The 109,238-nt window shown below is 38.7% G+C and overlaps 12 protein-coding genes and 1 long non-coding RNA gene across 16 annotated transcripts; 4 read left to right on the forward strand and 9 right to left on the reverse strand.

Annotated features, from left to right (window-relative positions):
• Window positions 1-4,473: 4,473 nt before the first annotated feature.
• LOC127803051 (uncharacterized) lies at window positions 4,474-10,596 on the forward strand. The gene is made up of 2 exons (XM_052339058.1): window positions 4,474-4,683; window positions 10,138-10,596. The coding sequence occupies exons 1-2, from the start codon at window positions 4,534-4,536 to the stop codon at window positions 10,237-10,239; spliced, it is 252 nt and encodes an 83-aa protein (XP_052195018.1). The 5' UTR covers window positions 4,474-4,533; the 3' UTR covers window positions 10,240-10,596.
• Window positions 10,597-13,627: 3,031 nt separating this feature from the next.
• LOC127803275 (NAC domain-containing protein 83) lies at window positions 13,628-15,390 on the reverse strand. Its single transcript, XM_052339380.1, has 3 exons — window positions 14,778-15,390; window positions 14,262-14,551; window positions 13,628-14,137 (listed from the first exon to the last, which is right to left on the reverse strand). Exons 1-3 carry the CDS (start codon window positions 15,010-15,012, stop codon window positions 13,829-13,831), a joined length of 834 nt encoding a protein of 277 aa, XP_052195340.1. The 5' UTR covers window positions 15,013-15,390; the 3' UTR covers window positions 13,628-13,828.
• Window positions 15,391-30,679: 15,289 nt separating this feature from the next.
• Window positions 30,680-33,661, reverse strand: LOC127803112 (glycerophosphodiester phosphodiesterase GDPD1, chloroplastic-like). Its single transcript, XM_052339145.1, has 7 exons — window positions 33,386-33,661; window positions 33,082-33,266; window positions 32,193-32,252; window positions 31,817-32,101; window positions 31,596-31,691; window positions 31,244-31,440; window positions 30,680-31,104 (listed from the first exon to the last, which is right to left on the reverse strand). The coding sequence occupies exons 1-7, from the start codon at window positions 33,483-33,485 to the stop codon at window positions 30,861-30,863; spliced, it is 1,167 nt and encodes a 388-aa protein (XP_052195105.1). The 5' UTR covers window positions 33,486-33,661; the 3' UTR covers window positions 30,680-30,860.
• A 6,523-nt stretch (window positions 33,662-40,184) lies between these two features.
• On the reverse strand, window positions 40,185-42,730 carry LOC127804709 (uncharacterized). Its single transcript, XR_008023711.1, has 3 exons — window positions 42,133-42,730; window positions 41,485-41,586; window positions 40,185-40,643 (listed from the first exon to the last, which is right to left on the reverse strand). It is a non-coding gene; the product is annotated as an uncharacterized LOC127804709 (long non-coding RNA).
• Window positions 42,731-45,158: 2,428 nt separating this feature from the next.
• LOC127803795 (double-stranded RNA-binding protein 3-like) lies at window positions 45,159-48,346 on the reverse strand. Of its 2 annotated transcripts, none has more exons than XM_052340291.1 (4): window positions 47,270-48,346; window positions 46,845-47,097; window positions 46,445-46,667; window positions 45,159-46,274 (listed from the first exon to the last, which is right to left on the reverse strand). In XM_052340291.1, the coding sequence occupies exons 1-4, from the start codon at window positions 47,407-47,409 to the stop codon at window positions 45,331-45,333; spliced, it is 1,560 nt and encodes a 519-aa protein (XP_052196251.1). In that variant the 5' UTR covers window positions 47,410-48,346; the 3' UTR covers window positions 45,159-45,330. The 2 variants fall into 2 exon arrangements, with proteins under 2 accessions (XP_052196251.1, XP_052196252.1); XM_052340292.1 differs by having other exon boundaries at window positions 47,266-48,346.
• A 26-nt stretch (window positions 48,347-48,372) lies between these two features.
• Window positions 48,373-59,177, reverse strand: LOC127803796 (probable protein S-acyltransferase 7). Of its 2 annotated transcripts, none has more exons than XM_052340294.1 (5): window positions 58,450-59,177; window positions 56,916-57,010; window positions 50,685-50,978; window positions 49,140-49,373; window positions 48,373-49,027 (listed from the first exon to the last, which is right to left on the reverse strand). In XM_052340294.1, the coding sequence occupies exons 1-5, from the start codon at window positions 58,463-58,465 to the stop codon at window positions 48,491-48,493; spliced, it is 1,176 nt and encodes a 391-aa protein (XP_052196254.1). In that variant the 5' UTR covers window positions 58,466-59,177; the 3' UTR covers window positions 48,373-48,490. The 2 variants fall into 2 exon arrangements, with proteins under 2 accessions (XP_052196254.1, XP_052196253.1); XM_052340293.1 differs by having other exon boundaries at window positions 56,916-57,098.
• Window positions 59,178-60,232: 1,055 nt separating this feature from the next.
• LOC127803234 (serine/threonine-protein kinase PBS1-like) lies at window positions 60,233-65,089 on the reverse strand. 2 transcript variants are annotated; one of them, XM_052339320.1, is made up of 6 exons: window positions 64,976-65,089; window positions 64,740-64,843; window positions 63,370-63,563; window positions 63,029-63,218; window positions 61,339-61,727; window positions 60,233-60,924 (listed from the first exon to the last, which is right to left on the reverse strand). In XM_052339320.1, the coding sequence occupies exons 1-6, from the start codon at window positions 64,981-64,983 to the stop codon at window positions 60,490-60,492; spliced, it is 1,320 nt and encodes a 439-aa protein (XP_052195280.1). In that variant the 5' UTR covers window positions 64,984-65,089; the 3' UTR covers window positions 60,233-60,489. The 2 variants fall into 2 exon arrangements, with proteins under 2 accessions (XP_052195280.1, XP_052195281.1); XM_052339321.1 differs by lacking the exon at window positions 64,976-65,089 and having other exon boundaries at window positions 63,370-64,322; window positions 64,740-64,882.
• Window positions 65,090-72,577: 7,488 nt separating this feature from the next.
• Window positions 72,578-73,936, reverse strand: LOC127803624 (uncharacterized). Its single transcript, XM_052340015.1, has 2 exons — window positions 73,115-73,936; window positions 72,578-72,991 (listed from the first exon to the last, which is right to left on the reverse strand). The coding sequence occupies exons 1-2, from the start codon at window positions 73,934-73,936 to the stop codon at window positions 72,578-72,580; spliced, it is 1,236 nt and encodes a 411-aa protein (XP_052195975.1).
• A 7,229-nt stretch (window positions 73,937-81,165) lies between these two features.
• LOC127803319 (exocyst complex component EXO70B1-like) lies at window positions 81,166-83,621 on the reverse strand. Its single transcript, XM_052339446.1, has one exon. It carries the CDS (start codon window positions 83,502-83,504, stop codon window positions 81,294-81,296), a length of 2,211 nt encoding a protein of 736 aa, XP_052195406.1. The 5' UTR covers window positions 83,505-83,621; the 3' UTR covers window positions 81,166-81,293.
• A 7,849-nt stretch (window positions 83,622-91,470) lies between these two features.
• LOC127803320 (glutaredoxin-C5-like) lies at window positions 91,471-92,448 on the forward strand. Its single transcript, XM_052339447.1, has one exon. It carries the CDS (start codon window positions 91,609-91,611, stop codon window positions 91,981-91,983), a length of 375 nt encoding a protein of 124 aa, XP_052195407.1. The 5' UTR covers window positions 91,471-91,608; the 3' UTR covers window positions 91,984-92,448.
• Window positions 92,449-93,256: 808 nt separating this feature from the next.
• LOC127803625 (GRAS family protein RAM1-like) lies at window positions 93,257-95,859 on the reverse strand. The gene is made up of 3 exons (XM_052340016.1): window positions 94,915-95,859; window positions 93,652-94,807; window positions 93,257-93,376 (listed from the first exon to the last, which is right to left on the reverse strand). The coding sequence occupies exons 1-2, from the start codon at window positions 95,857-95,859 to the stop codon at window positions 93,686-93,688; spliced, it is 2,067 nt and encodes a 688-aa protein (XP_052195976.1). The 3' UTR covers window positions 93,257-93,376; window positions 93,652-93,685.
• A 6,080-nt stretch (window positions 95,860-101,939) lies between these two features.
• LOC127804173 (uncharacterized) lies at window positions 101,940-103,255 on the forward strand. The gene is made up of 2 exons (XM_052340967.1): window positions 101,940-102,439; window positions 102,585-103,255. The coding sequence occupies exons 1-2, from the start codon at window positions 102,250-102,252 to the stop codon at window positions 102,920-102,922; spliced, it is 528 nt and encodes a 175-aa protein (XP_052196927.1). The 5' UTR covers window positions 101,940-102,249; the 3' UTR covers window positions 102,923-103,255.
• A 795-nt stretch (window positions 103,256-104,050) lies between these two features.
• Window positions 104,051-106,955, forward strand: LOC127803698 (60S ribosomal protein L7a-2). The gene is made up of 7 exons (XM_052340124.1): window positions 104,051-104,169; window positions 104,336-104,383; window positions 104,482-104,683; window positions 105,920-106,089; window positions 106,187-106,315; window positions 106,399-106,491; window positions 106,583-106,955. Exons 1-7 carry the CDS (start codon window positions 104,167-104,169, stop codon window positions 106,712-106,714), a joined length of 777 nt encoding a protein of 258 aa, XP_052196084.1. The 5' UTR covers window positions 104,051-104,166; the 3' UTR covers window positions 106,715-106,955.
• The last annotated feature ends 2,283 nt before the right edge of the window (window positions 106,956-109,238 follow it).

A 109,238-nucleotide genomic window follows, 5' to 3' on the forward strand; every position in this document is an offset into this window, starting at 1 on the left:
CAGCAAATAGCAGCGAGTTCAAGTTACGCATCTCTTCTGGGTTGTGGCGAGTGGCGAGAGTGACTCGTAACTGAATGAATGCTTGTTTGTGGGGAAGTCAAAGATATTTGTTTGGTCCATAGTTTAGGCCCTTTGTTCTTTCCTTTCCTTTGTTCTTTCAACCAAACCAAACCATATTCCATTCCCAATCAATTTTTATTGAACACGCTGTTAATAATTATCATTAAGTATCAAATATATATATAAAAAAAAAGAAGATAAAATAATAATTATATAAATTCATCTCGAGTCCATTCCACGGTCACGGTCGCGGTAATTGTAATTTTTCATAATTTAGGGTCAAACGGTCAAAATTAAATGACGTGACGTGACGAAATGGCATTGGCAACGAGTAATGAAAAGGTCAAAGGTGGTGACAACGAAGCAAGCAAGCAGCTCATCTTTAAATTGTTATCCAAAGCAAATACTATACTTCTTTGACCCGCTTCGTCTCTTTCACCCACCCACCCATATCCATCCATCCATCCATCCATCCATCCATCATTATCATTTCATCCTGATTTTGTTTCATTGCTATTTAATTTAATGTACAACAAAATCTTCTTTGACTTTAATTAAAAGAGTCCCGGGGGGAGGGGGCGCCGACAACATTTACCCACAACTTAAGGATATTATTATTACTAATTTGTACATTTATATGTTAATCTGATCGCATCAAAAGGTACGTGATTCTCTATATATATGCCAGTTGTTTCCCTCGTCTAGCAGTAGCAGCCCCCGCAGGAACAGAACATTAGTAAGTATTAATTATTAGGATTGTAGCATGTTGTTACATGCAATAAATTCTTCATAGCTAAATCTGATGATCATGACCCTCCACCCCCACCCGAGAATACCTTTATAAATCTTCTTCCTTTCTTCCTCCCGTTGTCCATTGTTTTACTATTACTAACAGATCCCTGCCAAATACATATTTTGTGTTTTCTTTTAATCAGTCGCACAACCCAACACATGATCATTTTCAAGATAACATATATATACTGGCAAAATTTCTTTATCCATATGCATAATTAAGCATTCTCCAATACATGTTGGCTGAACGTACATTATGAATTATATAATACAGGGTTTTTCTATCGCTCGCATGCATGCATGCTAGATTCAAATAGCTTTTATATATCTTAATTACGTTTGATTTAGGCATTAATTTGAGAACTTTTAATTAATGCATAATTAATATTAATTCACACACACACACACACACACACATATATATGTGTTCGCGTGTGCATGGTATGTATGTGCATGGATTGAACAATATTGTTAATTAATTATACCTGGTACGCATTGATCTTCTCTTCATCAACAGTAGTACTACTGCCTGCAGGAAATAAATAGATACGTAAAAGCGATTCACCATCAGTCATAGTAATAATCTTGGGTCTTTGCAAATTTATACATATTACCATTAGATGGAATGTATATATGTATGTCGTGTGTGTTGTATACGTACGTACCGTCCTCCTTGCAGCTACCATCTGAGTCACAATGATCAACATTGCAATGGCAATACTCCCTGAAGCTTGGGGAGCCGATGCCTTCAAAATCAGAAATCCTTCCTTGGTCGTGGTCGTCGACTTGGTCGGAATATTCTTCGTCGTCGTCGTTGTTACGGCCCCCTCCCTCCGCGACTACAACATGAATCTCATTTTTGCTTCCGTTCGTCATACGATCATCATTATCATCATCTACTTCTATTGCATTATTATTATTGTTGTTGTTGTTGCTCTTCTTCTTATTATGCCTTTTCCCTCTCCGCTTCCGTTTCCCTTTCCCTTTGGCATGGCGGCGAATAAGATCGTGATCTCTGCTGGCACCTTCATTTAGAAGTGGGACGGTGGAACGGTCTCTGGATGCAGTAACAACAACACTAGGATCGTTCCTAATTTGCAATTGCCCTAATTTCTTCCGAAAGCCGACGCCTGTGCCTGAAGGGTCGGCTGCCCCGTATCTGGAGATGCCGCAACCCATTGCGGTGGAGATGGCTGTGGAGAGCCGGACGAGCATGGGAACCCACCCTCCCCAAAAAACAATAATAATGTCTATATTAATTATATATTCATATCAAAAAGAAGGGATGGTTGAAGAAACAGAATTATTAATGTTGTTGATGAGATCAGGGAGGTGGGCAAAGACAATATCAGACAAAGTTATCGGCTTATAAGTTAACTGTGAGAATTAGCTCTGCAAATGAAGGATGCAGCAAGAGTTTCGGGCCAGTGGGATATATATCCAACCAACAACCAAAGAGTTATTTGGCAGATTTCATCTGTTAATTCATTTATTCACAAATTATACATATCTCTCTCTCTCTCTCTAATTATATATATATATAGATATATATAGATATATATGTTGAATACGAGTTCATCCCTCTAGTTGATAAATGATGGATCATCGATCCTTCTATTAGTCTGATTTGGAGTAATATAATGCACATATTCAAACAATTGTTTTGTGCCCCATATTAATTAAAACTCCTATCTAGTTTATAAAATAATTACACTAATGGCTGTGGGTCAAATCAACTTGAATTCAAACCCATGTACGCCTCCATTGGATTGAGGTGAGTTAGATGATTCTCAAGGGCGAGTTTTAATTATAATTATTTAATAAAATATTAAGGTTAAGTTAAGTTGAGTTAAAATGTTAAATAATTAAAAATATATATATAAAGATTGTACATAAATTTGTTTAAATTAAATTATATATAAATTTTATTATTACATATAGAGTATATTTTAACAAATCTAAGTATAATTTGTGATTAAAGAATATATAATTAACAAATATGTTTTATAAAACTATTTAGAAGTAATATGAGAAGAAATATATTTGTTAAAATATATTCTCAACATAAGTATTATGTTATGCATGTATAAAAAAAAAGTTGAAATTTTTAAATGAAAGTTTGTGTATTGATATATTATATTATATGCCACATCAATACAAATGTATAATAGGTTAAAGCAAAGTGTTATCTTAACATAATGTCCAAATAACATTTTTGTATATTTTGTACCTATTGACGTTGAGAATTGATTGATCGTGATTCGTTGGTCCGCATTAAGGAGATGAACACTAGAGGGAAGATGAGAAGGCACTCCAAGAAATGTTGTGGGATTCGGTTTGCATTTTTTCGGTCGGCCTGTCCCTGCAAATACTCCGACGTTCAAGTAAGTAAGAGAGTGAGAAAAAGCTATAGATCAATAGGTTGGTCAAAAGAAAAAACATATCTCTCATTTGGAAAGAGCTTACTGATATAAAAGGAGGAGATGTCCCTTCGTACGTTTACGTCATGTGTCTGCAGGTGATGGGACTAAATATCCGACGCCAGAGAAGATATGCAGGTGGTGGCAAGATGCTGACGGGACACTCATTAATGTGGATAGAATCCGCCATTAATAAGGATAGGATCTGAGGTAGGCATGCGGATACCCAAAAAGATGCTGCAATGATGTTGTTTGCAAGCTGATATAGGGCTAAAATGGGACTGACATAGGCCAAGAAATGGACCGAGAAGAAGGAGCCAGATTGGGCCTAGACGGCCCAACTAGAATAACGCCTAGTCCACTACTATTCTCTAGTTATTTCATGGCATTGTTGTTATGCGAGCTGCACAATTCGTCCAACAAGCTAAAAGCATCTTTGGGAGCTTGCTCGGCCAAGTCAGAGAGCTAGAACATCGTTGGGAACTCGCTTGGTTCCCACGGTCTGAACTCAGGCCTCAGCAAAGTGTGACTTTGTTCTGGCAAGTTCGACATTGGGCCCGTTAGGGTTCAAGAAATTGGGTTTGTCTACTGGGTCGAATTCAGCTCATAAGAAGGGATTCAAAAAATATCCATAAGAGTATCATTTTTAGACTAATACAAATTAAGAGTAAATTTCAGCTCAATATTTCTCCCATGTCTCATACACCTTCAAATTTTCTGTCTTTCTCCAACTTATCATATTGTCACAACAATTGGGTTTATTGCTTATTGTAATAGGGTTAGCCGACGAGAGAAAGGAGAGGACATAAAAGGACTCAATCATGCAAACAAACAACAATAATGATAATTATAGTAAAGATAAAAAATAATAATAAAATAAATAAATAAAAAGATGATGACTCTTTTCTTTCTATCTCTTTCTCTTAAATTAGAAACTGATCATTAAAATCCAATCAAGTGATGTGGGGTCCATATGATGGTAAATTAATTGAATTTTTAATTTTTATCCTTTTGTCTTCTTTATTTTATTTCTTCCTCCCTCCTTTGTTTATTCAAAATAAAATTTATCCAAAAATTTATTTTATACACTTGGATCCAAGCTAAAGTTGCAAAACCGGGTCGCACCGAAGTTGGGCAGGCCAACAAGACCCATAGGCGTACGGGCCACTTCATCAAAAATCAAAGATTGCCTTGGCCCGTACATACACACACACTGGGGAACGCAGCGCGCAGGGAGAGAGAGAGAGAGAGAGAGAGAGAGATGGTGGGAGTAGGAGGAGGAGCGTTTTGGGGGACAAGAGTAATGGAGATTGTGAAAAAACACGACTCCGGGGGCCTTGTTTGGAAGAGAATAAAGCTCACCACCACCCGCAAAGCTAACGCCAAGAAGCGTCTTCTTAGGGTTTGGCAGGTATTCATTATTCCCCGAGTCTCTGTCCCGACGCTATCTGCTTATCTACTACCTTTAATCTCTAATTTTGTGCTCTTCAAATACCACTTTTAGGTTTGTTATCTTCTCTGATTTCGCTTATTGTATTTTCTGCTTTACATAATTATTATTGTTCTGGCAAAATACTCTGTTATCAAAGGTGTTTCTAAATTGGATGTTTGGAGTCTTTGGACTGAACAAACAGCCCCAAAATCTTTCAAGTCCTTTTCTTTTCTTCATAGTTATACCCCGAGCCTGCTTCAAAATGCAACTTGGTCAAATGATTAATTAAATGGGAGCCTTTATGTTCTTTCTTTCTTTAATTTAAGTTTGCATTTGTGAAATTCTATCCCATAGGTTTAATATCTATTTTGTTGATTTATACTTGCGTAGCGTATGTAACATCACAAAGTTGATCCTGCTGAAGTTTTAACGACCCTGTAACGTGGTTTAATGGTTTTTATGAATCCTCTTTACCAAGGTCTCTGATACATTGTGGATTCATTATGCAGTAACCCTGAAACACCGGCTCGAAGGGATTTTACAGTATTTCCAAATATGATATATTGTGAAAACAGATGATTAACGTTTCTTTCCCTTTTTAATTGCCTTTTCATGGCATCCCATGCCTTCAACTGGTAACTGTCTCCAGCTGTTTTAGATGGAATTGGCTTCCCAAGCATTTAGTAATGCCATGGAGCATCCAAATTACATTTTGTGATTACACTTTGAAGTTTGAATTATTATATCCATTGGGTTTGACTGAATTATAATCAAGGAGAAGGCAGTCCTCAAACTCTATGTCCACAGAGTACTGCAAGTGCAGTATCGCACATGAGCAAGCTACAGGATTCTTCTTAGAAGCTATTTTCCTGCCTTTTCAGAGATATGTCTAGTGTTTACCTATTTGGTTAAAATCCTTAATGTAGTCCTTTTGTAGTTAATAGGAAGCTTATCTTGGGTATATGTATAATGATGATAATGGAAGTGGTTGTTTGTGTTTGTGTGCTATTGTTTCTTACTGCTAAATGCTTAATAAAAATAGGAAAAAGATTTGTGTTCAGTGTTGTGGCTCCCCATTTTCTGTATCTTTTGTTGTTTGAATATGGTTCCTCATCAGCTCTCTCCATAGCATTGTACACGAGGTTTATTAGCATATGGTAAGAAACCTATAGGATTGCATTTGGATAGGGTGATTTGACCTTGTCATTTGTCATTTAGAATTAGAAATTCCAAACCCATTGTTTGGTTATATAATTATTGGAAGCATTTGGATTTGAGTCCAAATCCAACCTTGGATTTGAACTAAAGAAATAGAAAGATTTGAAATGACACCTACATCAAATCACAGAATTTGAAATTTAAGTATTTTCAAATGACAGCATTTGAAATGGTATCGTTTGAAATCTCTCCGTCCAAATGCAACCTAGAATAATTCTCAGTGCTTACTTTCTGAAGCCTAATGTAGTATTCAAGATACAAGATTGGCTTATTGTCCTTCCCGAGCGTGCAAGTTATCTTTCAGCTGGCTTCTATTCATCTTTGTAAAATGGCATGGATGTTTTTCCCCTTTAGATTGGCACCCTGCCACTTTTCTTCAGTATTAATTAATGCAACTACAGGCACTGCATTTACTCATAAAAAACAAGAGCACCTCTAGGAACTACATTCAGTTACCTGTGCCTTGTACGTGCTTATGTGTTGGTTCATTGTCTGTTTATTTTTATTTGTTTTTTTGTTTTCTTTTGCCTTTTGTTTTCCTTGTGAACATATAAGCATGACATTATGGGTTTAACCTGTGTGGCTACACGTCCACTATAAAATCTTTATTTTCTTTATACTTACACTTTACATGTATTAGTGCTTTACCATCTAACATTCCATGCTATGCAACAAAACTGGTTCCATAAACGACAACAACAACAATAACATATCCAGCCTTTATCCCACTATGTGGGGTCGGCTACATGAATTCTAGACTTTCATGTATTTTTGTCTTTTATCATATCTTTATTTAGGCCCATACACTTTATATCAAACTTTAATGTCTCTCCCAAAATATTCTTGGGTTTGCTTCTATCTCTTTTTTTGACTAATTGTTCCATTTCATCAACTCTCCTCACAGGAGCATCTCTTGGTATTCTTCTCACATGACCAAACCATCTTAGTCTAGTCTCTCTCATTTTCTCCTCGATTGGCACTACTCCTACCTTATTATGAATAATCTCATTTCTAATTTTATCTTTTCTTGTATGGTTGCACATCCATCTTAGCATCCTCATCTCTGCTACGCTCGTCTTTTGCTCATGCTAGTATTTGACTGCCCAACATTTTAAGTTATACAACAAAACTGGTCTTATAACTGTCCTATAGAATTTTCCTTTCAATTTTAATGGAATTTTACCATCACATAACACCCCCGATACATTTCTCCATTTTAGCCAACCTGCCTTAATTCTATGCGTGACTTCCTCATGAATTTTTTCATCTTTTTAAATGAATCACTGATCCCAAATATCGAAAATGGTCTTTTTTTTGTATGATTTAGTCTTCCAATTTTATTATAACATCCTCCACTCTTGCATTCTTACTAAATTTACATTCTATATATTTTGTTTTCATTCTACTTAATTTAAATCCCTTAGATTCTAAATTGTTTCTCCACAACTCAAGCTTAGTATTCACTCCCTCTTTTGTTTCATCCACTAACACTATGTCATCTACAAATAGCATACACCATGGCACCTCTGTCTGAATGTGTTTAGTGAGTTCATCTATTACTAAAGCAAATAAGTATGGACTTAGTGCAGAACCTTGATGCAGTCCCATTGTAATTTTAAATGGTTCATTATCCCCTTTGCATGTTCTGACTCTTGTCTTTGTATCGTGATACGTGTCTTTAAGGGCTTGTATATAGGTGATTCGGACTCCTTTCTTCTCTAAAACCCTCCATAATACTTCTCTAAGGACTCTATCATAGGCATTTTCTATATCTATAAACACCATATGCAGGTCCTTCTAACGATCCCGATACCTTTCCATTAGGCGTCTTAGTAGGTATATTAGCTTCAATTGTTGATCTACCAGGCATGAAACCAAACTGATTTTTCGAGACGTCTATTTCTTTTCTGAACCTCTATTCTATTACTCTCTCCCAGAGTTTCATGGTATGGCTCATTAACTTAATTCCTCTGTAATTTTCACAGTTTTGAACATCTCTTTTGTTCTTGTATATAGAAACCAAAGTACTCTTCCTCCAGTTATCTGGTTTTTTTTTTGATTTAAGGATCGCGTTAAATAATTTCATTAGCCAGGAGATGCCATCTTCTCCCATGCATTTCCATGCTTCTATTGGTATATTATTTAGTCCCACCGCCTTATGATTTTTCATCTTTTTTAATGTTTGCCTTATTTCTTTTGAACTTATGCGTCGATAAAATGTATAGCTTACGTTCTTTTTGGAGTTACTAAGATGTCCCAACTTAACTCTTGTGTCCCCACTATCATTGAATAATTTTGTGAAACTCCTTCTATCTCTCCTTAATCGCTCCCTCATTTACTAATACATTTTGGTTTTCATCTTTTATGCATTTCCCGTGGTTTAGATCTCTTGTTTTTTCTTTCTCTTGCTTTAGCTAATTTATATATATCTATTTCTCCATTTTTGGTATCAAGTCGTTTATATAGATTCTCATATGCTTTTGACCTTACTTTACTAATAGCTCTTTTTGCTGCATTTTTCGTTTCTTTATATTTTTTTTGTTTTCTTTATTACTGCACTGATATACAACCTCATAGCAAGTTTTCTTCTTTCTAATTTTCAACTGTACCTCTTCATTCCACCATTAAGACTCCTTAAGGTTTAGGGCTCTACCATTTGTCTCTCCAAATGCTACCTTTGTCATACTTCTCAGGGCAGTAGCCATTTCTCTCCACATTTGGTTTTCTTGTCCTTCTCTATTCCATTCCCTTCTACCCCTTAATTTTTCTTTGAAGATTAATTGTTTCTCCCCTTTTAAATCCCACCACCTAATTTTTAGATTTTGTTTTATGTGATTTTTTCTTTTCCAATTTCTTACTTGGACGTCAAGTACTAAAAGTCTATATTGAGTAGTCAAACACTCCCTCGATATTACCTTACAATCCCTACAACATAATCGATTCTCTTGTCTCATAAGGAAGTAATCTATTTGGGTGTTTGATGTAACATTTTAATACGTGATTAAGTGTTCGTCCCGTTTTTTTGAACCTAGTATTGGTTATGATGAGCTCATATGTCATAACAAAATCTAGAATAGACTTATCCTCATTATTAATTTCCCCGAATTCATACCCTCCATGTATCTCTCTATAGTCGCTTTCGTCTCTATCCACGTGACAATTTAATTCACCTCATATAATCACTTTCTCTCCTCTTGGTATCATTTGTATGAGTCCCTCTAGGTCATCCCAGAATTTTGCCTTTATCTTCTCACCTAACACTGCTTGTGGTGCATATATACTAAAGATATTCATAGTTATTCTTCCTAGACCAACCTTCACCATAATAATCCTATCCCCTATTCTCTTTATATCCACTACCTCATTTACTAAGTTTTTATCCATAATAATCCCCACTCCATTTTTCGCTCGATCATTTCATGTGTACCATATTTTGTATCCAGTTTCTGATAAAGTTTTTGCTTTTTTCCCTACTCATCTCGTCTCTTAAAGGCACATAATATTAATCTTTCTCCTAATCATCACATCTATCACTTCCATAGTTTTGACTGTTAGTGTTCCTATGTTCTGTGACTTAATCCTTAATCTATGATTTTGATTTTTGCTTTGACTTTGAATCTGATTTTGATTTTGGACTAGCTTATTTATCCGCATTCGTCCAAGCAAATGCGAAGACCTTACTCATTTGTCACTACATCCGGGCGCCAATATAGCGGCCCTAGATCACTTGACACTACATGCGGGCAGCATAGCACGTCGCTACGAAGGGTTACGCCCCAACGGTTTTTTATAGTTTGTCTAGAGTTCATGTTTTGGATCCGACTAGGTTTTACGTTGGCTGTCGACTAGCTAACACAACCCTTCTCCTTGCTCACAGGGTACCCTCTCTTGCTCAATCCAGACCACATGGTTTCTGGATTCCAGTAGTCCATTTGACAATGATCTCTCGTGAATTAGATGTGTGAAGGATTTTTAATTTCTTCTGTCAAGTACTAGTGTTCCTTCTTTTACATCTTCCATGTAATTAACCTACTTTATGAATTTATTAATTTTCTTTATCAAAGGTTTCTTCAGGCACTCCATAGAAATTTATGTCTCCTTGCATAATTGCATTAGAGGGACGCATATTAGAGTTGCTCTATATTTGACATAATATCTTGCTTCTTCTTTAAACTTGGTAGGACAGTGCTTTATTCTGTGTTAGTGATCGTGCAGAATGAAGCTGTGCTGAAAGCATGTGCAGAACCACCTCCAAAAACTTCGGTTTCTGGTCCTGCCAATACCGTGGAGAACGATTGTAACAGCACACAGTCTTGATGAACAAATGGAGTAAAGAGCATGACGTAAAGCCTGAAGAACCATATGGTTCAACTTAAATGCAGCCTAACATTCATACTTTTAGAACATTCTCTCCTTCTAAGCTGTCCATTGGGCCTTTATTGATGTTTGATTTGGGAGCATGTTTCTTTTAGAACCTGGAGTATAAACCTTTTACCTTTGGGGAGGAATTTGTTTTGCCTTTTCTCATGCCAACAGATCTCAAGTAATACTGTTAGTTCTAGTGAAAACATGGGTTAAAACTTTTGCAAGCAGTTGCTTTTGTGTATGCATATACAATTGCGAACCAATTGCACACAAGTTTGCAACTGATGAAAATATCCCGTTTGCAGCGTATACCATTCCATTATACTGAGCTCTTCCTTTATTCTCTTTTAACATATCTTGTGTCACTCTGTGCCTATTCTGTATTTTGGAATCGTAATAAAGAAAAAAAAGTTTGTGATTGAATGAGGTGCGCTCTTATTTTGTAATATCATGTTTAAGTTGGGCTTGAATGTGTGACTACCAGCTTGGATTGTTCTTCTCATGATCAAGATTTTGCTTCAACCATTCTTAATTCTTGAGATCTAGTACTCGTTTGTAAGCGAGGTAGTTCCTAGTAAATCCAAGATTTTGTTGAAAGCAAGATATTTAAGTTTAGTTAAAGGATAGTGATTTGAATAACGTTACTTAAATCATTTAGATCTTAAGATGTAGGGGTATTTCTTTGATTACTAATTAAAGTATGTCAATAGGAAGCAAATTTATAATTTCTGGAACCTGGTTTGATCATGGGTGTGGCGAAGTCAGGGTCAATGTATCGTATTATCATATGGTCTTTTAATTAGCAAGGCAGCATATTTTGTCTCTTTTTTGTTTTGGTTTTAATTTTGGATTTACTAGCGCGTCATCATACTATTTTAGCATTTTTGGCAATGTACCAGGGCGGGGTGGAGCGATAAATGTCAAAGCATATATACTCAAATCTAGTGGTTTTATGGATTATTACTAGTATTATGTTTAAAATGGAGAATTCATTCTTTTGGTATTGATCGGCTTAGAAGGCACGCACCCATTAAGAATAGAGGGAAGGATCTGTGATTCGATTACACTTGAGAATCCTAACCAGTCCCCACGCCATGTTTGTTCACATGCATTTGTTGGACATGATCAAGGATTGTTTGGTTGCTTTCTTGTGGAAATGGGATGTTTGTGGTTGCAGAGTTAGTAAGCAACCCCCCCCCCCCCCCCCAAAAAAAAAAAAAAAAAAAAAAAAAAAACTTAATTTGGTTGGGGGAGACAAACATTACGAAAAAAGCAGTGACCTGATGAAACTAACTACTCCATCCATCATAAAAAGTTGTTGGTGCCATCCTCTCTCTCTCTCTCTCTCTCTCTCTCTCTCTCTATTCTATTCTATTATATTCATGGTAATATAATGTGTGACTCCGAACAAATATGGGGTCCCAGGCCTAGTGGGATTGTTTTGGGGGGAGGAGGGGTTTCATTGGCTTCGTTGGCAGGAGGCAAATCAAGAAGGTTTCTTCTGCCCCAGCAAGTTTACTTTTTGCTTTAGTTACTAGTGTACTTAAGCCCGTGCCTTGCAATGCCAGTAGTAGTAACAGGCTGTTAATAAGTCAACACGACACCAGATATGAGAAGGCTAGGCTTTTCTTCTTTCCTCTTTCCTCACGTGTGTCTTAAATTAAAAATTGACGTGTTGGTGGGTCTCGACTATTGGGGAAAAATTCAGATTTAGTGTATTTTTAGTTAAATCTGAATTTTTTGTGTTTCTAAGGCTTGGGAATTAAAATTTGTTTGAAAGAAAGATTTCCAACCTATGAGCTGATTCCAAGACCACTGCAGCAAGGAACTCTCTGTCTCTCTCCCTTCTGCCACAGCTGTTCTCTTCTTTGAACAGCCAGCTATGACAGTCAGACCGTTGGATGGATTCAAATTCAATGGCCCAAACCGAACCCAAATAAAATTGGCCGGACTCTTATTTTTGGCTATTGTTTGTTTAGTGTGTACAGTGAATCTGACACTGAGCTGTGTTTGTCGTGGGTATGAATTGGGAGGTTGTTAATATTATTTTAGCATGGGGTGTCGTCTCCATTGGCTGGCATTACGAATCTTGTGTTTCTTTGTCAATCCCCGTGAGGGTGAGGACTGTGGAGGGATTTGGTTGGGTCTTGGTCTTAGGTGTTTGTCCTCGGGTACCCTGCTGAGCTGAGTGCTGGCTGCTGCGAGTTATTCATTTGTTTATTAAAGAAGAAGACTGGCCTTGTTCTCTGTACCCACACCGCCAGCTCGCTCCAACTCCATCCTTGGATGGAGCAAGTCTTGGAGTGCATTGAAAACACAAATAATACACCAGGCAAGGCAGGGGAATCTTTCCTTGTTTTTTATATGTAACTTCTTCAGTCTTTGCATTGGGCCAAATACATAAATAAATAAACATAAAATAGGATAGGATAGGATAGGATACGATAGGATGGTGAAGTCAGAGAGTGATAATAGTTTGAGTGCTGACTATACTGATAAAGCAATTTTATTTATTTAATTTTTTGAAAAAAAAAGGTAAGGGATCCCAGTGAGTGCCTTTGCGCCAGATGAGATGCTGCTGGAGTGGAGCTAGGCCTCTCCACCCATTGTTCATTGATGATGAACATTGTTCTTTATATATATGTATATGTATATATGCCCCCCCCCCCCTCTCTCTCTCTCTCTCTCTCACCATAAATGAAAGGAGGGGAAAGGGTAAAGGAATTTTCCTTTCCGCAAAATTCTCTGAGATGAGGGGGGGGGGGGGGGGGGGGGGGGGGGTCTTTATCTGCTTTCACTGGATGGCTCTCCTTTTACCCGCCTTTGCATCTCCTTTCTCTCTGTCTCTCTCCCGAAAATCATTTCCCTTTTACAACTGTAGAAGCTAGCTAATTAAGCTTCACTCACATCAGATACCCTTGCCTGCTTGCATCAACTAATGCTGCATCAATCACCTTGCCTTTCCCTCTCTGCCAAGATTCTTTAAACAATTTGGGTTCCCACAAAGAAAAGATAATACGCAACGCAACCAGCCTATCTAAAAACTTTAATTTAATAATAATAATGATATGAGGTGTTGTTCCCTTGCTGCTTGCAAACCATGAACCTCTTCTTCTGTTCTCTCTCTCTCTCTCTCTCTCTCCTCTCTTTCTATAATAATAATAATAATAATAATGAAACGGGTGGTTAACGCAAACCGAAGCGCATAAATAATAGCAAAAATTTAATGAAAGGAAAGAAAAAGGAGAGGTCCACTCCATTCCTTAATCATCACCGTGGCCTTCATTTCTCATTTGTGATCTCAATTCAAGCATATAGAGGAGGGGAAAAGGAAAAACAGTGCACGGTAGTACATGTGATTTTCATTAGCATAATCATTTCCCATACTCGTCTTGTCTGATCATCATTATCTGAAATACACATACATATATAAATTAAAGGAAATTAAAGGAACAGTAGGAGTCAGTGGTGGTGATATTTATCTCATAAAAGAGGAGGAGAGGTAGGTTAAGAAGAGAAGAAATGAATATTAATATTATTATTAATATTGTAGGTAGGGGCTGATTTCTTCCTGATCTGTTATTGCTTTGGCTGATACTTCCGTAATCTCGCTTGCACGTGATGATGAGGAGGAGGAGGAAGAGGAGGAGGCGGCGGCCTGAGGAGGAGGGCCTCCTATGCCACTGTTTTGGTGGAAATCCACTACTACTACTACCACTTCCATCTCAGTATCCACAATAGTACTAGGAGAAGGAGTAATCCTCCTGCCCTTTTTGGGTTTCTTCTTCTTCTGAAATATGCAGCATACAACCCAATCCTCCTCCATTCCCACTCCCAGCTGCATAAGTTTCTACATAACCACACAAATACAAAGACACTATTAATTAGCTGGACAAAAAACAAACTATAATAAATGGATGATGAGTAACATTATAGTTCAATCCAACTCATTTGGTGCCGAGGTACGTACGTACCCTGAGGTTGAGGGCAGCAGAGAGTGGTAGAGTGGTTTGAGAGGAAGCCAGAAGGCGATATTCTTGCATGACCCAGTAGTAGTTGGTTGATTGCCGCCCACAAAAGCAGTGCCTGAAAACTAGTGATTTCTTCACCCCAACTGCTTGCTTGCTTCCACCACCCAACACATACTTTTCTTTGCCCTTCACCTTCCAATACCCACCCCCATTGATTATTCCATTCCACCCGTTCCCATAATAATTATTCCTTCTTCTCTTACAAAAGAAGTACCTTTTCTCCCTCGGATCACCTGATTCAATTAATTGATCCATCAAATTAAGACTATGAATTGAATCATCAATCAAATACACACTAGCTAGCTAGCCGCTAATTAGGAATATATATGTGTGTGTGTGTATCTTGGAAATAAGATGATGAGAAGAAGAAGAAGAAGAAGAAGAAGAAGAAGAAGAAGAAGAAGAAATAGATGGGTAGATAGAAACATTAATTGATGATATAAAAATATATAGAATTACCAGGTAAGTCCCAAGGATAAGTGTGGAAAACGTCGAGGTCAGGGATGACCTGTGCAGGCAATGGCAAAGACAGGACCTTGGGCTTCAGGTAATGCATGACGAGCTCTTCATCCGTGGGATGGAACCGAAACCCTACGGGCAGCTTCATCGTTCCTCCTCCTCCATTATTATTATTATTATTATTATAGTTATCTTCAACCAACAGGTTTAACAGTGGCTGCTTCTCCATTTCCATGATGATATATATATCGATCTCCCAAAGCCCCCACCCAAATTCAAATCTTCAATCCCTCCACCGGGAACTATATATCTCTCTTGTCTAAGGCAGAAGCCGATCGACAATTACAGATACGTATGCGCATTCAGGAAGCCAAGCAACCCATGGATGATGCAGGGATATATATATATATATATGTATGTGTGTGAGGCAAGATGTATTCAACTTTTAGAGAGAGAGAGAGAGAGAGAGAGCGGCCTGGGGGTTGAAGAGAGCAGCAGCAGTTGTTGTTGTTGTGTTGGGTGTGGGCTGGCTGGCTGAGCAAAGCCGAAGGGGAAGGGACTGGGACTCCATATTTATATAGTAAGAACTAAGGAGGATACCTAAAGATAAGATTTATACGAGAACAGATAAATTCATCAAAGTGAACGAAATGGCGCGCACGAGAGACACAGAGCCACATCTATAAAGTAGGGGTGGATGATAACAGTTGGTTTGTGCTCTTTAAAAAGTATTTTTTATTATATATTTTAAATTAGGTAAATAATAATTGGGTGATTTGAGTATGATGTGAAATATAATTATTTATATTTAAAAATTAATACAGACCCAATAAAATTAAAATAATTTTATAAAATTTTAAATTAAAAGTCCAATTGTCACAACCATCAAGAATTAATAGTTGCATGAATTTTTAAACTTTAATTAAATGGTATAATAAATCGATTTTACATATTGATTTACTGAACTATGAAATCAAAATTGATCAGATTTGGTTTGAACAGACTAACAAGTTTGTTATGAAATTGGATCGAATACAAATCACAATCAAATTCATCAATCACATACAAAAATATAAAATATTATGTGAAAAATATAAATAAAAAAAAATTACGAACAAAAAGAACAAAATTTCACTTACAACTAATTACAAAACATTGAACACCTATTAATAGACTTAAATTATCTATAGACACACAGAAAATTCTATCATGATTAGAAAATGATTCATAAAGATATTTCTCTAGATAAGATAAATTTCAATTAAAATCGAATTTAATAACATCCTAATCACAATTAAATTCGAAATCATAATAACGGTCAAATTATGAATCTCAATTTCAGTCAAATTTGAATTATGGGTCACAATTATATCAATGTTGGATTTGGTTTGAATGGATCAAATTTGGGCAAATTTGATGGATATAGGCAAATTTGCGCAGAGTTGATTGGCAGTAATGGCGAAAGACCATCGTCGTTGGTTACAACAACAAAAGTCATAGGAAAGTTGATAATAATGGCGAAATATAATTGGAGACGATGATGGCAGACGACTTAGTGAAGGCGAAAAGAAATCAACGGTTGTGATAGGGCAAAAGGCAACGATCGGAGAAGACGAAAAGGTTATTGTAGATGACTGGAGAAAATGATGGTGAGCGGACGATTAGTCGCGATACAGATGGCCTGAGGAGATGAACCAAACAATCTTGTCAACTATAAGAGATGAATAGTGGTTTAAGACAATAAAAAATGACAAACTGAGCTTTGACTGATGCAATTGACAGTGATTGCAATGGAGCTTATAGTGATTGATGATGGTCGAGAAGGCTAATAGCGATTGATGATGACAAGTGAGGAGGTGGCCAGCGGTGGTGACTAGAAACCCTAGCTGAAGAAGATAATGAAGGATTACTGTTGTGGGTGCCCTAGGAAAATTAAAGACAAAAATCCCAAAAATCTTAGAAGTATATCCCAAGAAGGGCGAAGACCTAAGTGACCCCAAAGAGTTTCCGGAGACTCTGGAAAGTCTCTAGGACAACCTAGTCAAGCCATCCAATGACTCTAAGGCGTCTTCAGACCCATCCAAAGGATACTCATCGAGGCATTCTATCCCTGAAGATGCCTCCAGACCCTCCGGCCCCATTTGAAGCCTTTTCACCCGAAAAGTCAAGACACACATTTGGATGCCACGTGTCACGTGAACCCTACCACCAATGTTTATAAATACCCACTTGCTATACGACAAAGTAACTTTTTTCGGGACTCTTTCTCACACACAGAGACTTAAGATCCAGAAACTTTGACCCCAGTCCACACAGAATCTGTAACGCCCCGCTTTCTCGAGCGTATTATAACTTGGGACAATTCTGGGATAATAATTTTCCTTTCAAACTTAAAGCTAAATCATATCATTTCTCATATATATCCCAAAATTTTCATTCATTTATCTCGAAAGAGAATCATAATACCCATCTATTGCGGAAGCTAGAATCGAACCTGGTATCTTAATATTGATCATAAATCAATTCTTACATCTTCATTAACCATAAATAAGGATATACATCATCATTTCTCAAAACGTTCAGAATTCAAAGTAGCAGAACTGAAATAAATGAGCTACATAACATACATTTCATTCATCATGCACTCTGCTAAGTGCCATTTCATGCCTCATTTATCATCATTTCTGCTACAATCTCCATTTGGAACGTTTGAATATTCTAGGGGCAAAACTCAAATTAGATGATGAATCATCTAATTAAGGGAACAATAAACATATTTCGTGCATGAATGCAAAATACAAAATGTTCTTTCCATATCATTTCGGTTTGAGTTGACCGCACCCAACTACTGCTTTCCTTTTTACAGCCTCCTTATCAGGCCGAGGTGTATGGGTGCACCATTGACAGAGCAACGGTGTCAGTCCATAATCTCAAACTCTTATGTGATCCATGATCAATAATATCATCGTGAACATATGCACATTTTATCATCAATACATGTAAATGCAATCTACATGGTATATTCACATCAATGTATGACAACATGATAAAATCATTTACTTAAAATTGGGTTTTGGGTTGAACCACTTACAAACCAAGTATTTTTCATAAAATTAAATCCATTTGGGAAGTACCACTTACCTTTTCAAGCTTATCGAACTACCTCGATATTCGCGCATTACCTCGAATTCGTGCATTATCTCGATTTGCGTGTCAATCTCAAAATTCGCACAAGTCACTTCAAATTAAGCCTTAAAGCATCCTAATCACCATATTTATTTAAATAAGTATTAAAACCTTTTTTTTCATAATTTCTTGCATTTTTTTATTTTTATCTCTATTTTTTCCTATTTTTCCTCAATAAATCCAAACTAAATATTTATCAAATATTTTCTCAAATATTTCACTATGACAATTCATAAAATAATATTCTTGAATTTTTAAAATTTTCTAGAGAATTTTACTTACCTTAACGTAGCCTCTTAGGCTTCCTCGGCATGCGTGCCATATCCTCAAAATGCATGCTCGAACTATTTTCTTGCCTAAAATTTTTGAAATATTACTAAATCTCCGAATCCTATTTTTCAGGATTTTTCTAGCATTTTTCTATATTTTTTTTTTCTTTTCTTTTCTCCTATTCATCTTCTTCTACCTACATCCCTCATTTGCCCTTGCAACCTTCCCGCGCACCAACTCCATGTGAGCACCAGCTGCCGCTGTAACACCCCAGATTTTCTAAGTGTGTTATAACTTAGGATTTCAAAAATATAAATTTTTTCATACCATAATCATTGACATACATCACACAAATTCCCAATAATCCTAATTTCACCTTCTCAGCCTAACAAACCCGATAATCATACAGTTAAGACAGGTGATATCATTACAAATGCGGAAGCTCGATCGAACCTGATATGGTACACAACAATAATGCTTTATTTATAATATAGGAAATCGTTCAAGACATTTACAAATGTATTACATGGATATCATTTCTCGAAAGCGATAACCAAACGCCTCAACATAACCAAATCATACTAAGGTTCGTATCAATTGAATTTCTCATACATACATAAAGATATGCTAAAACATGTTACAAATAGCAGACAAGCTTATCCTTCAGCCATCTCTTTTCCCTTAGAGCCGCTTTTTGAACTTGAAACGTTTGAATATTCCAAGGATATAGTCCAATTAGAAGATGAACCTTCTAGTGAGAACTCCAAAACAATTTATATACATACATGAATAGATATAAAACGTATGAGAAAACAACGAGGACTACTCCGAAGTGCCTCATGAACATGTCAGCCTTCTCCAACGAGAGCTTTCTCAGTGGCGCACGCATAGCGCCTCTCGGGAGGTCCTTAACCATGCACCTCGGCCCGACCTCATAGAACTCATTCAAATACCTCATTCGTTGTCCCTTACACTCATGGTCTTTCCTACGAGAGCTTTCTTGATGGCGCACGCATAGCGCCTCTTGGGGGATATCCCGACTTTTGCCCTCGAACAACAACAGATAGGTACAACAGTATGGCCACACGAATTTTATAAATGCAATAGTTGAAAACTGGCAACATATATTTTCTAAGAAATTACATTTCAAATATGCAACATGATTTCATGTAAGAGAACGATATGATTTTGCGTACAAAAATGTTACATAAAACACGTTTCATGCAATAGTAGTCTCACATAAGAGAACAAAAATAGGATTTGGAGTATAAGAGTCTTACCTTGACTAAATTTCGGGATTCCTCAAAATTTGTACAAATCCTTAAGTCTTCTGACCAAACCACCTCTTCACACGCCCTCACGCGTTGAGCAAGTGCTTTTTCTTCTCTAGGAACAAAAGCCTTCTATCCACTAAGATCGAAGCACTCTCGTCTAGCACGAATTTATCACAACTTAGAATGAGAAAACCCTTGGCTATGAGCACCCTATTTATAGGTTTGGAAACTTGGCCACCAAGTAAATCACAATCATTTCAAATCTTTTGTAAATCTTCCAAAATATTCCAATCATTTCAAATCTTCTAAAATATTCTCTAATCATTTCAAATCTTCTAAGATATTCGCTAATCATTCCAAATCTTCTTAAATTTTCTGCAATCATTCTTATCTGAATCAAATCTTATCCAAATAAGATCTTATCAAATTTTATCAAAATTAAATCAAATCTCATCAAATCTTATTCAAATCAAATTGCATCCAATCAAATCTTATGAAATAAGTCATCATGAGCTTTCATCTTATCTCCAAAGTCATCATGAGACTTTATCCTTAATCTCTCAGATGCCCCTAAGAAAAATGTTTCAATAATTACACTTTGTCCCAAACTTTTCAGGTAATTGCATTTAGACCATTTTCAACTTGTACCATAGGCCAATTTTTAATTACATTTTAGTCCCCTAAGAAAGGACTAATTACGCTAATACCCCTGACTTTTAGGTAAATTACACTTTTACCCTAACCTAAAAAATTATGATTTTGCCCCTGGCTCAAAAACTGAACTTCTCCCTCAAGACCTTCATAACTCTTTGAAATGTCCTATTTCCTCAAATATTTATGTCCCAGGGTACTCTCTTTCATTGATTCGACAATTTATTTTACTATCAAGCCATTTTTCGATATTTTAAACTCACCTAAAATACGTGGCAATCTCACGAAAATATAGGGTATTACAGCCGCGAGCCGCTGCCTCGACCAGCCCCGCCATCACCGGTCACCTCCTACTGCCCCGCATCCGTCGCCTACCCTAGCACGAGCCACGCAACTGCACACCCCGCCTTGTAGCGAGCTGCCATGGCCGTGGCTATGGCTGCAGCTTGCTGTGGTAGCCCCGTTTCGATTATCTCCGGCCTCGTCAGCCGTCGCTCTGGCCTCCACCGAGCTCGCCACCATGCGTATCTACCTGCCCCAGCTCGCTGCCTCTTCCGATCGGTCGCGTGCTTCGTACGGCCATAGCTTCCCCTTCTTCCTCATTTCTTCTTCATCTTGATTGCTGCTCCCTCTAATTCTTCTCATATTTATAGTCGATTCACCATCAATTCTCTTGCCTTGCCCATCTTTCCTTGTGTGCAATTTCTTCTAAATCTTACAGGACATGGAGATTTACAGGGCATGGCTGAAACTTTGCAGAGGCATGGCCTCTTCTACACACGGATACATATATATAATTATATATTACATTTTAAATTAAGGGAAATTACTCTTTAAACCTCAATTTTCATTTCTATTACACTTGGGCAATTTCTTTATTGCAACTATGCCCTTAAACCTTAAATTAATTTGCATTACAATATCGAAAATGTAAAATTAATAACTTCAAAGTTACTCGATAATAACGATTTTGCCCCAGTATCCTCACTGGGCTATCGTTTCATCTCGAAACCATTGAAGGGTTGCTTATCACGAAAAATCGGAGCCCTCTCAGGCTTCCGTTGACTTCCTGAAAGTCTTTTATAATGATTCAATTTTGCAACCTAAATGACAACTGCATTTTAGCTATACCGAAAACTGTTCCTTATCTGATTTCTTTCGACACCCTAAATCTTATCTCGGAACGCTCATCGTAACCATATCATTTTTCTTAGACAATTTCACTCTGAGGCTTTCCCTATAGTCGATTCGGTACTTATAACTGTTATCAAATCAATTTTTCGGTATTCTAAACTTGCTTAAATTACGTGGCAACGTCATGAAAATATGGGTTCTTACAGAATCCATTGGGAGATTACCCATCAGAAGACTCCCATTCGAAAACACTCTTTCAGAGCATACCACATACACACATACATTCATACTTCAACTCTATGGTATCATCATTTGACTTAGGCATTGAAGGGCTCGCATGGGAAAGCTCATCGCATGACTTTTAATTATTCATTTGTTGCAAACCCATTCAGTGCCACCATTTGGAAACCCTTCGGACCTACCTAAAGACTAGCCATCCAAAGACTCTTTGCGAGCAAAGCCCTCGAAGACTCTCAAAAGCCATCCGAAGACTCTCTACATCCTATTAGATTTCCTAGATAGCTGACCGAGCCCAACACCCATTGACCATTTTGTGGTGCCATTGATCTTGACCTCTCGCCTGAACTCTGTCAAACTGTTCTCTAAAACAAATAAATTTAATTGTTATAATTAGGTAACAATAAAATCTGACGGTTAAGATCTGACAAAAAGTTGATGGTTTCCAATGGCTCTAATACTAGTTTGTAAGGATTTAAGAATGAAAAAAAACTATAATCAAACCATCAAACACATAAATGAACACAAAAGATTTAATGTGAGAAACCCAACCTGAGTAAAAAAAAAAACACAGGCAAAAAGAATAAAATATCACTGTGATGATATTGCTAATACAATAGTGATGTTGCTATAATAATTCTAGGGTATTTGACACCTATTTATAAATCTAGCACTCATCTATAAATATATACAAAAAAAAATTCAACAAATCTTTTGAGCCAACTTACTCATATTAATTAAGTTTTGATGATTAACAAAAATATTTCTATGATATAAATGTATTTTTTTTCATATAAAAAATAAATTTATTTTGAATTAAAAGTGGGTACAAAGAGTAAATTTATTTTGAATTAAAGGTGGATTATCTTTAAATATGTTTCCTTCTTTTGATCATTTATGTCTCAAAAGTTTATGTTTGAATTTTTATTTATTGATAAATGATTTTATTACTTATGCAAAAAGTATATTTATTTTGAATTAAAGAAGAATTACTTTTAGATATGTTTTCTCTTTCTTATACAAAAAGTAAATTTATTTTGAATTAAAGAGAATTGATTTTAAACATATTTTTTTTTACTCATACAAAAAGTAAATTTATTTTGAATTAAAGGAGATTACTTTTAGACATGTTTTCTTGTTTTAATCATTTATGTCTCAAAAGCTTATAATTGAATTTTCAAATCTTGATTTCTCATTTAAAAGTAAATTTATTTTGAATTAAAGGTGAGACATGTTTTCTTATTGTTTGAGAAAACCTAAACATTTTTTAAATTTCAAACTTCAAACTTTGTATTAACCATTTTTTTAGTAGCTAAAATGATTCTAAATACCCCCAAACTCATTTTTTGAATATCCATTGCACACATTGCACATCCAAATCTCCTAAAAGCTCTCAACCTAATTTTTAAGCATTCCAAGACTCTCAAAGATTTATTGTTCATCCACCAAAGAGTCATAAGGCAAGAGAATAAAAGTTCTTCAAGTCTTTTACAACAAATCCGAACTTCTCCATTTGAGGTCACAAATTTATTTATTTATTTAAATATTATTGCCTTGTATAATTTGTTCTTAATTGTTTATTTGTATCCAAGTGTAGACAAATTATTTGTAAACATTTAAATTATTATTAGGGATAATATAAGTTTCCTCGATTCGTTGAAATCTAGGTGAATCTAGTTTCCAAGGTAAGCTATGGTGAAAACCTTGGTATATTGATTTCTTAGAACCCATTGTAATCTAGATGTGTATTTAGTTTCCAATGTGAGCTAGTGTGGAAACCTTGGTGATTTTGATGTAGTGGAACCCCAAGGATGGCTAGACTTTGAGAGAGTGGAGTAGGTGTATGTGAAAACACCGAATCACTATAAATTGTCTTGTGCCTCATTGTATTTATTTTTGTTATATCTTGTGGCTTGCAATTTATTAATCTCAAATTTACACATACATAGTTATAAAATCTTAATTTGTTTAAAATTAAATAAAAAGAATTTAATTAAAAGAAAATAATTTATACATATTATTAGAGAAAATAATTAATCAATAATATTTATTAAAAGGGAAAAAAAAATTTTAAACACTCAATTCACCCCACCTCTTGAGTGACCATATCTTAAGGGACCAACAAAATCAATATTCTAATAAGAAGATGAGTCAAGAAAAAGATAAATCTTGATAAGTTACAAAAATAATCTTCAATTGTAGATGTATTCCAATCATAGCCAAATTTGAATTTCGAGTCCCAATTATCACAATATAAGTTAAACTTTGTCACATTTTTTTTTTTGACCCAAATTTATATTATCAATATAATTTGTAAAGGTGAATGAAAGTTAGAAGTCGGTGTTGATGCGAATATGAAGTTGTATTTGTATTAATAAGAAACAAAAGCCAACTTTTTGTTAACAAGTCGGTCACTATCTGATAAGCAGCAAAAATCCAAAAGCATACTTTAAAGTCTATCATCTTCTCCATTTTTATCTTTCTTATTTTTCAGCATTCATCCTTCAAAAATAGCAAATTAAAGACGTCATTACCCTTTTCATCACAAGCGCAAATTAAAGCATTAATCCTTGTCTTTACACAATGCTCTAATAGAACAAGATACTTTGTTTTTCATGCTTATCCATACCAATTTAAGTCTCTTGTGTTGTGTCATCTAATTTGTTCAATAAATTAATATCTTATAAATACAATGTCCTCCTCATCCTCGACATGACTTTTCTGATGCTTCACTTAATTTAGTGGCAAATTAATGTAACAAGCCTGCCTGCCTACTTGCCTTGCGTTCCAACCAAATTTCTTCCATCACCTTCTTCTTAAACAACCTAGTCTATATATGGCCAACTTTACTGCTTTAAATGTTGGAAAATTTGGTATATTCATATGTTCAAATTGATAAATGTGTGAATGAAAAATTGATTGAAAAATTATTTTTAGAGCATGTGTAATATAATATATAATTTATATTATTATAAAAGTAAAAGAAAAGAAAAAAACAAAGGGTGTACTATGCGTATGTTGAATTATGAGGGTGTATTATGCACACATTATGAAAAATAATTGATTGAATTTCAATAATGCAGTTACTGTGCAAGTTCATTATGTGCAACTGTACGCTATTATATTATATTTCTAAGAAAGGAGAGCAGCCTCAGCCTCCCCACTCCCCATTTTCGTCTTCCTCCTTTATAAATTAAAGGCTTACTCCATTAAAAAATAACGACAGAACTCACAGCAGAATTATTTTCTAAAAATTCTCATACTCTTCCAGCTTTAATAGTGTTCAACTAGTGTTATAGTTCACTATTAAGCTTTGAAGTTTGTGCTAACTTCTCAATCTGTAAATTGTTGTATCCTATGAAACAGACACCAATTAGCCTCTAGCACTTTTGGTAAGGTGACGAATCTGTTTTAAGGGAACTGTGTGTCACATAGGCCTCGATTTTATCCTCCATTTATATACTGTTGTGCTTTTATTTTTCTTTGCGCAATATTGTATTATTTCAATATTTTTGTATTGTTGGTTTAAATACAGTATTATAATCATTATTATAATTATATTTTCGAGCAATAATTACAATATTATAAATATAATTATTGTTTGGCTAACAATATAATTATTTTATTATGGTTGGCTAACAATCTTAAAACATAACCTTTACGGATAAGTTTTGTTTCAAGAAATGGCTACTTCTGTGAATTTTGCTGGAACCTCTAATAATGTGGTGCAAGGATTTGTTCCTGCAAACCAGATGCCTATTATTGTGCTTGCGGGCCATGGCGAAAAGCTTGAGAAATTCAACGGGTTTAATTTCAAGAAATTCAACGGGTTTAAATTCAACGGGTTTAATTTCAAAAGCTTGAGAAATTCACCCTATTATTGTATTGTTGTTTTACCTCACTACATTTAATCTTGCGAGATTCTTGACTAAGAGTACTCATTCTTTAAAGAAGGGTGAAACATATATGCTAGTAATTAACGCAATTGAGGCATTGATGCATTCTGATTTCTTTTGCAGAAATTATGTATTTAATGGTCTACATGATTCATTGTACAACATATACATTAGAATGAAAACTATTACGGAGCTATGAGAATCCTTAAACCAAAAATACAAATTTGAGGATGCTGAAACCAAGAAGTTCATAGTTGGGTGATTCCTTGATTTCAAAATGGAGGATTCAAAGATTGTGGATAATCAAGTGGAAGAATTTCAAGTAATCTTACATGAAATTCATGTAGAGTGGATGATCCTAAATGAATCTTCCAAGTGGTTGTTATTATTGAAGAGTTGCCTCATGATTGGAAGGATTTCAAGAATTACTTTAAGTACAAGCGAAAGGACATGAATCTTGAAGAACTGATCGTTAGACTTCGAATTAAAGAAGATAACAGAGGATCAGAGAATAAAAGTTTCAATCCTATTGCTGCTAAGGCGAATGTATTGGAGCATGGTCAAAGCTCCAAATATAATAAAATAAGCCGAAGTTGGGACCTAGAAGAGGAGTCTCCAAAAACAAGTTTCAGGGGAGATGCTTCAACTGTGGCAAAATGGGTCACAAATCTATAAAGTGCAGACTTCTGAAGAGGAAGACCAAGGCCCATTAGGCACATGTGGTGGATACCATGATTACAGACGTGTTTAATATAAACCTGTCAACCATGACATCTAAGGTGAACTTGGCTGGGTCTAACCTGAGGGAATGGTGGATTGACACTGGTGCCACAAGGCATGTACTTAAACTGGGAGCTATTCACCATTTTCGAGCCACTGGATGGGGAGAAGGTTTTCATGGGTAATTTTGCTTCTTATGAGGTTAATTGACAAAGGAAGGTGTTGTTAAAGATGACATCTAAAAAACAACTAACTCTGAATAATGTGATATATGTGCTAAAAATCCGTAACAACCTGTTGTCCAAGTCGCTACTAAACAAGCATAGATTTTGTATGGCATTTGAGTCATATAGAATCATTTTGTCAAAATCTAGGATGTATGTTGGAAAGGGTTATGCATCATATGGGCTTTTTAAGCTTAATGTAATGACCATTACGAATAAAACAAATAAGCCTTTGGTTTACATGTTTGAGTCTTCTAATTTATGGGATGGTAAACTAGGTCATATTAATTATGATGCATTGCTTAGATTAATTAACTTGGATCATATACTCTCTTTTCATATCAATTCAAAACATAAGTGTGAAACTTGTGTAGAGGTAAAATTGACGAGATCATCCTTTCAAACAATTGAAAGAAATACCAAACCCCTTGATTTAATTCATAGTGATGTGTGTGATTTAAAATTCATACAAACAAGAGGGGTAATAAGTATTTTATTACTTTTATCGATAATAGCACGAAATATTGTTATATGTATTTGCTTAAAAGCAGGGATAAAGCTTTAGAGAAATTTATTCTCTATAAAAATGAAGTTGAAAATCAACTTAACAAGAAAATAAAGTTGTTGAGAAGTGATCGAGGTGGCGAGTATGAAACACCAATAGGTGAATTTTGTGCACAATATGAAATTGTACATGAAGTCACAACACCTTATTCACCTCAATCAAATGGTGTTGCAGAACGTAAAAATTGCACATTGAAAAAAATGATGAATGCGATATTAATAAGTTCTGAATTTCCTCAGAACATGTGGGGTAAAGCTATTTTATTGATTAATTATCTTTTAAATAATATATATCGAAGAAAGAAGAAAAGACTCTTTATGAACTTTGAAAAAGTAGAGACCATCCTACAAATATTTAAGAGTATGGGGGTGTTTAGCAAAAGTTATTATTTCGACACTAAAGAAAATGAAAATATGTCCTAAAACAATGGACTATATTTTTATTGGGTATGCACATAACAATAATGCTTATCAATTCATTGTGTATGAGTCTAAAAACTCAAATATACACAAGAACTATAATAGAATCAAGAAATGCATCATTCTTTGAAGATGTGTTTCCTTGTAACTCTAAGAAGGGTTCAAGTTTGTTTAAACAAACATATGATACTATGAATGAAGGGAGTCATGATATAAAACATAAACAATAAATTCAGAATGAACCTAGATGAAGCAAAAGAATCACAAAAATATGAAGAAGTTATAAGTTCTTCAAATGGACTTTTGTGGAAAGAAACAATTAAAAGTGAAGTTGATTATATTTTACAGAATCATACTTGTGAGCTAATAGATCTATCACCTGGGTGTAAACCTTTAGGGTTCAAGTGGATCTTTAAAAGAAAAATGAAAGCAGATGACTCTATTGATAAGTATAAGGCTAGACTTGTGATCAAAGGTTATAGGCAACGAGAAGGCCTAGATTACTTTGATACATATTCTCCTGTAACGAGAATAAATTCTATTCGGATAATACTTGTAATTGTAGCTCTACGAAATTTAGAAGTACATCAAATTGATGTGAAAATAACTTTCTCAAATGGAGATTTGGATAAAGAAATTTATATGGAACAACCCTAAGATTTTATAATTCCAGGACAAGGAAAGAAAGTCTGTAAATTGGTAAAATCATTTTATGGCTTAAAACAAGTGCCTAAAGAATGGTATGAGAAATTTGATAATGAATGATAACCAATAAGTTTAAGATCAATGAGTGTGACAAGTGTGTATATATTAAAAATACTGAAAATTGTTATATCATTTTGTATCTTTACGTGGATAATATGCTCATTGTTAGTAGTAATAATAAGATGGTCAAATCTACCACGAATATGTTAAATTCAAAGTTTGACATGAAAGATATGGGACTTGTAGATGTGATTTTAGGGGTTAAAATCACAAGAATATCATATGGTCTTATTCTAAGTCCATCACATTACGTGGACAAAATTTTGAAAAAATTCAACAAAAATGATTCTGGTGTGGCTAGAACACCATTAAACATTAGTCTTCAACTATTCAAGAATAGAGATGAGAGTATTTCTCAAGTAGAACACTCTAGAGTAATTGGAAGTCTAATATATTTAATGAGTTGTACTAGATCAGATATTACTTATACAGTCAGTAGACTAAGTCAATATACGAGTAATCTCAATACTGACCATTGGAAAGCAATAGTAAGAGTACTTAGGTATTTAGGGTATATTCTTAAATATGGGCCGCACTACACCAGATACCTAGCTGTACTAGAAAGATATAGTAATGCAAATTTCATATATGATATAAAAGACTCGAAATCTACAAGTGAATATGTATTCACACTTGCAAGTGCAGTTATGGCATGAAAATTCTCTAAACAGACTATTATAGCCAAATCCACTACAAAATCTGAGCTTATTACCCTAGACAAATGTGACGAGAAGGCAGAATGGCTACTCTATTTCTTAGAGGATATTCCAATATGGCATAAACATGTGCCTCCAATATGTATAAATTGTGATAGTTAATCTGCAATTGAAAGAGCACAGAGTAACATCTATAATGGTAAGTCTAGACATATACATCATAGACATAATATGATTAGACAACTACTCTCAATTAAAATTATCTCTATTAACTATGTGAAGTCAAAAGATAATATTGCGGATCTGTTAACCAAATGGTTTAATAGAGAGTTAATTGAAAAATTGTCAAGAAGAATGAGGTTAAAGCCCATAAATGAATAAGTTGTTACAATGGAAACCCAACCTAGTTAACTAGAGATCCCAAGATTTAGGTTCAAATAGACAATCTAATTGTAAAAACTTTATTAGGTCGCTATGGGGGGTTTTTATCCTCTTGTCCATTCCTATAATGAAACAGTGATACCCATGGGAAAAAGGATATCAATGTTTGCTTTAATGATTCTTAAAGTCAGAAATTCTAAGTGGAGTAAGCAGATTACTCTGAATTAAGAAATCACGTATGTGAAAGAGAAGTGCGGCCGCTTCAAATGAGAATTGTATAGAGCTCAATTATTTAAAAAACTCTCTCAGAATCAAGCTGATCAAGCTGATGTTCATGGCCAAAATGAACGTAATCATGAGAATTGAACAATGGTAGAATAAGATTCTTGTGTGAGATATATTATCATTTACCTTCATAACAAGACAGTTCAAAGACATCGTGTTTATTGAACAGTTAATAAAATAAATATATCTTCACTAGGGAAGGTTTAAGGATTAACACCTACATATCCTATACAGGTTTCGATCGATGAACATTATCACCGAGTCAAAATATGTTTTCTCCATCAATTTTCATTCAAGTGGAGGATTGTTGAAAATTTTGGTATATTCATATATCCAAATTGATAAATGGGTGAATGAAAAATTATTTTTGGAGCAAGTGTAATATCATGTATAATTTATATTATTAGAAAAGGAAAAAAAACAAGGTATATACTATGTGCTAAATTATAAGGGTGTGCATTATGCACATTGTGCGAAGCGACTAATTGAATTTCAATATTGCAGTTATTGTGCAGGTTCATTGTGCGCTATTATAATATATTTTTAAGAAATAAGAATAGCCTCAATCATATTTTCTCTGCTCATGTCCTCCTCTTTTCTTCTTTTTCTTTCTCTATAAGTAGAGGGTTTACTCCATTGAAAAATAATGACAGAACTCACAGCAAAATTATTTTTTAAAAATTATCATACTCTCACAATTTTAATAGTGTTCAACTAGTGTTTCAATTTGTTATTAGGCTTTAAAGTTTGTGCTAAGTTCTCAATTTGTAAATCATTGTACCCCGAAAAATAGAAGTCAATTAGCCTCTTACATTTTCGGTGAAACAACAAATTTGTTTTAAGAAAACTGTGTATTACACAAGCTTTGATTTTATCATTTGTTTATATATTGTTGTGTTTTTCAATATTTCTGTATTGTTGATTTAAATACAATATTATAATAATTATATTTTTTACCAATAGTTACAATATTATAAATATATTATTGTTTGGGTAATAATATAATTATTTTATTGTGATTGGCTTAACACTAAATGATCTACCCCTTTGGTGGACCTTCACTTTCTTTTCCAAGTGGGAGAAGGGTTAGTCTGAGGCAGCCCAATCTCACGTACATAAAGATGGTTTGCAACTATGTGATTTGGCACTGATTGTGTGACTCCCAAATGGGCTGGGCCGAGCCTGAAACACAAGTGAAATTTTAGTTGCAATACAAGTGGATTATGGCCTGGACCACCGGAGGACGAAATACGTTTTGTTAATGTGAAGATACCAGAGAAAAACTAGCTCTGTACAACAACAGGACACGCGCACATTTACATGAAGAATCTGGAGCGGAGGGTAAAGAAGTCCTTTGGAAATCCTTGAAATATGATATGGGGTTATGGCTGTGGTCTTAAGATCTTTATTATTATTATTATTATGGCTGTATCATCAACTGGGGTATCAGCTTCAACAAAAATGACAACTCCCTCTCAGAAAACTTGGGCTTGGTCTTCCCCTCGTTCTGCTGCTCCTTGCTTTCCAACACCATCTCTTCTTCCCCCCCCTCCTTCGAAGGCTTTATCATCATAGACAAAGCCTCTGTGATTTCTTGTACCAAATCAACGATCACTCCATCAACTCCCATTAAATGTTGCAAGTATACTGCCTCAGTCACGTTACTGAAACAAAAGAATTCATTTCGCAATTTATTATTTTATTAACAAACATCTACTTGGTTATAATTACCTCTCAAGTCCCAACAGAAAAAATAAATAAATAAGGAAAAAAAAAGACCTGGAATGAATTTCAGAAACTTACTTCAGCTTGCCATAAGTCAACAGTGACAGCTTGGCCTCTTTAATCTTGGGTACTGCGCTGGGATTTCTAAAGATCCCTTTGACCTCGGATACAATCCCCTGCAAACTACCCTCCAAGCAGAGCTTAATGGCCTCCTCCAGCGAGTTCCTCCTCACATCATAGTAAGTCTCAGTCCCGCCGTTTGTCAGGAAAAAAACCTGCAGGTTTCAATCACCACCGAAAGCATAATTAAATTTAGATATTATAATACCCTTTCATTTATTTTCAACCCCCAGTTAATTAAAATAATTGGCTCGGGCTTCTTGATCATAGATCATGTTCATGGATGGTGATGGCATATTGGCATACTTACAGGATAAGTGCTCTGTAATTTCCTAACAAGCAATGCTGCATCCGGTTGGAAGGAAGAGAAAATAATGGGTCTGTCTTTGCCATGTTCAAACACGACCTGATCACAAGTTTTAGACATTTTAGCAAGACGCCCATATATATATATATATATATATATATATATAACACGAAGGGAAGAGTAGATAAAGTAAAGCTTATACAGACGGTTGGGGGATGGATTACCTTCAAGATGGCATGAAGGACACTGAGAAGCTGTTCTTGTGGGTAGACAACATGATCGTCGAACTTCAACTCGATGTTGAAGCCCAAGCAAGGCTTAACCTTCTGAAAGGCCTCCTCGAGCGTACACAGGTAGTCATCTTCCTCAACATTCCAGCTCACAATCTTACCGTCTTTGGTTTTTCTCAGCAGAGATTTGCCCGTTTTACCCGTAGCCTCTCTTTGGGGGCCATAGGAAAGGAACTCAGATAAACTCAGTTCCGTCACTCTCCTCTCATATATAGTCCCCTGAAAGTGACGATTCCCCCAACCATGAGAAACAAAATTAACCCAGAAATTGAAATTTTTTTAAATCAAGGGGAATAGGGGGAGGGCTTACATGTTCTTGAGAGAGGATGAAGTTGTCGTGGAAAATGATGGGACAGTTATCTCTGGTCACCTAAAAAATGAATAAAAGAAGCAAAGAAACGTCAAAGATTGAAACTTCAACAATCTTATATTATTATTAAGATATTATTTATATTTAAAAATATATAATATACACAAATAACATAAATATACATAATAGCTCATCACCACATCTCACCACTTTTGAATGAGAGATATTTTAATCATATATCTCACTTCACTAATTTGGATAAGAGGTATTTTAAACATTAATATATTATTATATAATTTAAAATATATATAATAATATACTGATAATATTTTTTATTATTATTATAATAAAATTAGAGAGGGGGGAGGGGGGGGGGGGGGGGTTTGTTCAATTTGTAAGGGGCTATTCTTAAATAAATAATTTTAGGGTTTAGCGATTGAATTTAAGGAAAAGCAAAATCAATTTACTACTGTTTGAATATTATTATAAACTAAATAAAATATTGGTAACCATTTTCCATTTAAAAAAAAGGAAGAAAAAAAAAAAAAAAAAACTGGCCATCCTCTCGTCAACGCTGAGAAGCCGAAAGAAAGAAAACCACCAACATGTGAAAAGAAAAACAATCCAGATGTCAGGGATGCGGCGAACGTACGGCTCCACCCAAGTTTGAAGATCTCAAGGTTTGCGGAAATCAGTTACAGCCAGCCAGGCCAGGCCAGGACACGAAATTATTATTATTATTATTATTATTATGAAAAAGAAAAAAAAGGGGGGGGGGGGGGGAGGCAAAGGCAAGAAAACAGATAGACGAGAGAGAAGGGACGAATGATGGATGGATTGTGCATACCAAAACAAGAAGAAGAAGAAGATAGAAAAAAGTTATATATACCTGAACGTCGAATTCGACGAAATCGACGGGAAAATTGGAAGCGTAGTTGAAAGAAAGAATGGAGTTCTCTTTAATGGCCTTCATTCTTCGATCTGGGGACTGCAATACATTCATTCCACTCCCTCTGTGCCCAATGACTAGGAATTTCGGCATTTTAAGCCCCGTTCTCTCCACGTCAAGCCCCCCTGCTTGAACCAGAGAATTAATTACATAAATGTATGTGTGTGTGTGTGTGTGTGTGTATATATATATATATGCTGCTACTACTACTAGGTAAAGGGAAAAATGGAAGAAAATAGCATACCTTTGGGGAGACGGGTGGAGTAGAGTGCCAGGGAGGTGTTTTCCGGGACTTGATCGATGATATTGGGGACGTCGGAGACATGAACGGCCTTGAGCGCCATTGATTGTAACTTTCGGAACGGGAGGAGGGAAGGAAGGAAAAGAGAGTTTTAAAGCAGAAACCAAAAAAAAAAAAAAGAAAAGAAAAAACGAGAGAGAAAGAGAAGGAGAGCTGAAAAAGACGAGGAGAGAGAGAGAGAGAGAGAGAGGGAGACAATGGAGATTTGGTGGTGGTGGTGGAGAGAGAGAGAGGAGGGGGGAAGGTGCTTAAAAATTATAGGAGAGGTGGAATATGGTGGGTGGGGGATGGCAAGGGAATATTCCCTGGGTTGGAATTTTGGATATCCCTTCCCACTCTTCATCATATTCTTATTTTAATTCTTGAATGCATGTATCTAATTCTTCTAGTTTTTTTTTTATTTGAGACATACAGCCTGTAATTTCCTTTCCTATTATTATTATTATTATTATTATTATTATTATTATTATGTTAAAGATAGAAATTCTATAGTTAATTCAAAACAGTTTTTTTTTTCTTTTTTAATTTTATAGATTATATATATATATATATTACGGTGTTTAATTAATTAATTAATTAATTAAATTGGGCAGGAGGGAGAGGAAGATGCGAGCTGGCTGGAAGATGCCCAAAAGAGAGGAGAATATGCCCAGAGCATATCCTCCCTCCCTCCCTCGTCCCTATTCTCTAATTATTAACAAATCGATTATTAATTAATTAATTAAACAAGGATCCTTCCTTCCTTCCTCTCCTCCCTCCGTCTCCAACACCCAACTCCAACTCCAACTCCAACTCCCTCACGGTAAAACTACTAATACATTTCTTTCTTTCATTATTATTATTATTTTAATAAAAACAATAATAATAGTAATTGAAATTGAAATTTCGTTCATTCCAGAAGATAAGAGAAGAGAAGAGAAGAGAAGAGAAGAGGTGTTGGTGTTGGTGTTGGCGTTGAATTTGAATTTGAATTTGAAGATTGAAGATTGAAGATTGAAGACAGCCACAGGGGTAGAGGGGTAGCGTAGGGGTAGGGGCAGGCAATTAATGAGTCATTAGGAATTGCTTGCGCGTAGTCGTGGTGGTCAGCCAGGGCATCGTTTCCAACTTTCTCATTACTACTTATCTATATATTCATTAATAATTAATTAATATTACCTCTTCCATTCCCCCATCCATTCATTCAATGAATTCTATTATTACTAATTAATACATCTTATTTTTAACTAATTATTATTATTATTATTTACTAATCCATTGGAATATATATTAATTAATTATTGAGTAATAATAATATTACTTAACATGTATATTATTATAATTTATATATATATATATATAATGGCGTGGGAAGTGGGAATGAAAATACCGATGGATATCCAATTGGGTGGGCTTTTGCTGACTCACTCTCTCGTCACCGTCACCGTCACCGTCACCCACACCCACACCCATAAATAAATAATAAATAAATCTTCTATTTTATATATGCCTGGACTGGAAGATGGATTACATCACTGATGCCTTCACATGTGATGTATGTATGTCCACCACGTCTATATTATTAAATATTAGCATTATTTCTTTTTATTTTTAAATATAATTTTAATTATTTTTTAAAATAATCATAATAAATATTATTGTATCTTATTTTTAATCCACTAATACAATTATTTAAATATTTAACTATTAATTAATCAAAAATATATTATTATTATTATTATTATTATTATTTAATGTGGAGTCCCAAGTTAGGCCGACGTGAATCCACGATGATATGACATATATATATATATATATGTGGATAATGGAGAATTATTTCTTTCTTACTCGATCGGGTGGGCTCGATGCTCAGTGCTCCCCCCACCCCATCCCATCCCACCCCCATTTCATCATTATTATATATAATATATATATATATCTTCAATTTTAAACGTGCTTAATAATAATAATAATAATAATAATAATTCATTAATTATCATTAAGTTACAACAACAGTACATGAGCATGAGCATCACTCAAAATATATTCTGTATATATAAGTTACTAATAATCAACCTTTTACGTCCCTCTTGTTCTTGTACATACAATACACACCTCAACTTATAACTTACTTTCCTAATAAAAAAATCATAATAAAGAGTATTATTTAAGCATATAATAATCTTCAATAAAATAAAATTGAAGGAATAGTTTACTAAAAACTTCAAATACCTAACTAAATATGATTTACATAACTTCAAAAGCCTCAAAGCTAATTGATATACCATTGTAAAAAAAAATCACCCCAAAAAGCCTAATCATCTTAGATATCGATTGTGAAAGATTGATAAAGGTCTCCCACAAAGGCCAATTATGGGTGATCGTGTTGGTCTTTTGTGGGAGTCATGGGAGACCGATAAAGGTCTCCTCGAGAGATAAGACTTTGAGTGTGTTGATACATAGGTGTATGCTTGCTTTGTTTTATCCCTTTTAAATTGTCTCTAACGGGCAAGTCAAATTACTCACTATGCCAAAATCAAGCGAATCAAAACCAAAATCTCACCTCCAATGTTGTTCATCATCACCAAAATTTTGGCGAAACCCAAAACCTTTGCCAAACTTGGCAAACAAAATCGACCAACCCATCATCATCGCAATCTCTCTCCCCACAATGGCCATCAAAGCTAGAAGAGGCCCAACCAAAAGTGATGAAAAATTAAATTGGTCAAAGAACGTGGGTTGGAGACATGCCGACCATCAAATCTAGAAAAGAGAAGTTGCAAACGCGACGAAAAATGAAATTGGGGTGACGACCACCAAATCTAGCGGCGATGTCTTCTTCAACGAGGACCAGATTGAGCATTGGATTTGTGATTTTGATTTTTATTTATTTATTTTTGTATTGGACCAATGATGTTGTGTATTTGGTTATTGATTTTATATATGTGTATCTGATTATTTTATATATTTAATTATTAATTTATATATTTGATTATTAATTTTATATACGTGAGTATTTGATTATTTTGTGTATTTGATTATAGGTAAGATAAAATAAATAAAATTAAAATTTATTAATAAATAAATAAAATAGAGTCAAATAGATAAAAAAATAAAAAAAAAGTATAGTTGGAATACACACAATTTTTGAGATAAAATTAAAATATAAAATAAATTATTTATAACATAATAAAAGAGTTCCACCCATGAGTTTCTTTCTTAGTTCCTCCGATCCTCCTCTTTTTAACATCTGAATTAAAAATGTTTTTTAATTAATATTTTTAATGATTACGTGTTATTAATATATATAATATAAAATATCACATATTAAATACGAATGTTATTAAAATTATTATAATAAAATAAAAATTTACTTGTATTTATTGACGCTGCTGTTGTTGTTGGTGGGTGGGTGAGTGAGTGAGTGAGTGAGTGGGGTAAGGGTGGTTTCCCTTTAATAATAATAATAATAATGCCCCCGTCCCGGGCCGTTCGGTGCCCATGCATGGCTCTGTCTCGTACGTTATGGGCATCATCTTGATCTTCTGGTCTGGTGGGCGTGCGTCGCCTCATCACCCGCGGATTCCTTGTCCTCCTCCTCATCTTTTTAACTTTAAATTCTGTAGCTACACACTACTAGACAGCTTAGGCATGTGAACCACAACCATCATACATATATAACTTTTATAAGAGTTAGGTGAGTTTGATTCTCCGCCGTCCAATTCCAAGCACTGGGCGGCTGGATGTGAAACAAAAACAATTCAATTGAGATGAGAGCATATATATATGTTTATATGAACATGTGGAATTTTAGCCCAGTACTATAGTACGTACCACAATAGTATTGATTGATGGACAGTCCATCAAATGTTGTTTCTCCCGAAAATTTAATTTTGGGTACAAGATTCCATTTTTAATATCTGCCCCAAAACCATGTCCTTGTGTTTTAACTATACATACATATATATATATATATGCATGTATAAGAGGCTAATCGTAATAACAATTCATATGAGAAATAATGAATAGACAAATTAAGGAGAAATATTCATTATTATTATTATTATTATTAAATAAAACATGGAAGAATCTATAGCATATATAGAATAGTGCTGTCGAAGCTTAGCTTAGCTTTTAGCCCTTTGGATATATTCTTCTGCATCAGCACGGAATGAAAAGTAATGTTGGGTTTGTTGCATCAACGACGGCCCTGAGGTGAGCTTTCCAGGTCTAGAGAGGAATTTATATTTAACTTAAAATAAATTGACATAAATATTTTTAATTATTTAAAAAAAAAATATTTTTATCTCCTCAAATAAACTAATTATACTCTGTAGTCACTTTTATATAAAAACCTGTTGTAGCCATAAAACTTACACAGAGAGAAAATTAGAGCCGAGTCAGAGTGAGGTGGACAGCTGGCAGAGATCTACTGGTGAGATGGATGTTGGGTGGCTTCGATCCTTGATGTTCTGACTGGGGTTGTAGATGATCTCTTAGGGGCATCTTTGGTATCATTCGATATTAGCCTCATGCGTGCTCGAGACATAACTGCACTCACAAGAATAAGTTAGAAGGCACGCGGGAATTCCTCACCCGCGTATACCCTCCGATGTTAAATTAATACAATAAAAAAATAATACAATAGGTAAGTAAGACATGTCATTATAGAACAATGATACCTTAAGGGATTACTGCGCTACCAGGATGCCAACATGTTACGTTACATTATACAGACATATCACTTGTAAGATCATATAAACATTATGTACATACTATCTTGCACGGCCATGCTGGTACATGAGGACTTGAGGGTACATCATAAGGGCATGCATACCATTACACTACATCACGACACACGAGCTCAATGTACTTGGCTGGAAACTATGTCAATACATAAGCCTTCATATTATACATATAGATATATATATAGCCTGGCACAACCTATGTTGCACGGAAACGAAAATGGGAAACGTTTCCGATAGGAAATGAAAACGTGGAAATGAACATTTTTCTAAAAAAATAGGCATAAATAGAGTCTAAAACGGGAATAAGAAACGTTTTCGAAATGTTTCGGAAACGGAAAAAAGTCACTTATGAGGTGTTTTCGTGCAACATAGGGCACAACCATCACGCTCATACATGCTACCTATATACATACATATATATACTTTTACACATAAAGAGAAAAACAGAAAAAGAGAAGTCTCTTGAGAAAAAGCCTTCCCGAGAGAAGCCATGGCCACTGCCGAGAGCTCCCGCAAGAACCAGTCACTATAGAGATAGAGACTGAGAGATTGTTGCGGATGGACCAGGTGGCCGAGAGGAGATAATTCCCTTAAAGAGGGATTGCTGAGAGAATTTGAGCCACTCCGACAAAGGCCGCCATCACCAGAGGGATTACTGTGATCAAAGACCGTCACGGTAAGTGTATTTTGTACAATTTAATAAACATTACAATTTAATGATTTTTTTAATTAGTTGACAACGTCAATATTTTAATTTATATAAGAAGCATTCGAGAGATTAAGTGCAAAGGCATCTTCAGCATTAGTCGGTCGTAGTGAGTCGTCATCTCCACCTACAATCGACGAACATCAGATTTTTTATCAAGCTGTTTCTGATAGGAATAAGAAGGGTCATGTCTACGGGCTCGGCTCTCAAGGTAGACAGTCCTTCCCAGTTGGATCTGATAGCAGTTCCAGTGGTTCATATAGTTTGTCGACCGAATTAGAACAAATGAGATTAAGGGTCACCCAGCTGAATGAGGAGTTACATTTTGCTCAAACCAAGGTCGTTGAGGTGGAAAATCAGCTGCAATCCATCGAGTCTTGGATGAATGCAGAGGTGACAGATGTGAGAAATGAGAATGTGCAACTACGTCAGTGGCAACAACGGATGATGGCGTGGCAAAAGCAGATGAATAGATAAATGATGGCGTTACAATAACCTGGCCCGTCTTATCAGCAACCTGGACTGTCGATTCAACCAAGACCGAGTAATCAGTTTTTTGATGATGAGGAACAAAATGATGATGCTTGTAATGATAATGATTGTAACTGAATATTTATAAATTAATCAGTTTGACTTACAAATTCAGTTTTGTTATGAATTTAGTTTGACTTAATATGAATTTTGATTTTTTTAAAAATAATATATTTTTAATTTATAATAATTAATTAAAATAAATTGTTAATTATCATTAATTTCATTTATATATAAATTTTCTTTTCAATAAATATAAAAGATAAAAAAATTCGAATAATAATTAAATATGAATTTTTTTATAAATATATTTTTATTTATTGTAAATTTTTAAAATTTTATTTTTAATTTACGTTAAAAATGTTATTTTTATTTTATCTATTAAAATTATTATAGAAAATAATTAAAAAAATTGTTTTCTTAACGTTTTAAATTTTTTTATTTATATAAATTATTAATAATTTTAATTTATATTTAAATTTAAATTTTAATAATTTAAATTTTTTTATTTTAAAAAATAATTAGTCAGCGATGGGATTGTGGTTGTGGCCCATCGCTGATCAACGACGGCATTGTAGCCCGTCGCTAAATTCGTCGCAAAACAGGTCCGTCACTAAAATTTAGTGACGCCAACTTTTGCGACGAATCGTGCCCTGTCTCTAAATTTTTTAGCGACAAATTTTAATATTTTAGCGACAAAAAAACTCTGATTTTTTGTAGTGTTGGACTGCTGAGAAGGAGAAAACCTCTCCAAGAGAAGAGGGATCCTCTCCGAGAGAGGAAAATCTCTCTCGAAAAGAGATCGATAGAGAGAGAACAAGATAGAGAGTGCGTGTAGGAGGGAGGATGTAACGCCCCATTTTCCCATAACGAGCGTTAACTCGAGATTTCGAGAATATTTTTTTTTTTTCCAACATCAAACACACAACATAAGTCTCTCAATACATATACCTTCATCATAATCATTTCCCGTCAATCCCGATCGTACCTTCTTAGCATATTAAAATTTAATAATAAACTAAGACAGGTATCAACAATCACATCAGCGGAAGCAAGATCGAAACCTCAATGATATATAACCGATAATTCCTTTACAATAACCAAATCGATGTTTCACATAAAAATATCAAAATATTACATAACCTCTGAACATCGTAATCATGGACAAAACCTACGAAAACTAAACATAGCCGCTACATCTCGATGATATTCTTTCCCTTGGCGCCACTGCTTTCACCTGGAACGTTTGAATATTCCAGGGACATAGTCCAAATTAGATGCTGAATCATCTAAGTGAGAGTTCAAAAACGTTTTCATGCAGATATGAAAAATCATATACAAAATCGATAACTCCCGACATGCACCAGCCTAAGAGAATCCCACATAGCACTTAACCCTAACCGGGGAAAATGCAATCTCTCTAAAGGCGTCACAACCACTTCGGCCCATTGGCAAAACGATCCTGCTTAAGAGGGACAACCTCGACATATGAACCCGGGAAACACTCCATTGTCATTGTTAGGCTTTACGCTCCAACTCAAAAGCAATCCAAAACCCAACGCAACCCTAGCCCCAAGAGTGTCACATCAGCACTATCCTCGAAATCGATGTCACCTCGGCATTAATGCTATCGCTCAAAGGAACCTGGGGTGGTGTCCACTCGCAGCCCCGCCACTTGAGCCAACAACCGGGGTGGTGTCCACTCTCAGCCCCGCCACTTGGGTCCCGTAGGGTGAAGTCCGTCTCAGCCCCGTCGCAAGTGGGTTACCTAGCATTAATCCTAGGTACGCATCCCGAGTGCTGTCACTCTGGGCTACGTCACAAGTTACCAACCCACGTCCCACATGGACGACACAAAACAAGCCAACGCCGAAAAATCATAACATGCATAAAATCAATATCTCAATGTATGCAATTTATTGTACGAAATTCAATGCATGTGTAAATAACTGTTTGGACAACCATAATACACCAAGCCATAGGGATGAGCATTCACAGTAAACCATTCACATATCACTCAAGGTCCCTTCGGGTAGAACCACTCATAAGTCAAAACAAAGTTGGGGGCGAACACTCACCTTTGGCGATATTTCGGTACACCTCGATTTGCGTGCCTGCCTCGATTTGCGTGCCTTCTTTGATCTTCGCACGAGTCACTTCGTCTCAACCCTCAAGGAACCCTAATCATCACATTTATCCAACAATTATAATTTTCCTTAATTTTCTCACAATTTTCCTATTTTTCTCCCATTTTCTTCTCTAAGAATCCAAAGTAAATATCTACACAACTATTTTCTAAAATATTTTTACATAATAATTCATAAAACAATATTTATAAGCCTCTTGGATTTTCTGGAAATTTTCCAGATTTTTCTCCTATTTTCTCAAATTTTCATAATTACTTTTCCTTGAGAAAATTTATTTCTCATCGATTTACTTCGAATATACTTCAATAAAAATCCCCAAAACTCATCAAATAAATTCCTTATACTTCTGAAATTTTTTCAGAATTTTATAAAAATTCCTCCTATTTATTTTCTATTTACATTTCCTTTCAAAAATAATAATTAATTATTTTCTCAAGAAATTTCCAAGATAAAAATTCATCAAAATAAACTATTCATCTTTCTAGAATTTATGGATATTGTTTCAGAATTTTAATTCCTTTAATTCTATTTTTTATCTAATTTTCTATATTTTCAGTATTTAAAAAAATATAAAAATACCTCCGATCATCTTCTCCGGCGACGGCACACCGGAAAATTGAAGCGACGACACCAGGCTGTTCCTCTCCCTTAGTTGATCCCAATGGTACCAATATTGCTCGGAAAAAACCACCGGAAGCCTTCCGATTTGGCCAAAAACAGTCGGCCGAAGCTATCCCGCCACCGAACTCCGGCGAATCAAATTGACCCTCGATTCGAACTCCGATTGGCACGAAACTTTCCAGATCAGTTACCTATCACCTTGTGAACAAAAGCCCCTTATTAGATCGCTCGATCGATCACTCTACAACCCGATTTGGTATTTCACGCAAAATGTATATATATATATATACGGCCGAATGTATATATATGCGAAAACACCCTCTATACTACCCCAAAAATTCCCAAAATCTCCAGAAATGATCCCCTTCCCTCAAGGATCAAAAGCTCCTTATTGGTTTCCCTCGATTCGCTCTCAAACTTGAGCGATTTGATGATTCAAATTCGGCCGAAACCCTTGGCTATTTATAGCCAAAATCCGACCCCTACGTGGCCAATTTCCGGCCAAACTCCTCCTACACGCCACCAGGACAGTCCTTGGCCATGCCCTGATGATCCTAGGCTGCCAAATGGCCGGATTTTCAGGCCAAATCTATGGCCAAATCGGCCATGCTTGTATAATTTTTGGAAAATTGCACTTTGGTCCTTTGAAATTTCTCTTTTGCATTTTGGCCCTTACCCTCAAGCCCCTGATCTCTTTAGCACCCTCACTAAGACCCTCAAGATTAGGACTTCTCATTTCTCCCTTGAAATTTCTGAAAATTTATCGTTTTGACCTCCCTCGGGCATTTTTAGAAAATTACACTTAGGCCCGATTGATTTATTTGACCTCAAATCCACTCGATTCAACCTGAAACCTCTTAAGGGTTGTTCTATACATCGAATACTAGTCCTTGATGCCCTCCTTTGACTTTTTGGACATCGTTTATAACAATTCAGTAATACGACTTAATTGGCAGCTGTATTTTTGCTGTACCGAAAACTGTTCCCGATCTCATTTCTTTTATCACTAAAAATCATAATTTTAATTGCTCGTTGGTACTATACCATTTTTCTTGGCTATCTAGAGTCCGAGGTACTCCCTCTGATTAATTCGGTCGTCCAAAGCTGTGTTAGTGTGCCCTATAGTCCTATTTTTCTCAAAATTCCAATTATGCCCTTTATCAAATATCATTTTTATCCTCAAAATTATTCTCGGGTGTTACAGAGGAAGCCCCTTGAACAGTGACCTTCTTCTCCTTTTATACCCTATGAATACCCCATGGACTTCTCTCTTATTACATATTCACCCATCCCCTAAGTTTGGCCTTATGCCACTTTTGCCCCTTAAATTTTATATTATTCGTTTGGTCTCCGATTTGAATAATTTCTTTACCGTTCAACCACGATTTTTCTAAGGATTGAAACCTAGGCTTGGGGACCACTTTTGGGGTTTGCCCGCCTAGGTCTATTGACCAAAATATCCCTAGGCGCCTAATGACTGAAATGCCCCTAGATGGATGCTCTGAAATTCTATGGCACAACAATAAAACCTCAAATACTCTTAATGAAATTTTAAAATGAAAATCTTATATTACCCTTAACCTCATTTGTCAAAATATATTCTTGTCTCTTTCACATCACATTTCATTTTCAACATTCATTGTTACTTACTTTTTCTATTGTCGAAACCATCTAAACTCAACTATTATTCCTCCATTCAATCTTTTTACTTGTTGCGTTATTTAACTTTTTTCATCAATCGCAACTGAGACTTCATTGAAGTTGCATTCACTAAGTTTCTTTAAACAACTTTTTTTTTTTTTGCCCTAGAGTTTTTGGGTTTAGTGGATCAAGTTTAGTTGGCCGATCGAGTTTAGTGCCTAACAAAACTCGATTATTATTATTATTTTTTTCTTTCAATTCATGGGTTCCATTATTACTAAAATAATTTCTAGTTACATTATTCGAATTAATTGAACGTAGAATGCCAACAAAATTATGTAATGATATTATTTTATTCAAATAAAAAATGCAATTCTTAAACAATAATTTAATTTTGGGCTTATTAGGTAATTAGGAAAACCCATGGCAAAAAAAAAAAAAAAAGTAGTTTAATTCTAGTTTTGGGTTTAGTTGGCCTATCAGGCTTAGTACTCAACTAAGCCTGATTATTATTTTTTTATTTTTTTCTTTCAATTTGTAGATTTCATTATCACTAAGATGATCTCTAGTTACGTATTCCTGTCAATCTTGTGCCTATGTTGCAGACAATTGGCGATGGTTGTGGTGGTGTTGTAGGCTATGGCAATGATTGTGGCTTTGGAGGTTTGGCTACGGGGGTTTGTTAAAAAATGTGTTTTGTTGTGTTTTCAAATGGTGGGGTATTTTGGTCTTTTAATTTTTTTTTTGTTCATTTTGAATTCTTAAATAAAGTGTTGATTTGTAAGATTAGATGGTGGGGTCAAAACTGACTATAATATGTAATTAATTTGTTTGAAAAGGACAAAAATGTTTTTTTTTTAATTAATTTATATTTTAGTGAGGGTTAATTTGTGCAATTTTCATTCATCTACAATGATTTATGGGCTGGGCCTGGCTACTTCTTCTAGTGAATGATATGAGAGAGATTGGTACATACATGAGGTGAGCGTGTGTTGGAAAGCAGGGGAGAGGGATCGTTAATGTTGAGAGACAGGTCACAACAGGACCAGACCAACTGAGATAAGATCTTTTCTGGCTTTAATGGGATTCCTTTTATCGCTGCAATTTCTGGTTCCTCGTCTCCCTCTCTCCCTGCACTGCAACTCTCTCTCTCTCTCTCTCTCTCCTCACTTATATCTCTCCCTGCAACTCCAACCACTCCTCCTCAGATCTCATTAATGCTCTTTCCCCTCTATCCCTGTGCGCCCATTTATTTTATTTCACCACACAAAACAAAACACGTGTCCTACTACCTACCTAATCCCCCCTCCATTTGTATTTCATTCCATCCATCACACCTAGAATTACAGAGACAGATATATTCATGGCCGCCTTTAATTCCCATGCCCGCCCAAGCACAAGCAAGCTGTGTGGTTAATAACAATTTTTTTAAGCAGATGAAGGCGGCTAAACCTATAAAAAGCTAGGACAAAGATGCTCTAATTGTATTAAGCTACATTTCTTTTTTCTTCTTCATCACAACTGTAACTTGTTGCTGAACACGGAGCAGAGTCGGGTGGAGTATGACTGTTGATTGCTGGGGCTGCAGGCGGACGACGAATTAGCATCTTCTCCTGCTCCTTCTCCTCCTGTGTGTTGGACTGTGGACGTTGAAGCAGCAGATTCTATAATAATGCGCGATGGAGTGGGTCTCGCTGCACAAACTGGGATCACTGACCTGATTTGAACAGCCTGAGCAATCCTTTCTGGGTGGCTGTATCCCCCACCACCAATACCATTGTATGTAACCACCCCCCTGCGCATGCCCACCGGAGGAGATGGAGATATTGGAAGAGTAGTAGTAGAAGTAGGTTCAGGAGGTACTAGAAGCCTGCTTCTGACATGGGTTGTTGTTTGCTCATTATTTTGGATGCTCCAATCAAACAATATTGGTGGTGGTGCTGATGATGATGGGCTTAGCTTCCTGGTGTTAAGCAGTGGATGAATCGAGTCACAGCCCATAATAGTACTTGAAGAATTGGCAGCGGCAGACTCGTCGTTTGCAATGGGAATGTTCATCAAAGCCGGTGGGGTTAGGATTTTTGAAGTGGCACTGGGAGAGGCTGGAGGGTGAAGGGACACAAAGCTCTTCGTGTGTTTGTGTTTTTGTTTCTGTTTTTGTGTTGGATCATCGCCATCACCATCTGAAGCAGAGTCGAATAGTGGTATATCCAAGGGGTGAGGCGCAGGATGGTAACTAACACTACCGGAAGAAGCAATAGAGCGACTCCTCACGCTTCTTCTTGTTTGGTTGTTGTGACCCTTCCTTCTAACTTGTCTGCTACTTTCATCTTTATTGGGTCTCAAATTATTGGAGAGGACCCTCGCCACAAGAAGGACCTGATCCTCTCCTTCTCGATTGTTTGTTTCTTTACTTGATAACTCAGACAACAACGAACCAGAAGCAGCGGCTAGATGATCTGCATGCATTAGGGACGTGACTTGAGAGATCGTTTTCCTTTCTTTCTTTCTTTTTTTTTTTTTTTCCCACCCTTAAAAACTATTAAAATTTATATATACTACGGAGAAAAAAATCTTAAAATAAAAACAAATGGCAGGACAAAAATCAATGAAGTTCTTTTTGGTTTACTCTTTGATCTCAAAGCGGACCAGGCTGCAATGGCAGCATTTTTCTCAGCTTGCTTCTTCGTCTTGGCTGACTCGCCTGTAAAACTCAAACCAGCAATCTCTACAGTAGAAGTAAAAACTGGGACATGGCCAGGCCCTGATCTCACCGTGGTGTAGACCGGCAGCTTCACGCCTGCTCTGTGTGCAGTTTCCTGAAGGAGGTTCTTGTATACTCCCGTCTCATCCTTTTTAAGAAAAATTAATGTGAAACAAACAAATTAAACAACAAACATGTATAAGAATAAGGTAAAATGCGATTCTTTTCTAATCTCCTCAGCCAAGAACAGAATAATGGAAGTGCATTCCGTATATATGCGTAGTTGATCTGATGAAATGGCCGGGGTGGGTAAAAATTAACTTACAAGAACCCTTGCAGTTAGGGACCTAGAAGGACCTTTCGTAGAAAGCTCATTGAGAGCTACTTCGGCAGCTGCATGCTCAGCCTGTCTTAAGGTGTTGCAGTAAATGGGGCTTTCGAAGATCTCACCATTGAAGTTCACAGAGGCTTTGAATCGAGGCGCATGGTCGGGGCCCTCTCTGATGCACGCGTAAGAAGGCAGGTTGAAACAACTCCTCTGCGCAAGTTCTTGAAGCTGACTTTTGTACATTTCTGCCCTGAAGAAGAAGAAGAAGAAGCACACCAAAAGCATCAGTTAGTATTTACAGGAAGCAGCAGAGCAGTAGTTAAATTTGAACCACCCGGCCGCCGGCGGAGGGTATGAGAAGAACAGTTAATTTAATAACAAACAAGGTTCATAAATCATAATGCGAAGAACCACCCACCTACTTAATAATCTTCACCTGGACTTCACTGTCTCTCCTACCTACATCGGCACGGCACGAGCATTTGTTCCTCCGTAGAGAAGAAGAAAGACAAAAAAGACTATTAAGAACAAGCACCATACAAGGGGACAAGAGTTGACTCATGTGCTTACTATATAAATATATATATATATAAAATAAGTGATTTTTTTTTTATTTCTTTTTCATGCCAACAAGGGTCAGAATAGAACAACAGCGTTGAATTGGGGCTTTTTTTTTTTTTTTTTATTACCTGCAAGTAAAAATTGTAGAAACTAGAAGATAAGGCATCCATATAAAATCCCTAAAACCAATGTTTAATAATTAATTAATTAATTTTATATAAATTACCCTAAACCGGGAATATTTAATTAATTGAATCAAGAAATGACTCAATCCCCATCCCCATCTCACACTGCAATACAGGCAGATTAGAATTAACCTTCCTTAGTTTCGTCCTCACCACTCCACCAAAATTACACTCAAATAAAATCTTTTAAGAAGTAAGAAAGAGGCCATTCATTGGTCAACGGTCGCATTGTAAATTTCATGTGGAATAGATGATTGCCATTTTCTCCCTTCTCAAACAGGAAAGACACTAATATATGAGTTTCAATGTTGATAAGAACACAAAAAATACCAATGCCTGGCTTCCAAAGAGTTGTTAAACTAATTGCACAAATGAAAAAGGTAACACAAGGCTTTTCCTTTAAAGCCTATTTCCGCCCTGCTACGTCTGAGGAGTTCAGATTCCCTGCGGACCTTGACAACAATCGGTGGTCCCAAACAAATGAAACCTACGCTTCTCCAAAGGTGCATGCATTGCGGAAGCAATTCAAGCTGGGCAATCAGTCTCCCTAGAAGAGGAGGCGGCTGCTTCAAACACTTTTTTGAGTACCCATATACATACATCACGGGGGCTAGGAAGCACTGAATTGCAGAGACACAGAAAAAGAAGGGATCCACTAGCTAGCTGCTAATACAGAGCGAAATGGAACTCAACCCTCAGAGATCACCCAACCCATCTCCTTTCTCTCAAGGTCCCCCGCGAGCCCCCCCCACCCCCCCCCCCCCCCCAAAAAAAAAAAAAAAAAAAAAACACACACACACATGCGGAAAAATAATTTCCATGTTGAACCAAGCATATCACAACATCAAACAACCTGCTTCAAACTCACCTACTCTATCCAGCTCCGCCAACCATTTATCACAGCCTTGGTTCCGTAGGTTTGGAGGAGCTTGTCAGGCTGCTGCTACTGCTCCCACCTGTTCGGTTTTGTTCCCCCACTCTAGCTGCCAAAGCAACAACTTCTGGAGACATCTCCCAGCTTCCGCTTTTCCTGCCCCAATTGGCGTGCCTTGGATGTATTCCAAGGCGATCCCCCTCGTCCACCGTAGTCCTTACATCTGGAGATGTTTCACCTAGCCCACCATCCTTAATGGTCGGGCTGACATTACCACTAAGTTGCCGTTCACAATGATCAAATCCAATCCCAACATCTCCCCAAACTGCTTTCCTCCCCATTTCTATGTCATCCACAGCTTTCCCCACCATGTTTGGGCTAACAAAACCCCCACCGGCTGATTGAGACGGTAAACCTGATTCCCTTACCACCTTTCCCCTGAACTTGTTCTTGGATGGGGGGATACTGGTGCAGAATATCTCCATGAAGTTCTCGACCACTCCTCTGCTATAGGGGTTGGCTCGACGATCATACCGATATCTGAAATTTTCATATGTAGTCTGCAAAACAAAAGCAGAAATGAAAAAAATTGAAAAGAGGTTTAATGTAAAGTGCATGGGTGAAAACGTAAGAGAAAAGAAAACTTGAAAAGAGAAAAGATCATTAATTCACCTGATTTGTGCTGATTAGATATAAATGGAAAGCAGTAAGGCCACCAACAAACCACACTGATATGAAGGTGTAAACTATAAGCACAATGGAAGCAGGGGTCTTGATCATTGCTTTCCATATGGTTGTCTCCTCTAATTCCATAATCCTCTTAATGTAAAGGCAGCAAAAGCTAAAAACATATATACAAAGGAGAGTGGAGGAGAAGACGAACATGAAGAAGAATCGATAGTTCCGCTGCAGAAGCATCAATGTTGTGTATTACACGAGTGTCTATGCAAAAGGAAAATTCAATGTGTACTGCAATCATACAGACGAAAGTTGCAAAAAATAACAAAATGATGGTAAAATTTAATGAGCCCAGTTATTTAACCAAAATTCTAAGAACCATCTAGCAAAATACATCCACAACACATCAGAAGAATAAAAAATGGCAATCCTGGGTGAGAATACGGATGATATTAGGAATTTGAATATTTCAAAACAATTTGGCTTCTACTTTTAGTGATGTACTCTAAATTAATTAACCAGTTTAGAGACATGCTCAAAATTAACCAAATTCCACTACATTAGCCATAGGAAGGGTAGTTCTAGTCGCCAGTTATTAAGAGAAATCCAGTTGTTCCTAGCATTGTAAGGTAGGAGAAATTGGAACTAGAGAAATGAAGCAGCGTTGTTAAACCCAAATGAAGAAATTCTGTGGAAGGCAATGCTAGAAGCAGATAACTCGAAGGAGGGGTTAGCAATTTCTCTGGTAAATTTCCAACTACAATGTTTTGACATGATGCAAGCTAGCTAGGCTGTATCATGCCGTTAAGAATTATCTACAATTAACACAGACACACAAATGAATAAGAGAGACTACCAACTGTAAGAATGGAAATTCAAATTTTGTAAAGACGATAAAGCAAAACAAATACAGGCATAGCAGGTCTACTTCCTTATTCTTTGTTTATAAAGAATACTTACCTGTACCAATAGCCGTACTAGAAATTAAGCCAACGCTCTTATTTAGGAAACGTAGCAGGGATTTGAGAAGGTGGATGAAAATTAAAAACAGACAACATAATAATGGGGGGAAAATGAAAAATAAAAGCAGACAACATGATAATTGGGGAGCAGTGGGGGGGAATCCAGGGCTACCATTGATCAAATCCAGACTCTATTAAAGATTTTAAATTTCTTCTAAGCATGCTCTGGTAACAGAATGTATTAACTACAATTAGAGGATTAATACAGAACTCTATTAGTTAAACTGCATGGTTGTATTGGATTTAGGGTTTAGGGCTCAGAAGGGCCTGAAATTAGTATTCAGTATAGATGAATTATGTTATTTATCAGAATCATTGATTTATGGTAGTTTCAGAAAAGGTTAATAGAGAGAGAGAGATCAAATACGTGCATGCTCAGCCTTAAGGGTCTTAATCCAGTCCAAGGGATTAATCGAGTACAGAAAACCACCTCAAAGGTATTAACATGATGGAAGTGCAAATGCTATGGACATCAACTACCAATAAATGCCAAAATTTAAAGGAATAAATTTCTTACAAGCCCAATACACTGGCCAACCCAAGGGCAGTGATGGTCAAATCGTTCAACACAATTGTTGCAGATCGAACAGTGTGAGCAGCGGGGAGGTCTATAAAGCATGCAGGTATCACAATACTTAATCTTCACAGTAATCCCATTCACCTCCGCTTCCTTGATGCGAGGCAGGCGCAATTGTGGGGTTTGGCCACTGCCATCTGCGCTGCCATCATAGCCTTCTGGTTCTGGAGGGTGCGCATTACGAGGAATGATGCCTGGATCTCTTCCAGATGTTAGCAACAAAAGAACTAAAACCTGAGAAGTCCAACGTATTTGCCAGCTTAGAGTTCAAATTTAATAAAAATTATGCCCTTTAAAAATTCACTCATAAAATATTACATGAATAGCTGTCTTTTAACATATGAAAGGGGAAATAACTGCCACCATGCTCTGAACAAACAGACAGTATGAACAGAACACGAGAAGGAGAAGCTCAGATATCAATTTTCAAAAAATGTAGAACATGATATACCAAAGGTGGACAAAAACTGTATATATTTATGTTATTTATAGATAAGATTTTGCATGAATAAAATACAAGTACTACATAACAGTGCTAAAATTGAAAAGGCCATAATTTTCTTATGTTAAATATCCAACATACCATTCACATGACAATCACATGCCATAGAGTGACAAAACCCAAATTGACTTACTGTTGTTTCTGAGCCCTAGGTTGACATCAAATAAACAAAACTTGGACAGGTGCAAAACAACACAGAACCTTAAACCCACTAGATGGGATCAACTACATGAATTCTCCACAGGTAATATCTCTATCCATCATAGCATTATTTTTTTTAAAAAAAAAAAAAAAAAAACATTATATCTCATATCATGCACAAGAATTTCTCAAGTGTTCTTTAATCTTCCTCCACCTATTTTGCTACAAACTTCTCCCATTGTATCTAACTCTGTTTACAGGGGAATCTATGATAGTCTTCTTCTCACATATCCAAACCAGCAAAAGGTATAAAACTAAGTATATTTTATTAACCTAGTCAGATCCTAGTTAGCAATACCCTCATGCCTAACATAAAATGTATGAGTACACATGCCTAAATAGCGAACCACATTAGCACCAAATCATCTCCATGTGATTTAGCAACCTTGGTCCCAAGTCATAGGCTTTTAAGTTGACACTTGGATCAATCAGAGGTCAGCACATTATCATCTGCCAATTCTCCACCTATAAGAAAGGTATGGCAACTAAGGCTAAGGCATAGAATTCCTTAATGTGAACTATCCAAATGAAGGGACTGTCTTAGAAGCCTCTCGTGCACACTTGATCCTCCTCTCAAAGTGAAACCATCCAAGGTTGCCTCTCTCACCATAACAATTTAACCACCCTCAGCTTGCATGAATTTTTCTCCAACCATGCATACTCCACCTATATTCCATATTTGGTTCTCAATGGCACCTAGTGCTCACTTTGACAGAGAGGGTGCTGCAAGACACCCTTAGAGTTATGCCCTAGTCATTGAGTGCCTATGCAACTCCATAACATGTATATGCCAACTCATTGAGCAACTAAGAATCAGACACAAATATGAATAAAAAATAGGAACAATTCTGGGCATGAGATACAATGATTTAGAGAAATTAAGACACAGATACCACGAGACTATAGCAACAAAGAATATTTTTTTATACTTTTAGTTAAAAACATGATTAACATAATAACCAAAAAGCGGTAATCATACTGAAAAAAATACCATTAATCCATCATGTATACCATTTAATTGGTAAGAATGACAATATGTAAAAATATTAAAAAGATACCACAATCTAAGTAAAAGAAACCTAACATAAAAAAGTTGGCTATTTTTGTTAGTGTCCTAATTCAGCTTAACTTTTTTTCCTTTTATACTTTTCCTATAAACTTATTTAATTTATGGATTTTAACCCAAAAAAAGGTTTTAAAAGATCCATGTGCATCCATATTATGTCCTAAAAGCATCCAAAAATGAAAGTAAGAATAACAAATTCGTACACATCTTTAAGCATGCCCAACACATATTTTAGTGTGTATGAAATGTATCTGTGTCCTATAAATGCATGCGAGTATGGCACCAGGGTAAAAAGAATAAAAAGGAACTGTGTTAGCTGGGCACCAACATGATTCCAAAACATCACTTGGGCATATGTGTCTAGATGGTTAGAGTTGACTTGTGACTTTAGAGTTCATCAAGGTACTAGGCACTTGCAACTAGCATCTTGACCATTCTTAGAAAGGATAAAACATGTAGCGGAAATTATAGCTCTTCATACCTAAGAGCACAACCTAATGCTCCAACAACTTGGAAGATCTCTACCATCTATATACTAGTTGAGGACCATCCACTAATGAGACATCAAAAATCAAACCATTCAAAATTCTACAACCAATCCCTGGAACACTTGTTCTAGGTGCATGCAGCAAGCTACTATCATGGTCCTAGGGTTTAGCCTAGGACTAGAATGGAAATCGGAAGGATCCGATTCATTTAAGGTCAAGAACAAAATGTATAGAGGGGAAATTGAAGAAGAATGGGGGAGAAATTAGAGAGAATGGAGGGAGAATGGCAGAAGAACGAGAGAGAGAAATTAGAGAGAAATCTTGGAAGAGAATTTAGAATTCAATATCAAAATCAGCATGCCCTTTCCTCTTACAATGGGCCTTTTTATAGGCCTTAGCTAGCTCCTTAACTAATTTCTAACAGCACCCATGTGCTCCTAACAAACACCCAAATATCTCCTAACAAACAAATATAAACCTATTACAATATTACCCCTTTATTATATCCCTATCACAATATTACCCATCTAATCCTCCTAGGGACATGACAATTTCTCCGCCTTGAAACATGTCTTGTCCCCAAGACATGCCAAACCTTCACAGCTTCCATTATGCTCCCCTTGTTTTTTTTCCTTTTCTTCCACAGCTTAGATGGAGAAATTGTGAAGATATCCTTCACTGCCAATGGAATGATCCCAGGTGACTTTTGCTTTCCATGCATGGTATGAGTCTTCCCGCTACTAGTAACACCATAAGCAAACACTATACCATTAATTCCTTGCATGGCACCACTTACAACCTGCTAGGCTGCAACATCAATTCCGATCTTCAATCCTCCCCCCTTCAACAAGGGTGATAGAAATTCTAATTGGTCAACTGTAGCAACAACAAACAAAGCAAAAGCAGCTTTGTTCTTTCCAGCCAAACTCTCGACAGCAACATGGTGACACCATTTAGGATCAATAAGATTTCTTCCAGCTGGTGCTGTCTTCGCCTTATCATTAGTTAAGGAATCCTCAGCATTATCCAAAACCATAGGCAATGGAACCTCATCATTAGGAACTCCACCACCCATTCCCTTTCTTATAGAATTCTGATCTTGGATACCCTTCAATCCTTCTATCCCAGCACTAGTCAACAGAGGTAACGAATTGGCTTTGACTTCCTCAGTCACTTCATCAAATGCTACCCTATTTTCCTCTTGCAGCCTTTCAATAGGTGCATCTTGCAGTCTTATTTTTTTCTTCAAACTTCTCAAGCACTGCTGCATAATTCATCCCCAATTCTAGCAATTCCTTGTGGCCTTTTGTCATTCATGTCATCTGATTGACTGCTGTCTTAGCCACCAGATTATTACAGCTTCCCTTTAGATAATGCTTTTCACCACTAAAATTACTCCCAATATTGCAGCCATCCTTCTGGTCACTGCTGCCTCCATCAGAATGCTTCTTTTTCTGCCCAAAGTCTAGAGTAGGCAGTGAATCAGTTGTTCGTAATCTTGTCTTCTTCTTCGATTGCTCCACTCCAAGGAATTTCTCCTTGTTAAAACTTCCGTGATAATCATCAAAGTATTTCACCAAAAAATTGTAATGATACTTCTTAATAAGTATCATCGCAAACTCTTGCAACTTCTCGCGGAACATACGACCAAATTCCTCGCACTCTTCATGAATCCCATTACTTGTTCCTTTGTCCCTATTGCTGCCAACTGAAAATGCAGCCTTCTTTGGCTGCCATTGAGTCTCCATTCTAGCTAAAAATGAAGCATTCTTCTGCTGCAATTTAGGGCTCATCTGCTCCATGTATGCACTGCTCCCAATGACCTCACGATCAGGTCATCCCCTTGAAAATGCAGCACCTTTCTGTTGCGATTGACACTCCAATGTCCTCGTTCTTGCACTATAGCCCCTAGCAAACTTCTCATGAGCAAGACAACTCGAAGGCCAATAAACAGGAGCTCTCAACAGTCACCCTAAAGCTGATCCAAGAAGTGGCAGATTACAATCAATGTTTAGCTTCGAAGTCAGTCCTATTTTAGAGCCGGAATACATTGCATGTTATAGCAACTTGATCAGCCTTTAAGAGTCACCTAGGGCTACCGAATATCCTGTCTCACTTGCTGCAATAATACCTAATACTTGTTGGAACCACCGTCAGAATCACTAGCCTGCAACGCCTTCCAAATCACAATTGCTTGGCCTCGAATCCGCTTCAACATATGGCCAGTGATGCATCAAGCTTACTTGCCACGGTTATGCTCTGAGTTGGCTCTCCAGAACGGTCGGAATCTCCTTCCGATCAAAGAGGAAAGCACGTTGTGACACCCCGATCGCTTCACCAGCACGGGTTAGAAGGCAACCCAAACTGTAGCACACACAGGGCCTTCCGATCAAAGCGGCAACAGCCGCAAACTCTTATAGAAATTCCAATTAAAACCGCCACACCTCAACCGCACCTGTAGGAAGCTTATCGATCTGGGTCGGAATGGTCTTCCGGTCTGGTCGCAACTCTCTGGGTCATCCGCTTCACCTCCGACGGACTCAAGCTCGCCTCAATAGTTGCACTTCAGTGGTCGTGAACCACCCTCTCTTCGTTGCCTTCCAGCCGAACCAAGAATCACCTTCAAGGATCAGATCTATCACCGTCCAGAATCACTGTCGAGGACCACCGTCAACCCAAAGATCACCGTCAACTCTTCGTTGCCTCCCGTGGTTGAGGATCACCGACTTAGCGACCCTAACCTAGTCGCTCCAGAATCACCGTCAAAGTTGCCTAGGTCAGTTTCGCCTTCACCCGCCTTCCTCAGTCAGTCTCCTCCTCCACTCAATCAATTGATGCTTCCGATCGGGTTGGGTGTTCAATTCATTCACTAGGAATTCTGTCTTAGGCTGATCACCGCCTGAGTTCCAACCGATCACTAGGAATCACTGCACCCAACCGCTATCAACTATCGTTCGAAATCCGCTTCACTGTGAATTAGCAAGCGAGGTTTGCACCCAAGTCGATTAACGTGTTCAGAGTGGCAGAACTGATTGAAGAAGGTGCAGAGCTTGATCGATCAAGGAAGGCGATTGTGATGTAACCAGCGGAATTCTCCGAAATTGAGAATTGATGGTTGCAGTTTCTTCGAAATTCACCTTCAACAGCTCCGAGGATGGGAAGACTTGCTCGTTTGGGAGTTCCAATCAACTGGAATCAAATCCACAGCCAATGATTGACTGCTCTAATACCAATTGTCATGGTCCTAAGGTTTAGCCTAGGACTAGAATGGAAATTGGAAGTATCCGATTCATTTAAGGTCAAGAACAGAATGTATAGAGGGAAAATTGAAGAACAATAGGGGGAAAATTAGAGAGAATGGAAGGAGAATGGTAGAAGAACGAGAGAGAGAAATATTGGAAGAGAATTCAAAATTCAATATCAAAATCAGCATGCCCTCTCCTCTTACAATGGGCCTTTTTATAGGCCTTAGCTAGCTCCTTAACTAATTTCTAACAGCACTCATGTGCTCCTAACAAACACCCAAATATCTCATAACAAACTAATATAAGCCTATTACAATATTACCCCTTTATTATATCCCTATCACAATATTACCCTTCTAATCCTCCTAGGGACATGACAGCTACTTCATGGTCACATTCATATGGTTTCTCACAAGTTCATATTTGAAGCCCATGATTTATTTTGCTGCTAAGAAACATTTCATATTAACCTCTGCCAATTGGGCATCCAATTGTATAAAGATTTACCTATCCCCAACAGAGAGATTATAGTTATCCTCAATAGGGAAATAAGTCATCTGACACATACATTTTAGGAGTGAAATTTAAGATACTGAACAATTTTTCAATAACATTGCAGACATGCTTACATGAATGTGTACGCTTATCGAGAGAGAAGAGAGAACTCACGTAAAGTGTGAAGACAACAGCAACAACCATAGTTGTTCCTCCCAAGTGGCGAGAGAAATTATCCATCAATTTCCTAGCAACAAATATGCAGAAAACTGTAACAGGAGCAATGATGAGGAACATGGTCAGCACCAATGACCTCACATCTGGCCCAAATATAAACCTTCCCTGAAGAAAGAATATCTGTAACCACACCACACAAGCAATTAAATAACTCATATCCCAATGAAATGACCAAATTTCATTACTATAACAAACTGTATCCTTAGGAATGTAAAACTAGTCTTTTAAAGAATAGCATCCTGAATTACTACCTAAATGCTTATTCAAAAAAATGAATGTTAACTGTTAGTTTTAGCGGTACCTCAGACTAACTCCAAATAGGAGATACAAGGTTTTCAAGTTAGAGTTGCAACAAGGGTTGTTTTTCTAATAAAAGAGGAAAAAAAAATTTCTTAACCACACAAGCAAATTTGATAACTAATCTCCCAAAGGCATTCTTTATTTCATTGTTACAACAAGCTATAACCCTTGGACTACCAAACTTGCCTTTTAAAGAATATAGCATCCTGAGTGATTGCCTACATGCTTCTCCCAAAAAAAGGGCATTCAAACAAATTAGAGTTGTGGCAAGATTGCATCTCTCTAAGGAGGCAAAAGATTAAATAATGAATGGGATAGAGGTGGAGGGGAATGCCTGCAAGCATCACAAATGTCAAATCTTTTTAAATTAGTAGGAGATTCCAGTCGCACTAATAAAAAACCTGTTCAAGCTTTTTTCAGCACTGAGAAGACTAGCTAGCAGAGGAAAAGTTTCAAATCAAAAGAATAAAGGAAATACAGTGCCCAATACAATACACAAGTAAGAAATTAACTAAAAACAAGTTCCTAAATCCTAGCAAAACAGATAAAAAAGTGCTTTTCCAAATCTAAATGACTTGCATAAAACAAGGAATAAAGGAAAATAAATTAAGCTAGTGAAAACATACAATCTCCAAGGTGGTCCTGCCAGAAACACTAAAAATTTGTTTATGTAGCATTAGGGAAGTAACTTATAATGATCGTAATTAAAAATTGAGTTATATGCTTGTGCGGAGAGGAAATGATTTCATCAAACACGGAACAAGCATTTCCCCCCGCCTGCAGAAAGACGTGAACAGGACTATAGAAGTTACTTTAGTCGGACCCCTGATAAGAGTCATGATTCTGGAAAAGGGAAGGGGTATAGAAAGAGGATCCGTGTAGACGCAGGCGAGTACTCTACTCCTTCCCCTCCACTCATATAGACCCCATTCCACAACAAACTACCACGATTACTTGTGAACGTTAAGTCCTGCTGGGGAGAAAAAATCCGCGCATAGTAACAAATGAGAAACTAAAAGCGTTAACGATTAACGACAGAAAGTTGTGAGGCAATATTCGTTATTTGACTACCCGTAACAAGAGAAGAAACAAATTTCTATTCGTTATAAAAACAGATTAAAAAAAAAAAAAAAGCATGAAAACATGCATAAATCCGTAAATCGAAGCTTACATTGCTGCCTTTCCATGTCTGGTAAATCCGTAAATCGTCGGCCCCGCCAGTGGATCCGGCGGATAACGGATCGGAGCGCTTTGGAGGAGGAACCACATACATCTCTCTCTCTCTCTCTCTCGCAACGCAAGTTTTGATACCCCTCAACTCAACTAGAGAGAGGGAGAGAGAGAGAGAGCGAGCGAGCTCCAATATACAAACAATATGAAGAAGTAGAAGAAAGAGTGTGTTTGGACTTCAGAGTAGTAGAATACATATGAAAAAGGAACTCCAAGAATATAATTATTATTATTATTAAGCTATCTAGGGTTTTCAGCTTTTGGGCGGTAGAATGAATGAAAAATGCGTGTGATTCCCGTGACTTTGCGGTTGCGGCGGCGAAAACGCAACGGCTAGTAGTATGGAATTGGGCGGACAACGGATGAGGGACGCAAAACAGAGCGGAAGCAGCGAGAGAGAGAGAGAGAGAGAGAGAGAGAGAGAGGGAGAGCCAGGATGGACGAACGGATTGGATTCTGTAGGTGGTCGGGTCTGAACAGTGAACAGTAGTAGTAGTAGTAGTAGTAGTATGTGAAAAGGAGACGACGTCGTGGCATTATCATTAGAGGAGGAGGAGGAGGAGGAGGAGGAGAGACGAGAGAGACAGAGATAGGACCCCTCAAGTCCAGCCCAGGCCCAGACCATAAAGCAAAAGCAGCAGCAGCAGCTTTGGGTGACTTTTCAGTTTCAGCCTTTGCTTTGCTCTTTGCTGTTCGCTCTTCGCTCTCTACTACTTTACTCATGGGCTACTTTTTGGCTTTTAACAGGGTGCAAGGGTACATTATTTTTAAATAATAATAATATGTATTTATTTATCTATTGTTTTTAATATTTAAATAATAAAGTAATGAATGTGATCTGATGACATGTAACTACTTCACATGTAGGTTTGGTTTGGTTGCAAAAACAGAAAAAAACGAAAGAAAAGCATGCATACTTTTATTTTAAGATAAGGGGGGCAGACAGACCAACATAATTAATAATGAGCGAGGGATGCTTTCCTTCCAGACAACTATGATGCCACCCTCCTCCTCCTTCCTCTATACTCCTACTGCTAAACTAAATACTAAATATTGATTATTATTATTATTATTATTATTATTATTATAAATTTGAATAAAATTCACACCAATTATTTATAAAAATTATTTTATCAAACTTATTTATATATATATATATAAAGACACATACATACATATATATACACGCACATTCATTTTAAATATTGAAATTTACTGCCGCCGCTCCTTCAATTTTCCACCTAATTAATTGAAGTGGTTCTCTGATTTGGTTGTTTTGTTCACCATCATTAGCTCCAACTGCGTTGTTGGTTCCATGGTGTGGTGGTTCAAGTCCCGGTGGGTGGGGACCTTGCATGCGCTGCGCGTTCTTGTGTTTTGGCTGCCGCCGTTGCGTGTGTTGGTTTGCTTAAAAAGTAGTTTTTATAGCCTCGTCTAAAACACGAAAAACCAAATCATTTGAATCCCCCCTGTATCAGGAATGGACTACTTTACTTTGGGTAATGAAGCTTCTGGAGAGACATTGTCGATCGTTTGCATCCTCTTCCTCTTCTTTTTAAGTCCACGGTGGTGAATGGCGAAAACCAGCGACAAAAGCTCTTCAATATCGTACTTTCCCAGGATAATCCTTACACGACTAATCAATTATGTATCGTGTAACGAACATGGAAGTCGTTGCATAGTAGTGACATGGAGGAGGACAGGCGAAAATGGGGCGCAAAAAATTCTCTCACTTGTGCCTGTAGAATCCTTAAAAATTCTCGTCATTCAACTGGGGCTAAAAATTAAACATAGTTCTAAACATCCGACCCCCTTTAACATTAATTCTGCAAGTAATGAACTATTATTTCGTTCCTATTATTTTGTAATCTTCTGTGAAAGAGAATTCTCTGTTAATTCTTTTCCTAGATATATTCCATTATTATTATAACACTAAACCTGACCACCTAAAGCTTTGCTGTGCTATTAATTAGCCAGTCTTCTAAGTTGGCATAATTCCTTCTTCATTTTGTCGCATCTTCTCTCTCCATGTCTCTCCCCACATCTTGGCCTCGGCAACAGCTTGCTCTCGTTCTAAATCCCTGTCTTCTGATATACATGTTCCCTTCGGAGTGCCCTTACATTCATTAGAATCTACATTGCTCTCATTAACCAGCCCATCGCTTTGCGGCATCCTTCTGCCCCTACCGCTTTTGGCACCATTTCCACGATCCATATTGGCATCATTCTGCTGGGAAGTCAAGTAATCCAAAGCAAGCACTACGTCAGTGCTGCTAGGACGAGAGTGAGGATTTTCACGGACACACATGGATGCCACCTCTACAGCCCTGCAGAAAACAGGCTCTGAGAACTTGCCTTTCAGATTTGGATCTGCTAGTTGCAAAAAGTCCTTGCGGTCTTTCAACATGGGACGAACCTGCAAAAGAAAGAAATTGGATTTGAAGTCGCTTACCTGAGTGGTACATAAAAAGAAACGGTTCTGTGGGACCGTCCAACACCACCATCACCCCCCCCCCCCCCCCCAAATTTAATGTGTTACTGGACTGCATGAAAAGCATCCCTAATGCAGGTAGCTCCAGCTAAATTATCTACCATACTAAATAGTGATAATCACTTAATTGAGCTCTTTAACTAGGAGGAGATCAGTTAAGGACATCACAGAACAGGTTTTCTACAACCATTATATTCTGGAACCCATGCTAGACTATTAGTATAACATGCAAGGACAAAGTGAAGGTGCAAAATAACTGAACAAGAAAGGCCAATGACTTCACATGATATTGTGAGAATCAGGTTCTAAATGATTATGGAATGCGAAAGAGTCAATTACCCAATGAACAAGAATATCTTTTCCACGTCCACGAGTTGAGTCCAATGCTCTTTGTCCAGTAATTAGCTCGAACAAGACTATCCCAAAACTATAGATGTCAGACATCTTTGTCAGTTTTCCAGTAACTGCATATTCAGGGGCACAGTATCCTTCGGTGCCCATAACTCTAGTAGAGACATGTGACTTGTCGTCTGGAACAAACTTCGCAAGCCCAAAATCAGAAAGTTTTGGGTGGAAGCCCTCTCCCAATAATATGTTAGACGATTTCAAGTCCCTGTATATAACAGGAGGATCTGCTTGACTGTGCAGATAATCCAATCCTTTGGCTGCACCAGCTGCTATCTTCATCCTGGCGTTCCAATCCAATGGTACCATATTAGGTGCAAGATCTGCATAAAGATCTTCCTTGGTCAGCAGCCAGTAATCAATTAATTGACTAGGAATTAATAGAAATAGTCAGTAGCAGGCATAAAGCTTGATCAATGACTTTGTCATGCTTGTATATAAAACGTACAGGAAATTGGTAACATCATTAAGATATTAAACTTCAGCTTCTCCCAATAACTACTACAACAGAAACTAAAACATATGATGAGAATCTAAACTGGTAGCACCTCTTATTTTTATTAACAACAGCAGGCATGGTGCAAGGCAGAGTTCAATGAGTTCCAGAGGTGTGCAACAGTGCATTTGGTCACTGTTTCTATTTGAAGCATAGCACAATTACTAAGGAAGACATTTTCTGGAGCTAAACTACTAATGAAGAGAAGAGATCCTTCATGGCATCTTGACATTATATTATAACAGAGGATTGCATTTTGACACCTGCATGTTTAGCCAAACACTATAAGCCAACAAATGGCAAAAATTAAGTCTGTAAATAAAATTTCCTTGACATATACTAATGTGTAGGATGAAAGGGCTTCTCACAATGACTAAATGCTCGTTTGCATCTGGTAAGACAGTAAATTACCCAGAGTACAGGAGATGCATTTGTGAGGTTAGATCTAATACATGTTCTCTCCCTACCACATCCCTTTCTTTCTAAAATTTTGAACTTTAATCTTTGCATCAGGGAAAGCTAATGTCTCTGAAGGAACAAAGACTTACACATTAATCAACGTGTCAGTAAGAAAAAAATGCTAAAAGGTTACTCAAGTGCATAAAATACTTAAATTTTGCTGACAACATTTTAACTAAGTTAAGGCAAACCTCCTGATGTCAACTTCCAATGATGCCCAAGGAGACATACAACAACAAAATATCAAACTTTAATCCCACTATGTGGGGTTGTGATGTCCAAGGAGACATGGTTTAGCCAAAACCAAACATCAAAATGAATCCAATTCTCATGACAAAGTGGTATTCTACAACTATTACATTGATAGAAGCAAAGAAAATGATCATGGTTTGATCCTTGTACAGTCATTATATATCCCTATCATCAAAAGTACAAGAGAATGGAGTAAAACATTGAAATTATCTAATATGAAGTAGTCTTTACAAATGAGAACTCCAATATTTCAAAGCCTTGACAACCTCATGCAATATCAACCGGAAGAAAACCAGAAAATGCACTAATTTCTTTTGTTTCCCAGTGTTAAAAGGACATAGATGACAAGAAATGTGTAAGGATAAATAAACGGAATAAATGTTGAGAAAATTCAAGGACACGGGCAAAAAATTCTACCATGGAGGTGATACTCCAATGACCCCAAAGGCATGAATTCATAGACAAGAAGGCGCTGGTTCCCTTCAGCACAGTAACCAATCATATTGACAAGGTTAGGGTGACGTAGAAGAGACAGCATGAGAATCTCCACCAAAAACTCCTTGTCCCCTTGAAGACCCGTCTGATTTAACATTTTAACAGCAATGACCTACCAACAACCACAACACATATTATCCACAACAGAGTCTTCCAAGTATGGAAGATTCAATAGTGAAGGTCAGGTGCAGAAAGGCAACCTCCTCCATAAGATAACTGCAATGCCAAAACACAAAAGTTGATTATAAGAAAGAGAAAATTACCTGGCCAGTTTTTTCTAATTTCCCTTTGTATACTGGCCCAAAACCACCCTCCCCAATTAGGGAGTCAGACCTAAAATTGTTTGTTGCAGTTGCAAGCTCCCTGTATTTGAACGTCTTTGTGGTGGTCTTGGCACCGGATACATCTTTTGAAATGGGGGACTCCAATCTCAACTCTTTATTGATCTTTGGTCCAACTGCATTAGCCTCCAATTAGGTTAAACAACAAGCAGAAGTATGGGAAAAGGTAAGTAATGCACTCGTTGTAACATGTAGACTTTAGACATATCACCAGCTGTTAACATGATTGGTATCTCCTGCTCTGTCTGAGTGTGGTTTACATGAATTAGGTCCCAACTACAACATAATCATGCTATGTCTTTTAAAATAATAAACGAATAAGTTTTGAATGAAGTGAATACTAAAATCTTCAAGATACCAAAACAAATCCTTCAGCTCTGCTGGAAGCAACTTAGACAGCAATTGGCAGTGCCATTTCTAGGAGATGCACATATGGTTAATTTCCATTGTATATCGATTGAAAACAGCTATGATTTTTGCTTCCAAATTTCACATCTTTGAAAAATCAAATAGCTCTAGGCAGTAGAAATCAACCAAATAAAACACGTCTCTTGCATACTTCACCATGCAATTGGAGCATCACCACTTCCATTGTCAAGTCAGTCACTTAGTAGACGACAGATGTTCAAAAAAGAGATTTGATAGAATTGATCGCAAAACCAATAATAAAATAAATAATTAAAAAAAATAAAAGATAAGAGATCTCATCAAGATTCAAGACTACGCATAAGTTCCTTCAATGAGTATTTGATTCTGCTAGCACTCCTTCGCTACTGTTCTAGAATCTGGACAGGCCTACAATCCCATGATGCAGAGTATAAAACAGTGAGGACATCGTCTTTCATAGAATCACTAGACAAGGATTGTGATTGCCTCTGCGATCAATTAAGTAAAATAAATATAAGCTACTGTTCCCTCTCAATTTGAGATAAGGATAACGGGAACAAAAATCTTGAAAAAGAAAAGAGAGATTGTTGATTTCAATCAGGAAAAAGCCGGGAAACAGGAGAGAAGTCAAATATTGGAATGCAGTGGAGCAATGCCAAACGTCATGGACAAAGATACAAGACCTCGAAACGATCAACACAGTCAATTGCCGAATGAAATGAAAAGGAGAACTAGTAAAATTGCCTCCGGCAAGAGTTGAAGGATAACATGTCGGGAACCAAAAGTAATCGACCAAAAACACCGAGTCGCAGCAACGATTGAAACGAAGAGACAGACAGGTGGGAGGTGGCAAGTCGTCCGTTGAATGAATATTTTCAAGCAACGGAAAAAAGGAAGATACTAACCTGCAGATGAGGAATCAGGGACGGCGGTAGGCTCATCCTTTCTCCTGAACTTAAAACCCTTCCTCCAGGCGCCGAAGCATGGCCAATGACCCATTTTCTCCAACCTACAATTACGAATGACGATGAAATGAGGAAACCCCCCGGGGGCGGGGGGGCGTGTTTGGACAGCAGGAAGAAGAAGAAAGCTGGGAATGTTGGGATTGGGATTGGGGGGTTTTCGAGTTGGATACACATACAAATACATTTGGAGTTGCTTTCACGCAAATCGATCCTCCTCGTCCACCGGGAGAATCAGCGCTGCGGTGCACGCTCTCGTGTCGTGTGGAATCTGCAATTTTGTCTCCTTTTGCTCTTTGCTCCATTTTCCTTCCCCCTAATATTATACACTAAAAATAATATTTAATCATCAATAATTTAAAAAAATAAATTATTTCTTTTAGAATTGAATCATTTACATAAAATTCTTATATATTAAAATTTATGCTATTGATATTTTTTATTTAAAAAATTTAAATATTAAAACTTACATAATATTTCAAAAACTTACGCTTGATATTTAGAATATTTAAAAATTAAATATTAAATACTTTAAAAATTAAATTTTAAAAAATTAAAAATATCAAAAATTCAACACCTAAAGATAAAAATATTAAATTTCGAATTAAACTTCTTACTTTGATATCATTATTTGAATAAAATTTTATACTAAAAATAACATTTGATCATCACTGATTTAAAAAAGAGATGTTTATTTCTTTTAGAATTGAATCATCCATTTCAAATTCTAAATGTCAAATTCTTATATATTAAAACTTACACTATTGATATTTAGAATATTTAAAAATTAAGTATTAAATGCTTTTAAAATGATAATATTTAGAATAATACTCTTTAAGAAAAAAAAATGTAATCTATGATATTCTTTATTTTATAGTGGTCGAGTAGATGTAAATTATAATTGTAATTTTATCTTATTAACGGGCATACATAAATAGACACAAATTATAAATATAATATTTCTAATTTTAAATATCGATTAAGGAAAACTTTAAATTTCTAACTGTAAATATTTTATTTCAAAACATTTAAAAAAAAAAAAAACAACGAAAAAGGGCTGACTCTTAAAACCCACACATCAATAATTTTCAAACAATACCAACAAAGGGTTTAATCCAACTAAACCAATTCTTATTCTATATTATCTCACATAATATAAATAATTCAAAAATAATTATTTCTACATCAACCAATTTGAAAGAGAAATCGAGCAAATGCTCACACCCATGTCACTTTTTCAGCTGCCTCTCTTTGCCTCAAAATCCACCCATCAACAATTCCATTTCTCCCCATTTTCTCATTCTTTTTTTTTTATATTTTATATTTTTTTTCTTTTTTTTCTTTATTTTTTTTCTTTCCTTTCTTTTTCTTCCTCCTACTTCTCTTTCACACACGACCGACCATCATCGCAACCTTCCCAACCGCCATTTACCGCCCCTAGCCACCATTGGACACAATTGCAGCCAACACATCTATCTACCGTCTCTCGCTGATGCTCGCTTTCGACCATCATCGTCGTTCAACCCTGTTACTTCCGGTCGCCATCAACCACCGCACCCAGCCGCTGCATTGGCTCTCCACTGCGAGCCCAGCTCATTGTTTGCCACCTCTGGTCGCTCGTTGCTTCAGGCTCCATCATCATTGCAATCGACCCCATCGCCCACCATTCGGCCTTCAACTCTCTCTCCTATTACTTGCTCTATGTATATATCTATATATACAGATAGATAGAGAGAGAGATGGGGGGTCGACCATTATGAGTGGGTGGGCATGTGTATGTATGTATATATTTATGTGGTTGTGTGTGTATATATCTATATATAGAGAGAGAGAAATGGGGGGTCGACCATTGTGGATATGTGTGTGTATATATGTATGTGTGTGTCTGGGGGCCAACGATAGCGTGGTTGAGAGTCTGTGAGAGAGAAAGAATGAGGGAGACAGTGAGTAAGGGAGTGGGTGGGTGGGTGGGTCTATGAAAAAGAGAGAGAGAGGCAAAATATGTTGGGTATTTGATCTCAACCATTGACTAACATTCAAAATTCATCTCAATGTATTTTAAACATTTTAAAATATTGTTTTGTTTTATTATATAGATTATTATTAATAAGTTTAATACAAATAATCTGTCAAATTTCGAACCATTAATAAGATATACCTCATCAAATTTTTACACCATTTGTGAAGAGAATTTATGTGGTTTAAAAATATCTTATCATTTATTTATTTTGTTTAAACACCTCGTCTAAAAATATTTTAAAATTTATGTGACTTATAAATATTTGTAGATCTTTGTGTGACTAACAGAGCCAACTCAACCAACCTGTGAACTTTAAGCCTAACAGGGTCTTTTCAAAAATATTAATTTTTTTTATAAAAAATAAGATATACAAAAATCTTTTATCATTTCATTAAATTAAAAAAAATAAAATTCAATCAACTACAAAATATGATAATCTCTTAATAATAGTAAATTTTTAACTAAAATATAATGTATCAAAAGAAGCCAAAAAACCTACTATAAAAAAACAAAGAAATGGTAAAAATTAGAAACAATGGAATTTTTTTAGAGCTGTAATTAAAAAAATTATAATCATAGATAAATTTACAGTCTTAAAGTTTATGGAATATTCAAGAATAAATGATAAAATTAGGAAGTGAAAATTGACAACAATGAGAAGAGATAACATAAAAATTGAAAAAAAGAAAATAGAAAAGACAAAATATTGTAAATTGATTATTGGGTTGAGTGTGTGAAAATTTGAATTGAAAATTAAATTTTATTTTGACCTTAATTTTTTTAATAAAATATTTTTTATTAAAAAATAAAAAATATATAAATTACAAAATTTTAGAAGCTTCGTAAATGCGGAACTGATGAAGGATTTTCGGAAGTGGTAGCCGCACGTTCCCTTCTTGCCTCTCTGAATGTACCTGCAATGGAGACGGGGCTTGCTCCCCCGGTCGATCTCCGATGATTAAGTTAGTCTTTGATCTAGGGTTCCTTGTCCCCTTTTAAACTATGTTAATTGATGGAAAGATCAGGAGAATCTCCCACCTTCTTCGCTTACCTTTTCTCGGGATAGGGATCATGAGGGATCTTCGGGATCTTCCTCCCGCCTTCTTCGGGACTTTCCCGATAAGGGTTTCGCGATAGCCTCCGCCTCCGAGGAGTTCGGGATAACTGTTGCCTCCGTGATCTTCGGTGGGATAACCTGTTCCTGAGATCTCGGGGGTTTCTCTATTGAGTGCTTATCTGATTGACGTGGCAATGCTTATCTGCTGTGTATCTTTTGACCGCTGTTAGGTATTCGTCTCGGCGTAATTATGGGACCGAGGGCGTTCCCCTCATCACTTGCCCCCCCACTCCTTGAGCTCTTCGGCTTGAAGGGCCCGAGGAGTAGTAAGGCCCCTGAGGCTCTTCACTTTAACTCCCTATTTTTTTTTTTTTTGGTGTCTGGCAGACACGAAAATCAATCGGTTTTGACGGCGGTATCCCTTCCCTATGCGCTGTCCGAGGTCGTTTCGTCTTTCGAGTTCTGTCAGTGCGGGGTGATCAATGCTCATTATTGCTCGTCCTTTGGTCTCTTATCCCCGCAGTTTAATCTTTTAAAATGGGAACCCTTAAGTCCCTCTACTTCTCTTTTCGTGCGACTTTCCTTCAGTTTTAGCTTTTCTTGTGCCCGCAAGTGTTTTCCTCCTCTTTCGCCTCTCTTTCTCCTAGCTTTTTGCCATGGCGATAATCGGTTCTGGAAGGTTTAATCCCGCTGGTGCAGAGCTTATTGAGTGGGAAAAACATCCTGCTGCGTCGATTCCATGTCAATGGATGAGCCAAGCGGAATGTCAACAGTTTAGAGAAAAGTACAACGTCCCCGAAGAGTGGGAGGTAGAGTTCAACAGCCATCTACGAGCATGTCATCCCGTCGCCGGCCGCCTTTGCATTTATAAGTGTGCTTTTGACAGGGGCTTTCGGCTCCCTCCCCGGAGAAGAGTGATGACCCTACTTCAACATCTTACTATCGCTCCCGCCCAACTGTCTCCCTTCGGATGGCGATACTTGATGGGGTTCCTCCTTATTTGTCATTCTGGCAAAATTGAGCCAACTGGAGACCTCTTCGACTATTTCTTCACGACCAACCGCGACCCCGGAGGGTGGATCTCCATCTCCCCTCGGATCGTGAAAGATAGCCGTCTTCTCGCCTGCAAGGGATACTCTAATCTTGAGATTTCTGCTTCAACTCTCATGCAATCCGGCGGGTCGAAAGATTCTGATGATTGGAAGGAGCGTTTTGTCTTCGTCCGCCCCAGGCCATCCGGCTCTTCTCAAGAGATCTGGTCTGTCAGTAATGAGTGGACTCTGGACACTAAGCATAAGCGTCCGAGTGTCGAGACCATTGAAGATTTCGCCTGCCGACTTATGAAGAACAGTTGGAACTGGGAGGAAGGATGGCTCTCCAATCCCAGCCTTTCCCAAGCGGGTTTGGACGGCGAGAACTGTGAGCTCTTTTTCCTTCATCTTCTTCTTTTTCTCTCTCTTTTTCCTTTGTCTGTATTTGATTTTCGTTGTTGTCTCTTTCTTAGATGAAGAGGTCTGGGAAATATCTTATTCTGCTATCACCAAAGGAATGATTTTGGACTTCCCTGGGAGTAAAGGCCCTTCGGCACCTTCCGGCAGCCAGAGGGTGTTGGAGAGGACTGCGCCTTCCGAGCGAATTCCAAAGAGCAAGAAGAGTAACAAGAAGAGCTCATTACCGTCCAGGTCGCGAAGGGCGGTGGAGGAAGACCCCGGGACCTTCCAAGAGGCTTCCAAGGGGAGCATGGCTGGGGGTTCGGGGGACCCATCTTCCCCGCTTCTCCTTTCTCAAACCAGAGGCTCTCCGACCGCCCGGCGAGAAGCCTCCACCATGCCTGCGCGTTTGCCGATCTCTCCCGAAGACGATTCGGCGACCATCGCTCAGGTGCTTGCTGTAGCTCGCGCAGAGGCCCAGAAAAGGCAAACCATGGCAGGTACGGAGTCCAGTGCTACGCCTCCCAGCGTCCCTATCAGTTCGATTTTTAAACGAATTTTAACGCCATTGGCACCAGCGGGGCGTTCGGAGCTGACGGGAGAGGCTTCGCTGGAGGAGGCTTCGGTGTTGTCGGCGAAGGAGATTTTAGCGCGCCGAACGAAGCGTCGTAGGGTGGAAACCGCCTCCCCAGCTGCTGCTCCCTCCGAGCCTTCGGCTCCTGAAGCCACCAATGCTCCTTCAACGGCTTTAGTCTTACCGGAGACTCTACGAACTCCGAACGAGATCGACTATTGCGCTGAAATTCTAAGGGTGCGACCGTACTCCTTCTTCTTTTGTCTTTTCGCTTTTTCTGTGCGAGTAGGTCTTAATCTGTACTCTGCTTTTACTTCCTCAGAACCTTACGGAGTTCCAAGGTTTGGTCTCTCGACGAGAGTCCGAACTTCAAACTCGGATCATCTCCCTGGAGTCTGAAGTGGAAAGGCTTCGAGGGTTGGAATCTCTTTCTTCCCAACTGTCGGGTTTCGAGCATCGTGTTCATATTTTAACCAAGTATGTGGAGCTGGCGCAAGAAGATGCCCGACTTGCCAACGAAGCCGAAGCTCAAGCTCGGGAGGATTTGGAGTTGGTTCAGAAGAACATGCTTGAGGCTAACCAGGCCAATTCCCGACTTGGGGAGGAGCTGGATTCCATTAAGGTTGTTAATCGCCAGCTTCAGGAGGATATAAAAAGACTCACTCTAGAGCTGAAGGAGGCCAAGAAGGGACAGGTCGAAGCGTTGGAGTCTTATTCCCGGTGCAAAGAAGACCTTCGTACTGCTCATGCCCAACTTCAATCTGCCCTCAAGGATGCCCAAGTGGCTTTTCAGAATGGTCGAGAGGATTTCCGAAGCTCTGAAGCTTATGCCGCAGAATTAGAAGGAGTTCTTCGGGGTGGGTTTGAGCATATGAGAAAACTCATCAAAGAGCGCTTCCCGAACTTGGATGTAGACTCCATCCCCTTCGATGTTGTCGCCGCCTTGTCTTCTTTAGAGTAGTCATTTTTTGTATTAAAACCTGTTGTCGTAATAATAAAAGTGTTGGGATCAGGCTTGATTCTTCCCTTTTTTTTTTTTTTTTTACCCTTCCTGCTCATCGCAAGACTTGGTCTTCGTCGCTTGCTCAAAAGGAAAAGGGTTCGGCCTCCGGCCCCCCAAGGATCGCGCCTGATCCTCGCAATCTTAAGCCTTTCGAGGATTCGGGACCCTCCAAGGATCACATCTGATCTTTTGCTTTTGCTGGAGGTTCGGGCCTCCCAGGATCATATTTGATCCTTTGTTTTTGTCGGGATCATATTTGATCCCTTGTTTTTGTCGGGGGTTCGGGCCCCCCGAGGATCATATCTGATCCTTTGCTTTTGTCGGGGGTTCGGGCCCCCCGAGGATCATATCTGATCCTTTGTTTTTGCTGGAGGTTCGGGCCTCCTAGGATCATATTTGATCCTTTGCTTTTGTCGGGGGTTCGGGCCCCCCGAGGATCATATCTGATCCTTTGTTTTTGTCGGGGGTTCGGGCCCCCCGAGGATCATATTTGATCCTTTGTTTTAGTTGAGGGGTCTAGCCCCGTTGAAGGTATGTCAATTCTTTCCCTTCGCGCTGATGTGCCTTCCCGGATCTTTGGAAATGATGAGATTTTACGCATAGGAGAAAAAATGAATTTATTCCTGGATAGCATACGTAAAGCAATAAAAAAGAAAAGGTGCCAAGACATATAATGTAAAATTATTACTAACAGATTGATGAAGATAAAAGAGCTATCATTGATAGAACTTCCTCAAGTTCTGCACGTTCCATGCGTTTTTCACCGGTGTACCTTCGAGGGTCTGTATTTTGTATGCCCCCGGGCTGAGGACTTCTGTTACCTTGTAAGGACCTTCCCAATTTGGTGTTAACTTATCTGTTTCTCGGGCTCCCTGAACGTCTGCTCGCCTTAGTACCAAATCTCCTGGTAGAAAGTTTCGTGCTCTTACTCGTCGATTGTAGTATCTCTCTATGCGCTGATTATAAGCAGCTTGTCGAATTTTCGCCTGGTCACGAAATTCATCAAGGAAATCTAGGTTGTCCCTCAAACTCTGCTCATTGGATTTAGGGTCGAATAGCTCTACTCGTAGCGTAGGTACTCCAATTTCAACTGGGATTAATGCTTCCGAGCCGTAGCATAGACTGAAAGGAGTCTCTCCCGTGGAGACCTTCGCCGTAGTCCGGTAAGACCACAGAATGCTCGATAGTTCTTCTACCCAGCTACCCTTCGCCTTATCTACTCTTGTTTTTAACCCACGCAACAGAGTTCTGTTAGCGAGTTCGATTTGGCCATTAGCCTGGGGGTGAGCTACCGAGGTGAATTGTTGCTTGATTCCCAACTCCTGGCACCATTCCCGAACGGATCGATCAGAAAATTGAGTGCCGTTGTCTGAGATCAGCACCCGAGGAACTCCGAAGCGACAGACTACATTCTTCCATAGAAACTGTTTCACCCGGCGAGAAGTAATAGAGGCCACTGCTTCAGCTTCAACCCACTTTGTGAAGTAATCTATAGCGGCCATGATGTACTTGACCTGTCCAGCTGCTTGGGGAAAAGGTCCCAGGATGTCTATACCCCATTGGGCGAAGGGGCATGGTGTGGCGAGATGAGTTAGCGCGACTGCCGGCACATGGACCAAGTTAGACGTTTTCTGGCACCGGTCGCAAGTTCTAACCCGCTGTTCGGAATCTCGTACCATTGTTGGCCAATAATATCCCTATCGTAGGGCCTTTTGACTAAGCGCCAGAGCCCCGATGTGGTTTCCACATATTCCTTCATGAATTTCCCGTAGGATGTAGTCTGCTTCGCGAGGTCGGATACACTTGAGCAGCGGTTGTGAAAAAGACCTTCTGTATAGTTCCCCCCCGACTATCACGAAATTTCGGGCTTTTCGTTTGACCTCCCGTGCCTCCGAGTCGTCTTCCGGAAGCTTTTCCTCTCTTAAATATGACAACAGGGGGTCCATCCAGCTAGGCTCGTCATTGATACAAAATTGGTCTGCGGCTTCTTCGATACTCTTTTGCGGAAGAGATTCGATCCGAATTTCCCGAGAGCTTGTAGGGAAAGAGGAAGAGGCGATTCGGGACAGCAAGTCCGCCTCTGTATTCATGGCTCGAGGGACGTATTCCACCTTTACGTGTTGGAAACGCGCCATTAGTTCTTTGGCTAGGGTCAAGTATTGCGCCATGTGACTTTCTCGGGCTTCATATTCTCCATTCACCTGCTGCACCACTAAGTTAGAATCTGAACTCACCTCGACGTTTTGAGCCCCCAACTGTTCAGCCAACCTCAGCCCAGCCAATAAGGCCTCATATTCTGCTTCGTTGTTAGATGCTCGGAATTCAAAATGTAGCGCGTAAGGCCATATTTGCCCTTCGGGACTCTTTATCATTAATCCTGCCCCACCGCCGCCCGAGGTCGAGCTTCCGTCTACCGCCACTAACCATGGTTTCTGGTTTTCTTCGGGACCTTCGGGAGCTCCTATCCCTTCGGCGATGAAGTCTGCTAGCGACTGCGCCTTAATGGCCGGTCGCGGCCTATACTCAATGTCGAAGGCGGTGAGCTCTACTGCCCACTTCAACATCTGGCCTGAAAGCTCTGGCTTGCTAAGAACCTGCTTCAAGGGTTGGTTAGTAAGCACTATAATCGTATGAGCTTGAAAGTAGGGTCGGAGTTTCCTCGCCGATGTTATTAAGGCGAACGCCAGTTTTTCCATAGGAAGATACCGAACCTCGGCTCCCGATAATCGTTTACTCGCATAATAAACGGGCCTCTGGATCCTATTTTCTTCTCGGATCAACACCGAGCTGACGGCCTCGTTGGCCACCGCCAGATATATGTATAATGGTTCTCCGGGCTTCGGTTTGGTAAGAACCGGAGGCGTGGCTAGGTGCTCCTTAAGCTTTTCGAAAGCTCGCTGGCATTCAGAATTCCATTCGAAGTTGTTTGCTTTCGATAAGACCTTGTAGAAAGGAAGGCCTTTTTCTGCCAAACGAGAAAGGAATCTGCCCAAGGCTGTCATCCTACCCGTAAGGCTCTGTACCTCTTTCACATTCCTCGGGGCCGGCATATCCATGATAGCTTTGACCTTCGCAGGGTTTACCTCGATCCCTCGGTGGTGTACTATGTAGCCTAGGAACTTTCCTGCCGAAACGCCGAAAGCACATTTGACAGGATTAAGTTTCATATGGAACTTACGAAGGGTTTTGAAGCATTCCTCCAGGTCCTCCGGATGACATTCGGCTACCATACTTTTTACCAGCATGTCGTCGACGTAAGCCTCCATATTTCTCCCGAGTTGTTGGTGAAAAAGCTTATTTACCAGGCGCTGGTAAGTGGCTCCTGCGTTCTTTAATCCGAAAGGCATTACGGTGTAGCAGTAGGTTGCCTTGTTGGTGATGAATGCTGTTTTCTCCTGGTCCTCCGGGTGCAATGGAATCTGGTGATATCCCTGAAAAGCATCTAGGAAACTCATGAGCGAACATCCAGCAGTTCCATCAATTAGGGCGTCAATCCTCGGGAGTGGGTAGCTATCTTTTGGGCAGGCTTTGTTAAGATCGGTGAAATCGATGCAAAGTCTCCACTTGCTCTGCCCTTTGGGAACCAGCACAACATTCGCTAGCCAATATGGATAATCCACCTCCCGAATGTGGCGCGCAGCTGCTAACTTTGCGATCTCCTCCTCGATCGCCCTTGCCCTATCAGGAGCGAAGCTTCGTTTTTTCTGTCTGACAGGCTGAAAGCCTGATCGGACCCCCAGCCTGTGTGTCATTACCTCTGGATTTACTCCTGGCATATCCCGGGCTGTCCACGCGAAGATATCTGCATATTGTCTAAGGAGTGATATTATTTGACTCCTTAGCGGATCTTTTAACTCCATACTTACCCTTACACATCGACTTGGGCAATTTTCTTCCAGAGGTACTTCTTCCAATTCATCCACCGGCTCCGCTGTTTTGGGATCTTCAGGTCCTTCTAGTAGAAAACTGACCTCCTTCGGGGGGTCAGCATCCTTCTGCAACCCTGCTTCTTTACTCTTCGCCATGCCTATAGAGGCCATGTAACATTCACGGGCTAAGCGCAAATCTCCCCGCACTTCGCCCGTCCCCCTATCCGTGGGAAACTTCATCATCATATGATACGTGCTTGGGATGGCTCGAAGGGCATTGAGACCCGATCTTCCCAGAATCATGTTGTAAGCCGAAGGCACGTCTGCTACCAGGATATCTAGCATAACACGAGAAGTTCGGGAACCTCTCCCTACCGTCAACGGGAGTTGAATAATCCCTTCTGAATATACGGCTTCACCATCAAATCCCACCAAAGGGACCCTCGCTGCCCTTAGCTGTGTCATTTCATACCCCATGCCTAAGAAGGCTTGCCGATACAAGATTTCTGAAGAGCTTCCTGGATCCACAAGGATCCGCCGAAGTTCCCACTTCCCGAGTTCAGCTGTTATTACCAGTGGGTCATTTTGAGTCGGGTACCCCGGGAGGTCGCTATCTGAAAAAGAGATTGGATCCACGTTCCTCGATCTTTTCAGCCGGGTCGTATTACTTTTTTCGTCCTTCATGACTGGGACCTCCCCCGCCGCGAGTGTGTGGAATATCGGAGGCTGAGGATGATCATCTTCTCTTCGATGTGATCTCTCCCGCTGGGCCCGATTTCGATCCTCCGCGCGGTCTCTCTTGGGGGGGCTTCTTGATCGCGACCGTCGATCCTTTCTCCCCTGAGAATCACCTGTTTTTGCCACGTAGCTCCTCAGAAAACCCCGATTGATAAGTTCCTGAATCTCCTCCTTTAATTGGTGACACTCTTCCGTGTCATGACCATGATCTCGGTGGAATCGGCAATATTTACTTCTGTTCCTTTTGTCAGATGGTGCCTTCATCGGTCGAGGCTTTTTCAAGTAATCTTTTCCCTCAATAGTAGCGAGGATTTCTGCCCTCGGGGCGTTCAGAGGAGTGAAACCCGCCGAATCCCACCGAGGGCGATGCTTTTCTCTTCGGTCGTCACTCCTCCTTTCCTCGGGATGCTTCTTTTTATCCTTCTTCTCCACATGCTCCGCCCTCTTAGCCTGCATGACCTCTTCGGCATTTATGTACTTCGTGGCCCGGCCCAATATGTCCGTGAACGCGCTGGGAGGCGTTTTGGCTAATGATTGGGTGAAAGGGCCGGGCCTCAGGGCGTTCTGGAATGCCACCATAGCAACATTATGGTCAAAGTTCTCGATGCTCAGGGCTTCCATATTAAATCGTGAAACGAAATCCTTCAAGGGCTCTCCTTGGTTCTGCTTCATACTCACCAAGGCCATGGTGGACCTTCGGTGTCTTCGGAGAGGTGCAAAGTGCGCCAGAAAGCTGCTCCGGAGTTGCGCAAAACTTATGATGGAATGATGAGCCAGGTTTGAGTACCACGCCCATGTGTGCCCCTCCAGAGTGGCCAAGAAAACTCTACACCACATCGCGTCTGAGGCGTCCTGTACCATCATATGCGAGGTAAAGAGATCCAGGTGATCCATCGGGTCGGTGGTCCCTGCGTAGGGCTTAATGGCCGGGATACGGAGACGTTCTGGTGGTATGGCCGCCATGATCTCTGGGCCAAGGGGCTGATTTATCCTTGGTCCCTGAGCCTCTCCGGTCCTTGGCTTTAGGGCGGCCATCTCCTCCTCCAACTGCCGCAGTCTTCTTTCCTGCCGCTGCTGCACAAACGACAAGTCAAGAGACTCGGCCGCCTCGCCGTCATCTGGCCCTGGCCTCTGCGGATTCTCGTCCCGTCGATAAGATTCCTCTTCTCTTGGGGGCTCGCGCCTTTCCTCCGCCCGAGAGTGCTGGGCTTGCTGATGCTGGCCATCTAGAAAACCCATGAGTAACTCCGTCAATCGTTGTACTTGACCCTCCAGAAGTGCTATCCGATCAGGAGGAGGCGGAGGGCCCTCCGGACTCCGAGCCCTCCCCGGCGGGCTTCGGGGAGGGTTCTGCTGACTCGGTTCCGGAACGGGGTTGCTCCCCACGGCCCTAGACGGCTGTCTTCTGGTCGCCATTCACGGTTGAGAAGATTGTCTGCTGCGCTGGAAAGACAGAAGAGAAGAATGTCGGCCCCACGGTGGGCGCCAATTGATGAAGGATTTTCGGAAGTGGTAGCCGCACGTTCCCTTCTCGCCTCTCTGAATGTACCTGCAATGGAGACGGGGCTTGCTCCCCCGGTCGATCTCCGATGATTAAGTTAGTCTTTGATCTAGGGTTCCTTGTCCCCTTTTAAACTATGTTAATTGATGGAAAGATCAGGAGAATCTCCCACCTTCTTCGCTTACCTTTTCTCGGGATAGGGATCATGAGGGATCTTCGGGATCTTCCTCCCGCCTTCTTCGGGACTTTCCCGATAAGGGTTTCGCGATAGCCTCCGCCTCCGAGGAGTTCGGGATAACTGTTGCCTCCGTGATCTTCGGTGGGATAACCTGTTCCTGAGATCTCGGGGGTTTCTCTATTGAGTGCTTATCTGATTGACGTGGCAATGCTTATCTGCTGTGTATCTTTTGACCGCTGTTAGGTATTCGTCTCGGCGTAATTATGGGACCGAGGGCGTTCCCCTCATCAGGAACCTTAGGCAACAGCCTAAATGGTTTTATGGTCGAGTCGACTCTAGTGACTAAATGGCACTTTATCTAGAAATATTTTAAATTACAAGAATTAATATTTCATTAAAAAAATAAATCACAAGTACCTGCACAAAAATTCAAACCATGAAAGAGTTTGAACGTAATTTACCTTTCCATTGCATATCGTGTTTTGTTTATGGAAGTACTCGATGATGGCTAACTCATTTATATAAAAATTTAAAATCAAATTAATTTAAAAAAATTACGCTGCACTCCCTTTGTGTTTCTAATTTTTAATTTTAAGTTTTAAATTTATTTATAATTTTTTATTTTGATAGTTCATTTTCAAAAAATTGAAAACGTATTCTTTTTGTCATTTTAAAAAATTATTTTATAAAATAAAAAATTAGAAAATACGTTTACTTTATAATTTTTAGAAAAATTATTTTATGATATTTTATTCAATGAATTTGATTATTAAATGATAAAATTGATTTCTTTTAATAAGTTTTTATTATTAAAATAAAATAATAAATTTGATTAATAAATTACTAACATGAGTGATAATTTATATTAAATATTATTATACATATTATGTGTAATATACTTAATAATATACTATATGTTATCTTATATTTTTAATTATAATATAGATATATTATATCTTTTAAATTTTAAATAAATATATAATTTTATTTTTAAATTTTAAAAATATTTTTTTCTCTTATTTTTTAGAGTCAAAACATGAAAAATTGATGTATTTTTCATGTTGTGGACTTAGGGCCTGTTTGATTGGCCATTTTTTTTATGAAAAATGTTCATTTTCAATCTAAGTTTTAGTTTTTGAAGTGTTTGATTGGCAATATTTTTTAGGGAATACAAGTTCTAACTTTTAATTGCGTGATGGGTTTTTTTTTACTTTTGTTGGAAAATCAATTCTCATGGGAGGGGAGAGAATTTATTTTCTAGGCAATCTACCGACTCGCTCGTCTCTCTCTTATCACTCCCGACGCTCCTTCAACCTCGACTTTCTCCTGAAATCGGTGTCGGATCTTCCCTTTTTGTTCGTCGCCATTTTCATCAGAGACTGCTGCTCCTGAATCTTAGTGAGCAAGATGGTCACGTGGGGCGGTGAAAAATTGATCTTTTTGTTCAACAAGCTGTGCTTCAGCTCTGACAGCAGCTTCAACGCATGCACGATGGCCTCGTCAACTGTCTGAATAGCATCGACGTTGTAGGAGAACTGTTGAGCCAAGTTGCTCCAATCAACCTATTGTGTACGTATTTTGATGTTTAATAAAATATAATTTTAGTAAAATTATTTTTAGTATGTTTAAAACCCCTAATGGATTTTTGATATTTGTTAAGTAAATATCTTGTAATGAATTTATGTTATGTATTGTAAGTCAAAGCAAATCTTATTTTTCTGAAATCTGGACTGAGAGTCGATTTCCGGTGAGGGACAGTCGACTGTAAGTCAAAATGGTAGTCGACTGTGGATGTGCATCAGTTGACATAACCGAGCATTGTTTATGCAGAGTCGAGATAGCTGAGAGTGAGTTTTGTCCAATTAACTATCGAGTCGACTGTAGGCAGCAAGAGTCGATTATGGGTGTCGCGAAGTCGACTGTCAGTTAAAGCAGTTGACTGCCAGACTCCAACAGTCGAATTTTTGGAGCCGTTACAAGTCGTTTTGGGAGCCCCAATATAAATATCAAGAGGAGAAATTCGGAGGTGGCTAATGCTCTACCATTTCCTATCTTTCTAAAGCACACCCAAACTCTCAAGCACTCAATCAAAGCAATCCAAGGCCCAATGAGCTTCAAAGATCTATCTATTAGAGCCTTAAGGCAAAGAAGAAGTTTTCTTCTTATTGGTAACTTGTTTAATTTCATTTTGCCTTGTATATTGTTCTTGTATTGATATCCATTGTAGTCCAAATGTGTTGGACATATGATTGATTTATTTGTATTAGATTGTGAATTGTGAGTGGCATCTTAGAGCCCAAGTAATTTAGATATATTATTGTGTTATATTAGTTTTCGGTGTGAGCTAAGGGGAAACCTTGGGGTGTATAAGTTTGCTAGGTGCTCTTGTGTGGAAACTTAGTGGTGATTTTAGTGGAAGCTCAAGTGTCGGTTTGACATTGAGAGAGTGGAGTAGGTGTTGGATACACCGAACCACTATATATCTTGTGTTTATATTGTGGTTGTTTGTATATTTATATTGCTATCATTTTCAAACAACTTATATATTTATAACAAGTATATTTTGTGTATAAGAAAATCTCAAGAATTTTAAAAAGAAAAAAATCGATTCAATAAGTTTTTAATCACTCAATTCATCTTCCTATTAAATGGCCATTGTGTGTGTCAAGGGACCCACAAGAACTAGGCCGTTTGCAGCTCAAGGTAGGTTGCTTTGGCGGCGGAGTCGATGCCGAAGAGCTTGGCCATGAATGCTTGCAAGGGCGACCCTGTTCCTCGTTGGTTTGTGTTCCTGAGGAATGAAGGGGCAGAAGCCGGAGTTGAAGAGGATTTTGGTGGCGATTTTGTGGTGGATGACTTTGTGGAAGGTCTTGGAAAGTTATTTCTAGGTTGGAGCCAAAGTGGGTTTCAGAGAATCTATCAACGGAGGAGGCTACAGCAACATGGAATCAGAGAGTCATGAAAATGGTGGGGTTTTGGAGTGAAGAGAATTGGGCAAAGGCTGGGCAAGCGTGGAGATAAAAAATAATATGTAATATATAAAAAATAATTATTTTTATGAAAAATAATGATAATCAAACACCAAAAATTAAAAAAAATATAACAATTTTTAAGTAAAAAATTAAATCAATCAAACACTTTCAATTGACATTTTCTCTAAAATTTAATTATAGGCAATTCAATTGTCTAGAAAATAATTTTTTTTCCACTCAAATTCTATACTTACAATCAAACTCACCATTAGAGCTTGTTTTGGAGAAAACATGGGTTTCTTTTATAATTTTTTTTTATTTTTAAAAATGACAAAATAAACACATTTTCATTATTTTAAAAAATTAAAAACTAAAAATAATAAAAAGAATACAGCCTTATTTTTTATTGTCATGTTAACATGTTAGTTTCTACAAATCTTATTTTATAGAAAAAATATAATTAATAATAACAATTAGTTTCAAATAAAATTGCATTATTGTTACTGAGATCCGCAAAAATATGCAGAAGTTAGTTATATATATCGCCATTAGGTATATTCTTAAAATTGATAAACATATAAAAAAATATTTGCCGGAATTATCTGATTATTATATTAACAAACTGAATTAGAATCCTTAAAATCCGACCCAATTGTGTGAGCTATAAATATAAATATAAATAATAGGATCCGGATGAAATAAGGGGCCGGGCAGTGCTGCCGGATAACTGACAAACCAAATCAGGGACCAAGGGAGTTCGCAAAAATAAAAAAATAATAAAATGAAAAGACAAAAAGGTCAGATTGGTTTGGTTTCGTTTTCGAAAATTCGAATGCATGCATGCAAGATTTAAGTGAAAAATATATTGAAATAGTAAAGAAAAAAAATGCAGGCAGGCAGACAGACCAGACCAGACCAGACCATGCATGCAGCATGATTCTTAATTACACTACTCATCATCATCACCAATTAAATGCATTTGCAAGTTTGATTTATACAAATCTTTGATTGATATATATATGCCACCATGGCTGCTGCTGCTGCTGCTCAGCTGACTGGACTGTTGCTTCAACTGCTCATCAATCAATCAATCAGTATATATAGATAGATATATTATCTGTAGCTGCCATTAATTTCCTTGAGAAATCATCGTGATCAACCCCATCTTCTCCCCGTGGGCGTTGGCGTTGCATTTGCATTCCCATCAAACAACTCGTCGATATGGGCCTCTATGTCTTCCGGCTGGTATTTTACGTACTTCTCTGTTTGCCTCCCCGGGGTGAATGTCGGGCTGTACCTTGCCAAGAATGTCCGGTAAGCCGGTATCACCAGCAACGATATCGACACCCTTAGCTCCGACTGCAGCTGCTCGTCTTTCACCACCCAATTGCTCTGCGTCCTGTGTATCTCGTCGAACAGCGCGTTGAAGCTCTTGAACCTCTCTTTCAACACCGGCTTCACCACCTTCCCGTGCACGTTCAACCCCTCCTGGCTCAGGGAATTCAAAAGCCTACCCCATGTTTCCCGCTTGTAGGTATTGTGGTACTGCCTCATATCCGACGATCTCTTCCTGCACCAAACCACCCCCATCATATCATTCATTTCAGGGGATCCCTTGATCTTCTGCAGAATGTATCTTCCGTTGTTCATCATGAATATTGAGCTCAATGCTGCATCCTTGTATAGCTTGGATCTTGTCTCCAGGTAAGCATCCAGTAAATCCATCACCTTTCTAATCTGCAAGCAAAATGGCGATGACTGCGTTGTTTCATGATTCTGTTCGTTGTTGTTGTTGTGATTAATCTGTGCGTCCGGTGCTGCATTATTGTAGTCGTAGTCGGAGCCGGCTCCGGAGTAGGCTCGTTCGATCTTCTGGTGCTCCCTGAATACCTGTTCAAGGGTGGCGTGGTACTCGCACGCATACGTCAGGTAATTCATGGTGTAGCGAGTCAGGGGGTGTACCGCACCGCCAGGAACCGGAGTCCTCCCCGTGTCCCTCTTGATCGAGTTCTCCATTTCTGCGAAAATGCAAACCATGGCCTCCCCGAGTCGGGTGCGAGTCAAGGAGGCTTCAGTCTTGAGCTCATTCCCATTTTCTACGGAGAAAAAGTTATCCAAGCTGCTCGGACTCACCTCTCGCAAGGTCTCATATAGGTCCAGGAATTTGAACAGCTTCTCCTGCGAACGCTTCGTCATTGCCACAGCTTCCGCGAAGTTGAGAAGCTGGATCATAATACTTTGCGAGAGGCCACCGAAGATGTCCTTGATTGCTGCCTTGTCGTCGGAGAGGACCGCCTCCAAGAGCTTCCGCTCTCGGGGGAAGATTACGGCGGCGAAGTGCTTCAACGTTTTGTTCCAGGAATCGATCTCTCTCTCCAGTAGTTCCCATTGCATCTTCTGCACATCATCCATGCTGAATTTCTCGAAACCCTGGGTGTGCAAGGTCTCTTCCAACATTGCCCTTCTCGCTCTAATGTAAACAAGAATACATTCCATCTCGTAACCCCCCGATATCATGGTCTTGGCGATTCTATTCAAATTCGATAAAGCATCGTCCGAGTAGCCCAGAAAATTGTCGTCTCCTGTGGATTCGGGCTCCTGCTGCGGTGTAGATTGATCAGCTTCGTTACTAGTCTTGGAATCAATATCGTTGTTGTCATTAATGTCATCCGAATCGGGCGGAAGCGTTGGATCTTCGAGAAGCGACCTGAACTCATCTTCCAAGTAGGACATGGCTCGTTGGTGAATATCACCGATGCGATTGATGGACGCGGCGTACTTGGGTTCTGATGAGAATGCAGAGAGGGAGATCTTGAGATTCGTGAGTCTCCCGGCATCTTCCAGAAATGAGGAAGAATCCTCGGCCGACAGCTGAGCCCATTTCATGGGGTTGTCGGATGAATCAAAGTTGGCGATCTTTGCCTCAACAAGAAAGGCGAACTCTTTCATGATTTCGGGAACATCAGGGAGGGTGGATGATGGGGCATCAGGTTTCGTGGCTGACAAAGCAGAGATGAAATCATCGATCCGTTGGCAGAGTTCACGGGAATCGGGCGGAGAAGGTGGAGGAGGGGATTCTTGGCCGTCTGGGTCTGGGACTGCGCCTGCGGCGAAGTCTGGATCAGTATTAATATTGTCCAGCTGGTCCGTCGTAATCCCTGGTTTTGGTTGATCGGCTTCAGTGGGCGTTAGGGGTGGAGAGGTTGCGGAATCGTCGTCTTTGGGGGCGGCAGCGGCAGCAGCATCATCAGCGTCGTTGTTGGGGGGTTGGTCATGGTGGTTAGGGTCGTCTTGGGGGGCGGGGTCGTCTTTGGAAGCGTCTACGTTGGTAGTTTCAGGAAGGTGATTGTCTTTCTCTGCCTCCATTATTATTGTGGATTGTGGATTGTTAGTGAATGCCACAAAGCTCCTGTTGTGGCTCTTCTGGACGATGACGGAAACGGGAAGTTAATTAAGGGAAAGGCCTAATGAAACCAGATAGCTCTAGCCGGGAAGAAGCGAAGGGACGTATCCTTCCATTCTTCTGGTTTTTCTTTCCTTTTTTTTTTTTTTTTTTTGAATCTACAATTTATATTTTATTATTCAAAATGTTAAAAAATATTACTAGAATAATTTTGTATTATTATTATTATTATTATTATTATTATTGTTTTGTATTTGTTTGATTGCATAGTCAGGAAGGAAAGGGAAGGGAAGGAGAAAGGTTGTGTTTTTGTTTTGTTTGGATGGGAGAGGAGTACGTTGGTTGGTTGGCTGGCTGGCGGGATGCTGTGGTTAGCAGTTAGGTTGACCCTTGCAACGATTTTTGACGAATTCTTAGGAGGATTGGGACTGGCCACGTCCTTCATGATTATTGCTTATGCCTCCCACGTCTCCCTCCCCTTCCCGGGGGCCCCTCCAGCCCAGCCCAGCCCAAACCAAACCAAATCCTAACCAAGTCCAATAATGCAACTCACTCCTAGTAATAACTCTCTCTCTCAACCAGCTCATCTAATCATTCTTCCTGCCTAGTGCCCAACTCATTGTCTCTTCTCCTTTTGTTTTAAAATTTGCCTTTTCTCTTTTTGGTTAGTAGTGCATGTATGCATACAGGTGGATTATCTAATCTAATAAGAAATTTGTTAATTAATCAATTTTTAGTGTTATTCATATTATTTTGTATAACAGCTTAATTAACAATTAGGCTACAGTTTTATTCTATTCAAACATTGTCAAAATGCAATAGCGTAATTAATACAATCATAGAGAGTTGGCGTATTCAGTTCTCTTTTCAGTCCACAATATCATTATAGATAAAATACAAATTATCTTTGTTAAGGGTTTTGTTCTTGTCACCCTACTCCCCCTTTTATTTTCACTTTTTTTCTAATTATATTTTTACTTCTTTTTTTTTTTTTTTAATAATCTCACTTCATCTTTTAAGTTTCAACCTATTTAAATTAGAAAGTTGATGACCTAATTCTAAATTGAGACATCTCTCTTATCTTAGGAAGTGTTAAGTGTCGCTCTTTTTCTTTATTTTATAGAAGAAGTCTTTCATGTTTAAATACTCATTTACTAGGTGATCATCATATATTTAGTGGTTCAATCTTAGTATTTAAGTATTCAATGAACATGATTACTACTCATTTTGGGCTTAATATTGTCAATATAGGTACACATTACATGCAAAGCGGACATGGAGCAAAAATAGTGATTTTGATGCATGATGGGAGTTGAAATAAAGCTTGGAGGCATGGTCGGATATCTATTCAAAAGAAAGCAAAAGAGTATCGAGAGTAAAAAGTGGAAGATGATAAAGCAAGATGCCAAAGAAGAAAGCTAGCGGGCTTATAGCAAAATGCATACCGCTGTAGAATCGCTGTAAAAGTTAATTTCTGAAGCTCACGGTCTTACAGTGGAATGCATACCATTGTAAGACTGCTTTAGGAATTATTATCTGGAGCTCATGGGTCTGTAGCAACAAGCATACCATAGTAGGATTGCGGTAGAGTTCAAAGCTTCGTGAAAAGACCGTTTTAAATCCGTTTCAATCCAAATCAAAGAGGGATAGACTCCTTCAAGGTGTAGGACTTTGATAACCTAAAAAATATTATATAAAAACTTATTCTTGAGGGATTCGAGAGTTTTTGAGAAGGAAGATGAACGGACAACAGATTGAAGACTTTGCTATTGGGTTGTATTTTTCTTTTCTTTCTCAATTCTTTGTTATGGATTTGAACTCTTTTTTTTTTTTTTTTTATTGCAAGAATGCATTGCTAAGTGTTTATAATTAGGGTGAATGATGAAATCTCGACTTCTAATAGTTTGATTTAAAGTTATTCGATTTTCTATTTTCTTATTCATTTGGGTTGATTGTTTATTATGTTCATAATATCGTTTTAATGTTTGATCACCATTTAACCGTATTTGTGATTTGTATTATTTTTAAGAGATTCAATATAGATTAGACATGGTAGCAAACAACGTAGGGTCCTATAATAGGTAGAGATACCGTTATGCCCTATGAAATCATTTTGTGATGATCGTCGTGATTGAATGTATGTTTATATGTTCGAAGGTTAACTAGAGATAGTTAATCTCATATATATACATAGAACTGAATGACCATCGAGAGAGGCTTTTGGTTGTAATTGGATCATCGATTTTCAACATAAGATAAGGAATAGTAAGACCCGAGTAATGAATAATTGAATCATAGAAGACCGACGGTAGATTCACAAACCTTAGTGCCTTAATTTTGAGAGTTTTTTAATCAAAGAAATTGTTTTGTTTGCATCTTTTATTCGTAAATTAGTTTTCATTGCAATTGAAGTCATTATTAATGTGTGTGTTAGGTTAAGATTAGATCAGTTAGAGTAGCCGTCAAAAATTAGTCCTCGTGAGTACGATACTATATTCATCACTGTATTACTTGTCACGATTTGTCCACTTGCAGAATAGAAATAGGCAGGATACTAGGTTTAGGGTCTTGGACTAATCATTATTATGAATTCCATTATTAAGAATTTATGGAAAAAAAATCCCATCAAGGATTATATTCACCTTTTGAAGGTACAATTTTTGAAAAATAAACACAAACACTCTTAAATTTACTCTTCCTATTTTATTCACTATTTTAATATCGAATATTAACTTGATTCTCATTATTTATTATATTATTTAAAGTTTTTATTTTTTTATCAGAAAAATCTCAAACATAACCTAAAATATAAGGAAATTAAGAAGGCATTCAGCGCGCGCGTGTGAGAGAGAGAGAGAGAGAGAGAGAGGGGGAGGGGGGGGGGGGGGGGGGGGGGGGTTGGGGGTGTGAAGAGAATGTGCATGCGGTCCAGTCCAAGTTTACAAAGACGAGGCCGTAAGTCAAAGGGCTGCAAGTTCCCATGGTCTTGGGATTAGTGAAACAACCGAAGGCAAAGCGAAATCGGAAGGAAGGCTGCTACTAGTAACTCGCATGGCCGGTGGACCAAACCAAACTAACCCAGTCCCCAATTGCTGATAGCTACGAGTGCTTAAGATTTCATTGCTACTTTAGCATACGACATTTAAATACTATAAAATGGGGCACCGACCAGCGTCTCCCGACATTCTCTGGAATGGATGGCATGCAATTGCAATTGCATTTGTAGGTATGGCAAGTATCGAAACACAAGGTGCGACAAGAATCACCGTCTGATCCCAATACCGATACAATCCCCACCGCTTTTCCACTACTCCAAATGGCAAATATAGAATACTATTGTTGTTGGGTTTCTTTGGTTGTGCATGAACGTGGCCTGCCCTGCCCGCCTGGGAAATCTACCCCTAAACCTAGCCCTTCCCTCTTCATTATTTACTTGTATAATTTGCCACACATTCACAACCAGACACGGGCAGCCCAGCCCATACCTACCCATTCGATTGAAGAACACGCACAGTCGAAGCGACAACAAGATGAAACTTAATAATATCAAGTCACAAATTGATAAATGAAAAGGGGAAAAGCAGTCAACGCAACGGCAGCCATGTATGGCCAGGCCCCCAGAGCTGATTCGTCACCGCTTAAAGACGCGCTGAGAAAAGCCGCCTTCTGCCTTCTGCCATTCTGTCCTCGATCTGCCTTTGTCTTCTGTCTTCTACTGTCTTTTGTCTCGTCCTGTGCTTAAATGGCTTATTTGAAGTTATTTTTCTCTTGTCAAGGATAGTTAGGAATTGGAGATTTTCATTCCTTTTCTACTTTGAAGTTAATATGATGATGATGATGATGATGATGAAGGTAGGCGACAAACCAACCAAGCGCCACTGCTGTTGGCTGGTGATGCCGCCAGTTTTGGTATTATTAGTCCGAAAGTGAGTGTACCCAGTATAATGACACTGGACAACATATAATTATAAATCAGCCGACTTTGACAATAAATGAGCACCAGTTATTTGTCTTCGCCTTAGAATTATTTTGGGGTGTTTGTGGCGCAGCGTGCAGCTGCTGTGCGTGTGTTTCTGTAGGTAGGATATTAGGGGCAGGGAGGGATGGCGCCGTTTCCGTACGCATCCGCCGTCCCCTAGGCACTAGCTAGCGTGCTTCTTTTTCATTGGGACACGCTACAGGGGACTCGTTCATTCATGGCGCCCACAAAGTGCTTAAGCTCACTCAGCGCGCGCGCGCACACACACACTACTGCTTTTTTATGTCATTTATTTGTTTTAATTCTTTTGAAATTGGATTCTGAAGCACTTCCCAAACACATGGTCTCTTCTTTACTTTAATCTATTAGAATTTTGCCTTTTTGTTCCTCAGTATATACTTGTATGAGAGAATTTATTCCAACGCATGAAAACAATTATTCACTTCACTATTAATTTTGTACTTATAAATATTATATTTTAAAGTGTTCACTTCAAATTAATTCAAATAGTATCAAATGTATCATATCTGAATATCTCACACGAATTTAGAAAAATAAAATAAATTGTTCACCATTCATTTTATTGAATTGTGAAAAGTATAAAATAATATCTCAACCATCCACACATGCATGCCATTGGGGGTTGTAAAGTATATATATTTTATTAGCATTATTATTATTATTATTTTTTTTTATGATAAAAGGGTAGTTAATTGGAAAGATATAGTTGATCATGCATATTATATAGCTTCTGCTAACATTCTCGTATAAACTTTGTTATTTCTAGAAAAATAAATAAATAAAATTGATGGTAAATGAATCAATACAATCGATATACATTATATATGCAATTAATATAATCTTGTTTGTGATGAAATATTTTGTTAGAGACAACATGTCAGTCGTTTTTGGCTACTAATTAATGTTCCCTGATTTGAGAAATGTCCTCGACATCTCATAAAAGAGAAATGTTCAATTGCATATAAGCTATTAATAATATTTTGTTGGTAATTGGAATATAAGACATCCCTTATTAATTTTTGCAAGTAGGAGATTTTTGTAAATTGAGTTAATTTTTTATGATTAAGTTAATAATTATATTTTTGAGAAAGAGTAAAGAAAAATAATAATAAATGGATTAAGGTTTTTAGCCTCTTGCTTACTCCTCAAGTTAATTTGAGAGCTTATACAGCCTAATTCCTAATTAACTTTGATTTTTGTTGAACCATTTCTTTTGTTGTCATATGACCGACCTGTGAGTAGAGTACGACCTTTAGTCAGTGTTTGGCTTATGCTTTTGAAATCATTATTATGGATTGGAGCCCATGTCTTCTCTTGAGAAACAGAGTGACGGAGGGAAATGGTGGTGACCATCTGCTACAAGTAATATGTGTCACTTGAAGATTGGGCACAAGGCATCTCCGTCTTTAACAAACTTAACTGCCCTCCATCAGCTATATTATATATATTTATATATATGCACTTTATAGACTAATAATAAAGTAGGTTGAAACAGAGCAACCCTTCAAAGAACAAGCTAAATTATAGGCCAATGTTGGGACGAGCAACAGGCTCGGTCATATCTAACCCTTGGAATCAAAATAAATTTAAAATAATTATTTAAAGATTGAAAGCGTAAATATACACAAACATAAAAAAATAAATAAAATAAAAAAAAAACACACCAAGATTTTATTGTGATTCACTCTAAAAAAAATAAGGGTATATCTACATTAAGTTTCGACCAAAAAAAAAAAGTCACTGTACCAGTCAGAAAAATATTTACACCATTATTATACAAACTTTCACTCTCACTATAGATTCATTAATTTTTTAACAAAAATATCCAAAAATTACATACAAATAAGAAGGTATACCTATGAATCAGAAGAAATTTAGAACATGTACAGAAAAATAATGAGAGAGAAAACCTTGAAGGCCCCAATTGCTTTTCTTGCCTTTCGTTGCAAAAATCTTAAGAAATATAGAGATATAAATAGGTAGAGAATGAAGCAAAGCAACGGTGGAGATAGGTGCTCGGATCAGATCAATGGCTTCAATAACAACAGGCTAAATGACAAAAGAAAAATTCTAAAAAGCCCGACGAGCTTATCGACGGGGTTACCAAAAGGGGGTAAAAAGACGATTTTGCCCCCACGCCTTGCTCTTTCCTTCCCCTCCCATGGATTTGCCCCGTCCCTGCTGCTCTCGCCTTCCCTGCCATGGTCGCTGTCATCGTCTCGCCTTCATTGCCTCTCTGCCATTGCTGCCTCGCTAACAGTCGCTGCATCGACTGTCGGCGAGGCGACGATGACAGAGAGACGACGGAGGCAAGGTGACGACAGCGAGGCGCGACGGTAAGGCGACGACAGCGAGGCGCGACAGTGAGGCGACGACTGTGGCCATGGCAGGGGAAGCAAGAGCAGCAGGGTGGGGCAGTGGCCCATTTTGCAAATTTGAAAAGCACAGGGACAAAATCGTCTTTTTGCCCCCCTTTTTGTGAGCCGCTCAATAGGGCCGTCGGGCTTCGTAGAACGACTCATGACAAAATGCTATGGGAGAATTACACGTGCCATGAAATGACAAGGAATGTTGTTGTTTTGGGCCATTCAATCACACGAGCTCCAAAACAACAGCATTTTGGAGCAATCAATGTGAGATTGCCACTTGCCTTTCATCCGTGATTTAGAAGGCAGCGTTTTCTTTCATTGTACTCAACAGCCCAAAATCAGAAGTAGAGTTAGCAAGTGATCGAAATCACCACTTTACTTCTATTATGTAAGATCAGCAATGCTATGTTGTTCGCTGGCAATTAACATAGCATTTGCCTGCCAATGAAGGGGGCAAGGGACCCATGCATGTGAGGCTGGCCAGTGGGCAACATAGCATTGTTGTATGTAAGATTATATCATTTTATACAGGGACACATTCAACCGATGAATTTAGGGCAAAAAATTTATCATGTTTTTTTAAGAGAAATATTGAAAATTACTCTGCAAAAGGAAAAATAATTAGCCAAAAGGCATGAACCAAAAGGAAAAATTTATTACGAATCTTTTACTTGATTATGATTCTTTTAATAACGTCTTGAATTTAAGGTAGCTAGGAGAAGTTGAGCAGAAATGTATTGTGTTCGTATCAGTATGTGGGGGGAGAGGATGTCCAAATATCTTGTAATTGCAGTGTGTCAAATATCTTGCAGGAGAGGCACATGAAAGAGAGCCACAGAGAGGGATGAGATGAGGTCAAAAAAAGGATGGGATGAGAGAGAGAGAGAAGAGTAGGGCCGACAAAGGAGGACAGATTCAGCCGTCTTCTTCTATTTACCACCAACTTCCCCTCTGCAAAAGCCAGACTCTGCCCTCTGCATCGTAAAATATACAATATACAGTGGCTGCTAGCTACTTTAGTACAAGTAAGACTCATTTCCATTTCGCACATATACAATACAGGCTTGTATTACAACCTTGTTTGTTTAGTTTTACATATAGCATTAAGCAACTAAAACAATTAGCATTCCGCTGGTTAAGTGTCGCGTAGAGTTCTTCCTTGTCTTTGTGAGATATATAACCCACCCACGGCTTGCAAATACATTATTATTATTATTATAAATCACATGGTGATGATGGCACCCTTCTTCTCTCTCTCTCCTTCTCTCTCTCTCTCTCTCTCTCGCGTTCCTTTTCGCCTGCACGCTGCGAGTTTAATGTAGCAAGCAGTACAACAACTACTTTATTATCAGTAAAGTTAGTATATGCATGTCACGCTATTTTGTTTTTTTAAAGTATGTCTGTCTGGAGCTGGTCTCTTATATATATTTCAAAAGTATGATCAACAGAGTATTTAAATGTCAAAAATAAAATGTATTAAAGCCACATATATACATATATATCATATATTTCCAAAGTAGCTAGCTAGCTTCTAAACCAACGCGGGCAATCTACTTTGTCGCCCCTATAAATAGCATGCTCCTCCTCCCTCAACTAGCACACCAACCACCTCCTCCTAATCGGATTGCGTTGCATATTTGTCTTCCATATCGGCCGGTTAATTACCTGCTAGCTTGTTCTATATAATAATTATATAAGATGCAGTACCAAACAGAGTCTTGGAGTTCATTTCTGCCGACGAGGAGCGTCGACGGCGACCCACTGGGGCGCATTGAGAAGCTGGCGTCGGAGAACGCGGTGGTGGTATTCAGCAAAAGCACTTGCTGCATGTGTCACGCCATCAAGAGGCTCTTCTGTGGAATGGGCGTCAACCCCACGGTTTACGAGCTGGACGAGGATCCCCGAGGCAAGGACCTGGAGAGGGCTCTCATGAGGCTTCTGGGAAGCTCCTCCGCCGTGCCCGTGGTGTTCGTCGGTGGAAAGCTGGTGGGAGCCATGGACAGAGTCATGGCCTCCCATATCAACGGTACTCTTGTTCCTCTCCTCAAGGAGGCTGGAGCTCTCTGGCTTTGATAATTAACGACTTCGTTTCATTCAACATTCATTCCTCTTTCTAGTTACCATACATACTATAGTTTTTTACATAGAGAAAGAGAATGAAAATGCCAGCCAACTCACTACTACTGCTGCTGAAAGAAATTTTAGTTAGGAGAAGAAGAGGAAGACGAGTGGGTTTCTCTCTCTCTCTCTCTCTCTCTCTCTCTCTATGGCCCTGCCATTTTGGATATAGCTAGCTAGTCCCATCAACTAACACTAACTGATGTCTAATTGCCCTTTTCTAGTTAGGATTTTTCTTCTTTACCTTTTCCCATTTCCTTAGTGTTTCTGTAGGCATGTTGGGTCTCTTTGTTGCTTTGCTCTTTAATTCTCTTTTTCGTGTATGGGTCGCAGGGAGAAGCGTGATATGCTCCCTCCTCTCCTCTGTACAGAAAGATTCTGAAAGAAGAAGTTTGCATCCCTCTTTTACTTATGAGTTTTATTGTTCTTTTCCCGTCTTCAATCGCTATCGGCGCTTTAGTTTGCAAACGTCTCATCAAGACAGAGTGAGTGTGTGAATCGAAATGGTATTATTTTATTTTTTTACAATAAGTTCTTATAGTTCTTACTTCAAGAAAGAAGAAGGAAATATTTTCGGGAACCTGAACTCTGAACCTCCTTTGTTACCTCTTCCTTCAACTTAGCCCAAGTAACTTAAACTACTAAGAGGCAATGACTCATAAACTAACGGTAACAAGTAAGTCAAAACTCTGTATTAGCAATGCCGCCTCTTTCTAATGAATTTAGTTTTCATTTAAATTATTAGATTTTGAAATATTTGGTTATTGGGCCCCGCTCTCCTTATGGGCGGGGGAAGCTTTTAGCCTGGGCCTCCCTTTCTAATGGAAACAAAGGCCATCTCAAAGGTTTTGGGATTCGCCAGTTCTTATTCTGGGTTCAAAATATTGGGCCGAGTTCGCGGTCTACAGCTGGGCAATAAGTATTCAAACTCGAGCCCAATTAAGAGAGCTATGAAGTGGGTCAAGACCACATTTGGAAGCCCAAAATGGTTCTTCGAAACGGCTCATTTAAAAAGTGAGTGGTGTTGAGACAAATGAATGCCAATAGAATCCGTTAGAATTCCCCCCCTCCCCTTTTTTACAAAGATTATATATGCGAGTGTAATTAATTCAAATTGTAAGTTCCAGCATAAATGAAGACTGGGATGCCGTGCAGTACTAATCCAGCTAACAGAGTGGGATCAATCGAGGAAAACTTCGAGTTGAAGCTATATATATATATATATGTAAGCAGTACTACCAAATTATAGGATAATTATAGCTAGCTACATGATGATAATACTCACCAGCCTATGCATAGTCCAGTAATGAGGACACCTTTGGACGGTACGTAATCCTTTGTGCTAATCCTGTGAGCAATAGAAAATATCAATATCCCAATCCTCGATCAGATTAATTTAATAGAAAAGTAATTAATGATATATACCTAATCCTAAGGTCACTTTCTACAAGAAAAGAAACGGAATTCGATCCCCTTTCGTTTCTATATCTCTCTTGTCCTCTTTCTAAATTTTAGCAAGGTTTCTTGGGACAAACCAACAAATTTACTTGCGAATATGATAAAACAAAAGGAGGAGGAGGAGGAGAAGAAAGAAGAAAAGAAAAATAACCGAAAGCAACATACACGTAATTAGGAAATGGATGGACGATCATGGATATCAGCATTGCCATGCAGAAGCAGCAAGTATGGCTCTATCTTGCCACCCCAAGAGCAAGCACCCCTTGTCCTCCGTCAACCTGTACCCATCACAGGAATACAAACCCAGCAATATTTTCGATTGAGTCACTGCATTTGCACTCAGCGGCACCCCTTTGAACCCTTTGCTGTCCATGATCCTCCTCCATCTCTCCAGCCTTTCGTGTCTCATCACCCTTTCTGGCCCCTCACATGCAACGATGTTCCTTATTTCTGGTGCGAATATGTACTGCTCCACCTTCGCTCTCTGCGCCGAGTCCGGTGGGAATGTGGCGTCTAATGAGTCAAAGATTGCTGAATAATAATGCAACGCCTCGAGGAATCGAGCCAAGAAGTATGGTCCATTATGGCTTGCTTCTTGCTCCACGATGGTCACTATATTCGGGGCTTGATCCCTGATCATCGCCAGTAAGTTTCCGAGGCTCTTGCCTGGAACAAGGTGGAGACAGTTAACGGAGTTTACAGCCAGAGCCTCGCCTACCCGCCTGTTAAACATGTGTGGTTTCAGGTCTTCGAGTTGCTCTCCGACTGGGTGGAACTCGAAGGGGACGTAGAGAGAGTGGGCCAGCTCCGTTAAACAGCGGCCGGTCTCCCTCACCGCCTCCGGCGAGGGACCGACCCCGGTTATCCGGAGGAACGGAGCACCGCCAGGTCTAGCAGCCAGGGCTTGCATGAAAGCAGGCCACTGGTATCCTTGAAGAATGTCAAGGTCAATGACGTGAACGCGCTCTTCCGCTTCAAAGGCTTCGAAGATCGCTTGATTAGCAGTGAAATGAGCAAATTTTATGTAGGGGCAAGCTTGGTAAAGGATTTGGTAGATCTTGAGGATTTCTAATGAGTTTGGAGGGAAAGGAGTGAAGGGTTTTGAGACGGAGGGGCTAGGCTTTGTTGCTAGTGTTGCAGCAAGCCTTGCGCTTAGGGCTTCGGTGAAGCAAGAAGCCACTCGCTGCATTGAGTCACCCAGTGGTGTCACCACTCTGTTTAGGTGATGAAGGTATCTCCTCGCTGACATATAGTCCTCTTTGGCCACTGCCTCTGCACAAGCAAGAAGTAGGTGCACCAGCTGAAGTCCACTATCTTGTTCCTGCATGTAAATGATCAAATAATTAAATATACAAAATTAGATTGGTGTATATTATATTGCCCCTAAAAAAAAAAAAGGAAAAATAAAGAAAGAAAGAGACAATTGACCTGCTGATCAGCTGGTCCAATTGGAGGAGGTGGAAGCACCAACAGACCATTATGGTTGATATTCTGCACCTGTGGTGGCGGCTCTTGTTGCTTCTCTTGCTGCCTTTCTTCCTGTAGCTGCTGCGACAGTGACACAGAGCCACCCTGGTAAACCTCTGCTTGCTTCTCTTGGTGAAGTTGTTGTGACAATGAAGAGGTTGACACAGGACCAGCCTGGTAAACTTCAGTTTCAGGGATGGGGCTCTCATCATTATTCATGGATCCGCAGAACCTCGAAGTGTTTGGCAGTGTCAAGCAGTCTAACAATGCCACAGCATCAAAGGAATCTGATGATGAACTGGCAAGGCCTGAGGTAGACTTGAGAGGCACATAGGCTGTCAAATCCTCGCCTCTCTCGTAATCTTCCAATAGGGTCTCAAGATCCGGCAACGAATAGCCCTCCGTTTGCATGTACTGATTATTGTTTGGAGAGTTAATTAACACTCTGTGAAGTGGGCTGAAGCTCTTCCCTTTGTGGGCGCTGCTAAAAGCCGCCAGTTGAGATTGGAAACGAGGCGGAGAGCAGCCCAGAAGGGATTGGCCATGCATTGATTGAGCATAGTTGTAATTGTAGTTGAGGTTTGAAGCTTGAGGTGAAGGTATGTTCCTCACTGGTGATGATATCATGAAGTCCCCTTCCAAGTGATTGGAGAAAAACGACTCCCATAGAGAACTATCCGGCGACTGCACTTCCATATTTCCGTCGGTTTCGAATTTGAGGGCCGGTAAGCTCAGGCTTGATGGGGTTAAGCTATTGTGCTCCAAATCGGTGGATGAGGGAAGAGTCTTCTTGGAATCGGCTAAAGACTCGGTTGAAGAAGTTGGCTGCAGTTTGGAGTATGAATTGTCCGTCTTTAGACTCGATTCACTTTTCACACTCCTCATCTCACTCTTGAGACTCCCCATGCTACCACAGAGAGAATTAATCATCTTATATATAGTTTCCCCAGAATTAGATATATATATATATGTATATATGCTCAAGCTAGCCCCAAACACGTACCTTTCCCTCTGTCTGTCTCTTCTTTTTAATCTCTGATCAGATCTCTCTCTCAACGGTACTTGAAGTTGTTTGCAATGATCTCAAATTAAATCTTCTCTCTATAGGTGGACCTAAAGTTGATATAGTTGGGGGAAAGCCAGGGAAATGTTTATTTATTCATTTAGTATTTTAAGCAAATTAAAAAACTAAAAAAAAAATTGTCAGCTTGTCCAAGTTGTCTTGCCAAGGAGAACTGAAAAAAAAAAAAAAACAAGAGACAAATCACCAGGCCTGTTTTCATGTACCTGGACGTTACCCATCAAACCACCTCCATTTTATCTCCTCTACTAAGTTTAGTTGTTTTCTAGAGGCATAAATTTGTCATCTTCGGCCACCTGCACCTGCTGCTTTAACTTCACTGTATTCGCTGTGGTACTGCCCAAACAGTCCTGTGTTTCATCGCACTACACGACAATTTAGTGGGTCGGGCCCACTTTGCATTGGGCCGGCCCAGCTCAGGACTTTTTTTTTTTTTGTAATTGTGTATGTGATATGGTTAATTGGGCAACTGGGATCGGTGATTGGTCCAAGGAGAATTATACGAGAGACAACCGAATAAGAGACAAATTCAACAATGCGAATAGACGTTAAAATGCCCAATATACATATACGGGTATACAATGTGATTTTCGTGTCTCTCTCTCTCTCTCTCTCTCTCTCTCTATATATATATATATATTTGAGGAAAAGAATATTTATATATATGTTACTTTTATATGAAAAATAAATAAATAAATGGTGGATGTAACACATAACAACTTTAATTTTATCGGTGTTATAGAAATCTATATGAACTTTACAATTTGCATCATGAATATTGTATTATTATAACTGCTCTAGCGACAAAAAGAAGGGCATTGGTGAAGTCGTCGGTTGTGGTGGCGTCGGTGGCGCCGCCTGCGCCTTGGATTTGCCAAAGGAATGATGCGCTTGTCCTCTTTCTCCCCCTCTTCTCTCCACCCTTTTGCTCTCTCAGTCGGCATCTCTCTCTCTCTCTCTCTCTGAAGATGATGATGATGATCGATGATCGATGATGCTGCATCTATAATCAATACGTCAAATTCCATGTCTCTTTCACCGTTGCACGAGCCATGCTCATGCGCGCGTACGTACCAGCCAGCTTCCGTATGTAATTAAACTTCTAATTTTTCTCGTCTAAAATTATTTCCTTTCATTTATATGTTGTAATCATCAAATTAAGCGTATCTTCCAAGGTTCCGGTGGGACAAGCATATTACAGATCGACAGGCATATTTAACATGCATGCATGGTTAAACCGAATCACCTGCATGCCAAACGCTTGAACAGATTGAGAATGCTTCATACGGCACGAACGCAACGCGCATGAGCCAATCAAACAGTACCATGCAATGATATATGAAAATTAATATTGAACAAGCTCGAGTCCATTTTGTTAATGTATTAAGTAAAACTAATATATGGTTGTTCATCAAACATAGACTATATATATATATATATGGAATTATGGAAAGCTGCAGAAGGTACGTAGTTAATTTATATAATATATGCAAATTAAGTGGATACAGTTATCATGGTGAAGCTTGTTTTATGCCTTGTTCGAACTTGCTGAGACATATTCTAGAATTAATTATGATCTCCATATGTGAACAACGGCCAGAGGCCATACGTAATTAATGTGAAAAAGGAAGGAGCCCTTTCATGCCTGCACAGCACATGATGATGAAGCTACGAACGTAGCTTCCGTCCGGTCCGGGATCTATAATTATTTGATCAACTCAACTGTGCATCATCTCCTTTGGCTACACTACATTAATCATGCACCTAGCTAGCTAGCTATTTAATTAATTCTCTTGCCAAGTCAAAGCACTTTAGTCTTCTACTCACTACTCACCAATCGGTCAGTCACAGCCTTGGAAATTTGATGTTAGAAAATAGTGATGGGTTGGGCTCCCGGCAGGACGATGGGCTTGGTTATTGGACCGAACGTTCTTTCCTCTCGGGCTTACCATACGTACGTACGTACGGGACAAATTACTCCCAATAATAAAGAAATATACGATAGAACCCTAATAGAAATTCAAATAACAATCAATTACCAATAATTATCAATATTTTTCAGCAAGAAAAACAAGAACAAATCAGGGCATTCAAGAGGCCCTTACTCTCCCAATTCTTCTATAAAAAACTAGCTACCCTCTTCCTCTTCTTCTCAGCTCTTTACGTACGTATGCTAAGCCCGAGAAGAAAGAACGTTCGGTCCAATAACCAACAATCAATTATCAATAATTATCAATACTTTTCAGCAAGAAAAACAAGAACAAACCAGGGCATTTGAGAGGCCCTTACTCTCCCAATTCTTCTATAAAAAACTAGCTACCCTCTCCCTCTTCTTCTCAGCTCTTTATATCGCTCATATGTCTATCTTTAATCGAATTCCCTTACATATGCAGATTATTCTCTCAGCCTATGGATTACAAAACTACCCCTCATACGCAGATGCTGGTTGTAACAACCTGCATGTGCTAATTCCTTATTCTCCCTTTCATGCTTGCTAGTCTTTGGTAGGTCCGATACACTGGTGGCCTATCATTACTCCCTCCCGGCATTTTCACCTTGTCCTCAAGGTGAATAGTAGGAAATTGTTGCTGAATCATATTGTAGGGCTCCTAGTTCATCGTGGCGATTGCTTGCACCATTGCCACTACCAGTGGGGCTACCATTCTCACTGTCCTCAAACTAATTGGCAGCATAAAAAACATGTTCCTCTGCAGAATTCCACGAGTACCGGCTCAAGAATTAACTGGTGTCAAGTGCACTCTCTGATGAAGGAACAAAAGCAGCCTTCTGTCTATCAAGGGTGTTCCAGTTAATATCTCTGAAAAATGCATGTTGCTTCACCTCCGAGGCTCTTCCTGCTCCTAGTCTCTGATGAGGATCTTCAGTTAATAACCGATCAATGAGATCTTGGGCTTCATAGCTGATTTCTTCAGGTACCCGGGGCCAAGGTATTTTTCGGTTGAGAATATTATCAAATATTATCTGAGGATGCTCAGCATTAAAAGGTGGGATACTAACAATCAGCTCAAATAGAATGATACCCACAGACCACCAATTCGTAGTTGCACCATGCCCTGTCCCTAAGAGAATCTCGGGAGCCAAATAGTTAGGCGTTCCAATAGCAGACCGTTTCTTTCGTCTTTCTTGCTGATGCTCAGATACAGTTAATTGAGGTTCATCTTCTCCCCATAGCGATGTCTCACTAACAGCCGGACCAGATAAATCACCAGTGCTATTGATGAGACCAACCCTTGAAAGCCCAAAATCTGTTAACTCATCCCACATAGTAGAATCAACCAATTCCTCCTTCAGCATTTCAACAGATTCAACACTATTTGCATTCTGACATCTTTGTGCCCAAGAGTGAAAAGAATGTTGGAGCCAATCAGAATTTAAACAAGACTCCATTATCATAAGCAGAACTTTTATATCATTGGGCTTCACAATAGAATGCAAATTGAGCCATTGACTTCTAGAAACATGCTGTCCTTCCACCATCATAACTTGCTTGGGCGAGGCACCCACCCCCTCATAATGGTGATAATACATGGGGGGCCCTCCATTATCAACCAACCCCATGTAAAATTTTTGAGAAACTTGGCTAAGAGTCAAACAATCTTCCCAAACCACATGGACCGTTGATGGCGTCCCCTTCCTCGGCAAGATGCTCTCATTGGCTGTCATCGGATCGGTCGTTCGTGGCCTTTTAAATGGATCGATTCTCGGCTGCCCTTCTACCTCGCTGTGGAACTCCCCAACACCATCGTCGTTGGCAGCCACTCTGCCTCGCGACACCATCATCTGCTCAACCGCCAATCCCCCTTCAATATACAGCTCATCCCCCGCATCTTCCAGCATGGACCCTAAGCGATTCCTCAGCAGCTTCTTCAACTCTTCCCAGCTTCTCACTCTTAGTCTCCGTTGCTTCCACTAGAACCATGAAAATGCAACACCCTCCCAACACCATGCTGCTGCATCTAACTTCTTCTCATCAGTCATCCCAGCCTCCGCAAAGTAACGTTCGACTCGGAATATCCAGCCTTCACGTTTTTCACCTTCAACGAGCGACATCTCCAGCCTTTTTCCATGCATGTCTGGACGCCAATTCCTTCCAATTCCACCCTCGAACTCCCTGCCCATTTTGATTCCAGGTGATCCCTTGGAATTCTAGGTAAATTCCAAAGGTCTATCCTCCTCCTTCGCGTTGCTCTTCTTCTCCCGTTCTGAATCCTCCCACTTCGTCCTCAAGTATGCGAACTGGTCTCGCATGATTGCTACTTTTTTTTCCATCGATTGCACATCCCCTCTTCTGGCGTCGACTCTCTTTTGCAACCCCTCAATCTTTTCCTCGATCATCTGCTCCAGCTCGATCGGCCTCGACACCCTCATCTCGGCTCAGATGATCGGCTTTAGTCCATTGATAAAGGGGCCCTTGACGGACCCCCACTGTCGAAGCGCAAGGAACCTCTCTTCCACCGTGCCTTCCTGTGCGGTCCTGAACCTATCCCTCAACATCACCTTGAGCTGCGTCTAGCTCTTCACCCGTCGTCGTCTTTGCTCCTACTGGAACCACGACAGAGCCGCTCCTTCAAAGCATGAGGCCGTCGACTCCAACTTCTCTATATCGGACAGCTGGTTCACCAGGAAGTAGCGCTCAGCCCTAAAAACCCAGCCATTTGGATCATCTCCCTCGAAGATGGGTATTTCCAGGCGTCTCCCACGGTACTGCTGCCTTCCGACACCATCGACCCAGCCGCCCCCTTCGCCACTTCTCCCTCCAACTACCGGCATTCCCTCCCTTGACACGGGCAAACCCGCAAGTTGGTCTTCCTCATCACGCTCCCCCTTTCTCTCTCTCTCTCTTGCTCCTCCCATCTCTCCTCGTTCTTTCTCTTGCTCTTGCTCGCTCGTTCCTGTTCTTCCCATCTCGCTCGCATCCTCGCGAACAGCTTTAGCAAGTTCGCTAGGTGTCTCTCCATCTTTTGAAACGCACTCATCATGGCATCATCTCCCAGTGGAATGCCTTTCACCCTCATCTCCAAATCACCGACTGGATCAGTCAAGTTCACCATTTGGATCGAAACGCTCTGATATCAAATTGATAGGAACCCCGATAGAAATACAAACAACAATCAATTACCAATAACTATCAATACTTTTCAGCAAGAAAACAGGAACAAACCAGGGCATTCGAGAGGCCCTTGCTCTCCCAATTCTTCTATCAAAAATTAGCTACCCTCTCCCTCTTCTTCTCAGCTCTTTATACCGTTTATCTGTCCATCTCTAATCGAATTCCCTTACACATACAGATTATTCTCTCAGCCTATGATTACAAAACTACCCCTCATATGCACATGCTGGTTGTAACAATCTGCACGTGCTAATTCCCTATTCTCCCTTTCATGCTTGCTGGTCTTGGGTAGGTCCGGTACACCGATAGCCTATCAATATATAAAACCTTTTGGCCCCAATTAATTTCCACGTGTCATTGTCCTCTATCCATATGGTAGGGTTTAGGGCAATGTGGCATATAATGCAGTGTGTATATATATATGGAAATAGAATGGACCCTCCAAAAAGTGAGAGCTATGTTACACATCCAGTTTATAATCCCATCAAACCCGTGACCCATCTCCGGCCCGTTTCGACATGGGCTAGCTCGTGTCCGCTTTAATTTCATCAACTTTTCTGTTTTTCTCTCTCTCTCTCTCTCTCTCTCTTGTTTAGAATAACAGTACCCTTTCATTTTAACAGGGCTTTTTTTTTCTTTCCCAGCACATAAGTGGACTTCATGACAAAATCAGTTGTAGTTGTTAGCAAACAGAACAGGCACGAAGCCTCTAAATCTGGCACCATTGGCACCACCACTTATACAATGGCTGGCAGGCAGGGGTCGGGCAGCTGCTCTCTCTCTCTCCTACACATCTCCAGCTCACTATCTTCCAAAGGACATTCACATGCCTTTGTTTTCTGGCAATGGAAAGTAGTAGTAGTTATAGTAGTAGCTAGTGTTCCACGCCACGTCCTTCAAGTTCAGGTCAACTGCTGCTTCCTTATCATCCACACCACCCACCCATTTTTCTCAGATCAGATCAGATCGGATCACTAGCTACTACTGCTTTGCCTTTGGCTCTCCCAATTCCCAAGCATTCCTTTTACACTTACAGCAACTTTGTATCATCACTTTAATAGCCCGGATTAATTGCTCGCTCCCTATGGATTCCACAATAATTCTCTTGATGCTTCTTCTTCCATCCTCGTTAATTCTGCTGTCTCTGCCTAATTGGGAAGTTGAAGCTGCAGCAGCCAAAGCCAACCCTCCTCCCGAAATCACTGTTATGGGCATGGTTTACTGTGACATCTGCTCCAACAACACCTTTTCCAGGCACAGCTACTTCTTACCAGGCACATTCACTTCTTCCAATTGGGTTTTCTTTAATTATTATATTTATATATATTTTATATGTTTAAGATAAGAAAGGATTAACGCAACGTATTATATTGGGTTTTCTATATATAATTTTTTTCAATTCATTTGTAAAAAGTGCAGGTGTGGGGGTCAGAATAGACTGCACATTCAAAGCAATTTCTCCAAAAACCACGGAGCAGATTTCGTTCTCGGTGAACAGAACCACCAACAGATATGGAGTGTATAAGTTGGAAATACCGTCGGTGGACGGAGTTGAATGTGCGAGAGACAAAGCCATGGAGTCTTCCTGCAGGGCAAGCCTGATGTGGAGCTCCTCTTCTTCCTGCAATGTTCCCGGTTACACCACCACCTCCGATGAGATAGCCGTCAAGTCCACCCAATCCAATCTCTGCATTTACAGCCTAAGTGCTTTGAATTATAGGCCATCCCACATAGACATTGCCTTGTGCCAGAATTAGAACCCAAAATGTCCTCCTCGAGCCTAATTAATAAGTTGAGGCATATCCATCGAGCTTTGTTTTTGTTCATGGATGATTAATCCTCTCTCTCTCTCTCTCTCTCTCTGTATTATTGTTACGCATTTATATATATATGTGTATGTATAAAGCTGAGTAAATGTTTATCAAAGTTACATTTTTTTTTTTTAGTACAGCCGGCCATTCAACTACAAGTGCAATGTGTAGTGTGGTTAAGATTCAGCACTCTTTAGGCATCAGTTTTGTCCACATGATGAAAGATAAGGCTGAGGCATGGAGAGGGTGAAATTCAGTCACGTTGCCTACTACTCTTCAGTCTCCACAAACCACAGCCAATTACGACGGTTACCTTGGTTTGTTGTATTTGACATTATTATTTTTGCACGATTTCTCTTCGTTTATATTCTTGATTTTAGTGAAGAAGATAAATCGCAAGTAAAACTTTACCTCACTACATAAGACAAATAATCGAACTCCCGACCTACTGATATAAATTTCAATTTATCATGACCCAATCACTTGATCTGTATTTTAAAAATTTCATTTATCATAGATTTGATTGCTACTCCTATCTATCATCACACTATGAGATACCTCAACTCAATTAACATCTATAGGGAGGGAGAGAAGACACAATCTAAATAAAGGATTTTATAAATGATAAAATTATTAATTAATTAATTAATACAGTCGAGTGTTAAAATTCATATAGTGAAATTAAAACTTGATAATATATTAGTATTAACTTTTTGTCGTCATAAATACATATTGATATCGACCCTTCACGAGCTATTTAGCGCCTCCCTTGGGTTGGGAGTTTTGACATCTTCTGTTTCAGTTTCATTTATTTATTTATCAACTCCAAAGATGGGGAAATAATTTAGTAGGAAGCTAATTAATTAAATTTGTTCCAGGTTCCTATTGGGCCAAAAGGGCCAGGCCCAACTTCCCAACTTGCTACACTAACACTCCTCAACAAAAGGGCCTGGCCCAATATTAAACGAAACGAGTCCAGTCCACAGCGCACAGCGCGCAGCGGCGTAGGGCTCAACTGCTTTAGAATGGGATAGTAAACGACCGCGTTTCAATTCTTTTGGACTATATATAAACTGGCGTACTACACACTGAACGGGCTGCTCCTGCTTTTGTTCTAGGGTTTTTGCGTCGCCGTCTGCGAACCCTAATCGTGTTGCTCGGCCAAGCCACGGAATCCGAATCTTGCCCAAATGGTGTGCTCTCCATCTGTTATCTTCATAGCTACGCATGTTTGATATTGATTTTTCTTTACCTTTTCTTTTCTCAAACTTGTCGGGATGATCTTTGATACCGGTTCGGCCGATCATCGATTCTATTCTAATTGTGGTTGTTCTTGATGTTTATTTATGTATTGTGAAGGCTCCGAAGAAAGGTGTCAAGCCAGTCGCTGCAGCTAAGAAGAAACCGGTATGAATTTGTAAAAATTCATTTACGACGCACGCAAGATTATCCTTCTGATCGTTTTTGTTTGTACGTTCGGATCTAATTTTGCGAGCTATTTGTAGGAGAAGGTAGTGAACCCCCTGTTCGAGAAGCGGCCGAAGCAGTTTGGCATAGGGGGAGCATTGCCTCCGAAGAAAGATCTGCACCGGTTTGTGAAGTGGCCCAAGGTCGTTCAAATTCAGAGAAAGAGAAGGATTCTCAGCCAGCGTTTGAAGGTTCCACCACCCTTGAACCAGTTTACCAAAACCCTTGACAAGAACCTTGGTAAGACAAAAACCCTCAAAGCTATACTTTTCATTGAATTGTTTTTAATGTTTTATTACCCGACAACATGATTTAATTGTTTGAGCAATTTGTTTCTGATTTTCAATTTTGGAAATATATTCTTTTAGTTAAAAAATTTCGAAAACTATTGTTTGTTTAGAAGAGTTGATCTACAATAGCTTCCAATTGTTTGAGCAGTATATTTCTCATTTTCAATTTTGAACACTACTTGTCTGTTAGAAATACTTGCTAGGTTAGCTGCTCGGAGGAAATTATGAATCGCACTACAAGCCTGGTCGTTATAGTTTTCCTTGCAATAGGTTATTCCAATCCTAAGTTGACTGCTGGATGAAGCTGCAAGTGTCACATGTTAATTGCCTCGAGAGGCAAAAAGAAATTTCATCATTTGGTTATGCGGATAATAGGACGAAGCTTTGTATGGCATACATAATCTTGATCGATACTAAATATTTTGCTCTTTAATAAATTAGGTGCTTGTATAATGGAATTAAGAGTTTTTTGCTGCATTTACATAGTGTGATGGACATCGGTATTTGCTGTAAGGCCCAGCAGTTCAGAACGTTGTATTGAAGAAGATGCTTAGTGGATGATCATCATTAAAGGAGCTTTTTAAATGAATAAGCTTATCAGAGGGGAAAAAATACTTAGTAAAGAAGTGTTGCTATTGAAAGAAGCTTTGTATATGATATTCTTGGACATTATCTTTCATGTTTTTCTATTCTTAGTATGATAATGCTTCTAAGAAAAACTATTAGTGGCATTTTTGTATACCAAAAAAATGAATTGGAGTCTCTCTCTTCCCCCCCCCCCCCCCCAAAAAAAAAAAAAAAAAAAAATGTATTATATGGCCTTTCAGCCCTAAGCCAAGTTTAAGTTTTTATAATTTTCAATTGGAGTAAACTCTTGGAGCATGTTATTCTATCATTTATTTATTTATGCGATCAGTCAATCCCCATTCTGCAAATGGCTGGAGTCTAGAAGCTTATGATTGTTGGTTGTTATCATTCAAACATCATCAGTTAGTAAGAGTTATTGCATTTGTGCTAATTTCCCAGTTGCTCTGCATCATAGCTGGTGCATGTGCCATGGGAGGCCAATATTGAAAGTACTCTGTCCAGTCCTCACAAGTTCAAGCATTCGTTGACGAACAGTTCCTCAATACTAACATTTTAATTTTGCTCTACAACTTTCTTCTGCTAATAAAAAAATTTGCAGCAACCAACCTCTTCAAGATGCTTCTCAAATACAGGCCTGAGGATAAAGCAGCAAAAAAGGAACGCCTTTTGAAAAGGGCTCAGGCTGAGGCTGAAGGAAAACCAGTTGAGGCAAAAAAGCCTATTGTAGTGAAATATGGTCTTAACCATGTTACCTATCTCATTGAGCAGGTCTTGTTTTAGTGATGCATATTTATACATAAAAATCTGGGCACTCAGCCTGTGGCTTCTTTTTTAAATAAGAGCTGAAAATTGTGTTTGGCTGCAGAATAAAGCACAATTGGTTGTTATTGCTCATGATGTGGATCCAATAGAGTTGGTTGTCTGGCTTCCTGCATTGTGCAGAAAGATGGAGATCCCATACTGCATTGTGAAAGGAAAAGCTCGGTTGGGAACTGTATGTGGTCCCCTGTTGTTTCCTTGAAATGTTTTATACTATGAAGAATGATGGTTGATGTGCTAATATAGCTTCTCTGACAGATTGTGCACAAGAAAACTGCAGCCGTTCTTTGCCTGACGACGGTTAAGAATGAGGACAAGTTTGAGTTCAGCAAAATCTTGGAGGCTATCAAGGTGGTGCATAATGAATTTTATTATTTACCTATTGGCGCACAGTTTATTGTGTTTCTGGTTTTTAATTTTGGTGGTGTTTTTTTGTTTGCAGGCCAACTTCAATGACAAATATGATGAGTATAGGAAGAGGTGGGGTGGCGGTATCATGGGTTCCAAATCCCAAGCCAAAACCAAGGCCAAAGAAAAGCTTCTTGCAAAGGAGGCTGCTCAGAGGATGAACTAAACAGAGATTTTTTCCGTGCTTATCAGGATGAAGCTATTGGGGGCTTGTTTCTATTCTAAAGTTTTGTTATTTCAATTGCATTTGCATACCAAAATGCTGAGTTTTTGTTTTTGTTCAGGACAGGTCATGTTTAGAACAGTAGTAGTGGTAATTTATGGATTTGCAGTTACTGTTATGTGTTTAAATTAGATTCTGTTGCTTTAAGCTTAATTTGGTAAAGTACTGGAGGAAACAGAAAGGATGTGCCCTGTGTCTTGAAGTATTTGTTAGCATTGGTTTTTTTTTGCTAGGCAGTTATAGCATTTTTTTTATGGCCACCTAAACCGTCCTATATTTAATGGAAAAAAGTGGAATATCTATCGAAGAAAGATAATGAAAAGGGACCGTTTTAAATGATGATGTGTTTTGCTTTGTTTTCTTAGGGACATAATTGATGGAATCAGTTAGTAAAGATTGGTTGTCTAAGTGTTCAAATAGCATTCTCGATTTTTATATATAAACATGGATTTAATTTTTATTTTCATGTTGTATCTGGTGGAGTTATTGTTTTGCAGCAGCTACTAGGCTTTGTCTCAATTCTTAAATAGATGTTAGCTATTAGGATCTTTTAGGTGGTGTTTTCTTTGTATTTTAGTTTTGTATTTTGAGTTTTGAATTTATTTTGAATTTTGTATTTTGAGATTTTTGAAAACACTTTTTTTTTGTTATTTTGAAAAATTGTTTCTTAAAATAGAAAATTAAAGAATGTGTTTATTTTGAAATTTAAAACAAAAATTAGTTTACAATATTTTAGTCAATAAATTTAATTTAAAAATATAAATATTTATTTTATAATATTTTAATTCATAATAAATTTGTTTTTACTTACAAATTAAAATCTCACATTAATTTTAAGATTTAAATTACCTATAACATAAATATTAAAAAAATTATAAATTATAAAATAATAAATATTAATTTATCCAAAATTATAAAAATATAATTGAAAAAAAATGATAAAGGCAAGAAATGACAGAAGAAAATAATGGTGGTGATGCAAATCTAGGCATGGCAGATCTAGGCGGTGATGGTGGCTCTGGGCGATTGCAATGGCAGATTTAGGGCAGTGCCAATGGTGGTGATGGCGAATCTAGGCGGTGATGCGGAGGTGATAGATGGTGGAAGAGATAATGGCGATGGTAGGTGTTGCTGGGCGATTGCAATGGCAAATCTAGACGATGGTGCAATGGTGATAGGCGATGGAAGAGATAATAGTGGTGGTAGGTGTTGTTGGGAGATTGCGATGGTGGCATGGCGGTGATGATTGTGTTTGGTCGAGGCTTGAGAGTGAAAGAGAGGAAAGAGAGAGCATATGTGAGATTGCAGGGGGGGGGTTGGGGAGGTCTCGCCAGCGTTTTTTTATTTTTGGGTATGTTTTCACCAAAAACACTTAAAATAATATTTTGTTATTTTGAATTTTTTTTATAATTTTTTTTATTTTTAAAAATAATAAAGAGAACACGTTTTAAGTATTTTGAAAAATTAAAAATAGAAAACGAGCCAAAAAGAAAAAAAAAAAAACAGGCCCTTGGTTACCGACACTGATTATCCTCTAGCACCAAGCTCACTATTGCAGTAGCAACCTGAATACAAAAATCCATGGTGTAGGGAGAGGTTAATGGGTGGTAAAACAGTCTGCTGCTATTGCCATGACATGCGTCATCTTTCCAAGGGGAAGAAGCTGACGGGGGTGAGGATTGGCCTGGCAGCCGAAAGGATCTGGATTTGCCAACCAGATCAGATCAGGCCAATGGTCTTAGAATATTCTACTAATCAAATTACAAGGCCTGCTGGAACTAGTCAACTCGTGAATAGAAGTCTCTATGCGGCTATCCTTTGGCCAAAATATGGCATGATTGTTAAGTTTACGTGAACCGCGTTGTTATGCTATTGTTCATTATATGCAGGGCAGATTTATGTGTGAACTATCTCGAGCTTCAACCCAGAATAACCCACAACAAAAATAAAATTTGTAGAGTAAATTTTTTAATTATATATTTAGTATTAGCCCAACCCAAACTCAGCCCAACCTACCCTAATTTTTCCCAACCCACCTACTTGCCTGCAAGCCACAGCTTTGCTCGACCTCTCTTCTTCTTCCTCTCTCGACCTCGCTCTCGCTCTCGCTCTCGCTCACGGCTCACCCTCTCTGCCTCCTCTTCTCTTGCTCGTTCGCTCGTACTTGCCCTCGCTCTTTGCCTCTCTCTTGCTGTCGCTCGCCCTCGCTCTCCGCCTCTCTTGCTGTCGCTCACCCTCGCTGCCTCTCGCCCTCGCTCTCTGCCTCTTTTGCTCTCACTCGCCCTCTGACTCTCACTACCTTTCTCTTGCTCTTGCTCTTGCTCTCGCTCTCACTCGCCCTCACTGCCTCTTGCCCTCGCTCTTTGCCTGATTGCCTCTCTCTTGCTTTCGCTCGCCCTCGCCCTCGCCCCCACGCTCGCTCGGCCATTTGGCTTTGCCTTCTTGCTCGCTGCCCTGCCTCTGATTC

The sequence above is a fragment of the Diospyros lotus genome, chromosome 6 (genome assembly GCF_014633365.1).
Source record: "Diospyros lotus cultivar Yz01 chromosome 6, ASM1463336v1, whole genome shotgun sequence".
In the NCBI taxonomy this organism is placed as follows: domain Eukaryota; kingdom Viridiplantae; phylum Streptophyta; class Magnoliopsida; order Ericales; family Ebenaceae; genus Diospyros; species Diospyros lotus.

Bases quoted from the DNA above. Each gene is read 5' to 3' on its own strand.
- LOC127803796 (XM_052340293.1), bottom strand. From the start codon at position 58,551: ATGTATGTGGTTCCTCCTCCAAAGCGCTCCGATCCGTTATCCGCCGGA. The intron at 57,099-58,449 runs GTAAGCTTCGAT...GTGTGGTTACAG, and splicing joins AGACATGGAAAGGCAGCAAT to ATATTCTTTCTTCAGGGAAG. The intron at 49,374-50,684 runs GTAAGAAATTTA...ATGCTTCTGCAG, and splicing joins TTGGCCAGTGTATTGGGCTT to CGGAACTATCGATTCTTCTT.
- LOC127803319 (XM_052339446.1), bottom strand. From the start codon at position 83,504: ATGGAGGCAGAGAAAGACAATCACCTTCCTGAAACTACCAACGTAGAC.
- LOC127803051 (XM_052339058.1), top strand. From the start codon at position 4,534: ATGGTGGGAGTAGGAGGAGGAGCGTTTTGGGGGACAAGAGTAATGGAG. The intron at 4,684-10,137 runs GTATTCATTATT...GTGATCGTGCAG, and splicing joins GTCTTCTTAGGGTTTGGCAG to AATGAAGCTGTGCTGAAAGC.
- LOC127803624 (XM_052340015.1), bottom strand. From the start codon at position 73,936: ATGGATATGCCGGCCCCGAGGAATGTGAAAGAGGTACAGAGCCTTACG. The intron at 72,992-73,114 runs GTGAGTTCAGAT...CAACACGTAAAG, and splicing joins TGGGGGCTCAAAACGTCGAG to GTGGAATACGTCCCTCGAGC.
- LOC127803320 (XM_052339447.1), top strand. From the start codon at position 91,609: ATGCAGTACCAAACAGAGTCTTGGAGTTCATTTCTGCCGACGAGGAGC.
- LOC127804173 (XM_052340967.1), top strand. From the start codon at position 102,250: ATGGATTCCACAATAATTCTCTTGATGCTTCTTCTTCCATCCTCGTTA. The intron at 102,440-102,584 runs GCACATTCACTT...TAAAAAGTGCAG, and splicing joins GCACAGCTACTTCTTACCAG to GTGTGGGGGTCAGAATAGAC.
- LOC127803275 (XM_052339380.1), bottom strand. From the start codon at position 15,012: ATGGAAATGGAGAAGCAGCCACTGTTAAACCTGTTGGTTGAAGATAAC. The intron at 14,552-14,777 runs GTAATTCTATAT...TAATTGAATCAG, and splicing joins TTATCCTTGGGACTTACCTG to GTGATCCGAGGGAGAAAAGG. The intron at 14,138-14,261 runs GTACGTACGTAC...GTGGTTATGTAG, and splicing joins CTGCTGCCCTCAACCTCAGG to AAACTTATGCAGCTGGGAGT.
- LOC127803795 (XM_052340291.1), bottom strand. From the start codon at position 47,409: ATGAGTCAACTCTTGTCCCCTTGTATGGTGCTTGTTCTTAATAGTCTT. The intron at 47,098-47,269 runs GTAGGTGGGTGG...CTTCTTCTTCAG, and splicing joins GTCCAGGTGAAGATTATTAA to GGCAGAAATGTACAAAAGTC. The intron at 46,275-46,444 runs GTAAACCAAAAA...TAATGCATGCAG, and splicing joins GTCCGCTTTGAGATCAAAGA to ATCATCTAGCCGCTGCTTCT.
- LOC127803698 (XM_052340124.1), top strand. The intron at 104,684-105,919 runs GTAAGACAAAAA...AAAAATTTGCAG, and splicing joins AACCCTTGACAAGAACCTTG to CAACCAACCTCTTCAAGATG. The intron at 106,090-106,186 runs GTCTTGTTTTAG...GTTTGGCTGCAG, and splicing joins TTACCTATCTCATTGAGCAG to AATAAAGCACAATTGGTTGT.
- LOC127803234 (XM_052339320.1), bottom strand. The intron at 63,219-63,369 runs GTAATTTTCTCT...GGTTGTTGGTAG, and splicing joins AATTAGAAAAAACTGGCCAG to GTCATTGCTGTTAAAATGTT. The intron at 61,728-63,028 runs GTAGAATTTTTT...ATCTTTATGCAG, and splicing joins ATTGGAGTATCACCTCCATG to ATCTTGCACCTAATATGGTA.
- LOC127803112 (XM_052339145.1), bottom strand. From the start codon at position 33,485: ATGGCGCTCAAGGCCGTTCATGTCTCCGACGTCCCCAATATCATCGAT. The intron at 31,441-31,595 runs GTAAGTATGCCA...TGAAACCTGCAG, and splicing joins AATTACAGAGCACTTATCCT to GTTTTTTTCCTGACAAACGG. The intron at 31,105-31,243 runs GTAAGTTTCTGA...CTTTTGTTTCAG, and splicing joins TTGACTTATGGCAAGCTGAA to TAACGTGACTGAGGCAGTAT.
- LOC127803625 (XM_052340016.1), bottom strand. From the start codon at position 95,859: ATGGGGAGTCTCAAGAGTGAGATGAGGAGTGTGAAAAGTGAATCGAGT. The intron at 94,808-94,914 runs GTCAATTGTCTC...ATTTACATGCAG, and splicing joins TTGGACCAGCTGATCAGCAG to GAACAAGATAGTGGACTTCA.